Source organism: Larus michahellis, chromosome 15 (assembly GCF_964199755.1).
Source record: "Larus michahellis chromosome 15, bLarMic1.1, whole genome shotgun sequence".
Taxonomy (NCBI): domain Eukaryota; kingdom Metazoa; phylum Chordata; class Aves; order Charadriiformes; family Laridae; genus Larus; species Larus michahellis.
This window is the reverse complement of record NC_133910.1, coordinates 8,524,520-8,667,010: the sequence shown is the minus strand read 5'-3', so window position 1 is coordinate 8,667,010 and position 142,491 is coordinate 8,524,520. Positions and strand designations below refer to the sequence as shown.

The window sequence follows — 142,491 nt, the reverse complement described above, 5'->3', positions numbered from 1 at the left end:
CCCTTTGGGCATCCTAGCTTTTGTTTTCACTCCATTTTCTCTCATTCATCAGCACTGGAGACAGGCCCAGGCCAACTCGGCTGCAGGTGCTGGAGTTTGCCCAAGTGATGCTGCCAATTCTGTGATAATTGGCCATGTTTGTGATGCCTCATTTACTTCTGTCACGAGAGCAGCTCCTTGACCAGAGTGGGGGTATCTAGTGTGACTGAGGAAAACTGAGGGGGGAAAAGGGGTCGATAAAAGTGGAAGCCTGAATTGGTATTAGAAGGAACTCAATAGAAAATTTTGTGTGTTATTCCTTTGTTTAAAAAGACTGCTTTTTATCTTGCTGTATCTGTTCCTTTGATTTTAAAAACCTCCGATGTGAAATCCAGATTCCAGGCCAAATTCTGCCTGTCTCAACTATTTAATATCACTTTTTTTTTTCCCCAATAGATTTCTAGTACGGATAAAATTAGCAAAGTTTGGCTTTTAAAGCATGTTTACTACACAAAACCGTCCAGTCCTCAATGGCATAGTAATTTCCCTCTTATCTTATTGTGGCACATCTCACATCTGGGTTTAGCATCCCACAACCGGACTGTATCTTCAGATTTCAAACAGTTTCACCAGTGCCATCAGAACCCAAATGACCAGGCAGCAGAGGGGTTTGACCCAGCCTTAACAGACTAAAATGTTTCTTTCTTGGATACAAAATGTGTGTTATTTTGACAGCAGGAACTATCCATTTCTAGAGTGTGCACAGTCTGCATAACAGCATGAAACAAAGGCATCCTATAGATCTTCCATCGTTTCTTGCTGGAAAGGACACGATACTGGGCATGCTACGCCATAGCAGAACATGCACATACGTATATTTTCCAGACCAAAGTCCAAGACATCACCTGCTCCCGCAGCAATTATTTCATTAGATTTCACGGTACATTGGCACAAGTTGTTCAATCTTTTCATGTCCGCAAACCAAACAATCAGAAAAGCGTGTGGGCAGAGCAGCTCATCCCCTGGCATGCAAACTATGCACACGGGGGGAAGATGCAGAGGGAAAAGAAAAAAGCTGGAATTTCCAGTGAGTGCGAGTCATGCCGCCCAGAGCACGTCTGGCAGGATGAGGGCTAATGAAGCGCAGAGCAGGCAGCCGCACTTTCTGGGGCTCAGAGTAACCCCGTCCCCTTACCCAAACGCTGGCTGCACACCATCATCTGAGGCGACATCAGCAGGGCACCCCAGGCAGAAAAAATGGGGGGGTTTGCTGCTTTTATTTCCCGTTGTTCCCTGCGATGCTGTGCATTTTCCCCCTCCCCAGCCTCCAGGTCAGACCCTAACGAGGTCTGGGGTGGCTAACGGGCACGCTTCACTCAGGCTGGGGCAGCGTCGACAAAACCAGTTGAAGATGCTAACCTCTCTGCAGTCTGGCATGACAAAATATGGACAAATAAAGACAAACTTTCTTTCAAGCCTCAGAAGGGAACCGCTGGCTGAGCTGAGAACGTCCCGCAGGCAGCGTGGCAGGAGGCCGTGTCTGTGCAGGCTCCCCGCCGCCGGGACCCCCCGGTCCCCAGCTCCCCGGGCAGGGGGGAGGCAGCAGAGGGGCAGCCCAAAGCTTTGCTGTCCCAGCTGCTGGTCCTGCCCTCGGTGATCTGCCCGTTCCCTGTCACTGCCCCCTCTACAAGTAGCTTTTTCCTACAACTTAATTGCCTTCATCCTGCCTCCTGGGCCCTGAGCTTCAAGAGCAGAGGAACAGTCTGAGTTTGGCCAGGAATTAATAGATATTAAAGCATCTCCGCTCTAGCTGCTGACATGTTTCCAACCTGGAATAATTAGGAAATATCAAGCATCTTGGAAAGCGGTTGACTCCCATTAGATTTCCAGCCTGATCTCTGAGCCAGAGGAATCAGATAAGACGTGGTGATGTTGGGGAATGCTCATACAAACCAGACTCGCCCTTCTTGCATGTTGTATACATGAATGCGTTACACGCACCGATGTTTCAGTAGACATCTCAATAAGTAGCCTCCAATGTATAAAGTAATTAAATCCTCTTCATCTCCCTGTTAAATCCTTCCTGTGTTTTTCTCCTTTGCGCTGGTACCTCTCTTCCTGAGCTTCCCGCGCTGTAGGATTTCTGAGTGATCGCAGTCCCTCGTGCCTGTGCGGTGGGACTGGCTGCACAAGCGTGACCATCTCCGCGTCCCCGTGTCACGGCCCTGCTCTGCCCTTCCGTAGTTCTGGCTGACTCTGGGCAAGGGGCCGAGAGGTGGCAGGTAGGGCTGTGACCCCGCTAGTCCCCGAGTGCTGAAGGACCCCGGGGCTGTGTGCTGGGTGCTGTACCTGTGCTCTGTACCTACCTGTGCTCTGCGTGCTGTACCAGTGCCCTGCGTGCCGCATCCCTGCGCTGCATCAGCCCGAGAGGCGGTAGCAGTGGCGGGCGGCCGCTAAGCTGTGACTGAGGTCATTTGCCAGGTTCCGGGTAACGCTAGTTAGTGGCCAGCGCACACTGCAGATGCTCAGCTGCTTGCTTGGTGCTAGTTAGATGGTGAGACCCACCACGCAGCCTTGGTAGAAGGCTGAGCACCCCCAGCGAGGGGCAGCTTGCGGCTGGAACCCCCCGAGTTTGGGCCAGTCCCCTCGTCCTTCCTCGCGCTGTGCAGCCCGAGACACGGACGCGAGGAGGCGGCTCGGTCCCTCCCCAGGCCAGCGCAGCGTACCTGGAGGCAGCCCATCACCGTTCTCACACCTTGCAGGTCCTGACAAGAAAAACAAGTGTTTTGAGGTTTCTCTCTGTGTCACGCATATAGGACATTTGCGTCATGTAATTAATTGTCCCCACAGTGCAAATATCCAAGAGGAAATAAATAGTTTTAAAGGTGCATAACGTCTGGGAAGCGTGCACGGTGCTCTGATCTCGGGGGAGCAGCTCCATTTCCTGAATGCATTTTGAACCTACCACTTCTGACAGATCTCGGTGTTTCTCCAAGCCATTTGCCCATCAGTTACAGAACCCACTTCAAGCCCGAAATAAGGTTACCAATGTTTTCTAGTATTTTTTTTATTAACCACCTCCACCATCTTGTAATTTAAAGCACCTGTCCATTTAAATTTTCCTTCTGACCTACTAAATAACCCTGCATGATACATACAATGAAACTAATGGCTTTTGGATGATGTTGTTGAAAACTAGCTTATGAAAAGTGAGTTGAACGAACCACACTGCAGGAAATCCTTTTCATACCCCCTGGAAAACTGAGCTGGAACACCTTTCTGGTTCAACGTACGGGGCTGAATTCTTAAACAATTATCACTCACTTTGCACTTGAAAAATGAGGACTGTCTTGTGATTTCTCAGCGTTGTTGGTGTCGCTGTGCAGCCCTTTCTGTGGCATTTTGTGAGAAATGCCAGAGGCTTTGCACACCCAGGTGCGTGGCGAAACCAAGAGCACTTGCCCACCGAAGACAGCGCCGTGCAGAGAGACCGTCCGCTGCCTTCTGCTTCACTTACTCCTGTTCTTACAAAAACAGAGCGCTTTGGTTTTTTTCAAGGAGTGTAGTGAGTAGATTTTCTTCCAGCTAGAGCAAAAGCAGCTCCATGCTTTCACTCCAATTACCGCTCCAGTTTCTGTGAATCCTCTCAGCACAAGCCTGGCAAGGTCACGGGAAGGGCGCGGGGTGCTGGGTGCCATGGCGCGTCGTTGTGCTGTGCCGGGTGTCTTCCCATAAGGGATCCAGAGGGCTCGGGAAGCTGGGAACACCAGTGCCGGCACAGACCGAGCGGGAGGCAGAATTACGGACCCGTCCCAGCCAGGGGTGCTGCCTCCGGGCGCACAGAGGGCTCCGACCTCGCTCTCCGCAGCGCTGCCCGTGCCGATGCTGGCAAGGCCTTCGGTTCCTCACAGCTGATGGCCATGTCCACCCTGGCTGTGGGTGATGGGACCTTGCCGGCTCGTCCTCTTGCATGTGTCGCCGTGCAGGGTCAGACACTGGAAGCAGCCCTTCCCGGGAGCGCTGGGCATCGCTGCGCATTGACTGCTGACGCTGCTGATGCTGCTGCAGCGGCTTCCCGGGTGCAGCATGGCTGTGAGCTGCTGTGGGGGCAAGTGGTGACACCTCACCAGTGACCGATTTACAGGGGCAGGATTCCCGTACAGCTACGGACAGAGGGAAAAGTCCTCGCTTTCGGAAGAAAGTGTGCAAATAAACCGTTAACAACCCAGAGCCACGCGAGCTGTTCGCTGCTGTCGGGCAGGTGCCCTGCGGACGCCCTGCAGCCTCCCCCCAGCAGCAGCAGCAGGAATCGGTGCTGAGCGCGGGAATCGGCAGCCTGGGCCGCGCTGGGGGGAGCAGCAGCTCCAGCTCCTTCCTCCTCATGGCGTGGGCTGCTCGGGCACTGCAGAAAGTGCTGGCGCTTGCCAGGGGGAGGCAAGTACAAGCATGAAAAGGGACTTGCTTACAGAATGCTTTCTCTTCATTTTCTCCAATTGGGCATCACATTTGTAACAGGGCTGTTAGAAATAAGTAACACCAGAAGCGGGGTTTTTGGAAAAGATATTTTTAAACTTATTTCATTATGGGAACTGTCAGTTCTGATTGAGTTTTTGCGATTTCCTTCAGAAAAAAGTTCTAAAACTTTTGGTGTTGTTGCATTAGGATTTAAAATTACTTTTTAATTCATAATTTAGTGTGAAAAATAATAATAATGGGTTTATGCTGAAATTACCCTGATGAAAATTTTCTTCTTTTTGAATTGAAAAAAAAAAAAAGAATGCTTTGGCTGAATTCTAGCTTATTCTAAGTGCTATCCAGGACCTTTTCTATAAAACAGCCCAGCATAGATTAAGACTTTGCAGTCTTTATCTAGTAATAACCTTAATCTATTGTAATAATTTGCCCGTGCAGATACCAGATAGCATCCGTTACCCCTGGATTAGCCCTCTGCAAGCTCGGGGATGGTCTCTGGCAGAGCCTAATGCCACGAGAAGGGCTGTGACAGCTGGGACGGAAAGATTACCAGTCATTCGAGATGAGGGAGGCCCTGGAGTCTGGGGTTTGGTTATATATTTAGAAGCTATTCTTAGTAACGGTGTAGGATAACACTATCCATAGTTAGTTACAGATTGGGGTTATGCGGTGCTCTGTGGTGTTGTCTGTGGATCATTAGTGACATCCACTTTTGAATTAAATGCAGCATGAAAGACAAATAAATAAGGCGGACGTTAAGGTGACCATACACACTGCACTGTGCAGGAAGACAGCTAGAAAGAGACAAGCCTGGAATAAAAGCAATAATCATGAAAGCACAGACTGGCCAAAATAGACACCTCAAACAAATTCTACAAGCAAATTCTCACACTCAAAGAGAGCTCATGGGGCCATAAGGAACACCCTGATCAATACCGGATTACATTTGATGGATTTTTCCCTTTTTAAGCAAGGTCTTCAAGTCCCTGAAGGCTCCAGCATCAGCCCTCAAGTGTGTCTCAGCTCCCCAGCTAATTCCCTGGAGTCCGGGGACCTGAGGGCAGGATCCATGTATGGGCGCAGCATCCACCCGCGCTTCGCACCAGCAGGAGGATCACAGGTTTCTGTGCTGCGTCCCACCAGGAATCTGCTCCAGTTTGGCAGAGCATCTTGGGCTCAGACGATGCCCAGCGCCAGAGATGCCTGGCAGACGCCCATATCCACAAGCGAGATCACGAAAGCAGGGAGTTTCTGGTTTTTGACAGAAAGCCACCTCTCCTGATGGCCGGTCAGGCGTCGTTAGCTACATCCTGGCAAGGGCTTGCCACAGGCCTCTGAGATTTGTCATAGTGAGTAAGAAAAAGATGGTTCAAGAGTTAGGTAATGATGTGCGCTGAGAATTGGAGACTGCAGAGATAAAAGGCAACTAGTAGCAAAGCAAAAAGACTGACACCACTTAAAAGGGCAGGAGAAGTAAAATGGCTAGACACATCATAGCCTTAATAGGAAACACATGAGAGATGTTGATCAGAGAATGCTGGCAAACAGATGAGGTCTCTGAAAAAAGGAAAAAAAAAGGAGGAAACAGAAAACAAGATGGAAAGATAAAATTTCAAAGCAAGCCCTAAATGGGTAGCAGTTCCAGCTAATAGGAAGACCTGTAGTGATTTTGCCAAGTAGTACACAGAGAAGCTGATGATCATTAACATCTTGATAAATTTATTATCAGACAATTCAGTCCTGTCAATGTCAATTCCTTCCAAGAGCCTAGAGGTGGTTTTGTAACGTGAGTAAAAGTAAGTGAATCCCTAAAACAACCAATCCTCGTTATTTACATCTTCATATACTGAACATTCAGGAGTTAACAGTGCGACAGGCATGAGAGTGACCACTGCCAGAGTCGGATCCCGCAGCTGTATCACCTTCCTTCGTCTTCTCCCAGCATCTCCTGTGTCCCCCACAGGGCTGCCCACCAGCTCCCGGCACAGAGCGGGGTAACAGCGCGAGTCCCCGCTCCCCAAACACCTTCCTACCTGCTGCACAGTTTCTAGGAAAAGCTCTTTTTAACACCCACCCTGTGAAGAGGGAGAAGGGCAGAGACTCAGCAGCAGGGAGCTGGAGGGGCATCCGTGGGCATGGAACGGCTGCAGGGAGACGGCGGCAGGGCTCGGGGGCAGGTTCCACGGGGCAGACACTCGTGTGTGTGCATGCCGCTGCTGGCAGGGGTTTAGGCAGTGCAAGAGCCACATCTCCGCAGGGAGGGGAGCCTCTCTCCACGCACAGAGCTGCCAAGCCCTATGGAGAGAAGGAAAACTGAATTTCAGCAGTCCCATCTGCTCCTGCCACCACCTGGAGAGCCGTTCTCGCGTTTCCCCCATTGCTTTCTGAAGGGTTCGCAGGCTCCAGAACCACGCTGAAGTTGTTGACGGGCAGGGAGTCACTAACTTGCAGCTCACTGCCAGCAAGACACAAAAAAAGTGCAGAAACTCCATGGAGAGCTGGAGAGTTGGCTGCCGCACAGGAGGCAGAGCTGCGCTCGGCTCTGCACACGGGGAACGTCACGGCAAAAGCAGCGCTCCGGGGAGGATTCACTCGTGTGCTTTATGGGGCTTGATATACCTTGATTTTTTTTAAACTTAATCATTCATGCCTCACACCATGTTTTGCAGCAAGGCTCTGCCACATTCTAAAACTAAAAATAATCTTCTTACATTTTTAATCAGGCTTCGTTATGAATGGCAGATGCTCAAAACCAAAGTGAAAATCATCATCAGTTGTATTTATTGGCTAAATTCCTGCTACACTCAAAGCTTGAGAAAAATCAAACACATTTGACAGCTGGTAGAATGAAAGGGAAGGATAAATCTTATCCTGACAACATACACCATGCTTACCATGGGCTGTTAAACTCAGAGAAGCATCAGCCTTCACCCAGAATATCATTACTGCTGTGACAGGGTCCCTAAACTACTGTGCCATGACCAGGGCAGGAGAGGTTTGCTCTGCGGGTGCTGGGGTGCGCCTGCGGTCCCTGTTTGCGCGGTGCTGCTCCATCCCGGAGCTGTGGCACGGGGGCACGGCTGCGCCCACTGGGACGGGCAGGGTCTGTGTCTTGGCCTCCAGCTCCCCGGCGGAGCCGTGGCTCCGAAGGGCGCTCCGGGTCTCACATGTCCCTTCCCGAGCAAGGCTGGCGACCCCGCAGGATGGCGTGGAGGTGCTGGGGGCATGGAGAGTTGCTGAGCTCCTCATTTTGCAGGAAGCTGCTCTTGTTGCCTGTAGCTCAATGCCTAACGAACACGAGCACTTAGAAGGCTGCAGGGGCAGAGACGTCTTGCCGCGCTTGCTCCAGCTCCCACGTGTGCGGGACAAATGGCACAACGTGCCCAGTGGCACTGTGGTGGGCGGTGGGGACGGGAGGGACAGGGTAGCCATGGCCCAGCAGAGCTGCAGGGTGGGGGATGCCGAGCACCCAGCCGGGGACAGTGTCCGACCCCTGCGGCCCTTCTGAAAACAAGGGATAGCCGGTATCTCTTCCATCAGGGCAGCAAGATGATTTCCCAGTAATTTAAGTACAGAAAGATAAAGTTTCAGCTAACTTGTTAACCTGATTGGTGAGCACTAACTCCAGTGTCACATTTCACCTCCAAATAATTGGGGAATTATGATTTGCATTCATTCCCTCTTCACCTGCGGGTCAGAGGTCCGCTGCATGTCCTACAGCATTTGAACAGCTGGTTTGAGGTAACGGTAACGCGTCGCGCGCTCCGAGTCGCCTGGGCAGGTTACGTCACGGCCAGCGAACGGAGCGGGGCGACCCCAACCGTCCCACCGACCAGCACCCTGTCGCCTCTGCTTTTCTTTCTTATCACAATTGGTTGCGGGACTCTAGAACACTTGCTAACTTTCTGCTGGGACATATTTTCTGGGCTTGTATGGCTTGAAGACTGTCTGTCTGTGAACGACATTCCTAAAGGGAACACTGAATAAAAAAAATATGTCTGAAACAGAAATGCACGAGTTACAGAAAAATCCCATTTTACTACCAGAGGTTTGCAGATTATTATTTGGGTCTGTTTTCACTTGATTTCACACTATGCAGATTTAGTAGGTTACAATGAAGTATTGGGGTAAAATAATTCTGCAAATGAGTGATGCGCTGTGTTTGTAATGCGATGCTCTGTATCTATAGCAATTAGTGTGTTACAATTTAAGTATTATATTTAGCTTTCTCCTGAATGTAATCAAACTCAAATTTTAGCATCTTTCACAAAATGACATCAGTTTACAAAGGGCAATAGAAGTGTCTAACCTTATCTAATTCAAAAATGAAGTAAAGCTTTACACTAACAAGAAACAAGCCCAGCTTTTCAAAGTAGAAAATACTTTATTTACCGAAGCATTAGCACTTCTGAGCTTCAGATAGGATTAGCAGATGCAATGCCACTAAAAACCTAGGAAAGTGTGTGACAAAAGGGCATTATTTAGGCTTCGGGCATGCGAGAGGCAGTGTGCCCTGATAGATGCACGTGCTTTGATCCCCGTGCAGAGGACGTTGGGGCAAGGATGGGCTCCCGTCTTTGATTTCCCATCTGCATCATCAGTCACAGCCTGTTTCACCCTGGCCTGGTCTCCCCCCACGCCCCTCTGCGCCTCCCCCTGCCCCGTCCCCTGACCCGTGGCGATTCCCGCAGTCCTTCGCCACGAACCGTTTGCTGCCCGATCCCCAGCGGCAGCGGGATGGTCCTCGCGCGCTGTGGTGCATCTGCTGGCCCTCAGCTCTCCCTGCCACCAGCCCCTGCCTTCCCCATGGCGCCGGGAGCCCTGTGCTTTGCTTTGCACGTTCAGCGGAGCAGAGAGGAGAGACAGGCCAGCACCCCCAGCTCTGACAGTGACCTTCATGGCTTAGCAAAGGAAATTGGTCCTTGTGTCCCTGCCATGACCAGCAGCGCTGAGACCAGCAGCATCCTCCTTCCCAAAATCGCTTTCCTGTGGCTTAGGACCTTTGCATCTTTGTCTTATGAATTCCCCCACCAAACGAGCTTTGATCTCCCATTTCCTTCCCTCCACACTTGGTCGGTGCAGAGGGAGCACGGAGTTGCCAGCCTGCTCTGTCAGCTCTGTGTCCACAGGGAGGGCGGGGGGAGCTGTGGAGCTGTGACAGGATGCGTTATCGACTGTTCACTTCAAACCACCAGAAGTTATCCAAAAATTCTGGCAGCTTTCTGAAGCCAGCGGTTTTCCCACACCTTTGTCTTCCGTGTATATATATATATTTACCATGTTACTCGCTTTGCTTCTCAATCATATCTGAGCCTCTGCGTGTTTTGCCAGGGTTCCTGCTCAGATGACTCTCTTTTCTGTGTGAGGGGCAGCACAAAAATAATTTTAAAGCCTGCATTTTAGCTAAGCTTTTGCTTTTACTCCCTTTGGGATACAGGTGAAGAGTCACATGAGTTAGATTGACCCTAATTAAACGTCAATATGGGCTAAGATAGGCTTCCTCCCGATCCTCTGGCTGCTGCTAGAGGCAGTGACTTCATGCCTGACCCTTCCTTGTCCCTGCTGCCGCTTCCCCTCCAGACCCGCATAGCTCGAGGCCATCGCTGGAAAGGGCAGAGGAAGCTCCTTCTGGGCAGGGTGCAAAAAAGATGCCGCCCTGGTTTCTGCGAGAGACTTTGTCCGGGGACTTCGTCAGCGCAAACAAACAGCCTGTGCTGGAAACGGGCCTTTGCCAGATGCAGGGAGATCAGACTGGCAGAGAGAAAAACTGTGTTTTCAAACTTCAAAGCACGTTTTGCCAATTATGAAACCTATTACAGTCAGTCGTTAGGACGCGTCCCAGAGCGGGTGTGTGGTGTGCCCGCTGCCTGGGCGCCGGGTCCAGCTGGGCTGGGTGGGCCCGGAGAGCAGCGTCCCCCTGCCCGTCTCCGGGTGTTTGCAGAGTGGTACTTTACACAGAGCCATAGTGTAGACAATGTGTAAACTGTTGGGAAAGAAGAAAATGATTTTGGGTTGAGCGCTTTGTCTGAACTTTGTCCTTTTCTCAAGCAAAAGAAAATATTATTTCACCCTTTAAAGAGCCACACATAATAAGAGGCAAAATGTCAAGACCAATGTTGATATAAACCCCCAAGGAAAACAAACATCTATGTGGCTTCTCCAAAAGGTCTCACTTCCTCACCCCTCTCCCCTAGTTTAAACGGATTTAGTAACGGAGGAGGAAAGGGGGGAGGGCTTCTCCTCTGGTCGCTGCTGAAGGTCCTCGCCCTGCAGGGACCCAGCTCCGCGCGGCCCCGCTGTGAGGGTCCAGCCCCCTCTCCTGGGAAAAGCCGGGTGCACGAGGCAGAGAGGGGAGCACGGAGCCAGACAAAGCCATGGACCCGTTGTACCACACAGGGTGGCGCAGACTCTGGTGCCAGTGCTGCCAAGCGCCCGGGGTGGCACAGGAGGCCGGGCTCGTCCTGGGTACTGAACCCTCAGCTGTTCCCTGCTCGGGTCTGTTGGCTTTTGCAAAGACTTACGTGGGGTTAGAGCTGTTGGCAACTGGCTCTGAGGAGTAAAAATTTGCGTGTATTGTGTGTGCAGTGAAGTCTGGGGTGACTGGGAAGTCGTGCCGCGTGTCTACAGAGCACGTCGCCCCTCTGCTCCCACCTTGTATCGTCACGGTTCCTGTTGGTCCCGTCTCAGCTGCAAATGACATTTGTTCCATTGCTGGGGATGGGTTCAAGCTGTTCCAAAGCCACTCCGCAGTTAGCCTGAAATATGAAATTCCTAATGACAGTGCTGTTACCAGAGAGTGCAGATACAGTAATTCCCACCCACAGCAGCAATAACTGTCACATGATGCCACACAAAGTACAGAAATTAATAATTAAAAGCCTTGAACAGGCTTTGGAAGAGCTGTGTTATTATGTGCATCAGAAACAGGATAAATCACAAGCAATTCAGAAGTATATTCCCAGGTTCACTCATAACCATCATGGTATTTGGAGTCCCTTTGGGAGCAATAAACGACAGAGAGTCCATATTATAAAAATAAACATGAACTTAAGTGGCAAGGATTCATTTAAACCAAAAGGGAAAAGACTTTGCTACTTACACTATCACTTTAACATAAGTAGAACAAGTTTTACCGTGGAGCATATGCCCAGTGGTAGGAGGAGGGGACCACAGTGGAGGGAAGTGGTTGGCAGTGTCTGCTCCTCCTTGAAGCTGTTTGCCCCAAGAACAACTATGGCTTTTCTAACTGAATTCTGAAAAATATGAGCCCTCAAAGTGATGCTCCAAAGTGAAAATAAAAGGCAAAATGCAACTGTTTGTGATCCCACCGCGCTTTTATTCAGCTTTTTCTTAAATGAGCGACTATGACCCCCCTATACACAATATTGGGGGTTTAACATAGGTGCCATGGGATTCAATATTGCCTTTAAAGCCCCAGCTCCAGGAGCCCTCAGGCTATACGGGACTCCTAGCGCTTACTTTAAGGTGTGAGATTCTAGTCCTCATGCTCAGAGCTAAGAGCTGACCGTGTGCCGCGTGGTACTCTGAGAGCAGGAGACAAACCCAACCATTATTTATTGATCTTAATGGTTTTATGCCACTCGAGTGGATTTTAAGAGCCTGATTTTGAAGCTTTTTCTGAATAAGGATTTCAGCATTTTGCCCCAGAATGCTTGTTCAAGTTTAAATGACAACAAGCTTTTCCAATCTGACATTCTTTATTTTCACTTTGGTAAAATAACAAGCTTAGAACGTCCTGCGGGGCACAGACCAACAAAATCACGATAATCAAACAATAGCACGGGGCCAAATGTGAAACACCATCACCTCTCTGGTGGGTTCGGGCTGGGAGGGGGACGCAGTGGTCAGATTCTTAGCAAAATGGAGAAGGGGCTCGGCAGAGCCAAGAGGCAGACGGAGTGCCAGCGCTCGTGGAAGCAGGGCGGGTGCCAGTGCTTGTGGAAGCAGAGGGGGTGCCAGTGCTTGTGGAAGCAGGGGGGATGCCAGCGCTCATGGAAGGAAGGGGGATGCCAGCGCTCGTGGAAGCAGAGGGGGTGCCAGTGCTTGTGGAAGCAGGGGGGATGCCAGCGCTCGTGGAAGCAGGGGGGGTGCCAGCACTTTTGGAAGCAGGGGGGATGCCAGCGCTCGTGGAAGCAGGGGGGGTGCCAGCGCTTGTGGAAGCTGCACCACGGCCCGGGAGAATTACCCCGAGGCTTGAGCTAACAAGCCTTTCCCTGGCAAACCACCTCCTGACTCAACCCATCGCCTTCAGTGGGAACTCCGCCTGGGCGAGGGCTGCCAGGTTTGGCCTCATCTACACTCTGCGCTATTTCTGCCCACAAACACCGCCTTTTCTCAGATCTTAGCTGCATCTCGCCTCTGATGTCGGCTCCTCCTTACAGGCTCCATTTCAATTAGCTCCCTAAATAAATACAGTTCTGATGTGTGGTCTCACGGTGGGTTATTGAACTGGCTCCAAAATGCTTTTTACCGAGGAGCAGCTAACTTTCCTCTGGGTTATCTTACCCTGTAATTCACTTCACACTTCTGATGTAAAAACCCCGCGGGGTAAACATACACAAGCACTTGTCTTTTGCTTGATAGCAGTTTTTTTTCTAATCTCTTGAAGAATTAACCTTAAAATTACTATTGATGGAAGACAGAGCATGTCTGGTATGTGTAGCGCAGCTCTGCAGCTATGTGCAATCTGCTGTAATATCAGTAGATGGAGCTAAGTGAGAAAAGAAAGATTTGAGTATTTGGGTGTTTCTCCCACGGTGCAGGTTTAGCTCTTGATTTGACCTGATTAGGAAAAAAATCTCTCTTTTAGTTCCTGATGCTTTGAAAGTAATATAGGGAATAGCTATGTGTAGCTCTGCCAGCACGATACCCAGTGGAAAACAGTGACTTTTGGAAAAGTAAAGACTTGGAGGCAATTTAGCCTGAGAGATGAAGTATACAGGGGAAGGGGAAGAGGATAGTTGTGTTATTTTTCTGGAAAGTGAGAGATGAGAAGAGTAATCTGTGGGGGTGGCAATAGGGTTTTGAGCACTGAAATGTTCGTTCCTCTTCAGTGAGCCCCAGAGGGTTACTCAGCTGGGCATTAATTATCCTCAGTGTCTCAGAGGATGCACTCCTGAAGTGACAAGCCTGGGAATCAGACCCGGAGAGTAGGTGCAGCATCAGTGCCAACATCCGCTGCCACAGAACTTGCCCGGAGAAGCTGTCCTCTTGACAGCCGTGGAAGGTGAAATCCATCCTCTGTAGGGGGCTTGCACAAGCTTGCTCTGGGCACCTCCAGTTTGAACAAACGGTGGCTGGTGACTGGTGATGCCAAGGGCTGTGGTGGCCACGCTGCTCCCCGGCCCTGCCCCGCACGGGCCGCTCTGCGCTGACGGCTCCTCAACCTGGGCACGGGGACGGGACGGTGAACGCCTGTGAGAGCTCAGCACCCACAGGAGCGTTTCCCCATCACCCCAACGGGCTGGTGCCAGGGGCTGGTGCCAGGGACCGGTGTCAGCCCTGGGCGCGGGGGGATGACCGGGGCAAGCAAGGCACCATCAGCCTCCCAGCAACCACAGCAGTTCGTTTAAGGTGCTGTTACTGGAACTGAAATAGTGAAGGACAAAGGAGATAGTACTGAACCCTCCCCACGGTTCAAAGAAATGGAGAATATTTCTATATTTAATGTCTTTAATTCTTTTTAGCTCTTGCTGAACGTTGCTCTGTGCAGATGCTGTTTACTTTGGAAGTCGCTGCATTCTAGTGGTCAGCAAACACATCGCTGCACATTTGCAAGTTCTCTTGAACGCCGATGGTGAAAGGTGATAAAGAAAGGCAGGATGTAGTTTAGTACGGTTCTTTCTGTTTCTGCATTTGTTTTATTTCCAGCATCCGAAGTTTAAAATCTTACCAGGAGTACTTTGCTTGTAAAGAATAGAGAAAGAAAAATAGCTTAACGTTACCCCAAGCTTGCTCTGCCGTTACCTGCCTCCCCTGCTGAGGCTGCGCTGTGTGACGAGGCCGGTGTCACTCCGCAGGCTGGGAGTTCGGGGGCAGCGGTTGGTCTGTCTGAATCCTCACCCAACACACCTTGCCACCTTTAGTATACGGCCGATGGCACCCGCGGATCTAGAAGAGAGGGACCAGAGGTTTTAAGGAGGTACAGAGAGTGCACAACCTACACAGCGCAGTGAATTATTAAAGCAGCGTTTGGGTGGAATCGTTGCCCCGTCGGTCAGGCGTCCGGGCAGGAGGAGTGCGGCAGCGGGAGGATGCGCGTGTGCTCCCCGCCGTTCCCGGGAAGGGCCGAGGCCGCGGGGAAGGGCTGGCGCTGCCTCGGCGCCTCTTCTCCACGCGCTGAGGTCGCTGCAGAGACAGGAACGAATAAGTCAGATATTTTCATGCAAACGGGTGAAAATTCTGAAGATATTCTATTTCTCTAAAAGTGTTCAGAAGGCGAATAAAAAGAGTAGAAGGGTGGTTTTTAAAGCCATCTAAACTCCAGCCTTTTTTACAGTCCATTACTGCAAACAAATTATGCCTGTAGTGCTCAAATGTAAGTCAGTCGATGCAACTGGCAAGCAAACTGATGCTTTACAGTTGTAATTATCCAAATGTTCTACACTTAGCATATAAATATTAAATCCTCATAAATAATGTTGTCAGGTCTATTTGATTTCAACTGTATTGTATTGTTGTTAAATGAAACAAACACTATATTTAAATTTATTTCCCTTGCAGTCCCATTGTTCAGTTTTATTTTGATTTCTTTTAAAAGACAAAGAGAAAAGCACATCCATCCTATACAGCAGGCTACAGCCAAAATAAATGCACATCAAATAAGTTTATTTAAACAGACATGCTCATAAAATGTTAACAAGACACCAAATAATTGCAGGAAAAGGCTAAAGTCCAACTCTGTATGGAATCCAAAGGTCTGAGCTGTATTTAAGACAGAGATCAAATAAAATATGCATTGACAGTATAACACCAAGTCTTCTATCATCGGTGATACATCCATTTTTTCAAGGCCAATAAACTTTAATGTGCTGGTGGAGTTGTATCCAAATCACATAAAATGCCCTGCCATAGAACATGTAGAATAGACTAAAATGGGGTTTACGGTTCAAAATATTATCCTATTACTTTTTTTTCCTTCCCACCTCCATTTTGACACAGGGACTAAGTTGCTTACTACATCCTAGTGCTTTAAATGGTAGTGTTTCTGCTACGGAGGAAAACGCATCCTTATTATTTGCAAACTAATTATCTTTGTGTACCGACATCAGCCCAGGGTTATGCTGGTCACTTTGGGTCCCACACAGGATTTCAGAGCAGGCGGCTGATGGACGTTTGCTCTCTCGGTGCCACCTGTGAGGGTCCCCGTTACTCGGGTGCCATCCCCAGTACAAACCACCACAGCCGGGTACAGGCACATCCCAAGCAAGGCTTCACCTCCGAGGTGAGGAAAGTTCTTTCTTCTTCTGGCTGCAAAGAAACACTTACAAATGTGACCAGAAGGTACCCTCTGCTTTAGCCACTCAGAATAGAAATAAAGGATGCTTTAAGATCCCATGCTTTTAAACTGCTCTATTGACATTTTTAAAGCTAAATGATGGATTCTGAACACCTTGGCTTGGTGATAGTGAAATCAGCTGCCCTTCGTTGATTATTTTATTATTATGATTTAAATAAAGGACGCCAGTGCTCTTGTCTCCACCTGCTGGAGACCTACAGGTCTCGGCTGTGTCATGCTACAGAAATTCACTTACCGTTTTAATTTGCATTCCAAATTATGGATCCAACAGATATTATTTGCGTGTAGTAGTGTCTCTAAATATTCTGGGTGTATTGCAGTTGTAGGATGATGAACAGAAGGTATTGTTGGCAGATGCTCCTTTTTAAGTATTTCACTATAGTGAAACCAAGGCTGAAATTCAGCCTTTTTTTTTTTTTTTAAAAAAAAGATGCCTATATGATTCTATATCATTTTAGAATATATAAACAAACTTTAAATTGTTTTCCCTGGGCACTGACGGGATTAGAATGGCAGTTTCAGAGGTGAAAGGCCTGTAATTAATACAGCATGCCAATCAAATCCCATCAGTGAAGCACATTTCATTAATATTTGTTTTTTTACTGTTAAGCCACGTTATAAACATTTTAGCAGTTCACATCTGTCTCTCATAGAACAATTGTAATTGAAATTAAAATGCTATTTTTTCCAAGGTAATTATATTTTAGAAGCATACATTCTGGCTGGTGGACGTATGATGTTTTCAGCTGTGTTATCTCAGAGCACTGAAAACTCTCTTTAGCCACCAACAACTGCTGCCTCGCGTGTCTTTCACCTGCCAAAAGGAAAAAAAAGGTTAGCCTGAAAATTCCTCTTCATCTTTACCATGTTTTGCCCTTCATCCATTCTGTTACCTGCCTCCTCCCAGCCTTTTCAGCCTTTACAGGAGGGCAGTTCCAGCCGCCTTTGTCCTGCCCCCTCTTTCCGCAGAGCCCGCTCCCGGCGGGGGGTCCCTGTCACCCTCCCCCCAGGAGCAGTGCGGTCCCGGGCCATCGTCCCCGTCCTCGGGTGATGGACACGGAGGTATGTGACACTAAGCAGGTGAAGCCGTTGCTTCAGTGAGCAGTGGCTGCTCTGGCGACAGAGATACTGTAGGATTTTACAACAAAATGTTAAACATTGTGCAATGTTTCTCCATCTTCTTTGGTGAATTGAGCTTGAAAATTCAAAGCCTTACAGGCTGCACAACTGACTTTTCCCATTTTATCTGTAGGATAATAATATCTTGTCAATAACTTAGATTAATACAGCTTATTAATATCTTATTTTAATATCGTCTTTTAAGAATTAGCCACGCTTTTTCTTAGCATCTTTGACTGCAATTCCTTCTTCCCACACGAAGGCAGGGAGAAGAATCTCTAGCATAAAGGGTGTCAGAAACAAAATGTTAAAAGTGGTGCGCGTTTTCCAGTGTACGATGATAGCTTGAAACCAACTAATTGAGGTTTCGTGCTTTCCCCGTGTTCTGCTGTGAAATTCCTCCGTGTGATAAAGGGAGTCTAAATGTGTATGATCCCTAATCCTATCACTTCACCAACTTTCACAGCTGAGGAAAACGGGACGTGAGAGCCCCTTTAACGTGCTGTATTGGCCTCCTGAGTAATCTTATAACCTGTCATATAAAAAAACGGTATAACAACACATCAACGTACTCCGTCTTCCCCCGAGTTTATGAGCAATGGGTTTATTCCCTGACACTAGTAAAAATTAAGACCCGGGCGCTCGTGTTGGTGTTGAAGACCCTGAGCCTCGGTGTCTGTCCCGGCAGACCCTGGCTCTGCCGCCGCCGAGGGGCTGAGCCCGGAGCCGCCGCGGGGGGCAGCGCCCCGGGGCTGCCGGGGGTCCCGTACTGCCGGCCGGGGGCTGCCGGGAATCCCGGGGGTCGGCAACCCACGCAGGGAGGGGAGGGCGACTCTCTCCTGCTTTTTCCTTCTTGTTTTTCCCGGCGCCGCTCCCAGCGGGGCTGAATCGCGGAGCGCTGCGGGGCGGGGGGGCCGAGCGGGGCCTTTAACGGTGCGGCGCTGGCCCGGGGCTGCGGGGCCGAGCGTCTGCTCCGGCCTGATCACCCGGGTGTCCGAGCGCGCTGGTGCAGCCAAAACCAGAATGTAAACCATTTATCGATTCGTTTATGTGACGGGTGTAGGGGTTGTGTGCGGGGTTCGATCTGTTTTTTTAAATCGGGCTTAAACGATGCTACGGGTTGAACAAGAGTTTGACTCTCGCTCTGTGTGGACAAGCGACTGGGCAAATCGGAATTTATGCTATGAAACTCGCGGCTTCAAAAGTGTAAGATCGAATCAGAATTTATGCTATAAAACTCGCGGCTTCAAAAGTGTAAGATCATCATCTGGGGGCGGGTGAGTGGGTGGCATGCTATCCCCCAAGCTTTCAGGTGATCGAGACTGCAACCGAATGCATTCCCGTCTGCAGGGATGCCGTTGAAAATGCCATGTAGTTCTCCATCCACCGTTCCATTTATCTGCTTTATAGTCCCTTCTCACGCGGGTTGAAAGGGTGCTCCAAATCTGTGGCAAATGTGGCTGGTTTGGTACGCGTTTATCGGATAACCCGAGCGTTCTTGGGGAACAGCTTTCCCCCGGGAATTGTGCAAATGTTGAACTGCAGAAATACCCAGGGAATCTCTATGGGAAGAGCAAAACCGAGACCGGGACTGGAAGCGGGCGAAGCCGCCCCACCGCCCTCTGACTGTTCGGCCCCGTTTTCCTCCTGCGCAGCTACAAAAGGTGCAAAAGAGGCAAAATCGGGCACCGCGGCCCCGGCGAAAATGCTGCAGATCCCTCATTCTGACCAAAAATAAAAATGCTAAAATAATTAGAGGAGCAGATCTGTAGTGCAGGGAGGAGTGTTAAATTGGCTCATCTGTCATTGTCTAAATGAGTCTGAGGGAGAAAGTGTTTATTGTTCGTGATAACCTTTGAGCCCCGGGATCAGAGGATTTCTTTTAGGAAAACACCTTGAGGAGGGATCGCTCTCCAGTGCGATGCCACAACGGAGTTTATATAAACTTACGTCCAGAGATAACTAAAATTAGTAAGCTTTGTGCTTATTGATACCGGCAGAAAAAATACCCGCCTTCCTGCGTGCCTGGCGGTGTCCCGGAGCGGGAGGGGCCCGCGGCGGAGCGGGTAGCCGGGGGGAGCACGGCGGGGCCACAGCCCCGGGGCCGGGCGAGCGGAGCCTCCCGGGGCTGCGGCGGGTGGAACCGCGGAGAGGCGAGAGAAAGAGCGGGGACGAGGAAACGGTGCCAGAAGAGCCTGCAGCTCCGTGAGCAGCCTCCGCGCTGGGTGGCTCCAGGTGAGGACGTGTCGTGCTGGGGACATGCATCACGCCGAGCCGCCGGGCGAGGGGCAGGGAGCTGGAGGCAGGAGCCTGGAAGCGAGACGGATCCGGAGAGGAGCGGGGCGAGGCGGGGGCAGCCCCGCAGGGCCGGGGGCTCTCGGTGGAGCAGGGGCGCCGGGCCCCCCCCCCCCGCCCCGCTCTCCCGCCGTCGGATGTTGGCAGGGTGTGGGGAGCGATATTCCGCTGTCTGTGCCGCTCGCACGCCGCAGGGTTTTGCTCCCCTCTTCTTGTACCGCGTGTGCTTAGAGTCCCGAAGAGAATATTTCCACCCCTGCATTCCTTAATGACAGTGCAATAATCACTAATACAAACCAGAAAGGAGCTCTCCGCTCTCGGAGGGACTGCTCAGCCCGGCGAGGTTTGCAGCACTATTTACTTGCACCGCTTCTGATATGACCCCATTTTACGTGATCGTTGTGTATTTACGAAGGCAGGTCAGGAGAGTCACAGCAAAAAAGCCCAATCAGATAATGTAACACAATTACCTACCGACTGCATTTTCTGCTAACTATTAATATCTTTACGTAAAAAGCGACACCGCCTTGCGGGCAAAGCCCTCTCGTCTTCCTCTCCAAACATTTTGTTTTTCATTTCTCCCTTCAAGAAGCACCGGGCGGAACAGCCGCTCTCGGGGCAGCGGAGCTCGGTCCATCCCGGCACCGCGCCGGGGACGGACGCTCCAGCGACCGTCGGGCCGCCGGGCCGGGGGCCCCGGGCAGCCCTGTCCGGGGAGAGGCGTCCCCCCGCCCACCGGGCCCCTCGGGAGCGGACGGTAGCCCCCGCCGCGCTGCGGCCTCCTGCCAGGACGGGCCTGGACGGGCCCTGGGCTCCCGCGGGAGGGGATGCGCCGGGGGGAGCGAAGGAACCGGCCCGGTCTCCCCGGGACAGCGGGGCAGGACGGGGGAGCCGGGGGCAGATCCGATGCGGAGGACGCTGCCCCGTTGGAGGCTCCCGGCCGGAGCCTGCCCGCGGGTAGCGCGGTGCTGTGCGGGCGCGCAAATGGCGCGCCGGTGTCTGTGCGGCCCCGGGGCAGGCCCGGCTGCTTTCCACGGGCTCTGCCTGGCCCACGCACCGCACCGGCCCCGCGCGGGGCTCTGGGTGGCCGGGGCGGGGAGGCAGCAGCGTCCTGCGGCGGCGGAATCCGCGGGTTGTGCCCCGGACGCCGCGCTGGCCCCGCGGTGCCGGCGGAGAGCTGGGCGCGGGGCGGGCTCAGCTGCGGGAGCCGCGGAAGGGCCGCGGTCACAGGCCGGGCTGGGAGCGCGGGGTGCGCGGAACCGCGGGCAGCCGATGGAGCCGGTTTCGATGGGGCCCGGCGCCGTCCTGCCCGCGCTCCGCCGACCCCGGCGCTGGGGGAGGGAGAGCGGCTCGGAGCGGCCGCGGTCCCGTCGGCACGGCAGGGGGAAACGTTAGCCATAACCCCAGGGGTGCCCAGCCCCAGGAGGAAACGATTTCTCGTTGTTGGAATTTGGGGATTTTTTTTTTTCCTGAAAATCGAGTTTTATTTAGATGCCTCGATTAAACATACAGAAATGATCCCGCCGCGCGTCGGAAAAGCAGAGGAGCGGCCAGCTCCCTCCCCTCCGAGGAGCGGACCCCTCCGACGGGAACCCGCTCCCGCCTGACGAGCGGCCCCGCCGCAGCCGCACAGGCGCTCCCGCCGCCGCCCGGCCCCACGGGCCCCAGCGCCGCTGGGCACGGGCAGCGCCGGGAGCCGCGGTTGCTGCTCGGGGGGCGGCGGGGCCCGCGGGTGTGCCGGGATTCTGCCGCGCAGCCCGGCGAGGCCGTCCGCACCGGCGGAGCGGGCTCCCGGCGCCGCTCCGCAGCACCGCCCGCCCGGCGGCAACGCTGGCGCCGAGGGCTCGCCGTTCCCGCCGGGCCGGGCCGGGCCGGGCCGCTGCCGCCGGTCCCTCCTGCCAGGCTAGCGAGGGCCGTCAGCGCTGGCCCGGTGCCCCCGCCCGGGCCGCCCCACGCACCTGCCTGTTTGCGGGAGAACGAGCGGAAAGTTGGGGGTCGCCTCGTCCCTTCCCGTCCCTCCGACGCACCGCCCCGTCCGCGCCCGTGGGGGAGAGACCGCTCTCCGGAGCGGGTCTCTGCGGGAGAGCGTCCCGTCAGCGGGGACAGCCCTCGGGACCGGCAGCGCCCGGCACCCCCCGCGCCCCCGGGGCACCTGCCGTGTCGCGGCGCGGGGAAGGCCACCGACGCGGGCACGGCCTCCGCCGCGTCGGCCCAGCCCGCTCCCCGGCAGCGGCGGAGCCGGGGGGCCCCGCGAGCACCCCCGGCGCTTCGCGGGGACTCGGGGGCTGCAGACCCCCGAGGCCGCGGCGGGGCCCCCGAAGGGCCGGGCGGGAGCGCGGGCGGTTCGGGCCCGGGTGGGGAGCGCCGCCGCCCCCTCCCGCGGCCGTCGGCGGGGCCGGTGCGGCGGCCCCGCAGATGAAAGGCTGCGCCCCGCGCCGGCAGGTCCCGTCCGTCCCCCCCCCCCCCCCGCGGGTGCACATGTCAGAGTTCACAGACCTGGCTGCTGCCTTTACAACACTGAGCTGTAAAAGAGCGGATATTAAACCCGTATAATGGATCCAACTCCAAGGAGAGGTTAAATTTCCCAGTGAAACGAAGGTATTTGCCCTGCAATGGGAAAAGACCCCCCCATGCCCCCGGGCTGGGAAACCCGCGGAGCCGTCAGAGCCTGGCGGTAAACTCTGCCCCCAGCCCCGCACCTGGCAGCGGCCGCCGCGGGGACACATGTGCGCGCCACGCCGCTGCCAGCCGGGGCCCGGCCGCCCCGTCGAGTCCCTGCCCGCGCCTGCGGGAGAACGAGCAGGGCGGGCGGGGGGGGCGAGCTGGGCGGGAGCCAGAGCGCACCAGTTTGGTCCGAACTGGATCCGGAGCCCGGAGACCCGACCCCGGCGTCCGCCTCTGCTGCCCTCGAGCTCAGCCGCCTGCCCGGGGTCCCGGGCGCGATGGCCGCTCGCCGGGCCGGGCCTTGCGGCTCGGAGCAGGGGGTCGGGGAGGGGGCGGCCGCGCTGCTCTGGGCCCGGGCCAGGGACGGGGCTGCGCTGGTGACACGGGCCGCGCCCGGACGCGGGGCTGGGGAAGGTGGGTGGAGGAGGCCGGAGGGGCGAGGGCCGAGCCGGGAAGCGGCAGACGGGGCGCCCGGTGCGCGCCCCAGCCCAGCCCTCTCCGCGGGCGCGGCCCTTGCGCGTCGTGCCCGGCGCCGGGCGAGCCGCTGGCCCGCGGCGAGAGGGAGGACAGCGCGGAGCCGCGCCTGCCGCCGCAGGAGGGACCGGGCGGCGGCGCGGCAGCGCCCCGGGGCAGCGCGGCCCCGACGGGGCCCTGGTGCCGAGGCCCTTCCCGCGGCTGCCTCGGCCCTCGGGCGGGCGCGGGGTCCGAGAGCTCCGGTCCCCGGGGCCGCACGGCGAGGTGCCCCGCCGGCGGAGGGGGACGCGGAGCCCGAGTCTGTCTGCCGCGCTGCCCTCAAAAATCCACTTAGCAGAGATGAAGGCGCATGCAAATGCGTGGCGCCTCCTTGCTTGTGCCTTTAATCATGGTAAATTGACTCTAGTTCCTTCAGGCCCCCCGAAAACGCTCACAGCGCGCACCGCACCGCGGCGGAGCTGGAACTCCCAGCGCGCCGCGCACTCGCACACGCACCCGCCGCCCCCCCCCGGGGCTTTCTGGCGGCTCCGGCGTTCCGCCCGATCCAGCTTTCTCAGCAATTTTCCTACCCAAAAGCTGCCGTGGAGGGAACAGCGCGCAGAGATAGCATCAGGCTGCCTATATCAAAGAGACCCTGCTTAATTAAAATACCGGCTCGGTGTTCGCCGCCTTCCACGCGGCGCGGCCTCCGACCGCGGCCTGCCGGCCCGCTCCCCCCGGGACGGCGCGGGGGTTCCCCGGCTCGGGAGTCGAGCCCTCTGGGCGCAGACCCCACGGTTCCAGCCCACCCACCACCCACCCACCGCCGGGCACCTCGGCGGCCCCGGCCCCGGCGCGGACCGGTCACCTGCTCCATGAGGCTGCGGGGCGCGCAGGGACACCCCCCCCCAACGGGGCCGGGACGCAGCCGGTCCGGCGGACAGGCCGGTCCCCGGGGGGCCGGCTGAGAGGCGCGGGGAGGCTCCGCGTGGTTCAGGGCAAGCGTTTGTTTGCGCTACTGAGCAACAGCCCGATAATTTATTGTTATTGTTATTAGTAACTACACTTTGCAGCTCGCTTACATTTATCCTTCCGAGGGAGGGAGAGCGGGCTGCATCAGTCATCGTCGGGCGCCCGGCGGCGGCTCTTCCCGCGCAGGGCCCCGCTCCGCCGCGGCTCCCGGTGCGGCTGCCCCAGCCGGGCGCTCGGTGGGAGCCGCGGGCTGCGGAGCCGTTCTGGGGAGCTCCCGGTACGCGGGAGCGGGAGCTCCGCGGGTCGCGGGCAACGAGGCCGCCCGAGGGGCTCCCGCAGGTCTCCGTCCCTGTGGCTGCACCCGTGACAAGCTCATCCCCGGCCGCCGTGCAGCCGCGCCGCTGCCCCCGCGCTCCGCGGGCAGCGATGCTTCGGCGTCGGCCGCAGGCGGGCGGGGAAGGCCGGGGCTCCGCGGAGTCCAGCTGCGGGTGGAGAAAAACAGGACAGAGTGAGACGGTGCCCCCGTGGATGCTCCGCGCCCCCCCGCGGACCGGGTCCGGCGGCCGCGCACACCGCGGCGGGAGGCCGGTCCTCCCCGTCAAGGGGCGGGCAGCGCGGCGGCTCCCCGCGGGGCAGCACCCGGCACGGCCGGCCCCGCTGCCGCCGGCCCCGGCTGACCCCGGCCCCGCTCCCAGCCCCGCCGCGCCCGCGGGAGCCCGGCCGTGCCGCCGCACGCCGGCAGGGGGCAGGCTGCGCCCGAGGCCCCGCCGCACCGGGCACCGGGCCGGGCCCGCCGGGCCGCGCCGTCTGCGCCGCCCCCCCCGGTCGGGCAGCACCCCCGCACCCCACAGCGCGCCTCGCCGGCCCGCGAGCCCCGCACCACGCAGCAAACACCGCAGCCTGCGGAGCGCCCGCCTTCCCACCCCGCGGAGTGCGGACACGGCGCCCCGCGCAGCACCGGGCAGCGCTCGGTGCGGTCCACCCCGGGAGAGCCGCAGCCGGTGGCTGCCCGCACGCCGGAGCCAGACATGCAAAGGCGCGGGCAGAGACGGGGCAGCAGGACGGCAGACACCCCCCCCCCCCCGCCCCCCGGGGACCGCACGCTCACGCAGAGAAAGCGGGGAGCTGCTCCGTTCCCGCTGTGGAGCCGCCCGGGGCCCCCGCTGCCCCGCGCAGCCACCGAGCGAGGCGGTTCCGTCACGCTCGCAGCTGCAGACCCACCGAGAAGGGGGCTCCGCCGCCGCCACCCCCCGCGCTCCCCGTGCCGGTGCACCGGGCGGGACAGACGGGCGCGAGGGGAGCGGGGCGCCTCGTCCCGCCGCCCGCAGCGGGAGCGCTGGGGCGGCCGCGGGGGCTCCGCCGGCGGGAGCAGCCGCCGTTATTTATTCCGGTGCTTCGTTCTTCCCTGCCTTGTTTAGGAAATGCAGAATTGCGACTGGCTGCACTTCCCGCTCGACTCTCAAAATTAAAACAAAACACCTCAAAACAAAAAGATTTGCCTTGCAAATAAATAGAGAATTAGAACCAAGCCACGGGGAGGTGGGGTTGCGTTAGTCTTGGTTTGGTTTTATTTCTGTGATGGTTTTGCGCGTGGGTGTTTTAATTGTATTTTGTTTTTCGTTAAAAGCACTATATAAACCGAATATAACACCTCATCGAATTGTTCTCGGGGTAAGAGGCAGGGATAATAATTATCCGGTGCAGTGTTCGTACACACACATGGCAAGAAGCAACAAATCTTTGGTGTGATATTTGTGAGTAAAAGCCCACGAACAAAGATTGAATTATTGCTGCGGGTGCGAGTTTGGGAGGGTTCCCGGTTCGCTCCCAACTGTCCCGCCGCACAGCCTTGCTTTTTCGTTTTTCTTTTTTCTTTTTTTTTTTTTTTTTTTAATGAGAAGTTACGAAAACTACTGCGGAAAGAGGGGCTCTAATTTTGCTCGCAATTGTAGAAGATAATTTGACGGAAGCCCTGTGTGATGGAGAACACCGAATCCTTACGCGAAAATAGGAGGGGAACATAAAAAATTAATGTAAACGAGACGCTTTTTCTCCACTGATTGAACTCAGAAATTTAAGCAGCTTTTATCTTGATCTCAGAATTAAATAATCATATATTATTTTTTCAGCATTAGCTACAAAGGTTTTCAGATTTGTACTGTCCAGAACAAAACCCAAATAAGCTCTATTACTGAAAACCCTTTCCAAAATATTTAACTAAAACATAATCACGAATTTCTTTCAGAGATATTTCTGTACGAAAACGTAATAAAAAGAAGGCTTTATCTTAAGACCCAGAAAAAGAAGAATTAAGTAATTCAAGTTAACACTTGTCCTGCTTATTAAATATCAATATTTTGGGAGCATTACAAAATAAACTCCCTTCCTTCGGCAGGGTCACAGCATATCATGGGTCACATTAAGAAACTCCGCACGGAATCCTTTCCGGATTTTTATTTCCTCAGATTTAGATTTTTAACGGTACCGGCAGAAAAACAAAAACGAAAGGAGAGGCGGCGGGGCTGGGGCGCTGCCTCTCGCACGGAGATCGGTGGGTATCGCTTTTCCCGTTTGTTTTGTTTCCCCGGACGGAATCAAAGGGCGCAGTGTGTCGGAGCGCGGCCGCTCCCGCACCGCACGCTGTGTGCGGACACACGCACCGCACACACAAGCGCAGCCTCTCCGCGCCCGATCGCCCCGCGGCTCAGCCCCGCCGCGGTTCAGGGAGCGGGGCCGCCGCCGATCGCTCCCGGGCCGCCGCCGCCGCGGGGTCCCGCAGCCCTCGGGCCACCGCTCGGCGCCGGACGGCCGGTCGCTCCCCCGGGGCCGCCGCCCGCCGGGGCCCTCCCTCGCCGGCCGCCCCGCCGCCCCGGTGCGGAACCGCCAAGCAGCGACGGGCGGGCGCGGAGCGACCCCCGCGCCCAGTCCCACGTCCCCGCCGGGGGCCGGTCGCGCCGCCGCCGCCCGCGGGACAGACCCGCGTCCCCGCCGGCTGCCCCGAGGGACACGGTCCCGCCGCCACCTGCCCGCGGCCCGGCGGGGACGCGCGCTGCTACCTACCCCGGGCAGGGCGGGAGCCGGGGACCGCCGTCGGGCCGGGGCCGGCGCGGGGAGCGGAGCGGGGCGGCCGGGGCCCCGCTCCGCCGCGATCCTCGGCGGCCGCGCTCGCTCTGCCCCCCCGGCCCCGGCCCGCTCGGCCGCCCCGGGGTTGCGCGGAGCCCGCCCGCCCCGCGCCCCGGGCGCCGCCGCGCTTCGGGGGCCGCGGGGGCCCGGCGGGGCCAGGGCACTATTTGACGTCGAGGAGACGGATCACCGCGGCGCAGCGATACGGCGCGCACCAATGGAGTTCAAATGTCAGCAAGTTTGAGGAGGGGTGAGGCGCCGGGGGGTGTGTTCCTCCGCCGCGGCCCCTGCTCTAAACGGCGCGGCTCCTCGGGACGCCGCATGGCACATGGGCTGCCGAGCGCCGGGGAAGCCCCGCCGCCCCGCCCGGCCCCGCCGCTCCGCCCGGCCCGGCCCGGCCCGGCCCGGCCCCGGGAGGGCCCTCCGCGGAGGGCGTGGGGCTCCGGCGCTGCCGGCGAGCAGGTGACACCGCGGGCTGCCCTGCGCCGTGTGCGCGGCATGTGCGCGCCCCTGTAGCCCCCATGGGCGGCGGCGCCGGCTCCTGCCTCTGCCCCCCGTCTCTGGAAGTCCAGGCAGGAAACGCTCCTCATGTCTCCCAGATAAAAATAAAAGCGACTCCCTCCTCCCGGCCGCAGAGTACCCCCGAGCTCGGCCAGACGCGGGGCTGAGCCGGCCCCGCCGCCCGGCAGCGCCTCGCCCCCGCCGCCCCGGAGCGCCGGGCCGCGCCGCCCGCCCCATGGACATCGCGACAGGTCCCGAGTCCTTGGAGAGGTGCTTCACGCGGGGCCCGTCGGACTGCTCAAAGATGCTGGACGGTATTAAAATGGAAGACCACCCTCTGCGCTCGGGTCCCGCCACGTTGGGAGTGCTGCTGGGTGAGTTGCCGCTCGCCGCTCGGCCGCGCCGGGGGCCGCCCGCGCTCCGCTCGGTGCCCGGGGCTGCGCTCGGCGGGGCCGGGCCCGGGCTGCCGCCGGGCGCGGGACGCGCTCGCCGGCGCTTGCGGGGCTCGGCGGCGGCCGTCGCGCTCGATGCCGCGGGGGAGAGGGGCCGGGGCTGGGGCGGGGGAGCGGGACCGGGGCAGCGGGGCCGGGGCAGCGCTTGACGCCGCTCTCTGCCGTTCGCAGGGTCGGAGTGCCAACACCAGGCCGTCTGCGAGGGCTGCCAGCGGCCCATCTCGGACCGGTTCCTGATGCGGGTGAACGAGTCCTCCTGGCACGAGGAGTGCCTGCAGTGCGCGGCGTGTCAGCAAGCCCTCACCACCTCCTGCTACTTCCGGGACCGAAAGCTCTACTGCAAGCAGGACTACCAACAGTAAGAGCGCGGGGCCCGCCGCGGAGCCGCCGCCGCCGCCGGGGACCCCGGCCCGCCGCCGCGCCGCGGGGCTCGGGGCGCACTTCCGAGCGGGCCGATGCCGGAGCCCGGCGGAGCGGGGACACGCCGCGCCGGGGCCCGCGGCTGCGCGGGTGGCGGCCCCGGCGAGCGGGGAGCCCCGGGACCGGGCGGCGCGACGGGCTGGGGCCGGGCGGCGGCGGGTGCGACCGGAGGAACTTTGAGCCGCAGCGCCGGTCCCGGGCAGGGAGCTGCCCGCCGCTCCGCAGCGCTCGGACCCGCCGCCGGCCGGGACCCTGCGGCGCCGTCGGAGGGGGGCGGCGGCGGGGCGGCCCGTTTCGGCTCGGCCCGGCTCTGCCCCGCTTGGCCCGGCCGCCGCGGCTCGGGCAGCGCCGCGCTCGGAGCCACCCCGCGGGGCCCTTCTGCCCGGGGCCGGCCCCGTCACCCCGCCGCCCGCAGCCCCGCAGCCGCGCCGGGAGCCCCGCGGAGCGGCCCCGGGCGCTGACCTGCCCGCGGAGCGGGACAGCCGATGCCCGGCAGGGCCGTCGGTGCGCTCCCGGTGCCAGCCCGGGCGCGGGGCCGGGCCGTCCCGTCCCGCCCGTCGGGCGCGGAGGGTGCGGTGCCCACGGGGACCGGCGCCGGCCGAGCCTCCGCGGCCGCGGCAGGAGGAACCCGGCGCTGGCTCCGGCCCTCCCGGCCCGGGCGCTGCCCGCGCTTTATTCCGCTTTATCCCCAAATGTCAGGCTTTGTCGGGAGGCGGCCCCCCGCCGCGCCGCGTCCCTGCGCGGAGACAGAGCCCCTGCCCCGCGCCGCGTTTGTCCTCCCCTGCAGAAGCCCACTTCATGCTTGTCACCGAAATTGAGGATCCTTTTTGTGCCGGGAGGGGGGCGAACATGGGCACTTCAATCACTAGGACATAATATGGCTCTGCTAGAAGTCTGGCAACAAACAAAGAACAACAACTATTGGTTTGCATCAACTTTTGTCAGGCATTCAGCAGGCTTCCAGAAAGGCCTGAAGTGGCTTAGTGGCAACAATGTGCATTTCATAGCTACAGCATGAAAATCCATCTCCATGGAAACTGGTAGTAAATGCTAACATGACATGCTGAGTATAAATATTGTTAGGGTTATAACTCTTGTATAAATGGCCCAGATAAATGTCCCCCTGTTTAGGAATTACAACAAAACGTGTTATTTCATACTGCAGCCCTCACCAGCACGCTACCAGAGAGTCTGCCACGGGCCTGGGCGCTTCACACGAAAATAACCCGGAGCTTTCCTGCGCTGGGCCGCTGCAGTCCTGCCCTGGCAGGGGCCGGGGCTGCAGCGTCTTCTGCGTTTTCTCATACCCTTGCGTAGGAAGCACATCCACACACTTTGGCTCTTATTCCACGCAAAATAAAATGCCCCGTGGTAGCTATAGCTGTAGATCAATGAAACTTCTGGCTCTGTGTATCTCTACCTTAGATATTTTTGTTAATTAGGAAAGAATTCAGAAGAGTCTTTAGGCTACCTAAAAAAAGCATTATTTGGCAATGTAAATATTTACATTAATTACAAACAAATATACCCTCTGAGTCCCATCTTTAGTTTCTGTAAAATAAAGGATCACGCTTTGCTATTTAAAAAGCAATATCATGGACTATTGGTTTGTAAAAGCAAAAATACTTTTCTGACTGAAAACAGAAATGTCACCGCTTCAGAACTTTCTGTATTATCAAAGGTGTCCAATTGTATAGGGGGGAAACGGGGTAACCAGGCTGACGAGCAATAAAAAGATATCAACATGTTAGCCTTTGTTGAATCCCAGCACCTAGTGTGACATTACATGGTAACCTGCTGTGTGTGCCCCTAAGGACTGACAGCAGCAGCAGCTCAGGCAAAGGGGAGGGGAGACACGGTAAATCAAAATTTGTTTTCTCTGAAATTTTATTAGCCCGAAAGAGCAAACACACAAAACTACGTGGACGTTGTTGGTGTGCTTTCCCTGTCTGCTGCCTTTTAGACTCAGAGAAATATTCTTTTATGATGGCTGAAGGATAAAAATAGCTATTCATACATGCAGGCGGTTGGGTTTGCGATGCAGCTGATCAGTTTTATCAGTGAGAGTGCGGAGGGAGGAGTGAAGCCATGAGCGAGTTGTGCAGGTCGTCTCCAGCGTGCGGGTACAGCCATCATCCCGTGCTCTAACGTACCGGGATGTGAAATGCCTGTATGCTAAGTAAGCGTGCTTTGGGGCGGTGAGATGGAACGGTATCAGTAAAATCAGATGCTTCTTGTTATCCTGAGTCCTATTTACAGATCTCTGGGAAAAAAAAAAAAAAAGAGGGAGAATAGAGATTACTTAAATATCTTAGTTACTGAAATTTGCTTTAAATAGATTTTTTTGTACATAGTAATGTAATTTAAAGGTCAGATTTCTCCAGAACTCCCAGGACTATAATCAAGTGCTGCGTGTATATCTTTGGAAAACTGGTGTCTCGTCTTTCTAATGAAAGCAAGCTTCTGATGGGTCAGATATCAGACCTTAAACCTTTCACTGGGTCAGGAATGATTACTGCCCATCCTTGCATGAGGGCATTTCACATTAGGGGGAAGGGTAAAAACATTTTTCTATTTTTTTTTTTTTTTTAATAAAAACGTTGGCCGTTTGAAGCTACCCCTATGCTTGGAATGTTAGAATAAATCCTGGGGGAGATGGATTAGTGGCCCAAGCACAGTTTGAAGTAGTCAGAGGTGCCTGATAAGTGTAATTCATCACAAGAATATCATCGGTACATCAGTGGGACCAGCATCTAAGCTGTACGTGTATTTTTGACTTTTTTACACAAGAGATTCAACAAATTTGTGCACGATTACATCCTCATCTTTTAATTTAATGCAACGTACTTATTTTGCTAAAATTTAATATTTTGAGGGTCACAGGTACATGTGATTGCAAGGTTCTTAAGGGGAAAAAAACCCAGAGTAGCACAATGGCACCAGGGAGGCTGACTCTCGCAAGCCCAAGCCAAACAGAATCTCTTTGATTTTAATGAGAGCTTTGCCAAATTGCAGGATTGTTGCACATTTGGAACCTTACACTTTTTTTTGTTTAAAAGAAGTTTTCTTTCTGACAAACTGAAACCTTCAGAGTGAATGTTTATCAAAAATGGGGGGGCTGCAGTGGTTGTATTCTGGTTCTTTGCTTAAATGAATTTATTTATTGTACTGCTCATAACAGTGCTTCCTGCTATAAAACATTAATAATTATAAATATTACATTTCTTTTCCCATTTGTATATTTAAAATTTTTTGTGATTGCGCTTTTCTGGTTTGTTTTGATTTCGCTTCTCAGTGTTACGTAACGATTTGCACTAGTTATTGCTGATATTAAAAGAAAAGATATGCTCTGAAAAATCCTGTTTCAGGTTCCATATTTCGTATGTAAGAAATGCATATAATTTGTAGAAAGATCCATGTTCCTATTCTAGCTTTGGAAATGCAGGCTGTAAAAGAGGTCATTTATTCAAGGGATAGCATAGCAAACAATCACAGTTGCTCTTTCATAATTTTTCACTAATGCATTCTAAGTTTTGCTTGGGGTGGGAAAGAGAAATATTTAGGTTTTTGTTAGATTCTTCAAAATATGTCAGGCGTTGTTTTAGCATTGTTGTTGGATGCTATTAAAAAGGTCTTACTGTATATTTCTGTTCTGTCTTTATACTCTTCTTCATCTTTGAGCCCGTTCTGGTCAGTGACCAGGCTCGTTTTTTATGTCCAATCAGCCCGGAGCAGCACGTACCTCGCAGGAAGGAAAGGAAACGCTGCGAAGCCTCGTTGCTGTAGGGAACTGTTACCCTCCCCGGATTCTGGGAATTCTTTCACATGAGTATAATGCTGAGGCTGATGTTTCCCAGTTCAGTTGCGTTTTATATTTGAAATAAGACAAAAGCTTCCCGTTGGTAAATGTCTCTTATTTTTGTGAATGTTATTTTTCTTGCAGAGAGGGCGAGCGCGTGTCTGTCGCGAGCGCGGGCTGTGGAATGTAGGCAGGATCCGTGGTGCCAGAGGTGACTCGAGCTCCCAGATGCTGCTGCGTGCAGAACGGGCAATGGCTATTCGCTAACAGGAAGATTTTATTTGTTTTCAGTTTTAGTTTGTTTTTTTTTTTTTTTTTTTTAACTGAGGAGCACCAGACGTGTTGTTACGCTCATCAGTGCAATCGTTCATCATGTGGACTCGGGAAAATTGTGTAGAGCCGTGGTGTCCCCCTGCGCTTCGCTGGCCTCTGGCGTCAGGCTGGCACTGGTCCCCGTGCCTGTGTCATTGGGAAACAGCGTAAAAGTGATTGAAACTTAGGGATGAGGAGTAGCCTAAGCACATGCCCAGGACATGGAGTAATGATTAAAGTTATGTCATCCGCTAAAAATGCTTTTAAAAGTCGCTGAAGTACTCTGGCATTTTTGCTGAAAATCCAACCAGCCCCGCGCCCTCGGACACATCAGCCCTGTTAAAAATCCTCTGTACGACCAGGCTTTCGTAGCGCCTCGAAACAATCCCGAAAGCGGGAGCGTTGAGGAAACGCAGCGGTTATTTCTGCCGGTGACGTCAGCAGAGTGGCCCCGGCGGGGCCGAGCCCCCGCGGTGCCCCGGTGTCAGCGGGGGTCGGTGGCGGCGGCGCGGGGGCTGCGGGGCAGGTAACGGCGCGGCCGCGGGAGCCGCCGCCACCGGCCCGGAGCTGAGTCAATACGAGTGGGGCGCTGCGGGGGGAACATGTTTTGGGAATTTGGGGAGACATTTTGGTTTTCTGCTACAATCATGGTAACCTTATCGGACAAAATAATTGCGATGGTAATAGGTAATTTGCACTAATTCGTGGTAGAAAATGATAGGGAGGATCTGTCTGCGATGTAGGCAATATGCAGTTAGATTAATAGGAGTATAATTTATAATGCTTAACTACCGACCTGAGAAAAAATAACTAATAAATATGAAATATACTGCAAAAATTTCTTAACTGAAATATACAACAAATGGGAACATTTTGTATTCTGTTTAGAAATCACGTCTATTATTTTTTGGCCTAAACTTTTGAACTAGTTCAAAGGCATACGTCACACCTCTTCAACTATCAATAATATATCATGAGAAAATAGCTGGATTATAATGTCTCTTTCTAGACTAATTATGTGATTAGTGTATTTCAGTTGTAAATATACACCCCTCCTGCTTGTCTCTGTTGTGGGACAGCCTATAAAGCGTGGTACGTCTTAAAATGCTTTCTGCTCTGGTGAACTGGGAAAGGTGGGCACGTATTTAGGAACAACTAGAGGCTGCTTAATTTAGCCAGATAGCTGGGAAGAAATATTCAGGAGGAAAAGGAGCGTGCTCTTCGCAATGCAGCTGTGATTTTTATTTTTCACTCCAGACAGAATTCAGATTTGTACTAAATCTGCTGCGTCTTGTTGTAGCAGGAGTTGATTTCATTTTATTTAATATCTCCTTCTGTGGGGACGCAGGGTGCAGCAGCGGCGGTCGGTGGCCAGTGGGAGGGTGGGTTCCCGCACCCCAGTGGCGGTTGGGTGCGGGGGGACGGGCCCCCCCCAGCCCCACACAGGCCGAGCCCCGCACGGGGGCACAGGCTCGTAGCCCTCCTGCCCCCCGCACGCATGCAGGGCAGCCCCCGGGCGCTTGCTGACATGCTGGGGGGCGGAATTTGGGGGGAAAGAGAGGGATCAGTGAAGTACTTCATTTTTCTTATCAGTGCCGGGCCAAGCGCAGGCGGGTGCGTTTTCCGTCTGTTTGCCCCGCGCTCCTGGCGCTGCTCCGTTCTCGGGGCAGTTTCGGAAGAATGTGGTGTGTAAATATAACGGCAATATTTTGTGATAACATTAGAAAGGGATTTTCTACTGCTTGGGCTGGCTTGGACCATCTCACCAGTTCCGTAAAATGCAGATTCACAAAAAGGCTGTGAATTTTAAACCCCACTGAGGCGGAAAAAGACCATTACAGTGTCCTCTGTAAAGGGGGTGCTAGTTCAAACGACGTCCTTGCAGAAAAGCCAGGGATAAATGCTTCTCTTTGACTACGTTTTTTTCCCCCCACATGATATGTCATGTTATTGCTTAAGTGAGGTAAGAAAGCAAGCAAGCAAGTAAATAAATAAAACTGTGAAGTGAATTGTACAGTAATCTCCAGTAAAGGTAAACAAAGCAGGTATTGCTCTTGGAAGGTTTCGTGTGGTGGAAAGGTTTTTTTGGCATGGTTTGGGGATGATTGCATTACTCACGAGGCAAAGATTGACTCATAATGAAATGACAGTTTCTTGTTCGTTACAAAATATAAAAACTCCACATTTGTTCTGAAACAAAAAATAAGGTTAGTTATAAGTAACAATGTGACGTGAACCTTGACAGCTGAGTCTCTAGCAGCCAAATAATGAAATTAGAGGAGTTACTTAGGATTTAGGTGGGTGCAATTAAGAAGAGAAATTTCCTTTCTTTAAGTGAATTGGAATAAATATATCAAGTGGGCAGAGAATGATTATTGAATATGTGCCTTCCAGACTACGTAATTGTGATATGCTATATCTAAAGCTATGAATTAAAACTGATTTTTTTTTTTTTATAAAAAAGTATTAGAATTATTTTTAGAAAGCAGAGGCGTTTTCTGAGCTAAGATACTTTAAAAAAATGTAACAGGGGGATAAGATTATTTTGCAGCAGTGGGAGCTTTAACAGCACTGGTAACATTTAGGGAAGGAGATGCCACTTTTCTCCATTTTTAACTAAGTAAAAAAATAAGTGAACAACTTCATATCTAATTTAAAATAGATGTTGAAAGTAAAGATAGACTTCTGAGTTTGAGAACAGAGGCCATCAGAGAGAAAAAAAATGACAAAACTTGTAAAGTGAGCTCACTTTTGGTTTTAAATGTAATGCTCTTTGGTGTTTATAACTGCGTGCTATATAGATCTAAATCTCGCATGCCTTGTTCAGGCAAATTATCCACTGTTTCTAGATGCCTCTATAAATTCAACATAAAATTAAAATGGATATTTGATTATTATTTTTTTTTTTAAATACTGACCTTACGTTTACTTTAAGCTCCTGGACTTGCTGTGGCTAGACTGATGTTCCTCAGATGAAACCGTGTCTTACTTTTGTTTTGCTCCGTGGTGTGCCTGCAGTTGCCCTGAGCTTACCTTGACCGACTCGCCCAGTGGCCCCAAGCGTCGCGGTGGGGGCCCGGGAGCAGCCCCTGGCCCCAGCGGGTGCTGTGAGAGGTGGGGACAAGTTCCCGCGGAGGGAGGGGTGGGGGGCGCGGACGGGGCTCCTGCTCCCCGGGCCTGGGCAGGCTGTTCTCAAACAGCCATTTTGCAAAATAGGCTCTGGTTGTTCCCAAACACCTTACTGATAGCAAATATTTCCTCCTTTTCTATGCCCAACGCATACACAGAGTACGTGTGTTGCCATCACCCTTTATTGGACGCTGAATATACCTTATAAGTAGAAAGCACCATGTGTGGCATATTATGCAATTTTAATGCAGATTATGTAGAAGCAAAACCCTTACAATGAAGTACCTTGTATGGAACATTACGTATCCGCTGTCCCAAGGTAAAACATCCGGATTGGTGTCACCAGGGGAGCCCAGGGGCTGTCCCACCAACTTTGGGAGTGAGCTGGAGACGCAGCGGCTGAGCCAGACCCGCCTGCGTCTGCTCATCGCCCCGCTCCAGGAGCTGGGGGATTTCACTCGCCTTTCAAAAACTATTTGCCCGTGGGCAACTGAACCGGTAGACGTTTGCGAGATTGCGTTACAGTAAAGGAATGGTTAATTTGATTAATTCCAGTTTGTTATTTTGTTGGTTTTGAAATTTTACAGTGATCTTCTTCATAGATACTGCAGCACTGCTACGGCATAAATTGATTAAATGCCCTTAATATCAACATGGGAACTTTTTAGGGGCTTGTACTCTGATGCTCCTGTAACATGCCAATACATTTACAGAGAACACTTGTCGTGGAGGTCATTTGCTTTGCTTCCAAAACATCATATTTTTTTTAATATGCACAAAATCTTCCTTTGCAAATGTTGACATGAACTTGTGAACATGCAATTCCTATTGACTTCAATGAGAGCCATCCTCGCTCATCAAAGGATAGAATTTGGCTCTTGATTTTACTGCAATCAGTGTATTATTTATAATGTACAGGAGTGCACGTGTACTCTCCCAGTAAGAGCTAATGGAATTTATGTGCACATGCTGAGGACCAAATCCTCCCGGTAGCTGTTTGGGAGTTTGCTTTCATGTGTTTGTTCCTTCGTGTAACCTGAATCACCGTTCACTGACGGCAAAACCAACAAAAAAACAAAACCAAAAAAAGAATAATAGTCTACATCAAGAATATATTTTTTGCAGTTGTTACTTTTATTATAGGTTTTTATGATGAAAAGAAGCAGTAGTTGAATTTGCAGAAGAAAATATTGTTTTAAAGCATTTCTAATTACAGCCAGTGGTTGCTCATTCTCTTGGACTGATAGAAACATCAGTGCTTCTTACAGTAGTTTTCCTTAGGAGCGGAGCAGTGGTGCATTCCTGCCTGTTAGCGAGGGAGCAGGTTTGTGATCGGCTGCGGGGATGGCGTTTGCTCTCCGGAGGGGGCTCGACAGAGCGCTGGCACCGCCCGCTGCCACAGCTGGAGCTGGGGTCACCGGGAGCTCCGCGGCACCGGACCCTTGGGCTGCAGCATGATACCTGCCAAAACTCGTTAGCGAGAAAGGTTACAGTTCTCATTAGCATCCACTCCACAGAGCGGTTGTTTTCAACCTGTGGGATCCTGTCCTTTGACACAAGCAGCTTGCCTACAGCCAGCGTTCTCCTGTCACCTGATAGAGCTGTTCGTGCAGCTTCCCAATCAAAGCGGCGTCTCTGGTTCCTCGTTCTCTCTCTTATGTCACAACTCTAATCCAGTTTTGGAGGAGGAGGTCACGCGGGTGCACTTGCCGAGGTTTCTTTTGACAACACATGTGAACTGAGACAAGTATTTAATTCTGTATGGTACAAAGTGGTTTATTAGCAAATCACAATAAAGCACTGTAGGAAATCATGAAACTAAGACAAACAAAGCAAACCAAAACCCTGAGACGATGGCAGAAGAGGTGAGCTACCTTCAGTTAGGGGGATGCTTCGGTACGTAAGGTCCCCGCTGTAGGTGACAGTCTGGTAGCCCCAGCATTACTCATGAATCTTCGGGATCTTGTGCAGACACCTCTTTGCAGCTGAGGATCTGTGCTGCGCCAGCGCCAGTGCAGCAGCCCCTCAGCGATTCACTCCAGTGGTAGATCCTGGCCGGGAGCAGGCCACCCTGCCTGGCTCCTGGGCCCCACCGTCAGCTTTTTGGGAGCCGCAGGAGAGGTAGGAGGTGCTGGAGGGAGCTGAGGGAAGGGGGTGATTGAGGGGGCGAGGGGTGACCAAGCTCCCAGGGTCCCACTGCGGCAGCACGGGATGGAGCCAGCTGGGCACTTGGCTCTGGTTCCACCTTGGTTACGACTTCCAGCAGCGGGGATCTGGGTTCCCTGATCTGTCCTCCCCGCCAGCATGGGGACGTTGGCGCTGCTGGCGAGCGCACGCAGCTCAACGCCGTGCGCTGGCTCCTCCTGGCCGTGCGGGTGAGCCGGGGCTCCCTGCCTGCGTGGGTGGGCTCGCGCGGGTTATCTGTGCAGCGGGGTCTGCCCGGGCATCGGGGGGCTTGTATTTCTGACCTTCCGCAGAGAGAGAGATGATCCTCCCTCTTCCTCCCCTGCTATCAATAACCGTGGTTTGCAGCCCAAGTACGCGCTCCGTGAAGGCTCCAAGGTGCAGGCAGGCTCGAGTCAGTACCTAGCTGTTACAATTTCAGAGAGAAATCTTCAGATTACCGGCGCGCACAGGGGGCTGTGAGTGCTCGCGGAGGTTCTTGCTGTACCTGTCACCGGCGCCGGGAGCGCTCCCCGTACCAAGGAGCTGGCGCTGCCAGGTCACGGGCCCTGTCGGGGTCCTGAGCCGGCAAATCCCTGCTCCCAGGGCTCCCATGAGTAATGCCATGGAAGCCAATTTCCCTGGCGTGCAGAGGCTTGTGGTGTCACGCAAGGTCAGTTTACTTACCTGACAGCAGCGCCTTGAGAGAACTCGGTGGAGCTGCTCGCTGAGGTTTTTGGGGATGGGGCTCTTCGTAGGCAAAACCCAGCCTAAATAGAAGTCGCTTAACACTGAGTTGTCTTCTCAGTTGGATCTTGGCATGGGCTTCATCTGATGACAAGAGAAGTTTGACATGTGGAGCGTACCCCCGTGGGTCAGCTCACACGGGGGTTGATGCAGGCGTGGTGGGGCCCTGTGTGAACGTCAGCGCCGGCGGCTTCCTTTGTTAAGCATCCTGACAAAGCCAAGCATGTGCTCCCCACTCCGCTGGTGGCTCTGTGGTCCTCTGCAAGCCACTTGGCTTATGACTGTACTGGGGAAAAGCAAATGTTGTATTTCGAGTGCTTCCAGTCACCTTCTGATCATTAATAATTAGAGTCCAGGGTGAGAAAGGAAGAGGGATGAGAGAGAAAGAAAGGAACGGTGAGCCAGACCTACCTCTCTGCAGAGGCCAACGCAAAGCCAGTCTGCCCTGAGCCCCAGTGAACGAGTTTTGCGTGTTTTGTGCAGCTCTCTGGAAATCTTAAGAGAAAATGTTTTTCTGAAGGGATTCTATTGATACTAATTTTATTACATGTCAGTCTGGGTTTTATTACATGCAAACAGTCACACAGGCTCAGCACCTCTTCTTTGTAACGGTGACAGAGGGGATGAAGGAAGGCTCAGTGACATTCCGGGGACCGGAGCCATACAGGGAGAACCCCCAAGCTACCCTGCCAGTAGAATTTGCGTTTGCGCCTGGGAAGGGGGAAGTGCAGCGGCTCCGGGATTGCTGCCAGCGCTGCAGGCGAGGGTGCAGACCCTGCCTGGGGGGCAGCAGGGCACCCAGTGCCATCTCGCCCTGCTGGGGCTCAGCAGCAGCTGCTGACATCCCCAGCACACGCTGGCGAGACTGGCGTGACCCTGCCTGTGTCTCCGGGGCGCAGGTCTGACGCTGTCCCAGCCCGGCGCGGTGGTGGCTCTTGGCTCTGCCACTGTCAGGGTGCCCTCTTCCAGCTCTGCCCTCGCGGGAAGCGGAGGAGAAGATGGGCAGCAGCACCCGCTCTGCCGTCGCTGTGGTGCCTGTGGCTGCTGGAGGCTCCTGGACTGCTGCTGGCATTTGCGGGTCCTGTCCCGCTCCTACAGGCTCCGGCTCGGTGAGCGTCTGCCCTGCCATCGGAGGGCGCAGCGACAAGTGTGGGCCCGGGTGCTGTTGCCCCCTGAGCTGGCTGGGAAGCCTTGCTGCAGTGCCCGGGGCAGGGGGAGGCTGCACCGGTGGCCTCAGCCACCCAGATTTCCATAGCCCAGTTCTCCCTGAGGTCTATGGAGGAAGAGCTCCCGTGTTCCGGGCATCACTTTGCCCGGGGCCATGCTACTCTTCTAAGGATTCCCCTTCTTGTCAGCCAAACATGCCGAAGCCTTGCAGTGTCTGGATACTTTCTCACTTTTATTTATTTACGCGCACATATGAGAAATTATTTACTTCATTGCTTCATTTACCAACATTTTCCCAAGCTGCAAGAAGCTGTCCGCACATTTTCCCGTTGCAAGCCATGAGCGGGTGGCAGTAAGAGTGTTGTAGCCGTGTGCTGTTTGTGCTTACCCTGGCATTCGCATGAGCACTGATGCTCGAAGCAGATATTACAGTGTCCTCCGTGTGCCTTTTGGCTCGTGTGTGTGTAAAAAGAAAAGTAATGCTGTGTTTTTTTTACAGCTGGGACACAGCATAGTACAAAAACCGGGTTATTGTAAAGAGCAATTTATGAAACGTTACAAAAGTACAAATGGAGTAAAATTATTTGAGGGAATAAATGGCATGTGAAATGTTGCCGCGATACTATCTCTACTTGGTATCGTTGGTTTGAACCTGCCGGGCTTGGTGGTTGGAGCTGCAACAAACAAGTGATTCAGCCCATGGGAGCAGAAAGCGTTAGAACCGACAGGCACGTCGTTAGTGGAGGAGCAGGAGGAATCCCACTGCTGCGGACGCCACGGCAGTGCCGTGTCCCGGTGCGCCTGGCAGAGCTGCCGTGGGAGAACGTTGCACGGAGGAGGCGGAGTTGGTATTTCAGCGGCAGCTTTCCATCATGTCCTGCGCGGGGCTGCGGGGACATGCGTGGCCTTTGCGGGGTCCCTGGGCTCCCGGGTGGGTGTTCCGAGCCCGAGGGAGCCGGCGGTGCCCTGGGGGTGTCTGGCTCCTGCCAGCCCAGTCCTTAGAGCCGGGCTGCCTCGGCCTCGCCACCCATGCCCGGGCCAGTTCCCCAGCATGGTTTTGTGGGTGTGGAATAAATTAGCCTTGATGGCGCCTGCATTAATTTGATGTGGGAGAATCCCCAGAGATTTCAGGGCAATTACAGGGAGAGCAGCCTTGCCCAGCGCAGCATCCTCCCCTTGCAGCCTGCGGAGGAGATGGCAGGACTCGGGGAGGCAGCGCCGTCACCCTGGTGGTGCCCGCTCCCTGTGCCGCCCGCCTGCAGCATCCCTGGCGGCAGAGGCCAGAGGAGGGGGATCCGTGGTCCCATGAGCCACCGCGCTCCGCGGCTGGCCCAGCGCGATGGGACCGAGCGTTGGGCGGTAGAGGAGCTCACTGGGCTGATCCCTGTCTTACAGAAAGGTTGGAAAACGAGCCCAAGGCAAGCAAGCTGTCTTCATTTCATACATGTCCTGTGAATATTGGTTGTCTAGCATAATTGAAGCCTGTTCCATTTGTGGCTTTTTTCTTACTTAAAAATTCAGCTCGTATTTTGGCAGGGGTTTGTCTGAGCGCGTAGCGGATACATTCAATGACAAGAGCTATAACATTCAATTTGTTGGATGCCACAATTAAACCTCAGCTTTTTCACCCAGCCATCTGAAAGCCAATTGCGAGTTGTCAGTCAAGCAAGAATACACACAAACAAGGGCAGTACATAGCCCCGGATCCTAACAATGTGATTTTCATCGCCTTACCAGTCTTTGGGGAGTCTTCAGCTTCCATCTGGAAGTACCTTCAACCCTTTCCAGCTACGGATCTTGAAATAGCTAGAACAGAGAGAAAACCAAAATTACATGGAGTTTATTGCCATTTCAGAAGGAAAAAAGTGTTTGAAAAAGTTTATTCAGGAAGCCAGGGGAAGTTAAGTGGGAGACATTTGCCATTTCATCAGTCTGTTGGTGATAGCCATTCATGTCATAAATGGCTTGTGTCATTTGATGCCAAAAATAACACAATTTTCCTCCCCAAAGGCCTATAGGGTTTTTTTGCAATAAATGTTTATTTGTTAATAATATACTTTAAACAGCCCAGTCTTGACCTCAAGTCTCCAAAAGAATCCATCTTCTCTCTGAAAAATCCTACAAAGTTTGTGTAATTTTTTCTGGGAAGGTGTAATTGATGGCGCAGTGAAGGGTAGTGTGTTTGCTTTAACTACTGCAGCTGCGTGGATTAACTGTTTATAAGGGCCTACTGTGCTTTGAATGGCTACTTTCTTAGATTTCAAGCTTTAGTTGACAGCACTTCCTAATGGTTCCTTGGATTTGCTTAAGTTCGATCAGTAAAAACAAATTTCTGCGCTTAGCTCACCCATTGTTCTTTCCTCGTTGCTGCTTTGAAAGGTTTTAAACATTCGTTTTTAGGAGTTTGGTTTCATTGATTAGCCCGCGCCCTGCGGCGTTGCCAATGGAGGTGGCCAGGAGAACTACCTGCCGGAGCCGAGCGGGGCCATCGTGTGCCACGTCTCCTGTTGGCTTCAGAAAAAACGTAAGGGAGGTTTGGGTGCGTAGCAAATAACCTGTATGCAGATATTTTTGACAGCCTTTCTCAATTTAGTAATTGGAGTCCCTAGAGTCTAACGCAGAACTGACAGGTATGAAATATGTGTGATTAAATATTTGAAAATGTAAGGAAGGATTTTGTAAATATGCGTAATATAGAAACCGTTGTTTTGAGAGAAAATAGTAAGTCAGGTAATTCATCTATAATATGTTGCACTGTTTTGAAATAGCTTTCCCGAAAGCTGGAGTTCGATTTCCACGGGCAAAGCGTTTGTGGAATGCCAGGGGCATGTGGCCGACCGCCGGTAATGTAACAATTGTCTTTTCACTAAATCACCGACTACCACCGATTTAACCAATGTTAAATCACATTTTTCAGCTGCTTTTGTTCTGCCATCAACCCCTCTGATCCTTCTCTCTTAGGATTTTTCATGCGTACTTTTACTAAAAAAGCAAAGTATTAAGACATTTGTCAGAATTTTTTTGTTAATCCTTAAATGAAAACGTGGTTTTCTTGAAGAACTCTGGACGACTTATTTTCTTTAAGATCATCTGAGTTATGGGAGAGAATTACACGTTTAATTTCTCAAAGCATTTCAGCTTAAAGTGCTAGTTTGTTCTCAGTCAGGCAGGCACTTGGATGAAATAAGGAACAGTATGTGTAAAATGAATGGAATTCATTTTTTCTTTAAACATTTCATGTTTGTGGAGCTAAATTATTTGGATAATATGCACACTCGGGTACTTTGGGTAAAACTTATTTTAGTGGGACTCTGTGGCACTAAATGGCAGTAGTCATTTACTGGGAATATGTTTGTAGTTTATTAATTATGACAATTGTATGATGCTTTAAAAAGATATATTTTGAGAAGCACAGCTTCTGGCTTGGGCTGTCATCCTGCACGTTAATAAGGCGGTTAATTTTACTCGGTCTCTTCGGCACCTATTTATAAGGTAAAGTTACACGCACAGCTAGGTGGAGAACTGGGGGCCCGAGGGTAACTAAACTGCTCGTTTACTTCCCAGAGGCATTTTCTGGGTCAATCTGGGCCACAGAAACCTGAGCAGCTCTTCTGGGCTGGCAAAGGCTCGCCTCATCTTGGGGTCCATTTTGGGGTTTGCAGGATAAACTTCTTGACCTTCAGTTTAGCCCTTGTTGGATCAGTCCTGTTAAAGCAAGATCATGTCCAAGCTTTCTTTCCCAAACTGAAAATATTTGGAAAATAGCTTTAAAACTTTGCACGGCATCCTGCTCCTCTGCTGCTTCTGGCACTGCTGGGGAGTTGGAGCCAGAGGAACAGCGGGGCTGTGGCGTTCCCCCCGCAGGGTGGGTGCTGGCGGGGACGGCAGCGAGGGCGGCGCGTGGCTCCTCCTGGCCCTGGAGATTCCCAGCGCCGGGCTGCAGACGTGTGCTCGGAGCGGTGCCGTGCGGCGAGCACGCGTGGCGTGACAGCGGGCAGCACCACGGCCTCCTTTGGGGCAGAGCGACGGCTGGGGTGTCCTGGGGAGGTTGGAGGACCGTGGATGAGGATGTGAGTCCTGTGCATGCCCGGGCAGTGCTTGGTGTGGCCAGGGCAGGAGCATGCTTATGTGCCGCTTGCCCGCACGGCCACGCCATGTCCAGCTCCAAGGGTGTCCAGGGACAGCGGTGTCAGAGCCACCCCCTCTGCACCAGGGCTTGGGGTCTTCTCATGGGGCCGAGGGTCCTCTCCTCCTCCTCTCTGCCCACAAGGGAGTACTGTGCCTTCCTCTGGGGCGCGGGAGAGCGGCGCTGCCGGGGCTCCTCCACCACCCCGGCCCCGCTCCCGGCCAGGCCCTCGCCATAGTGCGGCAGGTCCCGGGCGCCGCGGTGCACGCAGGGGATGCAGGCGCTGACGCTCCCCAAGTCGCCCCTCCGGGCTCCGGAGAAGTCTCTCCTGATTCATTCCCGGTGTGTGCGGTGACTCACGCTGTCAGCATCAGCTGCTTGTTTGTGAAACCGAAAAGAAACAACCTGAAATTGGCTGAAACAGCCACGTTACTAAGGCTAATATGGATTTGCTCCTGTAAGAGGATTTTAAAAGTCTCCCTTTGTTTGTTGCACAGACTGAGCTTTGCCATTTTTTAGTCTTTTTGTCACTTACTTTGGTATTAAAGCAACTGACATAACATTTAACTTTATCCTCGTGCATGAGCACTCCTGCTAATTAATTCAGTAACTCTTTTGACCTTCTGTTTAAAAGATTTCAACTGGTGCTGTTTCGGCACAGGCGCTGCCACCCTTCAGGATCCTTAGCCATTCACTTGTTATGAGCGTGGCTATAGGGTAGGTGGCTTGCATCTTTGTGCCGTTATATTCTTGTAATAGCTAACATTAACAAAGTTAAATGGACAAATGAACAAGAGAAAGAGAAGAAAAGCAAAGGAGCAATTAAATGTAACTTTTCATCATGAAAAGGATTTTGCTGGTTTATCTTCTAATAAGATTATGTCACCGACACAAGTACCTAGGAGCCCTTGATTGACAGCCTCCTGTACTTTTATCAGGCAGTGTGACACTAAACCTCGGGGCCTTTTGTCCGATAGAGTGAGCTCACGGAAACTTGCCATCCTAATCCCCTTATTCATGTCAAGCACAGAAAAGAAGTCCTGATCAGATGGCACCTTACAACAGTGTCACCTCCACCCCCTCGTCGCTGGATGGACGTGGGACATCTCTGGCTTTGTCCGCTCTCTGCCGTGGCTCTGTCGGAGCGGCGCTGCCGGCCGCTGCCTCCCCGGCCCCGCGCCGGGCTGGTGGGAGCCGGCACCGTTCCGTGGTCTCACCTCTCCTGTCCCGCGCTGCCCTGCCTGTGCGCGTCTGCTGCCCACTCCCACCCAGGGGAAGCTGCGTGTGGCGCAGAAAAATCCCAGGGAGGTGGCAGGAGGATTCCCAGGCTAACTTTTTTTTTGTTTGGATTTTCTTTTTATTTCTCTAAAGGAAGTAAAGCCTTTAAAGGAAAGACTTCCTTATGTATGTATGTATGTAAGACCGTGTAGTGAAATGTATCACTAAGCTTCTTCAAACCTTCCATCCAGAAACCGGAGTAAGTGGAATTAAAAAGCCCTGTCTTTTCAGAAGCACGGGATCAACATGAAGTGCAAAACGCTGTTGTTGCTCAGTGGTAATTGTTATTGGGTGTAATACTTCCCGAAGCTCAGACCAGAGTTTTATGTCCTCCTCAAACCGGTGGTACCTATAGAATTCGCTCCTAAGTGTCGTAGAAGTCAGCAATTCATCCCAATCGCTGGTATTATAAGTTTCATAGCTCCGGCCCTTTCTTAGTTGTAGGAATTCCTTTGTGCGTATCCCTGCGGTAACCTATTGCAACTAGCGGTTCCCTGCGGTGCTTTATTTACTTGTCCAACTGTTTGGAAGTCTGTTAGTCTAAAGATCAGATGCTCTGAAACAAATCTTATTACTTTAACCAGCTCTGCAAATTCTTCTTTCTCCATTTTTATTGACTTCTCTTCAGCTAGAACTAATACACATGCAGCAGGTGGGCAAGTATGTCTCTCAAAGTTTAGCCTCTCAGATTTAACATGAGAAACTATAAATCTTTTTGTTTTCCTTGGAAAATGTGGGAAACCACAGGTATTTGAAGAGTTGCCTCCTCGGTGGATTTGTGAAGTTTATACTGGTTGCTGTAATTTTTGAAACAGAAGTCTGGGAAATTTTAAAAGAATGTTGCGTTCTGGGGGATAGACTAATTACTTCTTTCTCGTGTTAAGTATTTTTTCAAGCTGTAATCAAAAGCAAGGGAATGGGAAAGTGTTAAGATTTTTTTTTTTCCTTTCATCCATCCTGGCATTACTGGTAAAGATGCTGCGTAAAAACTTCCTTCAGCTGATCTGCCAGAAGCTGGTTCAGTCGGCACTACTCACCGGTCCCAGTTCTAGAAGGCGTGTCCAGCTCCTCTGTATTTTTCATCTCTATGCACATTTTTAAAGTAATTTTAGATGTTAAAAGTCAGTGCTAATTAAATGTTTTAAGAAATTATCTTTCAGGAATTCCCCTTTCTCCTCCCCGTCCCCCCACCCAGTCTCCTGGCGACCTCGTGCTCCCCACTTTGCGCGCACATCTCATCTGCGGCAGACGTTTGCATCTCTCGTGGCACTTTCCTCCAGCAGATATCAAAGTCCTGTGCGAAGGGACCTGCCCGGGGTTCCTGCAGGCTGGGGCCTGTCCCGGGCGCGCTCGTCCCTGGGACGCACCGTTTCTTCCCATGTCTCCGAGGTCCGGGCTGCGCCAGGCGTCGGGTGGGAACGTTCTCGTGTCTGGGACGTGCAGAGCCCTTCGTGGCTGCTTCGCCTGCATCTGGTTTGCCACCTTGAGCACCGGCGGCTGCCGTCACACGGTGCGAACAAGGGAACAGACACGCTGCCGTATTTAAAAAAAAAAAAGCAAAGGAAGGAATCTGCAAGGTGGCGGCTTTCCTTCGGCAGAGCCTGTTTGCTTTAAGCGCACAGCTCTGCACGAACCTCAGAATCGGTTATCAGGTGTCCGTTTGGCAGCAAGGACGGGACCGAGTGCAGTGAGCTGGAAACGGCTTTAAATATCCACCTAATGGGTGAGGCTGGTGAAGGAGTCTGTAAAACGTCTGTGAACTTTTAACGTCAGTTAACTAATAGGTGAATTGCAGCAGACAGTGCAATGTCAGGTTGTGCTTGGGGATAAGGTTCAGTAAAAATGTAAATGGCCGTCAAAACATCCAGCTTCTCAAAGAAAGCCCCGCTGAAATGCCAGAATGGGAGTATTTTAACACATCGGAAATGTTAAAGGCAAACCAAGGTGACGCGGTTCGAGGCTGTGTGTTCGGAAAAGGTGGCTTCAGAAAGCAGTCCAGGGTCCCGTTAATCTCATGGGTTTGACTTTGTGAAGCTTGGGGGCTCTTCCCGGCTGCGGTGGGTGCCCAGGGGGCAGCAGCCCCCCTCACCGCGGTGCCTGCGCTGGGCTCCAGCGGTGACAACCCTCCGGCTGTTTCAGAAGGACGTAGGCAACGCAGCGCGTTCTGTGTCTTCCAGAGACAACCCAGCGCTCTCATGGCAGCGTGCCCCGACGTTCACAGGACCCCCTCTGCTCCTCCCGGCGCGTCCTGCGTGGCGCTGGGCCCGGAGCAGTGGACGAGGCACAGCCACCCCCCGGCGGGACCGGGGTGCTCTTCCTGTGTTAGTGGCGCTTGGTGCTAAGGCCTTCTCATTGAAAGAAAAATAACTCGTGTTTGGACCAAAAAAAAAAAAGAAAAAACCTTTGGGGATTGAATTTCAGAGCCGCCCTGCCTTCCCCTCAGCCCCCTCCCAAGGCGGCAGTGATTTGTGTGCGAGGGCCTGTGACCCAGGGAGGCATCGAGCAGCGGAGAAGGGAAACATTTGGAGTTCAGAGGGACAGTGGGTCTTGATGACCAGCGTAAGACAATGCAGATGTTTCGGATCATGAGATCTCTGATGACGACGAGAAAATGCCCCCAACAGCCCACAGGCTGTCGGGTTCTTCTCTACCGACCTTTTTTCTTTTCCATGGTGTAGTGATGCCGCGTCTCACAGGATTGAGTTTTTAGGATTTATCGTGGAAGAATGTCTGTGCTTATTGTATTAGGTAGCTCTGAAAAGTAGGGTGGGATTTTAATTTTGCCCTGTGGGCTCCGTTACGAGCTGTGCCCCGTGTGTGTTGGCGGTGGCACGGCTGTGTGTGCTGCCGGCCGGGCAGTGGCCCGAGGAGGGGGACTGTCTGCGGGGAGCAGAGCCAGCGGAGCAATAGATTTTGGACAAGAGTCCAACAATAACTGCATGTCCCATTGCCTTGTCTGATATAAACAGAGATTTCCTGGAAAGAGGACAGATTCTGGGACAAGAAAAGAAAAACATTGGCAGAGAGGAGAAGGAGGAGAAATCGTTCAGGATCCTAATTCTGCAGCAGGTCTGCCGAGAGCCTGTGACACTGACCGCTCGCCAGGGTGGTCTCGGCCTCTTGATCTCGGCGTCCCTGCACCGGGGAGGACTGGAGAGACCCCGCGGGCAGCACCAGCCCTGGGACCCCGCGGGGCAGCAGCAGCCCTGCAGACACAGTGCTGGGACCCGGCCGCAGCCCCTGGATTTGAACCCGCAGCGGGGCCAGGGTGTCGTATGGATGTCACAGCTCGGCTCTGCTGTGCGGGAGTGTACCAGCATTGCAGGCATAATGCATACGCCAGCAACAGGAGGATGGCGTGGGCTGCAGAGCCCAACTCGGAGAAACAACCCCTGACTGGGTCTGGTATAAAGCTTAATACAGCATGTATTCGTACAGGATGTCCCCAGCGCGGCTGGGAGCGGCAGTGGCACCTTTCCAAGGGGGCACTCCCCGAGGGCACCGGTGAAGCCCCGTCCCGCACTGCGGCCGCAGCAGGGTGAGCCGTGGGGCTGGGGCTTCGCCAGCTCCGCTGCAGCCACTGCTGCACCAGCAAATCCCGAGTTACATGTCAGGGAGCAGAGAGGAGACAGGTTTTAAAATATTGTTTGCTTAAAAAAATTTAAATATATATAGTCTGTTGGCTTGAGGGAGTGCAGAGGCCGTGCAAGGTCTTCCTGGCATCTGCCTGGCCGTGTGGCGGTGCTGCCTGCGGCCGTTCCTGCTGCGGGCTTGCGGAAGGGGCTGCAGCGGAGTCGTCCGGAGCTGCCTCCTGCCGCCGCCTCGGCGCAGCCCCAGCGCCCGATCCTACGGCCCCTCACCGCGGCTGCGGGCGGCGGGTTTGCATCCTGGCACCTCTGCCGGGGGACCGGGCTGGAGCGATGCCCGTGGGCGCTGCCAAGCTGGAGCCTGGCAGAGGAGCGAGAATTTCCTAACTGTGACAAATGCCTGCCTGGAAAATGTGTCTCTGTTTACCAGTGGTGTGTTCAATTAGCCTGCGTTTTGGAAAAGCTGTCTTGTCCCTCTGACAGTCCCCCCTGCGATTTGAACCACCTCTTCTCAGAAAAAGGCTAGGAAATGTTTTGCTTTAAAAAGATTTAGGAACCCTGCATTTCTGGTGCCCCACTTTGCAGCCCAGCCGTGACTTCTGATGCTGACTGCCACGGGGACTTTCCTGCTTGGCTGTACGTGCTACCGAGAGCCTCACGAGCGGAGCTTTTCATTGCCTTTTATATCTGATGGTAAGTTACTGTTTTCTTATCGGCTATAGCTAAAAAAATGAAAACCAGAACACGGTCCCCAGAGAACCTCTATCACCAGAGGCTGTAATTAAGAAACCGCTTCTCTGATCTGTTGTGATTTTGAAAAAAGCGACTTTGTGATTTTGAGAAAAGGGACTCCCACCTCGGCCTGAGACGGACGCAGCTTTGGTTTTTGATTTTGGCATTCCGAGTTGGGCTTAGAATGGAAACTGAGCACGGCCTTTATTGTCATTATGGTTGGAGAGCATTATGAAGGGCACGACTGAAATTTTGTAAGCGTATGCTGGAACATACACTTAAAATATTAAAGAAAAGTTTTCAATAACAATTGTGTTTAGAAACAAATGATCTTGGTTTTCCATTTCTGGGCTGTTCTGTGTGAAGCCGGATGATCGCTGCTCCAGGGATACGGCCTTGCGCAGCGCTGGGATCGGGGTTGCAGGCACAAGAGGAGCAAACTGCCTACTTTAAAATGGTGCTGAGCTAGCAACAATGCTTCTGAGGCCAAAACAGCTTCACAGAGTACCATCTCTGGTAATCAGCTGATTTTTTTAGGTCATATGTAAATTAAGAACACATCTGCTTTCCATATGTCCCACATACACAGCTTACACATGTTTTTGGATGTATTATCTTAATCATATTTATTGGCCAAAGCAAAAAAATTGAAGTTTAAAATATTTTTGGATTCATAATATTATAAAACCAACAGCTATAAAGCAAATGAGTCATGTACTACACTCCGGTTATAGTGTACAATTACGACGTGTATTTAAGGGCTATATTTCTTAGCTGGAGCAAAATCTATAGACAACAATGCTATCTCTCCTGTATTTTTGTCTAACAGAGATCTAAAGAAAAATTAATTACACTTCTTTGACTGATTGTTATTCTGCTGAAGTATGGTTCTAATCCTTATTAACATTCTCTAAAGTCATGCATGAAATATGACTTTTGCACCACACTCTGTGGCATATGTTTTCTCTTTCCAGCGTATTTTTCAAACTATCTTCAACCCTCACTGCTGTTCATTATTTTAAGATAGGTTTAAAGTTTGCCACAGTCTCAAAACTGATCCAGTACAGAGCGTTGCAAGGGAAAAAAATGACACATCATTCTGCTCATGAACACAAATTGCTTCTGATTATTTAGCTTTGAATGTTCTCCTCATACTGTTTTTATTAAAAGCCCCAGTATATTTACTCTTGATAGTGTCTTCAATTAAGTTAAAAAGAGTCCCTTTTCTATAGCAGTATGTAAAGAAAATAGTTGTTACAACCGCAAAATTACCGAAAAAACCTGGTTCTAGTAAAGTACTACTTCAGTTCAACAACCACAGCACGAAGTTTGCTGTTTTCTTGTAAACTTTCCAACCATTAGATAAACAGTGTCTGTGTCTTCACATGGAGAGAAGCACCCTCTCTTTGTTTAAGGACAGTTGTTTTCCTGCAGCTCTCTGCAAAATACCTACGCCATTAATCCATTTATCGATACGGAAAACGTGCCCGTGCGGATTGCGAGTGACTCCCTTTGGCCAGCGGCGAGGAGGTCTGTGCTGCGGGAACAATTCTGGTAACAAATTGCTGGAGGAGCCGGGCAGAGCGCTCTGGTTCTGTTCATTTGCCTCCTTGTGAGCGCAGTTAATTTAGGCTGTGACAAGGGGAAGGAAAGTTGTTACAAGTGGGATCCTGTGACTTCAGCACACATTGCACACAGCCAGGAATGTTTTCCTTTTCCCTTTATAAAGTAGTGATTTAGGGAAATGGTCTAAGTTTAGCAGTTTCTGGAGCTTCTACTCTGCTGGCTTCACAGTAACTGATTTTTCTTTTGAAAACATTGTCTTTTAGTGCTGTGATGTCACAGCCTAATATTGTACAAAGGCGTAACTGGACTAAACATGTCAGGAACATGTCAGTAACTTTCCATAAATTATTCCGTCTCTTTGGGAAAACCCCTAATTATGTGTTAACTCATTTTCTACTTCAGAGAAGTTTTGTCTTGAACTTCGGAGTCCAATTGCTGGGGAGCTTTTAGTTCTTTTTTTGGTTACTGTATTTCTGCTTAAAATTCTCCGTGCGTGAGCTCTGACAGAGAACTGCGAGGATTTGGCAGAAGTGGGATGGCAGAAGTCAAAGAATGGACTAGTGCAAGGGAATCGGCTTTAAACTCCGTTAGAGACGGTCCTGGAAGCGCGCAGGATGCGAACGGCTGGGCAAAGCTGCACTCCTTCCTCCGCTCCGAGCGACTGCCGCGCATCCCTGGATGAATACTTTACATGCTCCAGGCTATAAAGCTGCTTGTGCTTTGAAGGCAATGGGGTACGGAGGAAAGGACTGTTTGAAACATGTCACTTTGAACTGTGCTGGAGGGTCCCAGGGAGCTGGCCACCTCCGTCCGCCCCTGTTCCCTCAGAGGTCTGGTTCCAGTCTGCGAGCCCTGGAGCCAGCCCCATCGTCTGGGCAGGTGGCCCCACTGTGAGATGTCAGGCTGATAAGTGAAAGTAGAGACTTTCGAGGGAAGATCAAGAGTTTACTGCTTGAACTGCATCTCTTGCTATGTGTAGCAGTTCAATATGGTAACAAAAGGGTCTTCCTGCCTGCAGAGACAGATGCTGCCTTTTCAAAACGTTGCTTTACATTTGAAGCCTCAGCACATGCTGTAATAAAGGCCATCCTGAAACTTCAATGGATTGCATCATGAGGAAATTCAGAGAGGAAGGAGCTTTAGGTGGATCTGCGGAATCTTTTATGAACTAATACCCCATGAAAAAAAGGAGACTATCAAGGAGGGGTCAGTCACGGCTCAGGCTCAGTGCTGTCTTGCGTTTTAGCTCTGCTGGCATTCCTGCCAAGATGACCAGATATGGGGACGGGGGCTGGGACGCTCCTCAAACACCCCGATTGTGGTGGTGTGGTGGAAACAAAACCCCCCAGATCTTGATCCTACATTTCCTGCCTAAAGGGTGCATCATTCCTGTTAGCTGATATGCAGAAGTTATGTAGGAACAGGACGATGCCACATTTTAGCCAGTTGCTGTACCAAGAAGTGGGAAATAATTGGGTCTTCCTCTCGGAGCGAATCCGAGGGCATCCCGTGTTACTGAGCCTCGGCAGGCGGCTGTGGGCATGCTTCTTTGGCCATTCTGAATCGCCTTTGCTGCAATCTTCTCTCTCTTTTTCCTCACCATCTCCGTCCTTCCAGATGAGTCAAAGACTTGCAGCTCGAGAAAGCAAGCGGCCAGAGGCAGGGACGTTGTCCTGGTCCCTCGTTGTCCTGGTCCCTCCCCGAGGGACGATGGGGCAGCGCTCACGTCTCTTGTCAGCAGGGAAGGGTGAGAAGCGTTTCCCTTGGCTTTTTATTTTAAAGCTGTTGTTTTCAATACGCTTTTTGCGTGTGCTTTCTGAAACAGTCTGGCAATTAAGCGTTACATGTCCACGTGTTTGTGAAAAACAAAACAAATAAATTCTTGTTTATTCTTCAAAGTGAATCTCACAACGTGCATTTAGAAATGCCGTAACGGTTGGGAGCAGAAGTTGTCCAAAGCAACGCGTGGCTGCAGCGTGCTGTGACTTACGGTGGATAATACGCAGAGTACCAATGCTGGGGCTGGAATATGGAAAATGTGGAAAAAAAAAAAAAAAAAAGATACAGAGTGATTCTGATAAGAAAGAGAGGTTACAAAGAGGGATGCTTACCCTGCGCATCCGTTTTGAATAAATGGAGAACCTCTGACCTGCAGAAAGGGTGTAATCAACAGATGTGCTGCTTGGTTTTGGTAATTTGCTCGGTGACAATTTTGAATGGAGGAAAGGCTGTAAATTTCTGTTTGTTTTAGTACTGACAGTAGGGAGCAGTACTAAGCTGGCTGCCAGCTAGAGTCACATGGGCTGGAATGGATTCCTGCTTAAAAACACAAGAATTTTTAAAAGAAAATATTTTGTGCCTGGTATTTGAATTCAGTTTGTGTTATGCTGGGATTTTGTAGAGGTTAGATTCGCAGTTTCACATTTTTACAGCCAAATTTTTGCCTCACAGCAGTGTAAATCTACAATACTTTCACTGAGGCAGGGCAAAGCCGGTATGAAGTTTATGCAACTTTATCTAGCTCAGACCTTCCAGAAAAGGGCTGTCGGATGAGTGTGAACTCTCAAGCCCCCAATAAAGATGCTGTTATTAAGTATAAATACAGAGTAGGTTTAATAGCTATAATTAACGTGTGCGGTTGTTCTAAATGAATAGAAACGGGTTTTGTGTTTCCATTTTGAAGGCAGGGTATTTACTTGATTCACTTGAAGAACTTCAGAAGCGTGAGTGGCGGTGGGGGTCGGCGCAGGGCCGGCGTGACAGCGGGTGCGCCGGGGGGGGAACAGGGCGCACAGGGGGATGCGGCCCCGCGACCTCTCCCAGCTGGAGGGGGTTTGTGGCCTGGGGACTTCCAGGGCAGGGGAGCGAGTCTCTAGAAGCTTTGGCCTGTACACTTTCAGTATTTAAGTATTTATTCTAAAGGTTGGATTCAGATCCCTTCCCGTGAAGAATGCATGTGGACAATAGTCGGTGTATGTCTATGGCGGAAGGCGTGAACCCCCTCAAGGGGAGGGGTGAACTGACATCTCCCTCTTCCTTAACCCACGAACTTGCCCACAATCTCATTTTTGCAGCCTGCAGGTGAAGGCCTCTCCATAGTACCCTGCAGTTGAGTCCTAATTACTTTTTGCATTGTTGTAGGATAACATGCGTTAACGTGTGTCGCACAAAGGGAGCAGCAATGTCCTGTACCGCCTCAGCACCCGCAAGGACATCTTCACGCTCCACCATCAAAGTTGCTCCGTGTGTTTCATGCTGGGCATCTCGGCTGCCTGTGGCAACTGAGAGCACCGCGGGAGCAGGAGCAGCCCACTTTCACTCTTCTCAGGTGTAACTGTCAGCGCCTGGTACAAAGGCAACATCATCTTGGCCGAGGAAGCGTTAATTTGCTGCCTGTTGTGAGATGGCATATGCACACACCCTCGTGCTTGGGCACGGATGCCCACGGTGGCGAAGGAACAGTGGCGCGGCGTGAAGCCCTTGCCTTCGTCAGGGCTGAGGAGGTGAGGCTGTGAGGAGGAGATCGGGCAGGCTGGCCTCCTGCAAGCTGGGGGTGACTCCACTGGCATCAACACTTGCATGGGGACGGCTCCCAGGCGCGGGGTGACGGGATGTGGCTGCTGCTGCTCCGGTCCCAGGGGAAACAACTGGTGTGCACGTGTGAGCCTGCCAGGCTGATCCCTGCGCGATACTGAGCATGAAGGCATTCCTGAGGCTTCCTCGGGACAGGTTGAGTGTCAACCAGCCTCTGTCAGCATTTCCCAAGCTGTTTTACCCCCTGTCCCACTTCCAGGTGAACTTGACTCTTACGCCCCCGCTTTTCTCAGCCTGGGCACGGTGCCGTGCTGACATGGCTGTTCCAGCTCCAGGAGCTAATCCAAAGCCCCCAAGCACTCCTGCATCCTGTCACGAGGGAGTACCCACAGTTTGAAAGTATTGGCGTGTGTGGCAGATACTGGTGCTGTGGCCTGCAGAGCTCCTGGAAGTTGTTCCTCCTGCGGATGCACGCCAGCATCGCCAGCAGCCTGTTAGGAGAGAGAGGTGACAAGGGGACAGCCATCAGCCTCGCTGTTGGTACGCGTGTGCTGGTGTCTGTAAGAGCAGCGAGCCGGACCCTGGCTGTGGACACGGGAGTTGTACCATTTCAGCCCGATCAGGGCATCCCCGAGTCCAGCTGGTTGCCCCGTTACATCCCTGGACGCTCTGCTCTCTCCTGCTCCTGCCCCAGCACCCACCGCTCGCCTGGCTGAGGGTCGGGGCGCATGGGGCTCTGAGGCACAGAGTCCTCTCGCCCTCCTCATTTTCATATTTAAATGCCTCGGCATTTAGAGTCTCCAGACCCAAACGTCATCTAGCGATGTGTAAGCTCTGTGACTAACGTCTGCCACGTGCTGTTTGCTCTCCCATCTCCTTCCCACAAGGAGAGGCATGGCCGCTCTGTGTCCTCTTTTGATGAGGTTCTCAGACTACCAGCTACGCATTCAAAAGAGGCAAGGTTGGGAAAAGGTGTGTAATGAGAAAAAGAGGGTTGGGTCAGTCCTTTTTTCAACAGGAGATAATGGCATAGGTTCACTGAGAAAGTTCTTTCTTCTTCCCTCTCTCTTGTCCATTGACATCACCACTATCTTGCTCACGTATGACCTGACCTGGCTACTGACAACATCTGAGCACTGGCTTCCTCTGGACACAACGTGCACAAAGTCGTTAATTTCAAGCCATCAATTGTATTCCATATACAGAGGCAATGAATAGCTGCGCGTACAGAAGATGCCAGGGAAGGAGCTGATCTTTGCGGGGACTTTAAGCAAGGGATCCAGCAGTGTATCGTCACTGCAGCTTGGAGTCATCCTGGAGGCAAAGATCTAAACCATTTTATTACTCTTCCCTGAGCCTCTGCAGCTTCTCTCCCAAGAGGCACAGGTGAGGTCTGTAGCTCCTCATTATTAGCCTCACATGCTGCCGAGCTCTCCAGAGGTTTGAAAAGGCAGCTTGCCCCCTGGGCTGTGGCACTTGGGTGGCTGCAGGCACACGGGTAGGGCTGTTCCTCAGGGCACCCCGAGCCTCTGGGCAGATGGATGTGCTCAGCTCTAAGAGTACAGAGAAGTTTTTTTTTTGTGACCAAGTTGCAAGCCTTTCTTGGGGCCTGCAGGCTAGTAGTTGTTTGGCTACTGTGGTAACCAGGTGGATCGCCTGGAACAGGCACGGAGCGTCCTCCTTTCTCCTGCATGGGCGAGGGTCGGTTCCACAGTGCGGCTGAGGGTGCGGGCAGGAGCAGAGAAGAGGAGCCCTGGAAGGAGCTGAACTTGGGGCTGGTGTGCGGTGAAACCTCCCAGGAGGACGAGTTTGTGGCATTTCACCACTGTTGCAGAGAAGGTACCTGTGAATTTCTTGGTGAATCCTTTAGTCTCTGGTGGTCTGTAAATAAGCATAAAATGCATGTTAGTTTTGGCTCAGGTTTCTATTCTCAGATGAATGAATTTGAATGAACTTGTCTTATCTGTGGAATCTCTCTTGGAACTGATGTTTGCAGAGAAGATAAATGTGCTGCTGCCTGCCTGCTTGTCCTGACTTAATCTGTGATGCACTGAGCGGTGTCCCGGGGGGATCAGGAGAGCTGGGAGAGAGCTTGGGGTGTCAGGCTGACGGGACCTGGTGACGTGACCTGTATCGGTTTCTCTATCCATGACAGGGCTGTGGATTGCGTGTTAGCAGTAGAGCGTCATGCTGGCAGTGTTTTCCAACAGGTTTTTTTTGTAGGGGGGGCATTATACATTGGGTCCTGTTAGTGCAGCATCCAAATTAAGATACGTACTGGAAAAAAAAAATCATTCCCCATTTGTGTGTAGGGCAGGCCAGCATACCTGTGTAGTACAGCACACGCCACTTGGGAAGTTGCCTTTAGGTGGTAATGGTTTTCAGGTTAGTTTTAGCAAATGTTAAACCAGCTTGAGGTTGACTGGATTCTCTTTCCAGTTCCCTGGGCAAATTTCTGTTTCCAAGAGCTTGTGAAAATCCTAAGTGAGAGCATGCTGTACATTGCAAATGCCAGTAACTTACTTTTGTAAAATGTAAACCACAAAAGTCCTATCGAAGCTGTCTCATAATAGGGGTCCTTAGTGCGTGGATTCAAACTTAATATCAGTGTCCTTAGAAGGATGCAACACAGTCTCAAAATTTCATTGTCCTGTAAATGAGAATTGCTTAAGCATCTTTTAGACTAAGGATTCATTCAAGGTGGAAATAAAATGAACTGAAAATGACGGAGGGGCGAGCAATGAGCAGTCCCCATAGGCCAAATCTCAGTAGGAGAAAACACTTAAAGTTTCTTTAGTGCTGGCAGGTTCAAAAGTCAGGGCTGGTTTCAATTAGCCTGGGAGAGTCTCAGTGATAAACAATTCCTGTGGTCTTGAAGCAAAGGGGCTAGCTGCATGCAGCCATTCTAACTACTTGAGCTGGCCCTATTCCCTCTGCTCTGGGAGTAACTGTCTCTTTGAATGAAGTATTTGTCATCATTTGTATATGAATTCTTCAGAGTTTTTGAGAGCAAGGAAAATACAAAGTTTTCTGGTTAAGGCATTTTTGGTCTGAAAATCCCCCAGGGTATCAGCTTAAAATATGCATGACGTTCATGCAATTTATTTTCTTTAGGGGGATGGAAAATGTGAGTGCGTGCAGATGTGTTTGTGTGCACATGTGCGTACGGCGGTGCGATCCCCCAAGTTCTGCCCGAAGGATGAGCCCATGGGGACGCCTGCTCTGCAGCCCCACAGGTGGAGGAGGGCTGTTGCTGCCTGCGACACGCCGTCCGCAGGCGGGCTGGCCTCCTGGTCCTACCCGCTCTGGAGACCTTGCTCGCTTCTGCCCATGTTATTTGAAGAGAGGGGACAGGAATTTCAGGTCGTTCCAGCTGTGTGTGTGGCATATTCAGCGCTCCTGGAGCATCTCCACGTTGTGTGGTTGCGCGCACTGACAAAGCCCATTGTTAGAGCTCCTCTGGCAGACGCTGAAGCTCTGCAGTGCCGAGATGCATCGCTTCCCTGGTGCTCACAGTTCACAAACCCTTGAGAAAATACTTCTACGTATTGTACATCTTATAGGGGTAAAGCGAGAAGTTGGGATTAGAAGAACTACCTCTCTTAATCAACAAGATCACATCCCTGGCGCGCAGCGCTGCCCAGGCAGGCCGTGAGGCGGTGGCTCATCTGGTCGCTGCTGAGCCCCTGCAGAACTCATGCCAGGCACCTTTTCCAGGCCTGCCGAGCCTCTGGTGACTGGATGTGCCTTTGCATTTGCAATTTATTTTCAGGTGAAAAGAACAGTGCTCTTAAAAAAAAAATAAAATAAAACTAAAATCAATGAATGCTATTTCTCCATTCAGATAATCTTAAAATAAGCTACTGATACCCACCTCTCGGAAATCATGGGGCTGAATATATTTTTCTAGAATCAGCATGGCAGCATTTCAATTTAAAGAGCATTAAATAGTCAAATCCAGCAAAGAACACAACTAATAGCTCATAGTCTCTTGCTGGATTTTTTTAGCATGTTTTAGAGATAACAGTTTTGCTTGTAGACTTGAAAAGTCTGAAGTCACACGAAATACTATTTCTTCATCATCCCGGATACCTCTATTCAGACTTATTTGCTGTTAAAGATTTATGGTAACATGCTTAGGGATAGGTTGGAGGATTATGTGTAATAATTATGGACCACCATATGCTCTTACTCCATAAAACTTTTATTTTTAGCCAAAATGCTAAGAAGCGTAAGCTTGGCTTTTCCATTTGAAAAGGCGATGCTGGTATTTTCCCATAATATAACCAATACAGCAGAACCTATTCAACTGAATCTTGCTGAAAGAAAGAAATTTTTGACAAATATGATTTCTGTGCAACAAAACAAACTGCACAGGATAGTTCAATAAGCCCCCTTAAATCATGCGCAGTACAAATCCTTTAGAGCAGGAGGATCTATTTTTATCATGAGAGTTTCCATAGCAAAAGCTGATTTAACTCCTTAGGGTGAAGTTCACGCCAGTGCACGTCTCTGTGAAAGATCAAACTCCCCCTAACACATGGATGAGGGACCTGCAGAAATCTTGCGTTTGGAGTGGAGAGCAGATGTTCATACACACACATCCAAACGTGCACTGAGGAACTTCTTTATAACTGTGATACGGTTCCTTCACCCGGAGTGACGAGACGTCAGGAAACCATGCTGAGCAAACGCTATGGTAGTTCAGCTGGGAGCAAAAACCCTTCCACTGGGCTTTTCAGAGCAAAAGGCCTTGCGTGGGAAGGCTTAGAAACTTTATTCTGGGGGTGGGGAGTGGAAATTACACAAACTTCAGAGCTCGGCAGAGTCTCTGAACTGCGTGGGGATGTGGGTGTCACAGAAGGAGAACATTTAACAGGGCAGAAACCTTCTTGCTTCTCACACCTGCTGGTCGCTGGGGCATTGCCGTCCCCGGGATCCCTCTGCTCGCGCTGTCCAAGCTGCGGCGCGCGGCTGGTGCCGCTCGCAGGCGATGCAGTACAGGCCTCTCGCGTATGCCACAGCCTGGCCGCCTGCAGCAGGTTGGACCAGCCATCTCTCTCTAAACCAGCCTTTTCCTGGTTAGGAGAACATGTCCAGGGCCATGGGATGTGTTCCCGGTCTCTGTTCCTGGTCAGACGTGTCCAACCTCTGTGTGTGCAGAGCAGCGTCCTGTGTACGTTCTGCTTTACAGAAATTTGCATTTCAAGAAGGCCCTCGGTGTAGCTGAGGAGATGGTCGGTCTCCATGGCGATGAAGGTGATGTCACAGGTGCAACATCATGTTTTAGGGCTGCAGCAGATGGGTTGGGAGAAAACAAGCTCATCAGGGTTAACTGAAAAGAGTTCTTGCAGCAAGCAGCTGTAAAAAATGGTTTAGTGTAGGACTTCTGTGCCATCCCCAATAAATGATGGATGTGTTGACCTGGGACTTGTGATACCTGAGTCTTGTTGCCAAATCCATCACAGACTTGGGCTGCGTGCAGGGGAGTGGCAGGATTATTTCGCTGGCAGGTATGATTTACAGGGTGCAAACTGAAGCAATTAGGTTCACATGGATGTAAATCAGTCAGGATTTGTCCTTCTCTGATCCATCACCGACTCCCCCCGGCCCGTGCGGCCGCTGGGGAGCGAGCCTGTGCCAGAGGCGGTATGAGAGCCGCGGCTGGAGCGGGGAGCGCAGCCCAGTCTGGGGCTGGGCCAGGGCTGGGGACTCCCTGGGACCTGCTGGGACCTGCCGGGACCCGCAGCCCTCGCGCGGAGGGTGGGCCGGGGCGGTGTGGCCCCTCCCGCCGCCGGCATCTCCTGGTCTGAGGAATTCTGGAGCGAGCACCTTCCCAGCAGAGCTGGAAGAAACCCCAGTGCTTATTCCAGGACTGGGTTTTGCACACTGCAATTTTTCCTACAAGCTGTAGCAGCCAAATAGATTCTTTGGATCACAACATGATTCCTTTTTTTTTTTTTAAGGAAGCTTCTAGGTGAGGGCTCCCTCCAGCAGTAGAATGGCAATGGGCATACGCAGGTGAGCTGCGGCACTGCCACAATATCTGAGTTACTGAAAGGTCATTGGTAGAAGAATCTGACCCAGAAAGTCTTGTTTCAGGTGTCGTATTCACGGTTTAAACACATGTGCTGCCAATTCACACTAAAAATAGATACTTGTATTTAAAATATTTGCTTGAACTTAAAAACTTGAAAAATAACAAAAAAGCTGGGTAGCTTTGTAAACAAATCCAGATCAAAGTTTGTTATTGGATAAATACTATAGCAATACAGAAATTAAAAAATAATCCTTCCAGACTGATTCTTGCATCTCTTACTGCAGTGTAGGGTTTGACTCTAAACTTTTTTCATGTTGAACTTCTATTGAAGATTATCTTTAGTCTGAAGAAATTCTTTGGGGAGTTCTGCTTACAAACCCTAGAATACAAACTCTTTTTAAAAAAGGAGTTGAGTTCCATGATCTGTAATCAATCAGGATTTCCACTGAAGTCAGTGTAGGCTATATTAATTTTAAAATGCACAGAATCAATCCCAACCTCAAAAATTTGACTTGTCATGTGTAGATAAGAATTCAAAGCAATATGCAAGCTCTGCTGTTAAAATGGCTCGGGGTGTCAGTGTTGAGTTGTTGAGAGTGTATAAATCACATGTATGTGTGATTCTCAGGCTAGTACCTGGGGATTTGCTTGATATGATTATACGCACTGCTCTGCTCACTTAGTTCATTTCACGTCTGCCTCAGGAGCGACCTCAGGAGGCGTTTACATTGATTATTTCCCTCACAACAGCCAACACAGTTCAAATAAAGCAGACTATGCATAATTAAAGGCATCATTGCTTTCTCACTCAAAATAGTAATGGGGCAGCGGATCTAATTTCCTACTTAACACAGAAAGGCTGTGCTTATTAACTATTCCTATGATTATTGTTTACTAAACTCATTTTAATAATGGCCTGGCTTTTTTTTTTTTTTCCTCTCCTGGAAGACCCAGGCTGTTCTGCAGATAGTGTGGGAGCGTGACAGGGCAAACGGCGGCTCTGGAGAGGGGTTCTGCAGAGCATGGCAAGGGTCGGACATCCAGCGGGAATCGTGCCGGTTCCCAGCTGAAGATTTACACTGCAGGCTGGTATCAGTGCCGCGCTGCAAGAGATCCACCAATAAAAGCTTTGGCGCATGCAGAAGAGTCAAAAAGAAGGTGGGGAGGGGGAGAAGTTCCTACGTTAGAAACACCCAGGGAGGCCCATTGGCACCTCGCCTTTGGGAAAACAAGCAGGAGAGCTGGGTGCCAGCGATGGTCTGCGGGCGGCTGGCGTGGGGCAGGGAGAAGCCCCAGGAGCTGCCTGTGATGGGGGGAACACGGAGAAGCCCCAGGAGCTGCCTGTGATGGGGGGAACACGGAGAAGCCCCAGGAGCTGCCTGTGACGGGGGGAGCGCCCGGGCACAGCACTGTCATCACGCCCCGGCGCGATTCCACTCGAGCTCGCTCATGTGGTGGACAGCTGTGGTTTTCTGACAATGTGGTGGTTAGTGTAGAAGACGCCCACTCTCAAAGCCAGCCTTGTATCTGTTTTTCCTGTGGGAGAAGTTTTTAGCACTGTCCCTAGACTCTGGCTTGCATGCTTCAGAGGGCTGTTGTGCTCTTATTTCATTAGCATAATAAAATCTGCACCTCCCAGTTCATTCCCCTGAGAACTGAAGCAAAAGGGGGGGGGGGGGGGAAAAGACAGCTCATACACTGACGATGCTTGTGCCACTGCAAGAGAAAGTTGGCTGAGGAGGAGTGGCTGGAGGATCGCGCTGATGGCACGGAGAAGCAGCTCATCCAGCCTGGTGTCAGGCAGGAGCGTGTCGGCTGCGAGCCTTGATGCAGACGCCGTGCCCTCGCAGCAGGAAACGATTACACCAGGCAGGGCTCCTGCTCAGGCAAGACTTGCACGTGGTGTCAGGCCCTAAATTATCAGCTCTCCAGAAATAAATGTAGAAAGCTAAGACATTTTGTAAACTGGTCTTCTCATCATCTGGTGGAATTGCTAAGCCCAGGGATCCTTTGTTAAGCTAAAAATTCAGAGAAGTTCGGTGAATTTAGCCAGAGGTGGCAGGCAACAAGCTGAGCTTAGGGACTTGTACTGCGAAAACGTTCATTCAGGCATTGTCTCGTCTTCAGCTCTTGCCGATCCTTTCCAACGCTGCATCTTGCTGGTGGGTACTCCGAGGCTGGGCTGCTTTGTGTTTGCGTTCCTTACCCTGCTGGGGACACAAAGAACAGACTAACTTTATGGTGACTTGTACATGCTCTCACATGTTTAGGTTGTTCAGATCTTGTGGGAAAGATAGAAATCCACCCAGACAACATCTTACTTCTGACAAGTAGGGAAGCCTATATCCTGTAATCCTGGAGAAAAATCCGTCAAACCTCATTACTCTCAGTGAATGAGCACCAGCAGCTTTCCTGGTTCATACATCTCTATCAAAGTTAATAAAACTTCCCATAATCTGAGAACCCTGTTGGATGCTCATTCCCCTCCTGTCTGATGTCCAGTCCTACCACCCTTGTCCACCCAAGTCCATGCCAGAGCTGGTGCGCTGCATCTCCTGGCGCTGCTGGAGTGCATCGGACAGGTCAGTGCCTTCTGCTGCCTTCACTCCAGAGAACAGTCCACCAGACGTCCCTCTGGACTGATCCCTTGGGACACATCCAGAGTGCTCCCGGGAGGGCCACCGAGGCTGACCTTCCCCAGCTGTACGGGCATGGCGAGACGCATGGCCAGGCTGTGCCCTGTCCGTGCCAGGCTGGGTGGCCCGGAGGGGCCAGGCTGGTGGCCCTGCCGCGGGTGCCCCGGTGCCCGGGCTGTGGGCAGCCCCTGCCCCTCAGGCTCGGGGCCGTTTTGCGCCGCGTCCTTGCAGTGCCCGCCTGGCTCGGGCGCTGCTCCGCTGCGGTGCCAGCTGTGCCTGGAAATGTCCTGCCCCAGCGCTCTGCGGGTACGAGCGGGAGTCGGGTCTGACCTGCTCAGAGTACAAACGAAATGGAGCACTTTGGACAAACGGATCAAAAATAAAAAGCCCTGTAGGAGTTAGCCTCGCATTTTTCTTTACTTGAGCAAACTGAGTTAAAACAAAAACTAGGGATTGTAAGAAATAACTGAACCAAACTTCTGGGAAACGAGTCCCAAACTCCGTTCACCCCACGGGCTGTTAAATATCTGACAAACTTCTGGTTAACTTTAGCAAAGACCAACGACAAGTGGGTTATTGCCATTGTAAATTGTATCTAACAGTTTAATAGTTGTAATACCTGGTATGTTCTTTTTAATCATACGTGCCTGGAGTGTTGCAGAACAGAGAAAGCATCTGGATCTATAGCAGCTGAAGTAGAAAGTTGTTTTTCTGTTTACAATATGACCCTCTGCTCATAATAGTGTTCTTTAAGTGCATGGTAAGTGCGCGTCTTGTGTGTGTAGACTATATATTTAGTGTGTGAAAAAGGTATGGGTTTATGTATGAAAGTTAAGATTCTAGTGGATTTTTTTAAGATTGGAAATGAGAAAACAAGCACAGTAAACAAACCCATGTTGTTTCTACTGCGGAAGGTCTGTCAGCTGGCGAGATGACTGTGTTGTGTTGGGGACGGAGGCAGGGCTGGCGCGGCCATGCAGACTGGGCTCGCTGAGTCCGAGTGGCGGCAGCCTCCAGCGTTTCCACTCCACAAATGCCCTACGGAGAGGGTTCCAGTGACTCAGAGTTTCCCAGGCTGCAAGTGTATGCCCGTTTAGCCTCTCTTAATTGAGTAGCTTGTGCGTGAATGTATCAGTGTGTGTCGCTGAGTGGAAAGGGGCTGTGATATGGTCATATCACTCCTGAATTTATTTGAGAGACCCACCTTAACAGCTTCTTTTACAGGCAGGAAACATTAGCTTTCACTGATAGATAGCTGGGAGGTAACAAATGGGACTTTGCAGAGCTCTGTGTCAGGGTTCTGCTGTTTCTCTGTGAAAGATCCGTTTTGGAATAGGTGGAAAGGATTCTGCAGGTCTTGTTCTGAGGAAAAGCAAAAGCCATAGGGTTTGAAGGGAGGGAGGGTGCTTTTCAACCCAGACAGAGTGAGCCAGGGTGGACCGGCAGGACACGTTGGACAAGGCACTGAGTCAGATCAAAAAAAAAACAGCTAAAAATGAACTATCAATGAAATAAATTAAAACTTATTAAATAACTGCAGTATCCTCTGCCTCAGATGTGGTTTTGGTTCAGCAGTCCAGAGTCCAGACCTGGCGCACAGCTCTCCTGGAGAAGTGCCCGCGCTCAGGCGTTCGGCAGCGCCCACTGACGCCACGTGGGGAGGGGTCTCATCCTGAGCCCCGGTGTCCCCGTGTGCCCCTCGCTGCAGGACAGCCCGCAGGACACGGCTCGCACTGGGCTCTTCCTGCGTCCCCCTTGGGGGTGGAGAGAGGAAGACTTGTGCAGACCTTCCCCTTGCAAATCCCTTGGCTTGCCACGGACCCCCCTTCTACCCACCCCGTACGAGAGCAAAGCGAGAGCAGAAACATTAAAACGGGGCTGTTCAGAGACAGAAGCAAAGAAAAATAATTTCTGTGTTGGGGCTGGTTTGCTTCCCTCCCTCCTTCACGCGCAGGTTCCCAAGTGTCCCGTTTCCAGAATGCAGCTCTGTCAGTTCCAGGAGGACCCGATCTCTTCTCCGTTGCCCCTACAAGAAGGTGGCTCTGGGCATGGTGCGGCGGGCTGGCGGGCACCATGTGCAGGGTACGCCCCGGTACTGCGGGAGACGTGGGCCCCTGTGCCGGGAGGGCTGGTACAGTCCGACAGGGGAGAAGTCAGAGCTGAGATATCGTCTCAGTCCCTGTGAAGCTCGAGCAGTGGCTTCCACTAGCTGTCCTGTAAATGAGATATTTGGGGAGTAGATGTGGCAATGGATATTTCGGCGAAAACTGGAAACATTGGAGGATTTATCAAAGCAAGATTCCTCCTGTAGCCCAACCTTATCCCAGCCAGCTGCCAGTGTTCAGTCTTGCCAGATTCCTTCCTCTTGCTTCAAAAGGGAACGGGCTAGAAGTATTTTTAATCACAAACAAATGTTTGAGAAATTTGCGGGGCAGGGGAGAAAAGCCCCCATGTCATCTCTCTTTCTGTGGCTGGGTAGGATGGAGCCAGCGAGCCCCAGCTCCAGGCTGGGATAACTTTTTCCCATTATTATGCATGAGCCACTTGACAATTGGACTCCAGCGAAGGGCCTGGATAGGTGGTTACATGAATGCTGACACCTGCACTAAGGATTTCATGCAGTTAATTGAAGCTAAAAATATTGTGACTGGATGGTAGAAGAGGTCTGTGGCTGTCACCCTTCTGTCCCTTCACAGGGATGGAGCTGTGGCAACACTGGTTTTGGCAGGATGCGCCGGGAGATGCAACTCACAGAGGGGCTGTGGACCAGCGATGCGTTAGGTCGGTGGGATTGTCCACAGCCATTTCAGGCTCTTCTGCATCCCTTCCCCAGGAGAGGCTGATGTACCTTGTTGAAGTGGTTTGTGGCAGTACTGCACGCTTGCTTTGCTGTGGGCTGTTGTTCTCTAGCTGGTAGACTAATTGTGGCACGCTCTTCGCTTTTGATATGGAGTATTTCTTCCAAGCCAGTGGGAAGCGGTACCTTGTTCTTACCGATCATCAGATGGGGTTTGGGATCCTCTCGCAGCGTTCACACAGCTGTGGGACAGAGATACCTTGGCTGACTTCTTAAAAGCACGTTTTTTGAACAAAGTTTAAGATGTGTTCTGTCACTTAATCTTTGTGCTGCCTTTCACTATACAGAACTGACCAGCGTATGTCATTTGTCTAAAATTTTAGGACAAACTGTATCAGCAGTATCTAACCTCAGGGAACTGCTCATATAGAGTAAGATGTAGTTATTGAGTCTGTGATCTGCTCAGTCCTGAAATTATTCCTGGGATCAAACAAGTGGAATTGACTCATAATAATAAGGGTCCCAGTAGGCCTAAATAGAAATTGGTTTTCTCAGATTCTTGATTTGTGTTGGTGTTAAATACAATCACTGACACATCATTTGTGTCTGCAGATGTTGACACAGTACTTGTGAAGACCTGAAATGCGGGCAGTCCGCTGCTCTGTTTGCAGCCGCGCCGCTTTGTGCTATCCTAGTTCTGCAGCTCACAAAAGAAAAAATAACTGAGATTTGTCTTGTCTTGGGCTGACAGTATAGCCAAGTGATTGCCAGTCCAATTTGGCAGTTTTTAATCATTTTATCTCTGTTCTCTTCTCTCTGGGGAGACAGTCAGTGTTTAGCAGTCTGCTCAGAAAGACCTTGGGGCTAGTTTCAGCGGCAGTGGCTCAGAGCTCCGATTATTAGCTCTGCTCTTAGGAGCACACTGCGATCTTTCCCAAGGGAGTGGTGTGAAAAATTAACACAGGCTTAGAGCAGCAGTGCAGCAGCAAGCTATGTAACTGTAATTACTCCATTGATATTCCTCACACAATAACACTGTCATCAGTCATTTACATAAACTTTTTCTCCATGAAGAGGGAATGGCTGCTTATAACCCTATTGGGTGCTTCCAGAGCATGCATTATACATTTTATTTGTTCTAATTTCAGACTCAGGGCCTGTAGGAACAGAGAGAGGAAACGCGTAGCCTTTTCGTTGTTGTTTTTTCTATTGCAGCAGTAAGTGTGCCACTCCACACGCACGACGGCGCAAGCAGGTTAAAATGGATCTTGACAGGGTATTGGGAACCACTGCCAGGATTTGAAATGTTCAATGTAATTTTAAGAAATATGCCAGTATATTTTATATATTTTAAACAATTTGGTACTCAAACTCTGTCCCGAGTCTGTCTCTCTCCCTTTCGGTCAGGACAGGTCCACGAGCAGCGAGGACTGTTCTGCTTGCAGAACTCCTCAGGACAAACTGGCTTTTCTTAGATTTCTTCTTTCCTCACAAGCACGTGGCGTGGCTTTGTGCCTTCTGCCTCTTCCAGGCTCTCCTGTAGCTCCATTTATCTCACCATGACCAGAAGGAATGGCTGTGTAAGCCACAGACACACTCTTCCTGGCAGCAGGTAATCCAAGAGAGCAACAAGAAAGAAGTGGTTCATAAAATTCCAAATTAGCACCATCCTGTCTTCTGCCAGGGACGTTCATTCCCTTTGTGTTCCTTGACGGTGTAAAAGCCAGAGCTACGTAAAGCAACCACCGTCCCCCCAGGTCCGGGCCGTGCGGGGATGAGCATCCCCGAGCCCGATGCGGGGACACTTTTTGGTGCCGGTTGGAGCTGTTTGAGGGACAGGCGTGTTCCGTAGCTCCAGCACACCCAGCCATGGAGCAGCCTGGAGCTGCTGGACCCTCTCCCTCCATGGGCCATCTCCCAGTCCCTGCATCTCCCCACCCGGCAGGAGGAGGGGGAGAGGAGGTAATTTAGTTCTCAGCTCCTTACAGCACGCCTTGTTAGGGACGCGATGTGCCTGTCCTCATAGGAGAAGTGTTAAACTTTTGTAGATATTACACTTCCTCTAATTAAAGTCTTTGGAGCCAGATATTCCTGGGGCCAAGGCTAATAATGTATTCAGAAGAATAATAACCCTGTCTGAGCTGCAACATGTTTATTGATGGTGCGGGTACCTGACGGCGCTGACCGTGTCCTGCCGCCGCTCGGAGTGCGCAGGCCTGCGGGGCACAGCATCCCATATTGCTGTCACAGTAAAAATTCTGAGCGCTGCAGCAGGACACATCTAGTGGGAAAAAAGGCGCATGATAGTCAAATTTCAGTTGCTGAATATTTAATGAAGCCTGCAGTGTTTATTTGGTTAGCCTGTCGATTTTTATCGTTCTGTCAATAGCTTCTCATATGTGGCACGGTGATGATCTTTAGCAGCCTGTCCCCTGGGAGCCAAAGCGCTAAATGCAATTATGGATTTTATACCGCAATGTGTTTGATATTTCCACTGATCTAATTTGCAGTCTGGTAGTTTATTGTTTGGCATTTTAATGGCGTTCAAATGCTATGGAAAATTTGATTTCTCTTTATAATTCACCCTAACATCATTAATGCTGGTAGCCGAATGGCATGGATTTTAGAGGGCTAAATATATAGGAAAATCATTTTTTTAATATGGACCAAAACAATCAGAGTTTTAACTAAAAGGAAAACCATGTTCTATTTTCTTTTTTCCACACTTCCTCTTTGTCACTTTTCATTAAACATTAAGATTACTTTGAAGAAATGGTAAAACAAATGCTAGACCTTGCCAAACAAAATACAAATGCAATGTGTCTTCTGATGGAGGCTTCACTGTAGAGCTCAAAGATCCTCAGGAGTCTTTTGAGAGAGAAACAGAATGAGAACCATCTATTAAAAAGTCTTATCGGGCTGTTTCTTCTGTTCCAGACCACTTTTACTTGATAATTAATCCTCCCTATATTGTTTTCCTCTGATGTAGCTGGCAGAAGCCCTGAGCCAACCACTTCATCAGATGCATCTATTTCACTAAGACAAAACCAAACCCCAAACCAGCAACAACAACAAAAGCCCCAACCCCAAGCCACAGTTTGGTAGAAGTTCTTGACTTTTGGACTGGGGCCGTTGGCACAAAGGAGGGACACACAGGACTGTGTGGGGCTAGGTGGCTTGGGGGAGTTAATCGTGGTGTTATTTTACACATCTACAACACTTTTATTGTGCAGTAACTCATGAGTTATGGGTCCTCTGCAATTGCAAAATAAATCCTTTAATTAACCACCTAGTCAGAAACAATTTAACCTCCTCAGTGTATCTCATAAACTACATTAGCCCCAGATTTATTTAGAATAGTGTTGTGCAAGTGTGATCTATTTACATTAAGTAGTATATGCCCTTTGTTATGTCGAGTATACTGGGATGAGGAAACACGAATCTATTTTATATGGTTTCATCCATGGCTTTTAATGATTTTACTGTTTCCTGGATAGAAGCAAATGCATTTTTCCACTGAGTGTTACACGAAAGCGGGCAGGATCATAACTATTTCATGTATACAGGTAGCTTCAGGTTTCTGTATTCATTGCTTCTTCTTAAGGACTATTTCACAGACAACGGTGTTAGAGGGAAACCTTACTCTCCTCATATGTCCAGGGAAGTCAAACCATGCAGTGGCATGTTGACAAGCAACGATTCTTTCTCAAATGCTGAAGAGTTTGCTTCTGTCTTTCAACAGAGGTGTGAACACAAGGCCTGTCAGTGTAATAAATCTTACAGGTTGCCAGAAATAGAACATGCTCTTGTGGTTTATGAGTTTAAGAACATTAAAGAGGTTCAAGAGAGTTCCTCTTTTAATGTAACCAAGTAGAAAAGCCGACAAAAATAAGAAGTCATAAAGGAGGCTGAACGAGGTGCCAAAAGCACTAATGAATGGATATAGAACAATCAGCTTTGTGTTTCACAAAACGTTTCAGCAGTTGGGTTGGACGGGTGGACCAGTTTGCTTTCTGGGTGAGATTCATACCAACCCACAGGCTCTCTACAGCGCGACAGAGTGGATGCGCCTGCCGCTTGTGCCGTGCCTGGCAACAGCAACAAACATTGATTGCATTTGTAACTCAGCTCAATTCTTTCCCCCAAATAGATTTTCCTTAAAATAAATAAATAAATATTTCTTTGAACCTGTTAGATAGCAAGAGCAATAGCGATCATTTAAAGGAGAAACTGTTAACTGCCACATTTCCATCCACAGGGCGAAAATCTTTCCCAGGGTCCTCGTTTTGACCCTCACTGGTGGGCAGCGCTGCTGGGTCCCGGCAAGGTTGGGCACTTGGTTGGCCAGTGCCAGCAGCAGTGGTGTGGAGGTCACCTGGCGTCAGGGAGGTCACCTGGCGTCAGGGAAGTCCCCTGCCAGCCCCTCTGTAAAACCGCTTTTCAGGAAGACTGGTCAGGGATCGCATGGGACTGGATCAGGGCAGTGATTATTCTTCGGGCATCTCTTCCTTCGGCCGAGCTGAAGCTCGAGCAGCCACAGCGTGCATAGCCCTTAGCGTGGTGTGGAGTGTTGGGGGTCGGGATGGCTGAGGACACTGTCCTACCCGGGGCTCGCCCTGTGCGAGCCCCCTGCAATGCAGTGCCTGGGCTCGGCTGGCATTTGCATCCTGGTTTGTTATTCCTACCTCTGAGCTGGTGCCCATCATCCATTTAGAGCCCGAAGTGACCCGTCTTACCTTCAGATCTGCCAGCCAGACCCCCAGACAGCAGAATTGCGGGCTCAAATGGGAGCCCGAATTCTTTCACAGGAGGGGCCAGAGTGGGCTGGGACGGGAGCGCAGGAGGTGGCACAACGGGCGGTCACAGCCCCGCTGCTGTGAGAAAACACACAAAGCGTTTGGATAATACTGGGTGACACACGGACTGTGCGGTGGCAATGCTCCTCCCTGGAAATAGGCCAAAACATCACACAACTGTGTTATCTCCAGCAAATATATCAAAAAAATCTATGGCATTATTCAAGCTCTGGCCTATGATCTTTTTAGGTGATGTTTTTGTTTGTAGGAACGAAAGCTAACAGGCTGTCACAAAATTGTTGAGAAACCTAGTTAGCAGGAATTAAAAAAAAAAAAAAGCCACCAAGTTGTGGAGTGCGGCAGGCTAATGACATAAGGGCTGGCCCTCCAAGTGATCTGTTAGCAGATGATGGATGAATGCGCACCTCGGTCGGCAGCGCCACCAGCCTTGCTCCATTCTTGAATATCTGTCAAGATGTTAAGTGGACGACTGCAATCAGCAGTGAAATAAGACCTGTGTAATCTGATGTTCCACTTAGAAAAGAAAACAAAATTCCTACCACCTAATATGAGACTACACCAGCCAACACACAAAGGCCTTTCAAGCAGGCTAGGTATCTGATAAAATCTTTACACCTCATTATCATTTGTAATTTAGAGATATGGGTACAGCTGTATCTACAAACAGTGCATGATGACATTTCCAGGGATTTTTATCTGTGGCTGTTTCCAGCAAACAGTTCTTCATTTATGTGTGTACTTTTATATTCCTTTTGACATGTTCTTTTATTCAAACTTTATCTCCCTGAGAAGGGTAGGCGGCCTGTTAAAAATGTCCCTTCAGTAAGAACGGACCCAGATCAGCAAACACGGCAGCCTTCTAGTTCTCTGCAGTGGAAGTTTGGTTTTGGTTTATTCCATTTAGTCAAGTTGTTTTCTAGAAGGTGACAAGAAATGGAGAACGCGCATTTAGGTGCAGAAAGATTCTGCCTCTTAGGGTGAATCTTAGATTAAAAACAACATTATGAATGTTAAGTGACGTGCAGTATTGAGTAAATATCTAGGACAGGACAGAAACAACATCAAGCCTTGTTGCTGTTTAATCTGAGCCTTTCTGATTGCTTGCACCCACATAGTTTGGATTACAGAGGATATTAGCAGACGCAATTGAATGCACAGCAGTTTGCAATCAGCTGCGTAAGCACCTTGACTTCCCCAGCACCAGAACAGGTTGGCAGGATGGATGTGGAGGGCAGAGGAATTGCAGCTAGAGGATTAACTCAGCGCTGCAGCAAAAAACACTCTGAACTAGAAACGTTTGTACAGCTCAGTCCTGAGTAAAACATACCCTTGATGACCTGATGGTGCCAGGCCACCTTCCACACTTGGCTACTGCCATGCAGACGTTATGGCATACCGTGGAGGGGGAGTGTGTCCCTGGGTGCAGAGAGCTGCTGCTGGGACTGGGGGTGCCCCACCTGGAGCTCCTCTTCTGTGTCTGGCTCCTTTCCAAAAGGAGATCAGGGTGCGGGGAAGGATGCTTTATTTCCAGGTCTTACCCCAGAAAGCATCTGGGGCACAGTCAAGGCAGAGTCCTGTGGAGGCCCAGTGGAGCTCATCGGGCAGATCCCTCAGCAGCACGTGCGGAGGGTGCTGAGCACCTCAGTTGGGCTTATTTTGGGGATTTGTTTTGGAAAACTGCATGTAGTTTGATCTATGAAGTTTAATATAATTGAGAAATATTCCAGTGACAAATATATGACCATAATTTCTAATAATATTCATGAAATTTTAAATGAGACAGCACTCCCTGTAATAGATGACAGCTCTCCTTTTTTCAAGCTTTCTTTACAGCATTTTGCTCCTTTACTCTCCTGATGTGAACTGGCTGTGATTTTAGGATTATAGCCATAAATAAAAAGGAGAGATTGCACAACATTTTATGGAATTCTTCCTTGCCAAAGACCTGGAGTCCGACCTGATTCAGATACTGGAAATCAAGCAGCAATAAAAATTATTATTGCTGTTGTTACTATTAGAAATGTTATGGGAAGGCAAGATCTTAAAGGATAAAGGCCCCAATAGCCACGCAGTATTCCTTGTCTCCCTTCAAGCTGCAGATGCTCCCAAATTCTCCTCCGTGTCCCGTATGAAGAGGCTCAGCCGGGCGCAGCGCAGTTCCCATGCACTGACCTGACCCTTCGTGTTACACCATTTAGTGGAGTCCCGATGCGTTGTGTGTACGGCATCGTGTCACTTGCTGCTCTTGAGTGTTGTGTTTTCAAAATGCCATGATTGATCTGGTGCAGTTTGTTTCTTCAAAGCCGAGAGGGCGGCTTATGGCGTACAGCTGATACATCATCTAGCCCTTTTGTAACACTTTTCCCTGTCTCCTAACTTTTTTCTGAAAATTAGTGTGACCATCCTAAGACACCTGTGGTAGAGCCCTTCGCACTGTGGACGTGCCAATAACTTGCTGTTTTCCTTGTGTAACTGGAAGGGACAAGTAGAGATCTAAGTTAACTGAAAATAGTGATTGAAATACATATATTGCATTTGTCAAATAAAAAGGCAGTTCTTGACCCCATAATTATTTAAGCTGTTCTATTTATTTTTATTATTATTATCATCTCTGGACAAGTTCGCTGAGAAAAATAGGAAAGAAGATTGTTTAAAGAGAAAAGGAAAGAAGGAAGAAAGGGAAAGGATGGGGAGCTGGAACAAGGGGAGAGAACAGTTTCGATAGGCATAGGTGGTGATTAATAAAGAGGTAGACTCTTCCTTGGGCAGTGATGCAGCTGCTCGTGGAAAGGCTGGAGCAGGACTCCTGATGGGGCTGCAGTCCTGGGAAGGAGGATCCATTTGGTTGCACTAGAAGGCTTGTGCTGGGTGGCTGCTGTTCTCTTACTTGTCTCTCTGCCTTAGCATGATGTTCGAAGACCCAAATCCTGCAGCTTTCTGAGCTGAAAATGGTCCGTATGCCGTTTCAGGCAACACAGTACAACGTACCATGAAACTGCTTAATGCTGTAGAAAATCGCTAACACAACAAAACAGAGCCCCTTGAAAAATCAGCTAACGCTTCATTATGCCTTCCTGGGTCCCTTTGACCCCACTCCCGAGAGCATCACTTCCCACAGAACAGTTCCAGCTCGGAGGCACCGCTTGGATGTCGGCTGTGGTGCTCCTCGCGCTCTCCCAGCTGTGGTGTGCTGCTTTGCCAGCAGGCAGCAACGCTAAAAAGCTGCTCTCACAGTCACGCAACAAAACGCTGCATCCGGGATTGCAACTCTCCAGTGTCGTGATCGGGGAGAACCTGGAGGAAAAAGACTGAGGGATCTTCTGTGTGCCTTTTGTTGCCCTTGCCTGCTCTTCTGCAGGGGGAACAGAAGGAGGAGGAAGGCACAGGGGGTGAGAGGAGGGGCATCGGCAGACGCTGGCGTTGGCGTGTTCTCTGTGTGGGCATTATTTGGCCATTTAGTCAGTGCTAAGGGAGTCACCTGAGCCACAGCAGTAAGAGAGGAATCTGTAGCTGAAGCAGTAATACACTTCATCTTATGCTGGATGATGTAGTTTTACGTCGGCTTGGCAGAAGCAGTGTCCTTTAGATGTGGCGCTGAGCTGCCATGTCACACTCCCGGGGAGCCAGGTTCCCCGCCATGAAGCGGTAAAGCACATGTTATGTAGCAAAAGGAAAGCCAGTTTCTGTCACTCCTCCTGTTCTTTGTGTTATGGCAGTTTCTGAGGGCCCTGTCTAGATCCTGGTTAGGTGTTGTCCTGATGTTAAAAGCTTAGGCATGGACCCTTAAACACCTGATGGCTCTGAGTCTCTACTCTTAGTAAAATACAGACAAACCCCCCACATATAAGGTCTGATGAGAAAGAGTGTGATGGCATGCGTATCACTGGTCACCAGGCCATAAAAATTAGGTTAACAAAGGTTACTGAGTAAAGGAACTATATATGTAAATAATAATAATAAAAAAAGCATAGTATGTGCATAAATATGCTCCAGGCCTCCTATAGGAAAAGACAATTACAGAATTTCATACTTTTTGGGAGAACAAAAGTTCATTGAGACATGACAGCCTTTTTCGGGGGACAGGAAAGTTAGAGCAGCAGAAACAGCTGCTCTGGTGATTCCATATGTATTTTTATCTGTCTGATAAACTACCTAAGCAGGAAAACCTGGGTGATCATGGATAACCTAGAGAAACAGAGATGAGGGAGAGGAGATGAGATGCGTGGTTGCAGTTCCTGTTGCTGCTTTCGCTACAGAAGGAGCATCAAAATACTCAGATTTGAAAGGAGCATAAAAATACTCAAACCCAGCATGACATTACATGCATTTCTAGAGTAGTGTAAAGGGGCTCCACATCATTGAAAGTCAGGCAACATAAAAGGTGCTTGGGCCGTTCGGAAAGGCGGGGGGAGCCTGTGGTTGTGTTGATAGACTTAAGCCCCTTCCAGCCTCTCTGCAGCTGGGTAAATCTCCCTAGGATTGGGCTGGCTAACAGAAATATTGGCATTCCTCAGTGCTGGGTGAGTGAGTACAACTGATTCATTTCTTTGCTCTGCGGAGTAATTCTAAGCAGCTTCTTTTTAACTGAAAGGATCAAAGTCCCCAAATGAGAATGTGGTGAACTTGATACTTCTCCACAAGCCCAATAGGCATGGACAATATACATTCTGTAACCGAAACCTTTTGGGGTTTGTGTAATACAATACCCTTTCTGTAACCCCCACCCTTTTCTCCATCCTCGTGACCCTGTTGCAGCTAAGGGACCGGACAGTAGAAAAACATGTCAAGCATGAAAAGCAGCAACTTGAGGGCAAACATGACCCCTCCGCTGCTAGTTACTGAACTTCTGAAAGTACGTCAAGCAAGCAGAATCAGCTAAAAAGGGAGGCCAGGGACACCTCATGTTGTGCGAGATGGGAGGTTAGGTCTTTGCTCTTTAGAACTAAAGTGTTTTGTTTTAATCATGGGGAGAGCTGCTGGCTTGGCACTGTGTGAAATAGATTTAGAAATCCTGAGGAAGGAGGAATTTCTCAAAACAGTAAGGAAAACAAAAGTCAGCAACAGGGAAGAATTGGCCAGCATTTTTACAACAGGAAATGTGGAGGATACTGAAAAGAGAAAATTAATGACACTGGGAGTACGATCCTCTTAGCTGTTATTGTTGACACCTCATCATTTCCACACTAAAATGCCAGCTAAGGCCATGTTTCACTTGACGCTAACTTAGGTCATCTTTGACTTGCTCAGAGAAAAAGAAACATCAAGCAAGAGATCGAAACTCTAATAAAAATGGAGCACATCGCAAGAAACTCCTTTGCGTTTGGAATCGGATCAGCAGCCACAACATGGCTGCTGCAAAAACTCTCTGCCTTGATTGCACCAAATATTTTGCTGCATTTTATTTTCTGAGGTAGAATAAACGTTCCATTTTTGAGCAGTGGAAAATGCTAGCTATACCTATTTTAAACACAAGTGTAATGTTTTATAGCCCATAGAGGGATAATTACAAAGTACAAAATCACAGACTTTATAGCAGATTTTCCCAGGAGTGCAGTTAGAAAAACAGTATGTGTCATGTAGCCAATTTAGATAATGATTCTGATAAAGATAAACTGAATTGTTTATAATAAGTAATTGGGTCTACAAAGGCCCAAATGACACAGATGAGTACACAAGCTCAGTGGCACAGGAACTGCAGATGATGTGCTTTAGCTCCTGCTTCCCAACTGCCATCCTTCTGCCCGGATCGTGTTTGCTTGGGGCTGATCTTTGTAACGCAGTTAACTTTCTCAGGAACAGTAAAGATTAAAAACACTTCAAAAGTTTTCCACTGCTAAGATTCCACAGCGGTGGCTCTGGCGAGGCTCTGTGCTGGGAGGAACCATTCGTAGGGGAGGCGAAGCAGCTGGTTCCCGTTTGGCGGTCGAACTGGGAGAGACACCTGAAAGCCTGAAAATGTGAAAGGAAAGCCCCAGCCTCCTGCTCCTGAGGACGTCCTGGGGCTCGTTCAGGGCTGGACCACGAAGAGTACTGGCCTGGTAAATATATAGTGGCACTTTACCACAGGCAGGAGATTACTTGTTGAGTAGATTATCTCTCTTGAGATAAGGCAAAATCCTTCAGACTCGAGTGGAGTATCTTGCCTAGCCTATTAGTAGATGACAAGATGCAGTTTGGGCCCAGTAAGCCTCTATCAATCACAAGATGAAGTAAAGCCCTAATTATCATTTAATTGCTGCCTTCAGCTTGAGCTGCCCTTCTTCACAGCTTTCTGCATCCATTTGAGATTAGGTTGCACTAAAATGAGAACCGTAAAGGGCCTGGCAAAGGTGTGAAATTCCCTGGGTAACTGAATTAATGGCAGTGTGCTCCTGCTGCTGGGGGGTTTCTGTTCTCGATGAAGACAGAATGAGTGAGGGCAAAGGGACATAATGGGGAATTGGCAGCGATAGCTCTCAGCCATTTGTTCACAAAAAGAATGACATAGAACATGCTGGTTTGGCCAAACTGGAGGGGAACAAAGGAAATACCACTCACAAACATCTGGTTTTATGCTAATTTTGTGGAATTGTGCTGTGAACTATTTTGTTGAATAAGAAAAAAAAGTAATATATCCACGTAGGCTTGTGCAGATGAGTACGAGCTGCAGGATATCAGCATTGGTAAAGGTAGTTTTTCTTCTCTACGCTGTTTTTCTAGGGCATTTTGAAATCGATTGACATATGGTTTGGGGGTATTTGGGATTTGGTTTGGTTTAGTTTTTAAGTAAGGCTTGTTGTTGATCTGTTTTCATATGCTCTGCATGGCAGGTGTGTTTCCTAAGTAAATTGCAGAAGCAGAAGAGTGTTTCTCATGATGAAACTCCAACAGCAGCCCTGACACTGACATTCATCATTAAGACACTTGTCTACACTATGTAACTTTGCAACATCAAATCCAGTTTCAAAGATAATTACAGGCCATTAGTGCCTGACACATGGAGTTTAATAACAGAGTAAATATTGTGGTGATCTTTGGAAATGCATAAATAAATAGATAAATACACAAAATAGAGTTGTCTGGCTTTAAAAATGAGCTCTTAAAACTGGTATTGCCTGAGAAACAGGCATAGTTGGAACTGGTCACTTAACCTCTTTAGATGAAAGACATAGTTCTATGAATCTATCATTTTACTCGTCTGCCTGGCAAGCAAATGCTGCTCGTCCTAGGCAGGTGTTGCACAATATGTGTTTGCAGTGCCCTGTAACAAGGTGAGCTGTGCACACTTGGTATCTGGGAGCACGGGGCCAGCCCTTCCATGGTGGTTGGGTTCCAGGAGTTAAATATTGGGAAGTTTTTGCCGGGTAGATGAGCGTGCACATCACAGCCGGTGCCGGACACCTCTGGGCATGGGGGTAGCCGGCTGCTTCAAGCACCTGGCGATGAAATCTGCCTACCCGCAGAAGCTTGGAGACTAAGCTGCTGTTCTTGCACAGAACCATAAGAACGGTTTAACACGTGAAAACAGGAGAAGGAAGTAGACTTGCCTAGAAAGAAAATTTCTTTAGAAACAAAATAAGCTTGGTGTTAGAAACACAGCTGAAAGGATGTCTGAATCCTCTTTTTTTTTTTTTAATATTCATTTTATCTAACCATTGTCAAAGTAACTGTAAAAAGCAAAGGATGGAACTGAAGAGATCATTATCTGGCAGAGACCTCAGTAAAGCTTTTTTTTTTTTTCTTTTTTAAATGTCCAGTTTAACCTAACAGAGCTTGTTGTGGCTCTCTTGCCGTATTTGTTAGATGCTTGAGAACGTTTCCATGCTGAGACTTCGTATAGGTGGATTTAAGCCAATAATAGTTTTTGCAGCCCAGTTATAAATCATAAAATTAAGGTTCATAACAGGAGAGCTGCCGTTGCCTTGTCTGTAACGCTGCAATGGTCTATTAAGCTATTCCTTTAGTTAAGGAGTTACAGTAAACACCACCTTAGCTGCTACTGCTGTACAATGTGTGCTTACTATAAACTATAACAGTGTTTCTTCGTCACATTTTCTACTGTAGGATCTGAAGTGCTTGACAGCAGGATCAGGAAGAGCGTAAGAGCAGGGCAGGCATGTAATGAAGTGAGTACAACATGGAATAATGTCTTCCTTTCAGTAAATATGTGGCCCAGGGAGCTCCTGATCCAGATGTCTTGCCGATATATTTTAAAAGAGCATGTTCGCTCTTTTTACACTTGGCAAATCCAAGCAAAGTACCAAGAGTTTTCAGGATGCTCCAATATAAAAAAAAAAAAATAAAAAAAATGAAGCACTGTTCCTTTCAGTAGCATACTAACCAAGAGGTAGCGTCATCTTAGCAAGGTTAGGCATAAGCAGGACACTGGATGGCTCCCGTTTATTCAGTCCAGCGCTCCCTCTGCAGTCGTTAGGGGTTTTATGTGTCTCATTGCATTGAGTTTGACTGCACAAAGCTGTTTTGTGGCTTGACAGAACATCCTTGGAAAGGGCGGTGAACTGAATGCTGTGTGCTAAGAACTGATGAGACTCTCAAATTGTGATCAAAACAAGAAGTAAGAGCTATGTAGTGACTCTGGCAGGTAAAGATGCCAGAAGACTGATGATTATTTCACTTTTGATAGGTCACATAAAGTTCTGCTTGCTCCTGGGAAAGCAGAGATCAGTCAGCAGTTTTCAGACTGGTGCATGCAGTCTGCACGGGTCACACAGGGGCTTCGTGTCCTCTGAGCTTCTCCGTGCCTAGTGTCACCACACAAAAGCAACAATTTAGATCACCCCAGTACGCTTTAAGGCCTCCAAGTACATCTCTGTTTGCTCTGGAAATGTTTTGCTGTAATGAACTGGAAGTATATTTCCTCAGCTTTCTTGTCTCCCATCCTCTGACCCCTGCAAGCTTTGGCAGCTGATGGCTGATCACCCCAAAGCGTTCACTGCAGGTGGGGCACAACCCCTGTCATGTGTGAGCTGCAGGTTGTGTTTAGCCCTTTTCTCTCTCCTGCTTTGCCTCACACTCGGGGAAGTGTGGCTGTTGCACTCAAAATCCTTCTCTGGGGACTCATTTTATCCACCCAGCAAAAGGTCCTTAGAGAAGGGAGAAAGCCTTGACCGAGCCAAGTGAAGCCTCTCTGGGGTGTGCAGCAGAAGCGATGAATCCCAGTGGGACTCCCAAAGCTTCCCGTTTGTGCACGGCTGCTGCCCTGAGGGAGGAGCTGGCAGGGGCACGGCCTGCGGGCCGGGCCAAGGGCGGCCCAGCCTGAGGGCGGCCGGGCCGGGCCAAGGGCGGCCCAGCCTGAGGGCAGCCACACTGGTGCCGTGGCGCACAGGGAAGCACCCAACCCTCAGAGCAGGCAACCGTCCCATCCCTGGACACTGGGGCACCAATGCCCGTAAAGCATCGGGCCCAGCTGGGCACTCAGTGGGGTTTTCCTGATGCCATTGTACTTTCTGGAAATTCCCTTCCACCCTGCCTTCATTCTCTTTCCCCTGTGCAGGCTTCGATGCCAAACGTGCCTGTGCCCGCTGGGTGGTGCGGGGCGAATTCTCGTTTGCTCTGTCATTGTGTTCAGCCAGAGCTTCTGTGCAGAAGGGTTGATCCACAAGTTATAAATAAGGTATCAGGATTTTGTCCTTCTTAGACTAAGCTATTTTGCTAGACTTCAGAGTTGTGTAAGTTTTAGGTAGGCGGACTGGATCAATATTTTAGGAATATTTAGGAAAATTTAAGTCTATTTAGGACTTCAGTTAAACAAGGGATTTATTCTAGCTTTAGCTACAACATCCCAAGAACTTATATATTGTCTTTTTTTATGAACATACACCATGTGGCGGAGGTCCTCATTACTAATTCAGAAGATATTTGTCTTTTAAATGCCCATTTTATTTTAATAACTAATGTTCCTTAGAAGATCTTGACATAGATTCTAAAAATAATCGTAAAGGGAAAGTAAGAGAGAAGTTGTGAACCGTGGTCATTCTACATGCTGGTACACTGGCCTTTCAGGGCTTGATATAGTGGTCATCAAACCTCCTGCAGTCTCACCGCTGGAAGATGCGGGGCTGTGGAGGTTACAGGGTGATGATCAACTGTAGCACATGTATTAACATTGCAAAGATACATTTTCGTCTTTTTAGATGTAAAACAATGGGTTTGGGTCTAGTGTGGAAGCCAAAGAATAACAAACACAGTGAACTAATTGTCTGGCTTTTGGGGTAGATTTTGTACTTATATGTTCACTTTGCTGGCTCTGGTGGGGAAAACTGCACTTGTAAGAGCAAAGCGGGATTAGAAATGTAGCTTGTTTATTTCTTTTGCAGCTACTATGATGTAAAACTAAAAAACATTTTTTATCTATCCAGCCATCCCCTGTGCTATTTTTTTCTACTCCAGTTCCTTGAATTTTTTTTAATAATTGTTTATTTCTTAAGAATTCTGATGGAAATTTTTCTTAACTTACAGAATTTTTTCATTTCATCAAAAGTAATTTCTTTCAATCGAGCCTGATTTGCTTACAACAACAACAACAATTTCTCATACTTTTCCTAAATAATAAAATAAATAGACCATAATGGTGAATAAGGAGTTTACATTCCCAATGGAAAGAATACATCTGTGGAGATGAGTTTCATTAAACTGTTGACTGAAACAGTGACTTTTAAAATTGATTCCATCTTTAGCCAGTGTAGTCAGTGCTCTCCTGAAGACTGTGTTTATGAAGCATTCTTTATTTAAGATAAGCAAAAAAACATAAAAGGAGGCCTCCTCACCCTCTTTTGCTGTCTCTGGGTCAACATCTCAACCTCTTGATTAGATTTGGAACCTACTAATTAGATATAATTCATTACCTGCAAAAATGAGATCAGAAATCAAGAGCTGCTTTTCAGAATAAGGCGATCTTTCCCCTCATCCATCATGGCTATAAGTAACCAATTTAAAATCAGACAAATGCATAACCAGCATTATTACCTTGTCATAACTAGTTAGGGAGAAAGACCTGGAATAAGCTGGCATTATAAATGGTTTTTATCACATTATTTTGCAGTTATTTGTCAGCCACTTTGCTTAAGATAAATGTAGAACAATAATCAGATTCTAAAACTGAAGCATGGACAAGATTTTGTTAATTGCAAAACCACTTCTGCAGACAAAACTCTCTGTAGCGGGGCACAGTTTATAAATTTCCTTATGGAGAGATTTTCTGAGCATATCTCCACGTTTGCCCTTGAAGGTCTAATAGGCCAAAAAATAGGAAAGAGGGTCCCCTCCTTCCGAAACACTGATGTCTTGCAGCAGGCAGTGGTGCTGCTCGGACTGCTGAGCCCAGTGATCAGGGAGTTCTTCAACTCTCTGTTCTTAAAGTGTACGGAGCTTAATTGCAGTACGCTCCAGAATTAACAGAAAGGAGTCTTGCAACAAGGTAGGAGAGGTGCTCCCGCTGTGGGAGGCTTCTTGGAAGTGCAGACAGGTCCCTAAGGTTGGATTTTTGGTAATCACAAATGTCAGTGCTGTGCTGTCTCTGATAGGAAGAAGCACATGATCAAATCCTAATTGCAGTGAGATTTTATTGTGGCAGCAGCTTCAGAGAGTGACGGATGTCTGCAGCACTCGCCGCAGTGCATTCCTGGAGGACCACCTTCCCTTCCTCCCTGGAGCGGAGGTGGTGGAGGGTGCGAGCACCTGGAGCACACCCAGAGCTGCCACCCGCTCCCGAGTAGCTGGGATTTTCCCTATGACTTCAGTAAACCGGGATTAAATTCATGTTTTAGAGAGGCTGACTGAAGGGAATATAAGGGCGAGGTTCTAGCAATACAAATTCCCAACAACTCTCTCAGCGCTACTTACATTGAGACAAGGAGTGAGTTCAAATTTAAAATCCTGCTATGGACACACAGGATTGAACCATGAATTATACAAATGTTTTAATGACCATTGGAAACCCCTCTTAAAACTTGGAAACTTCAAATGTGGATGTAGGTTTCTTCAAGCTTGCCAAGTGAGGCCAGAACACCCAAAGCGATGGGCCGAGACAGAGAGTTCGGGAGTTGGGAGCTCGCATTAAGGACTAGCGTTTCCCTTTGTTAGGGCAACAAGGTCTTCACGCAGCTTTTCTTCTGATAATAACAGTATTCTGTTTTGTACCCAATTGAAGCGTAAAAGGGTACAGGTTTAAAAGCAACAGAATTACTCCAGTGTGGTTGTGGTGAAGGAGAACACCTATTCTGCTGCAGTACTAAAATGCACACAGAAGTCACAAAGTCGGCAGATCTGATTAACTGTAAATCCAGGGTTTTATTACAGTCCTTCCCCCCCGTAGGTAGGTAAGGACAATAGCTTGGGTTTGATCTCAGCTGCAGCACAAGTAAGATTTTAGCTGAAGATATTTGCTAAATTATTTATCTTATAGAGCACACTCACTGAAAAACAATTACGTGTTTTATGTACCATTAGGAGAGTACCATCTTACTGCAGAAAAAAATACTTAAGGAATATTTACTGCCTGGGGTTCCTTTTCATTTTCATAAAGCCACGTCTAACTGAAAGTGTTAATATAATTGCAATTTTTAAAGGAAAATATAGGGGCATTTGCAAATGACAGGCCTTTAGAACTTGGATTATTCTTCCATCATCTCAGAGCTTAAGCCATCACTAGGCAAGGTAGTGCCTTTTTGTTTCTTTCTTTTTTTTTTTTTTTTTTTATTTCAGTGAAAATTTCGTGCCTTCTGTCAGCCTGTGAGTATCAGCACACTAGTTTATGTTCACCGAATCTGCTATAGAGGTGACTGTCAACGTCCGGGCTTCCATCCTGCAGCCTTTAGGAACACAACAAAAGCAGTGGCGATTCTAATCAGATCCTGTGCTGTGCAGCGTTCGTTGTCTTCGTGCTTCTGCCTGCAACGCTGCTTGGCATTTGTGTTTCCAAATAAACACATTCTGAAAGGCAAAAAATGATTCCACCTGATTTTTGCATTCCAGGTTCACTTTACAGGGCTGATCAAATGGCAGGCTTTAGACAAGTGTTCCTTTTTTTTTCTGGTTAATGCAGTTTAGGTGGCTGTAGCATGAAAAGACTTGACAAACTGTTAGCATTAATGTACTGAGCATAATGAACACCAACCATACAGCACATGGTGCTTGTCTGCTTATTGGTGAATTTAACTCACTTTAATTGCAGTGTTACTTGTGTGATGGAGATGTAGCCCTCAGAGGGATCATTTGAGGGACGAATAATGTATTTGTGTAAAATTAAAAAAAAAAACCCACACAAAAACAAACGGCTAGCAGATAGTACTACTCGCTGTAGTACATTATAGTTTAATAATTATTATCTAGATAGTACTTGGCTTAAGGTTAAAAAAGAGGCACTTCTGGAAAATAGGATAAAAGCTTGCCTGGAGCACAGCCATCGGGACTGTCTTTTGCAAGCTATACTGGTGGCGAGACATTCACTAGAGCACCTGGGAATAAATTGAGTCTGCTGGGAGGAGAAAGTATCTACCCTGGGGGCACGTCAATGGAAATAGAAGGTGACAATGAGCCCAAGGCCTGCTTGGCCACATCACATGGGTCTCCTGATTCTATTGAAGGTGGTGCACAGCAACCTGCCCTCTGAGCAAATCTGACACCTGGGAGGTTTTCTGTGCGAGTGGGAGGTGTAGGACCTTTACCCCCTAGCACAGAGCTGGTGCCGTAGGCGGTGGGACGCTGGTGGTGTTAGAACCTCCTTACGTCTGTCATTTGTACCCTGAACATTGAATATCTTCCTCATTATTCATCCCACCACACTAGAAACAGCTGGTCTTCAAGGGAAATTACCTAATGAATCAACAATAAGGCTATTGTGTAGGCGTGACATTTCTGATAATAAATTATTGCTTTCAGGAGGTTGACCACACTTGTCAGGGTTTTGTGAGTTACAAATTCAGCTGCCTTGTCGTATGCTGTTTTACATAACTGACAATGTAAAACCTTGGCATTTGACTGTAAGTTATTCCCTCAACTTCTAGATCCATATCATAAAATTTCTTTCTTTTGTCATTTGTTCAGAATAATCTTTGGGCATTTCCAACCTGTACTTTGAAATTATATTCATTTGTTTTGAATTGATTATCTTCATTGTGTCATATCTGTCTTAGAATTAAATATGAATTTAAATATGTTTTTACTAGAAATGTAAACGGGCTATAAATGTAAGGACTACATTTTTTTATTTCACTTAGATAAATGATGTGTTTGCATGTTTCTTGTATGCTTACACTTGAAGGAGTAGTTTTTCAGAAACCCATGGCATGGAGAAATATCTAAATATTCCCTTCCTAGCTTTCCAAAAATATCTGGATGTAACTAATTACTTTAAAAGTGCTTGGCCCATATGAAATATGCTCCAAGGATTATTATTTTAAAGCACGCTTCTTTTTTCACATGCAAGTGTTATTTGCCTTTTACTTTGTGTATACAGGCATGTAACTAGTTAGTGATTAAAAACAAAAGTCTTTGCTCCCTCTTAGCTGAATGTAAATGATACTGAAATTCAGTCAGTATCTGCAACAAATTCTGTGCTTTATCTCTGTGGAATTCTGTGGAACCAGTTCTTTAGCTTTTAATACTGTAAGTCTTTTCATAAGTAGCCAACAAGTAGAAAAGGACGGCACTTTTGTTTTCTGCCAGATTTCTCGGGGGCAAAATGCATACTTGCAAATATGAATGAAGTAGGCTAAGGTAAGTCAAGCTGGAAAGGAAGTCGGTATTCTTATGCAAGTAGTTGTGGAAGTTAAAAATGAGATCTAAGGCAGAGAATACATGTTCTAGCAAGTATGCTGGGTTTCAAGTGCTCCCAGTGACTATTGTTACACTCATTTCTTTTCACAGGCGGTTGTTATCTAATGTCTGGACAGTGCTGCTGCTTCTACCTCGTACAGAATATATTCTTAATTTAATGCAGTTGGGCGTTTTAAGGTGTTAGATAAGGCTCACTCTCACTCAAGCAATTTGTTTTTTAAATAACAATTCAGATTTTCAGTAGGAAGAAACTAAGCAAACCCCAGGGTTTCTAAGAAGTATCTTCTGATGCTCCAATCTGAGAATGAGGACACCAGCTTCACCCAGTTACCAGGGTGCTCTGAACTGGCCTCCTCTCTGATGTGGTGCCTGGATCCCTCTGTCCAGAGTTTTCTAGGAAAGACAGTTGGAACTGGAGCAAAACTAGTAATTATTGCCCTCAGCCTGCCTCCCCAAGCCCCCCAAAATCAAAAAGTCCCCGGGGAACTGTGAAGGTTCTGTACCCTGGGAGGACTGCACAAAGTCTCGGACACACTTTGGAGAGGTGCCTGGAGGCCGGATCCTCGGCCTCTGGGAACATAGCGCTGCCTTGCTCCCCTGCTGACCCCGGCCCTAGAGGGGTTTCTGGTCTCCCTTTTCAAGGCTTCCATAATTTTTGTTTCCTCTATATGTAGCTCCCCATACAAGGTGCTCCCAGGTACTGTGAGCACTCACTCCTCACCGGCCGTAAGGGCAGAAAGAGGTAGCAGTGTCGGCAGCCGTGCCCTCCCCGGGGGAGGAATCCAAACCGGTGGAAAGATCGTCAGCCTCTGCCTTTCCTGTACTGCTGCCTCATGTTCTGAGGTGCGTGTGGTGACCTCCCCTGTGGTTGCAGGGCCTTGGGGAAGGAGGCCCTGTGGCCCCCGCGCTGGTGGCTCTGCCGCCGTCCACCACAGACCTCAGCAGCACCGGGCGGGATAGGTTTTCACAGGGAAAATAGTCTTTTTTTTTTTTTTTTTTTTTTTTTTTAATAAACTGCAGCAGAGCTCTGGCCTCCTTGGCTCAGTGTCCCTTGCCAGGGCTGGGGGTGGCCGAGAGGAGACACAGCACCGTTGTTCCTGACGCCAGCCATTGCCCTCAGCCCCGTCTGTGGCCCTCAACAGAGGTGCCCCGGTGCCCGCAGCCGGCGTACCCAGCCACACTGGCCATTCCCCCGGGCGCCATGGCAGACCTTGCCCACCACGGCGTCTGTCTGAGGCAGCTCCTGCGTGGGGGATCATGGTGGTGCCAGTCTGTGGCCTCAGTGCTGGTCTCGCCCCGACAGCCGTGGTTGGCAAGCAAGCTCCCCACCGTAAAACCTGCGATGGGTCCTGCCGGGCTGCTTGGTGAGCAAAGCTAAATGGTGCAGGGGAAGCTGTGAGATACCATGACCTTTAAGCATAATATCTTGGCATCAGTTAATTAATTGTGTGTGTTAAGTGTGCTGATGGTGATGAGTTAGTGGTGGACTAACTGGTTAATTGTGGACGTGCTGTGTTTATAAAGCCGTAGCTGTGAGCAGGGCTGGGTGCGCTGGGCAGCCAAAGGCAGGCACACGTGGGCAGGAGGAGCTCTGCAGCCTGAGCCTGTTCTCTGGCTATGGCTGCCCCTCGCAGAGGGCCTTTCTCACCGCCTCTTGCCTTTGCTGCGCTGCCTTTCTCTCCTCTCCCCTCCTACCCTGGAGGAGGACTCTGCTCTCGTCCCCTCCGGGGACATTCCAGCTGCTGGTGGCACCTGGGGCGAGTGCCTGGGGAAGAGGCTGCAGTGGCCGCCCGTGCCCGCTGCCAGGCCCAGCACGGAGCGCGCGAGGAGGTGGATTTGTCATGGCTCAAGCGTGGCCACCGAGGGGGCAGAAAGCAGCGGCAGCGTGTTCTCCCAGCGGCTGCTGTGGCTTGGTTGAAGATCATTGCTGACGAGTCAGGGTGCAGTGATTCATTCGTTCAGTGACGATACAGAGATGAGATGAGTGAAAAAAGAAGCGGAAAAAGAATTTAAAACCATTTAGCCAAAGACCAATCCTACAAAATTTTTGTGTGGGGTCATACTGGCCCACAAAATTTAGCTAGATGTTAGTGATCATCAAAGGTCCTCTGGAACCTTTAAATTTTTCTCCAAATTAATGTGATTTCTGGCGTCCATTATTGAAAGCAAGTGCTTGCTGTGCCCTTTCCTTTTCCAAATAATGGAAATCCAGCTGAAACAAACAAAGGTGTCGTAATGGTGTCACATTGTCATTTAACTTTCCCCACCAGTCTTCTGATAAAGACACGTTGTATTCAGCAGCATACAGACATAACAGCAGTTCTGTCTCCAAAATCTGGCTTTACAGCGTAAGGCCTGTTGAGTTTCCATGGCAATGGCCACAAATTCCTCCCCAGCTCTTCAAAGTGAAAGACATATTTGTTTTGCTCGCGCAACTTTGTAGCACAAAAGCTCTCTCTCTTTTTTCACGTAACACCTGCTAATCTGCACTTGGTCCCTTTGAAGCCTCCTGCTGATCAGAAATTCAAATACATTTTTGCATGCTAATCTTAGTGGTAATCTAGAGCTTGTGTCTTTCATGTTCTGTCTGTGAAAACAGTTTTCTTTATAAATCACCAAAAATGTTGGCCCTGGTTGCTCTCCACGGGAGGATGAGCCGATAGGGAAATCACGCTGTCAACAGCTTGGATGTCAATTCTCTCAAGGTGCAACACAGCTTGGACGAAGCTATCAGATCAGGGCTTTTTAACCATCCATTTGCTCTTTGTGAAAAGGAGGAGAAAGCAGAGAGAGGGAGGAAAAAGGAGGGGGAAGGGCTTTCACGAGCTCCCCCAGAACACAGCCCGTTGAGGCTGCGCTCGCGGCCCAGCCGCCTTCGGCTCCCGTTTTACGCCTGTTCCTGTGCGTGTCGGCTCAACAAAGGAGCAAGCGTGGCTGCAAAGCCAAACAAATGAGCGTTTGCTGCAGTGCTTTTCTGGTCGTCTTGTGAATATCCACGCAGCCACAGCGCTGAATCCGCAGCCTGCGCTCTCCTCCGCAGCCAAGGCTGCAGCATCCACACTGCCGCAGCGCTGCGCTCCTGGTCAGCCGCCACACCGAACGTGGGTGTCAGTGCCGGGCAGGGTCCCCCTTTCCTCAGGGCTGGAGTGTGCGCAGGGAACCTGCCCGGCCGGGGCAGGGGGTCCCAGAACTGCCGAGCGTCCTGACGCTGCCCTGCCGTGGGGTGACTTGCCCGGCAGAGAGGCTGTGAAGGTCTGATGCCCCGTTGGCCCGTAGCCAGAGATGCAGCTGTAGTGCTTCATGGGTACCCGTCGGTATCTTTGTCTATATCAGTAGTAAAGGATTCAAATGGTTTGCCCTTGGGTTACTGCTGTGTGTCCACGATCTGTCTGTGTCTGCCAGAACACACCACAGCCCCACGTCACACATATATCCCAGCCCCAAACCTGCTCTCAGTTTGTTTTCTGGTGGACAGTGTCCAGTGGGTGCCTGTGCTGGCGTCCAGCGACAGCTCCCCACGTGCTCACTGTCTGTGCTGTGCTTCGGGAAAATCTTTATTTATGAGAGCTCATAGTGCATTTCAGGGAGGAATGTGCGCTTGCCGTTTCATACAGGATCACTAGCAAAATATTTGAAAGCGGTTTTTCTGTTCGTTGCCTGCTGCATCTCACTGCTATTCAGGCTCTATTCTATTCAGATTCTCTTCCTTTCTTTAGGGAGAAGAGTCTTGAGCACAAGGGGGCTATGGTTTCTGCAAGCAGATAATATAACCATGTAATATAAACATGGCAATAATTTCCTTAGGCCCTGTGATCCGTCAGGCATGTTGAGAACAGTTGGCAAAGGTCTGGGGAAGTTCCCAGTGCTACACAGCGGCTACAGATAAGATGCCTTTCTGCCTTGCTCAGCTGCAGGATCCACACCCCGGCACTGGAGAGGTCCATCCTGTCCTCTTTCCTGGCAGAGTAAACCTCTGCCTTTGAAGTCACATGCCCACAGCTTGCAGAGCTGACTAATACATCAACAGCAGTAATGTACCAAAGGGGGGGGTGGGGGGAGTGAAAGAGAGCTGCAGCATAAATCTCAGTCTGGCTTTATTCTTTTACTTTAGGTTATATGTCTTTAAAGGAAAAATGCTGACAACATGCTTGCTCACAAAAAGCCTTTTGAGCCAATGCCAAGAGTTTGCTCAAAACTGGTAAAAAGTCAGAGCTGGGATCTGAGAGCGGCACAGAATTCTCCTCCACTTCCTTGCTCTATTTTAATTTTCCAGTAGCTGAGGTGTTCGGTATGCCTGCTGCCTTTTGCTTTGAGGAGTGGGTCAGAGCCTGCTTTTGTCTGTTGAAACGGGCGGTCACTGGTGTCTGACTGGTGAGGATCCGCTGGAGGTTGTGTGTTTGCTTTCTCTGTATCTGTTACTCTTCAGTCTGGAGAGTGTGACTTTAAAACAATATTATTTGGACTGAAATAGTGCAGCCAGGCAACAAGGGGCCTTGTGCCTCCAGGAAGGACTTTTCCCCTCCGCAGTGAGCAGCTTCATGAATGGTAACATCTGCAGCCCAACGTGCCTGGAAAGCTCCCGTCCCCTCGCAGGCAGGGCCAGGTTCGTGCCATAGTAACCAGCGCAACCAAAGCAACGGCCGCCTCACCTTAAACATCCTTCTGCGTGGCAGAAATCTTTTGGTTTCTGCACGCTCTCATCTAACGAGGGGATGCTGCTGCAGTAATACTGTTGGGCTCGATTGGCGTTCAAGACCTGAAGTACTGGCAGCTAGCTCTGGGTCATCATCAAGATTTCAAGCCTAATAAATCACAGGGAGTAATTTTTTGATGAGGATTGTGCTTGGCTGAGGGGAGCTGACCCCACGCGTTTTTCTCCTCTCTAGCAGTCTTAGTGCCTCCTCTAATACACTGCATCTGCAAGCAGCTATCCATAATTTTGGTAGAGGTCCTCCTACAAGAAAATGTAGCCCAATAACTGCGTGTATTGCAGTGGCTTTTCACTGGAATGCTGTCCCAGATGAGCACAGTTGGAAGGGTAGATGGGGGGACTGCTTCTGCTCCCTCCAGAGCCCCAGAACGTACATCGCTATCTCTGCGTTTGCATGTGGTGACTGAAGCACCCATGTTATTGCGCAACATATGAACAGCAGCTTATTGACTTTACCAACCTTTCCTAATAGTGACTACCCTCCCCTTGAAATGCAGAGACCTCAGAGCCTTGAAGCATTGAGGAGTTGAAGATGTGAATCCCAGGGAACCTCCTGCCAGAATCTCCTCCCGCTCCAAGCCAGGGGAGGCGTGACAGTGAATGCGCTGTGTTCCCAGAGGTGCTCACGTCCTCCTGCAGGACCGTGTTCCTGGCTTTCGCCCATATCGATTGCCCTTCCGGCTTCTACTTCCAGTATCTGCAAGATCAATGTATTCTTTTCCACTGAAGCCGATGGTTCCAGAGTCTCATGTCCAAATCTTGACGCTTTAATCTAAAATATAAATATGTAGAAAAGAAATTATTATATTCCTAACCTTTTTTATAATAGAAAGTTGATCCATATGGAACGACTGGATCCCCACAACTGTAGCAGTGATAACAACATGCCTTTTATTGCTTCTTGTACTGTGTCATGCGCTAGTGTCACAGCCGTGCTCCCCAAGAGAATGCAGTAAAAGTTCTTCTTAAACCTCAGGGGCTTTTGTGATCTTCTCACTCGCTATTTATAGCTGATTAAGGCTCAATCATGTGATATAATGATAGTTCCCCCATGCCATATTGATCCCAGTGGGAACGAAGGGCATTCACCACCTCGCATGAGCAGACCCTTCACATCCGTGTCTCACTGCTCGTTACAGAATATGAGCAGTAAGACTTGAGCGCTCCTAGATTTTCTTATTCAGACTCATTTCAAGCTCCGGCTCAGACTGGAGATTTGCTGAGTAAATAGTCTCAACAATAATCTCAGCCTGATTCCAACTAATTAAATCCTGTACAAACATCCCTCTCTGGGCCAATATAGCGAAAGACAACGAAAACACAGAAAACCAGACATAGCTTTCCTCCAGATTTTGCTCGGCCCTTTAATCCTGTATCTTTTGAAAGATAGTAACGTCCATAAGATGAGGGGTCAGCCTTCCTGCCCTCAGCATCAAGCAGTGGAATTTTTCAATAATGAACAGCTGGGTCACCAGCGACACAAAAGCTGCTGTAATATCCTGTAGGCTTACGGGGCACAACAGAAATCCCAAAGCAAATCATGATGTACACAGAAAGGGACCGTCCTTTTCTATTAAGGAGGCCACTTCAGACCAGTCTCGACACCACCTTTTCTCCAGCTTTTCAGAGGCGAGATTATCCCCTGCGTATATTTAATCACACATTGGGGGGTGGCTTTGATTGCCTTTTTAGAGTCAGAGAAGTTAAAGAACATAGTTTGAAGGCTCTTATTATCAGTGCTCCGTCCGCGTGCTCTCAGCCAAGATGTGTTTACAAACAAGCGTTGAGATCAGGGAAAGCAGGAACATGCCCTGGGCCCAGGGCTGGGTTTTGCACCAGTTTGACAAAATTGGTTGTATTAACCCAGACTCCAAGTAAGCGTGGTGAGAGCTTGTGGGAGGGGGAGGTGGGGCTGTTGCATTTGTGTTTTAATTTTTATGAAACCCCATGGAATTCGGGGCCTTTTCCAGAGAAAGAAAAAGTTACCTTGTAGGGTTTTTCCTAAGTACCCAGTAAAGCAAAAAGTAAACCAGGGTAACATGACCAAAAAATAAATACTATAAAAACTTTTTAATGTATCACAAAAGTCAGTCTGAGATGTATGCAAGATATGTTGGAGATTCCTGATTAAAAGCAGTTTGTGTCAAGGAAGTTACCACTTGCAACATGTAGAACATCTGACAGTGATTAAATGGAGCTAGCTATTAGATTTTCCTAAAGAAACAATAGTTAAACATATCTCCACAAGTATGAAACACTTTATGTACTGTATCTGGTACACCTCATTTAAATTGACTTAGATGGAACAGACACACTAAGTCTAACTAGTAGGTTATTAAGAATATAAACCTGGTGCCCAAGAATTTACAATCAGTTATATGGGAGGTATCCTGACTTTCCTCCTTCTCCCAGGGCTTTCATTTACTAAGCATATGCTGTAAAGATGTCACATTTACAGCAAGGGACATGTTTAGGATGTTTCTTACAAACAGTTTTAAGTTACATACCTGTAACAAATGCATCTTGCTGTGCTGTAACGTGCTGTATACAAAGTCTGCCATGGGCTCAAGAAAATGCGTGTTAAAGGAAGAATGTATCTGTTGGGAAGAACACATTTGTAATTTATTTTTTCAGTTTGCTTATTAGAGCTTGTGAATTTTTGATAGAAAAATGACATAAAATTGTTTTCTACAGGGTGACAAGCTTTTCAGCTCTGTTAAACCACTTAGAGGTTTGAGAAATATGGTTTAAATTAAGCATATCATACTTCTAATTCTGGTGGGTAACAAAAAGAAGAGCTTGGAGATTCATCCAGCCCTGTAGGGTTTGGTAGTTGCAAATAAACTGTGTGCTGTAAGTAATAATCATGTTAAGAGTTCCCTAAGAGATACCTTTTCGTTTCTTTCGCTTTTGAATGGAGGCGCATTCAGACGGTTACTGCAGGGCTGTACTTGCACGTAGGTGCTCTCATGCCTGTTCGTACATCGCAGGGGAGGAAGGGCCAAGTGCGAAGGCTTTGAGTTCAGCATTTCAATCTGCCTTTAATTACGGATTTCCCTATTATTTTGTGAGATGAGCGTGCAGAATTGCTGAAGTAAACCGCTGCAGCGCTATAAGCCCAATCAGAAGCACTGTTTCAGAGTGTGGAAATCGTATAAATGGTGTTCATACCTCTTTTCTGTGTGTCACTTGCATTGAAAGGTTTTTAAAAATAATTACGCTTCCATTGACAGCGGAAGGATGTCTGCTTTCCAGGCTGGCTTTTAAAGCCCTAACCTGTCTCTCTCTGCCTGTACAGGGTCAAGTCAGGAATTGCACTCAACTCCTCCAGAGCAGAAGAATGCTGAGGGTCAGTGTTTAGTAGGTGGGAAATCATGTGAGCAGTTCTCGGCGGGGGCTGAGGGCTAATTTATGGTTAAGTCCAAACTTCTCTGATTTGCATAATGCTAAGTCTAATAAAATATTCATGGTAGCTTATCTCACTTTCAGATAATTTAAGATAGACAAAAATTAAATTGGAAAATATTGCTTCAAAAATGAGAGAAAAATTGAAGACAATGTCTTGAGCACAGGAGACACATTTTGCTACTCTTTATTTAATTATCTTTTTCATATTTACAAAATTGTTTGCTGAGTTACTGGCAGGTAAAAGTCTGCCTTATGTACAAAAGTGTCCGGAGTTTGGTCTTTTTAATGGGAATCACAAAACCACTGGAATTCCGAGGGCTGATGTGGGTCAGCTGGAGGATGGACTCAGAGGATGTGGCATGTATGCTTCATGGGGTGGCAGTAACGGTCACGCTATAAGAAATGACAGCTTTAAAGGTAGTTGTTTTCTTGCAGTTGGATTCAGTTGAAATTATTAGGGCTTGAAGCTTTGCCAAGAGTTCGCTCTTAACCAAGAGATCGTTACTGCAATTAGGTGATAGTTTTGACCGATACATTCTGTGAAATGTCAAATCCTGAAGCGCGCGCGCGCGTGGGAGCAAAAGAAACCGCAGGGCTAAATGACACTTTGGGGTTCAGTTCCATGTACTTTTATCCTGTTCTGGTTCTGCCGTTGGGCAGCTGATGACCAGAGTCAGCCTCTATAAGAAGGAAGGAAACCAGAGGAGCTGTAACGCTGCCGTCTGTGCCACTGCCAGCAGGGCATGGCCATGGGTCGGGGGGCAAAGCAGAGCTGTGTCCTGCCGCCAGCCACCCCCCAGCTCCCAGCACCCTGGTCCTGCTTCCCCAGGCTCGCTTTTCCCATCCTTGCCGCAGGGTTACATCGGTGCTGTCAGTCATGGCTGGCACAAAGGTGGTCCTTGCTTGCTGGGCTCGGCGCCGTGCAGCACGGGAAAGCAGAAAGTTGCTGTCATGAAAACTGAGGGTAGGCATGGAAAAGCCAGGCAAAGGGAAAGAGCCTGCAGTGAACAAGAGGTGAATACTGCGTTAGAGTCACGGTGCCTTACGGAGAGGAGCAGAGCTGGAGTGGAACACAATGGTGGGACACATGGTGGGATGAGAGAGTATGGTGTGGCGATAAGGAGTTAAAGACGCTTCTGAATAGAGTTAAACTGAAGAAATTTGACAAGTCGCACCTTTACCCTTGTGCCTGCCTGGGGTGTGGCAGATGATCCTTAAATAAAGGGCAGTAAAGAAATATCTTCTGTGAGTGATTAATGGCACTGACAAGAGCCGTGCAGAGCAGCTGCCCTGCTGAGCCCGCGGGCAGCGCTGCAGAACGGGCCGAGGTGCTGCGGGGTGCAGGGAGCTCCTGTGGCGGAGGGTCTGTCCAGGTCCCATCGCAGGGCTCGCAAGGCAGTGCATTGCCATTTAGATACGCGGGTGCATATAAACGCCTCAAAGTTTATAGATCTGTCCAGTCTGCAAAAGTGCACAATTAAATGCACTATGGATGTGTATCTCTGAAACCTATATAGGTAACGTAATATTTGATACAATACAACAGCCTGTCTCTTGTTTCTCCTCCTGAACTCACCAAAATTTCACTTCCCTGTGTATTCCCTCTTAATATTTCTAGGCTGAGACCCTGCCCCTTCCTAACGTGGGAGTGTACATCACTGCTGTATAGGTGCTCTCTCTCCATGCAGTCAGATAGCTGACTTTAATGTCAGCTATCACCACCCTCGGCAGGGCACTCCGAAGGGTTCTCCTGCAGTATCTCATCTGTGTTGCTGTTCTCTGACACAGAAAAACAGAACCGATCCCCTTCCTCCTCTTATCTACCTCCCTTCAACAAATACCGACAGTAAGGGCATTGTTTCTTTACAAACAAACCACACAGCAGCACATCAAGTCTCTGCAGTCTCCAGAGGGGCAAAACAGAAGAAAAACAACGCACCCCTGCCAAACAAACAAAAAAAAAACCCCAAAACCAACCCACACGCTTTTCTGCTCTGCTTTGTGATCTCCCCTTTCTCAGTGCAGTGCAAACGTAGCATGGCAGCAATGTTCCGGATTTGTGTAGGCAGAGGCTGTGCCGCTCAGCGCTGGGGGCATGTTCCTGCTCCAGAGCGCGTGTTTAATGCCAGAGGCAGAACACCATCAGCTGTGCGAGATTCACTTCTGCATCCCCGTGTTACTACCGAAACCACTCTAATTGCTTTGCATCTTTTTGCATGCATCGGTTAATCCGAGTATTTACTATAAAATGATTTAACAAAATCAGGAGCAGAGCCTTATCAAGAAGCGCTAGGGCTTTTGTTGAAAGTTACTGATGAGCTTAATTTTTCATGAACTGAAAAGTGATAGGAACTTAAGGCAGATTGTTCCCTGGTGTGCACCAGCTTTAGAGTGCAAACGCCCAGACTTGCAGAGAGTTGCTTGTATCTTTGTAATACCTGAATCGGGTGCCCCCCTTTTTTTATGTTTTCTGCCAGCATCATCCCAAGACTTATGTGTATGTGTGATTGCTGATGGGGTCACTGGTAGATTTCATGATATTCTTCTCCTGAATCCAGTAACGTTTGTCAATAAGGGCGCATTTGGACAGGCACCCTGTTAATCTCTTCATCCTGTGCTTACTCACAAAGGGACAGGAGCTTTTCTTGACCAACCCAGGAGCTGGTATTTCAATGCCAACCCAGTGTTGGTATTTCAGCTTCTTTCCAGAGCCTTATGTTGGGAAAATGCTGATTGCCGCTGTGCTTTTAACTACCAAACCTGCACAGTCTTTCTCCCAGTTCTGACAGAATTTGGAAATAAAAATGCGTGTATGTTTTCCAAATGAGATTGCAACTCTAGTTGTTCAACAGGTCTGTCATCTCCCTTAGGTATGTGTCTCGAAGAGTGGCTGATTTGGTTTGTTCTTATCATTTTCATGCCAAATTATTTTGATTGTATCGATTTACTCATATGAAAGCTACAGATTTCATTAAAGCTCATAAATTTAGTCAATGGTAAAATTTAGTCATTTGCATTAGCAAATACAGGTTTTCATAGCATACAACTGTGACACAGTGTCTTCCTGGCAAAAAGTTTTTGTGCCTGTCTACGCAGAGGTGGCTCTCATACCGGGAATACCGGGGTCATCCCCACCAGAAATGTATACGTCTTTCTCTGAGTTTTATCTCCCTCCCCGTGGAGCACAGACAGTGCTCCGGCCAGAACAGATGCACTGGATACCGCCCGCTCGGAGGCATTGAAGGTGCCTCTCTCCAGCTGAGGGAGAACCAGTGGCGGTGCCCAGAGCTCTCGCTGGAGAAGCCCAGCAGGGACACACGCAGCCAGCTCAAAGCCAGCCCTGACCTCTCCGTTTCCTTGCTGCTGTCAAGTTTCATGTATTTCTTGGGAAGAAACCATGAGCTGGTGTGGCAGAAAGTTGTAGGGTCTCTAGCCGCATGCATCACCACCTGATGGCTGCAGTGGGCATCCACCTGGAAACTGCGCTTCAAAGCCCCTCCAGCCCCCTGGGGTTGTCCCCAAGTGGTGGGTGAGACAGGTTTTGTCGCTGCCAGCCCACATCAGAGCGGCTGGAGGAGCAGGAGTGACGTGAAGCTGTGCGAGGACTTCTGGGGTCCCACAGGGTGTCCCACAGGGCTTCGCAGGTGCTGTCTGGAAGTGATGAAAACCGTGCACTGTGAGGAAATAAATTCAATGCCCATTTTTGAATTCGTGGATTAGCACGGCCAAGGCTGTGCAGGTTTTTTAGTGAACCAGATGGGTGCAGGAAGAGCGTGTGGTGAAAAATGGAAGTCTGTGGCACTGCTGTCTGATTTCTGATCTTGGTCTTTTGCAGACATGTTTTTTCCAATACCTGAACTCTTAAGAGACCATTAGGATCCAAACACTGTTCTTTTCATGTTATTGTTGTTATTTGGGTTTGGTAACTTATGAATGTGCTTCCAAGTTACTAGAGAGCCCCTTGCCTGGGTCAGCAGAGTTGGTTCTGGACTGACATTTTGATCTCTTGAGAGTCAGATTTTCAAACAGAAAATCTATGTGTAGCCTTTTTGTTATTTTTTTTTTCTATTCGAACAACCAGTAAGTCCAGCTTCGCTATGAGACAAAGGATGGCGTGAGCTTTCAACAAGCAATGGCTGGATATTCTTTATCCAGAAGAAACTATTACACTTTGCCGGTATAAAACACACTCCGACAAGGAGACATTAAGCAAAAGCACTTGTTTGGGGGGGGCGGAGGGGAGGTTGAAGCTGCCAGGCATGATCAGATGACAGATATTTTTGTTAGGAAATAATACCTTTCTCTGATTTCCTGAGAGGTTGAATATAAAACATAAAACAAGGGACAGTGATGAAATCCAGAAGAATTACCTCTGTGTATTCTGCTGGACGAGAGTAAACAGGTACCTATATGCCGCCCAGGTACAACAGGCACTGTTTGGACAGCTGCACTGCCCACTGAAAGGTGCTGCTTGATAGTGGTTTGGTGATAATAATGCTAGTTTCATATAAGGTTCATATAAAATTGTACATCTCTATAGAGATAGCTGTGTTAATAAACCCTACACGGCAGAGAAGCTGGATTTTCTGATGCATACCAACTACTAATGTAAAACACGCTCCAGTGAGAATTCCTTGAAAAACTGCATTTACGGCTGCAATAATAGTAAAAGGTCACCTTGGATCATATTTGCAAAAGGTCAGACGCTGGTGGAGATAACAGCCTGTGCACACAGAGCACACGTTGGTAGGTTCATTGTCGTTCCATCCGCAGCCGCAGCTGAAAACCAATCGGGATTAGACAAGGAAAAAAGTTTCTTCCATTTTGACTGATTCTGTGGTGGGAGAGGGGTTATTCATATAGTAAGGAATGTCTCTGGGCCTGGTAAAAACTGTCAAAAAAGGCAGAAGTTTTTTTCAGTGAACCATTGTGCTGAGCTTCTCTTGTATTCCTGTGTTCTTGAGATGTATCGGGACGAATGCACGTCTCCAAAACGGTTATGCTAGCACACTTTCATAGAATAGCTTGTTTAATGTGGCACGGCCCAAGGTATGTAATGCAAAATGTACGTATGCACGCTTTCCAGCTTGGCATCTGTAGTCTAAATCTTGCAGGCAAAGGGAATTGCTATTCTCAGTCTGGTGGGAAGTTTTCAGTATGAAATGGTTGGAGTTTGGTTGTTTGCTGCCGCAGATTCTGCATTCTCCGAAGTCAGTTCTGTGGGATTTGAGAAACGCCTCCCTCACGAGTTGCTGCTCTCTCCTCCAGCCCCCCTGGAGCCCCACCAATAGCTGACAAACCTCAAGCACAAGGATAAAGAGGTTTGTACTGAATCCTGCCTCTCCAGCTGTTTGCAACCAGATGTGCTGAAAATGTTGCAAGCTTATTCTCAACGTTGCGGCTTTTTGCTTTAAAGGAAATATATTCCTGGAGAGGTCCCCATAATTGAAATGGTCCCAGGAGGATTTAGCATTTCTGTGCACATAAGCTGCCTCTCCATCAGGCCCAGCAGAGGCGGAGAGGAGAGGGCTTGTGGGACCGAGGGTCCCGTCCCAGAAACTCCAAGTCCTCTTCACCATCTTGCAGTTCTTCGCCTTCTCCAGTTCTTATATAAATTATATGTGATCTATTCCAGGGTAGTTCAGGGGAAGTTAATTCAGTTGTGATGGATTTATGTTGTTTTGAACGATTTTGCTGGTGATATTTATTTGTGACAGGGCTCGGTCCAGAGATGCCCAGTGAAGTTTGTAATGCTCGTCCCTGCGCAGAGGGTAAACGAAGGGCTTCACCTAATGAATTTATATTCCATTATAAGCAAAATGCACCTTCTTTCTCCAAATTATCTGGTAGCAGTTAAGAGTCACAAGAAATGTAATTTCTCTTTGAAAATGAAACGTTAGGACACATGTCGCAGGCTCCTAAATGCTTCGGTGAAAGAAGGCAGCATATATTCGTGGCTGGAATCTGCCCTTAAATCTGATCACATTCTCTGTCGGCCCCTAATTCCATCACGGAGACCCTCGCGGTGTGAGCTGTAATATAAAGCAGCAACTGACAGTAGTTACTGCAGCTGCTGAAGACCTGACAGGGTTTTACTGAGTACACAGGAGCATTCGGTTCCATTTATTGCGAGTCTCTGAAGGATGCAGAGTGATCAGCGTTCTTGGAAATGAATGGTCTTTTCATGTTGTTTTCATTTCTGGGGATGGACACAGCACTCCCGAAAGCCAGGGATTAATAGTCCTGGCTGGATGCAAGCAGAGTGCAGCCAGCACTTCACACTCTGGCGCTTGAATCGGACACTGAAAATAAAGTGTGGGACCTGGAAAGTGGTTTCCAAATATTTGACAGAGAACTATCGGTGAAACTCGGTGCTATTCCTATTTCTAAGCTGCCAGCAATATCTAGTAAATTTTCCCAGAGAATCGCTGCTGTCCACGACACGGCTTCGACATTGCTCTTTCTTAACCTCCTTGTTCTGCTTAAGATTTACCTTTGCCTCTGGGCCAGTTTGATGTTGCTAAGCAAAAAAGAATAGTTGTGTCTCCGGCATGTTTGGGGCACTGGCGCTGCTAGGCAGACACTTCAAATAAGCCCCAGGGGCTGAAATGCCGACCAGGGCTGCTGCCTCTGGCATCCAGCTAATTTTTTTTGTACAAAATGCATCAGAGGCTCCAAGGAGGCATCGCCAAACAGTGAGTGCTGGAGTTAAAAGGGGGAGAGGGGGGCTCTTTGTCTGCGCACCAGAGCGAGCTGTTGGGGAGCCAGGAGCCGTACGGGAGCCCTGGGCTGGGTGGCTGCCGCAGGGGCTGGGGCCAGAGGGGACCCGGGATGTGGCCTCGGCGGCACCCCCGATGCAGCGGGTGCATCAAAGCGTGCATCGTCCCATGGCTTCCCGCACCCGGGCTGGCCACGCTGGCCCACACGCAGCAGCACGAGCCGCCCGCAAGGCAATGGTTTGTGGGTCCGTGGCTGCCTTCCCATCCCATCCCATCCCATCCCATCCCATCCCATCCCATCCCATCCCATCCCGCACCGTCCCGTCCCGCTGCCACGGGGAGCCTGTGCCTCACCTGGCTCTTGGAAGTGGCAGCGGGTATTGACACAGACCGGCTTCACCATCTCAACTTTACAAGGCGTCTAGATGGAATATTGATGGATTTGGGCCTCAGAGTGACTAATTAGCATGCAGGATTCCTCAAAAGGGTTAACATGGGATCTTTTTAATTGTCAAAAGAGTTTCAGGCTATTAGTGTTGGCATATTCTTCAATAATCTGTTTTATTTTTACCTGCTGGGAGCTTAATTAAAAAACAAAGAGGCTCAATTTAAAGCCCATTACTATGCTAATTTTGTAAGAACTGGGCGGTGATTAAGAAGCTTTAAAAAGAGGAGTTTAGTTTGCTCTAGGGAATGGGTTGGAGGCAGGTTTTATTTCGTTTCATTAGCTAGCTACAATTATTTATAAACTAAATGGAAATGATATTAAAGAGTAATGAAAAAAACAGCATCTATGTATTATTGAACAGCAGAACTTTTTTTAATTTAGCATCGAAGTGTGCAGAGCCTTTATTACTGCAACTTGCAGTTAACGCAGCTAAATGCAGTTGTTAAATATAAGAGGCTTTTTAAATATGCCCATAAATACAGAGCTGTCTGGTTTGCTTTTCCTATAGATCACTAGAGTAAGTTTATAAAGATATCAACGTGACAATAAAGATGAACTACTGTCTCTTTTAAAAAAGATTTTATGAGGTTTTATGCAGGAAAATTTCTTAACAAAATAAATTGCGAGGACTTATTTTTTTATACTGTGTATGTAGTGCTGTATAATCTAACAGCCCCTCAAACTTTCTACTGTCTTTTGCCTGTCATGCAAGCCCAAAATAATGCGTGCAATCCCAGCAGTGTGAGGTGCACCTGGGAGCTGCATCGAATGGATGCTCAGAAGCTGAAGGCCAGGAGATGTTCCTGTGGATGCGGACGGGGCAGCGCCCGGCTCCCGGTTTGGCCCTGAGGGTGGGCAGTGGGGAGACGGCGCTGTGGGTAGGGACAGGGACGCGGAGAGGCTGCGAGGTTGGCAAGACCCCAGGAGAAGGTTCTGAGCCTGGGCAGCGATTTTGAACTGAATCCCCAAAACAAGGGTATCTGTGTTTCGATATCTGTGAGGATGTGGGCAGGGAGATGCGCCCTGTATCTGCCAGAGGAACTGGTAAAACTGGTGGGTATCTTCCCAGCCACGGGAGGAGGAGGAGGAGGTGCTGAGCCCGTGCTTGGAGGAGCCATATCTCTGGTGGCAGCAGGGCCTTCTGCAGAAGTAAGTTTCCTGTGAAATCTGTAGGAATTCCAGCTCACGTGGCATGAATGAGATCTGGTTAGCCTGGCCCACCTAGTAGCTAAGTTGATGCAGCATTTGAATTCACACTGAAACAGTTGCTCAGGTCTTGTAAAGGAGCACAAACTCCGCGACCCAGTGACTGGTGCTGCCATTCAGTGCTGGAACCCTTCGTGCCGCTGCTCGTTTGGGGAAAGCTCTTGCTGTGCCAGGATGGGCAGTGGGATCCTGGACCAACTGTGGGATGTCAGCGTCCACCGGGCAGGGGGTCTGCTGGGGGGCAAAGCTGGCCGGGGGCCCAGGAGCTGATGCTGGCCCACCCTCGCGGGCTGCCCAGGGCAGATGGTGTTTAACCTCCGTAGGGCCCGTGTCAGCCCGGCTGCAGCACGCAGCTCTAGGCACGGCCAGCCAAGCCTCCCCAGCGTGTCTCTGCTCCCGTGACGAGGGAACATCTCCATCGGTGCGTCTGGTCTCTGGAAAGCCTGTTCTCTCCAGCATGTCACCCAACATGGCCTGGGGCCTCTGTACTTCTTGTCTGTGGGAGCGCAGTCGCCACCGGTGTGTTTGTGCAGGTGTGGGCCATGGCTGGGTCTCCTACGGCCGCGTGGGCTGCAGGTGTTCGGGTGTCTCCTACAGGGAGGAGCTGCATGAGCAGTGGGAGGCTGCGGGCAGCCACGCAGGACACGCGGGGACGCAGGTGGAGCCGCATCAGGGGACTCGGGTGGTGTTGCAGGGATGCAGAAGTGAGGCACCCACTGCCCCACGCGCTGCCTGTCCCAGCTACACCCCGCCACGGTGCCGGGCGCTCAGAGCTGAGCAGCAGCCCTGCGCCGGCTCTGCTGGGATTGTCCATGCTCCATGTTCCGTGAGGTCCCCAGGTCTGGAGATTCCCCCCGGCTGTCTGTACGCTGCAGGTCCCTCCCCAGGTGTCACTGCACTCAGTGGTGATCTCTTATGCCCTTCCTCAGCCTCACCTGCACCTCTCTTCAGTCCTTCACTCCCTGTTGGCATGGGATGCGCTTCTCGTGCGCGGTGCCTGCTGAGGACGTTGAGCCTGAAACGTGACGCGGGTTTACAGGTGGTTTCAGCATTGGACTGGGGATGGGGGGGCAGAGAACTCTCTACTTAGATATTATAAAAGGTTCCTTTCATAAATCCTTTAGCTAGGATTTTTATATTTTCTCTGTGTTCAGAAGGCGTTTAGGTAGGTACTGCTGTCCAAGGAAAGACATTAAAGTGTAATGTGAACAAGCAGGGATATGTAAGAAACCCACACCGTGTGTGCATTAATTCGCTGGAGACCTAATCTAACTCTGCAGGAAACTCCCGCTGCAGGAAACAGAAAAGAGCCAGCACTTTCAGAGTGAACTGTATGACAAAAATGAGAATATTCTGCTTTCTTCTGATGACTATGAACCCCTCCCAAGTCCACATCCAAGGGTGACTATTTTCCAAACAGAATCTGTAAATTGCCTAGGCACTCCTGAGATTCTTGTCCTGAGGTCTGGGCTTTTTGCTGGTATGTATCTGATTACAAGAGGATTTATAACTGTAGAGATATGTTTCATGAGAGAGCTATTGCTGTTTGTTCTCAGACTTATTTTGAATTAATTTTTTTATTTTCCTGCCACTTCATCTTTAATTCTATATCAGCTTCTCACACCAAAATGGTTGGTGGGGCATCTCTAACTTAAGTGGTTGTTGCAGCCAGTAAAGTGATTCTTGATGAATAAGTTACGAGAAGGGTGAATACAAGAATTAAAATTAGAGTGCCCAGCACATCTGGGACTCAAATATCTGTAGAAACCAGCAGGACTTCTGCCGAGAAAGTCTTCCGTGTGGGTCCTGGGTCTCTCATGAGGTGCAGCATTCTGGAGTCGTTTGGGCTCTGTCAGCTCAGGTTCCCTGTGTTTCTTCCACCGTCATCACCTCGGGGAGAGGAGCCCAACGCTGCGTCTGCTGCTCCTGTGGGTAAACCCAGGGCTGAGCCTCGCCACAGAGCTGCCTCCTGAGATAAAGGTCATACAGCAGAATAGTTTAAAATCCTCTTTTGGTTCTAAAGGCAAACCGGGCTATCCAGGATCCCTGAGGTCTTAAATGTCCCTTGGCCTTCTTTTGACCCTGTATACACCTTACATTCTTCCTTTAATGATTGACACTCAGTGGGTATGTGCCTTCGGGCATGCTGCAGTTGTAGCTGCTTCTTCATCAAAGCAACTGTTTACAGCTGGTTTGAGTTGGATGCCAATAAACAGTATTCTTTTTGTCTCAAAATAAAAAGCAGCTTAAGTCCCTAATGATAAGGATTTTGTGCTTTGTAGAGGAAAAATTCAGCTAGGTTGGGACAGCCAGCCACCCAGCTTAGCAAGTCGGAGTACTTTATACTTCCAGCTAAACCGCTTTTATGTCCTCAAGTGAGTGGGCTATAGATTCTTATCATTGTGGCAGAAGTGATGAGGGTAACATCTTTAGTTGGAAATCATTGGCAACATGTGGAGAAAGCTTAAGATGTTGTCACACTTTAACTTGGTCCTAATCTGTTCAAAGGCAGTTCATACTTCCTAACTGCGCCAGCAGGTAGCGAGAGGGAGGCAAAGACCATCAGGGTAAAATAGCTCATGCTTTTCTTTGGAGAGTTTATGACTTTCATAAAGCGGGTACAAAGAAACTGCAGCGGTAACTGTTATTGTCTAAATGAAGAGCTTATGTTCACCCAACCATATTTCATTAACTTGTACACCCAAGCTTCTACATTTCCTGCCTGCTTGGTGCAGTGCTACAAGTGAATCTCCAATATTTTAATGCCTATTGTCAGTGAAATGAGTACAAGAGCAACGTGCAGGTCAGCCGTGCCCCTTACGTGACCATGGGACGTGTCCATCACGGCCAGAGGTAGCACCTAGGAGCGTGTGCTGCAGGGTCGCCTGCGGCGTCGGCAGAATTTCCAGGGCAAGCTGTGTGTGAATTGTGGCATGTGTTGAGGGGAGACCCAAAAAAGCAATCATTTTCCTTCCAACAGCAAATTGAGCCCCTGCTAACAACACTTTAATGTCAAAGCTGGGAACTCTGTGAGGGAATGGTGGAAAATTTAGGACCAAGCTCTGAATGGAGCTAAGCGTTTTTAAAGTCTCGCCTGTGACCGAGGACCCCGTCCTCTTCCTCATGGTGTCAAAGGAGTTCTTCATTTCTCGCTTGAAGCAAAACCTGACACAGCTTCTCCTCCTTTATTACCTTTAGCAGATTATTTTAAGAACCTCAGAATTACTGGTGAGCAAACTTCATTCTATTTCAGCAAATATTTAAAAAAAAAAACAGTGCTTTGTCACCTTTGTAGAAAGGACAGTACAGTCAGAGCAGGACTTTTTTTCAGACAGATATTCAACACAGCACCTAATTCTTGGAAACATTTTCAGAACCCTCAGGAATACCATGGGATATTTTTGTGCTTTTATAGAACAATTCCAAGCTGTACAAATTTTCTGCCCAAGAGAAAGGGATGCCGTAGTGATGTGACGTGGGGGGGATTTTGTACGCTTTCTCTCTAACAGGCATCTCTATTTTCTCTCTCTGTATGTGTGCGTGTGTTCATGGGTCTATAATATATATATACACACACATAACCATAAGTTAAGTAGTATTTTCCAGCTTTGACCTACTTACAAGTTTTCATTTAATTAAAAAAAAAAATTCTGAGAAAGTTAATAAAATGTTTAGAGAAACCTTTCACTCTCGTGAGCTTAAGGGAATAATCCTCTTTGCATGCCTAATAATGTTGTTGGTGTCTAATGGGATTTCATTTTCACACATGTGGAAGTGTCCTGTGTGATATATGTTTAACTTCTGGAATAACGTAAAACCCGTGTTAATGTTCCAGGCAGAAGGAGGGTCTGGGCGTGATACAGGGCCTTGCTTATTGATAAATCTTTTTGTATGGGTTTAGAGAGTCTCGTTTACCAAAGCCTGAACACAAACAGAGATGCTGGTAGCTGAGTCTTTAGGACTCTATCAACCATATTGGGCTTTAAGGAAGCTAGGGGACTGTGGTAGTTTGGTGTTAATCTAAAAATTTGGTTTACAGAGCAACTATAGTAATCGTCCATACCAGAATAACTAAACTAGTCTGTTCATTAACGTAAAAAAGATGACTCAGATGTTTGGAGTCTTCAAAAAATCCTGTATTGAGAGAGCTATTTATTTTACATTGTAATATTAACATGTAATTGACATGATGTTAGTAAGAGTGACTCCACATTACAAGAATAAATTATCATTCCTAGACCTTGCGGGACACACCTTTAGTTGCCTGAGTTTTTGGGGTTTGGTTTGTGTTACTTTTAGTGCTCCTTTTCCTTTTTCGCTGGTCCTTTTTACAGAGTTTCTCCCAAAGCTCGGTGCCTCTGCTGAGGTTCTTCTGTCTCATCAGAAGAACAAAGTTTATGGTGGAAGGACAGTAAAGGGAAACTATGTGAGACGATCGGGGGGGAAAAAATTTCACCCGTTAAAGGTCAGGGTAATAGAGCATGATTTGGAGCAGAATATAGCGGGGACTTTTGTAAGACAAACAGCAACTTTTCATGCTCAGATGGGGATTCTTGGGTTAAATTGCTATCTTTGAGTTCTGAACTTGGAAAGGTATTAAAGTGGAATTAAACCTTTACACAATCCGGCTCTTGTGTCATTCAGGATTTTTTTGGGTTCTGTTTAATTGTACATCACAGCAGGGTTCTGAGTGACTGGTGCTCTAAAGAAATGAGGGGTAGGGTTAAGTCTGCAGCCCACTGCTCTCTGCTAATCCTTCTTGTTCCTTGAAGAAGGATTTACTTTTGCTGCCAGCTTGTGAAAGACTTTCCTCCTCCCGAAGAGATTGTTGTGGCTTTCCTGGGGAGGTGTGGTTGCTATAGCAGGGAGTCACGCCTGGGTATTCTCTCAAACCCTACTGAGAATGGGCCAAAAAAGAGCCGAAGAAGAGTAAAACTGGGGATTAAAAAATGGAACAATGGGAGACAGGAAGATAGGAGTGGGAACAAATGGGAATTACAGCACCAAAAATAATGCAAAGTGACAAAAAGAGGAAATAGAAAAATAATAGCTGACAGTCAGACTGAAAAGAGAAACACTACAAAAGAACAATTTATTTTCAACAGGCAAAGAAAATAAAAGGGCATCTGGGAAATAAGACACGGGCCTGTGTTGAGGGCTTTTTTGGTTCTTACTGTATTGCAAACAAGTATGCAGCAAGTATACAAAACTTTCTTCATCCCCCCTTCTCTGTTCCACCTTTGCCACAATCTGTTTATTCAAAACAAAATCTTCCTGGGTTTTAAACTGTGTGTTTATTTCTTTGCTATTAAATGATATTTCTAATTGTGTCTGTTCCTAGGGACTAAGCGTACGGTAATTCCGGGCTTTTCATATAAAATATTGACACGTAGATCAATAACAGAAGAAAAGACCCAACTCTGCTCAAATTCTATTCTTGAAAGCCTTCCAAAGAAACAACCGCCTCCAGGAAAATGCCAGCAGGCCCTTGGTTTTGCTGCTGCTCACTGGAGACAAATTCTTCAGCTCTTACCATGGCAATGCCCCTGTCGTACGTACCTGCTCCTGCCTGCGCCCGGGCACCGTCCCCACGTTGCGCCGACCGCGCATCCCTGTGTCAGAGGGAGACTCCCCCCGGGGTTCTTAGATGCTGTATTTTGCTCCTAAACCCCTTTGTTCTACATGTCACATGCAGCCCGATTTTGCAAAGTTCCAAATGTGTTCATCTCAGTGAAAAAAGCAGAAATTTTCATTCAGCTTAAAGTTTGTCACGTTACAAATAAAATTTAAAAAGAAGCCAGTCCCACATCTAACAGCAAATCTCTCGGAATGCCTTTCCTGCACCCTACTGCTTTATATATAGGAGAGGCAGAGAGATGTAACAGATGAAACATTTTGTTTATGAAGTGTCTATGTTTTGTTTTATTTCACATGTTTTTGCAATATAGATAACAGATTACACCACAGAGCTTTCATTGCCTTGTGCTATAAAGATACTATAAAGCCTTTCTGGATATTAATAATAGATTGTGTTGATGAGTTTGGAGAAGCTGGCAATAGACCCCCCACTGTAAAGACATTAACACCACAGGACGAAGGTATCTTTCCCTTGCAAATCAGTTGCTAAATTGGCTGTGCTGATGGGTTTGGGCACAAGCGCTTGTACAGCATCAGTGCAGCAGGCACAGGAAGTTATTTTGTTTTATACTGGCAAATAACGTTTCTTCCTCTTAATGTTCCTAGTCGAGAGGAAGGGCCCCGTGTAAATTCTTTCCCTAAGTCATTCTTGCCAGCCAAGAAATAACTTAGAAATTACATTTGAATTGCTTTGACACACGATTATTTTTTTTCTGTAAAAGTGAAGGCCGGGGCAGTGAATCACCAACAGTACAATTTCCCTGCTTATAGGGCCTTTAGGGTGAATTTTCATACAAAAATTATATTAGAAGAATTTCCCTGTGTTGTTGGCGATGTAAATTCAAAGGCAACTGTAAATTCAGCATGCCACTTAGCGAACAAGAAGGATAAGACGTCTCATCGGGCTGGCGAATATTCAGCGTCGCTGGCGTGGGGCTGGGCTGCGGAATCAGGCCCCGCTCCACGCAGAGCCAGAGCCGCTGGAAACCGGTGAGGCTGGACAGGTAGGAAACAAAGATGGATTTAGTTTCATATGTGTAAGTAACTGAGTGAAAATCCAAAGGAAGAAAAACAGAAAAACCGTTGGCTTTCAGTAGTTGACCTAGCGTAGCGGAGTTGCAGCAGAAGCAGAAACTCCCCAACCCGTTCTGTGCTTTTGTAGCACTGCAGTAGAATCCGCAGCGAGACAAAAAGCACAACAGCAGAAGCCCGTTTAGCCTTCTTTGAAAATCATAGACAAAAATAACATTATTTCCCAAATGTTTGCACTGCCTGAAAATATAATTCTAGCAAAATCATCATATTTTGTTAATCCATTAGGCTTCTTAATTGCAACCCTGGCTTTATCAATTCAATTGGCGCCCTTAACTTTTATAACAGTTTCTATTCTACAGAACAGATTAGGAGAAAATTGCAGCCATAATCTGTACAGTGCAATTGCCGTGCTATAAAGAGGAATGGGAGTAGCTGAGAAGAGCAATTGGATTCCCAAAGGTGGAGCACAGTAGAGCAATATCAGTGACTTTGTAAATGAAAAATTGTTTTAATTCCCTTCTAACAGCAATAATTCGATTCTTCATAAATTTTTCCATCAAAGTGTTGTAAGGAAAAATGCTATAAAACAGAACTGCATGGCAGTGATGGAAGGCAGTTGAACAAAGTGGTCAATTAGAGGATGAAAATTAAGCAAAGAGAAGAATCCATTCTGCCACATTCTGCTTGAAGCGAGAAACTCCTCTGCACTTTACATTTTATGTTCTACTTTATAGTCAAGGAAGATGTAACTTTTTAGGTCGTTCTGTCCCCGCTTGAGCAAGTTCCAAGAGGATGGCAGCTTTGAATTCTGTGTGGCTTTGGGTGTTGGGAGGGAGCTGGGAGCAGACGGTCTGCACGAAGGTCCCTCTGGACCTGCCCCCGCCGGTGGAGTGACTGCAGGGAAAAGCGGGTGCAGGTCCTGAGCTCTGCCCAAGAGGGGACGTCAGCTCACTGCCCACAGATGACCTTTTTCCTTGGCTCAAATGATGTAAAGAGAGAAAATTAACACAAGGCAGGAACCTTTTTGGCAGTTGTTATTTCTGTTGCGGTAGAGGCCAGTGATGGTGGTCCGTCCAGGACTGCCCCATGGCACAGAGGTACGTGCAGCGCTTCCGTCCCTGCCGCTAACAGGAAGCAGAGTCTAAAAATGTACCAAACCCTGCTCCTATCCAGGCAAATGGGACTTTTCCCTCGTATTCCAGTGGGAAGGAAATCAAGCAAAGTGTAATATTTTTGTGGATATGGTTGTGACACAAGCCATTGACTGGCTATGGCCATCCTGTGGTGCTGCCTGGGGTCTGTGTTTGGTGGACAGAGCGGTTGCGTGAGCTTGTTCGGTGGGTCCATCTTTGGTGGACAGAGTGGTTGCGTGAGCTTGTTCGGTGGGTCCATCTTTGGTGGACAGAGTGGTTGCGTGAGCTTGTTCGGTGGGTCCATCTTTGGTGGACAGAGTGGTTGCGTGAGCTTGTTTGGTGGGTCCGTCTTTGGTGGACAGAGCGGTTGCGTGAGCTTGTGGCTCTGACAATGGCCATGGTCAAATGCCCACCAGCTTCAGAGCAAGATTTGACTGAGCATGGAATAACGTGCGCTCTCTATCGTTATTTTATCCATTGGGCTGCCTTTGCGTGGCAGTACAGCATGTCTCATGAAAATACAGGTAAAATATTCGCAGGGAAAAAAGGTAACTCAGTGCCAGTATGGGCGACATTTTAGTCTGTGAATCCAAATCCACACGGTGAAGCGCAGCGTTAAACGCAAGCTTTCACCAGTAGTTGGTGTTCTTACTACAGCACCTGTGGAGAGAGGGTTAATAAATATTTTCTTCAGTTCTCCCTGAAGAAGAAAAAGGTTTCTTTGTTTTAGTTTCTCTCTAAATATTACATTTTTTTTCTAGAAACTTTTAATTTTTGCGCATGTTTTATTACTACTCGGTGAAAGGGAATTAGCTTTCTTTTACTGAAGTTTTCAGCTGTGAAATTGGCTTTAATAAACTACGTAATTATTTTTTCTGCAGGGAAAATATTTAAAATGGATTGTTTCTTTTTTTAGGGTTTCTTCTTTTTTTTTTCCAATCATAAAACGATAATATTTCTGTTTTGCTTTAGTGCATTTGAGATGTTTTGAATGTTCAGAATTCAGTGTAACCAAGCAACAGTTTTGGGTTTTTTTTATAAGCGCCCATGAGCTATAAGATGCTACAAAAATGTTCAAGTCCTATGCTGGAAAAAAACCCCACGCACGGTGTTTTCCCCATTCTATGTCATCTAAAGAAGACGGAAGTATCAAAATTTCTCCCAAAGAACAAGTAACAGATGTCATTCGTTAGTAATTTAATTTCTTCTCTTAATAAAACTCAGTTGTGTGAAAAGCATAATATATTTTGCTTCAGCTCTAACATATTTTGCCCTATGCGAGTGCCAAGCGAACCCCCAGCTGGCCATATAGGCACGATAGGGTGTCATACCCAGGCTATTATCAGAAAGAAAAGCACCAGAGCTAGAGACTATACCGACAATATTTATGAAGGCTTGTGACCACCATCTTTGCATATTTATTAAATAAAGAAAAGCCAGGTATCTGCTGTGGTTTCTTGCAACACATAATGTCAGAATAACACAGAGAGGAAAATGATTTAACGCCTCCGATAGGTAGACAGCAGCATCTGTCCTCTTGCATATATCAAACACGGCTTAATAACTTCCTATTTACTGCTTCACGGCAGACGTCCAGTAAATAAACAACCTGACTGAATTAGTCTATTTTTATACCTCTGTCCTGTATAACAAACCTCTTGAACCACACTTAATATGAACAGCAAATTTCGCGCTGCACATGGAGATCTCTCAGCACAGATTAAATTAGTTATAATAAAACAATTAAAATGTGTTTGCCCACAGACAGGAGGAACTGCAGGACCTGGGTGAGCAAGAGGAAGGTAACGGGTGGGTTGTCAGGACGTCAGAAGAGTAAACAGCAAAACCGTGATTCTCGGGAGCAGAGCAGGGTCAAACTTACTGCAAGATAACTGCGCGAGAGATAATAAATCAGTAGCAGATATTAAACACCAGATGGTTGTGCCCATGCAGGAAGGCACAATGGATCATGTAACTGTGGTTGTTTCTAAGGATTACTGATTCAGCCTGACTTCACAGGGATATTCTAACAAATAAAATCTTTACGGCCGCTTCCGCTGGTGAACATTTTCATCTACTGTTTAAAGGCAGGACCGCATGTCTTAGTGTTCTCATTGCCCCTAAAATATATGCAAAATTAATTTGTTAAGTGCGCCCAGTTTTCGCCGGTGAATTTTTTTGACTGTCTAGTACTGTAAAGTTGCTGCACAGCGATTATTACAAATACTCGGATGGACAGACAGGCCATTGTTCCCAGCTTTAGCTCAGCTGAATCCCCCAAGTGTCTCAGGCATAGAGGCAAACACACTTAAAAACTCCTAAACCTATTGAGTTGTCTTTCAAAATTGTCCAGGCAACAGAATTTATTTATAAAACTCTTGCAATCGTTGATTCAAAACAAGGTTTTCTTGTTCTGCTTTTCTCCTTTGTCCTCTTTGAACAATTTTCTTTGGAATGTTTTCGTTGTGCTTAGGAGTCGGAGATTTCCTGGGGCTTCTAATAAAGGCATTTGATTTCCACTCTCCACATACTTTAACAAGTCCAAGGATTTTGAGGTTTGACATTAACTTAAGAGAGCTGGAGATAATCAGCCATGGGGGTAAAAAGTCAGAGTTATGCAAATTATTTGTAAAATGTATAGAAAGCAAACGAAATCTTTCTTTATATGTGGTTGGTGTGGGACAGAGTCTTTGTCTCGGCACAGCGTATCTGCATGCCTTCCTTCAAATTTATGGCTTTGATTGAAACCTGTAAAGGGGTGATCTGTAAAGTATTCCTGCTATCCTACACTTCTCAACAGGTTTATTACCATTCGTTTATAAAATGAACAGTCTAATGAGCAGTGTTTTAGATCACAGATATCAAAGTCTGGTCATTTGTCAAGATTAGTTTCCTGTTGTGAGATTGCCTTGTGCAAAAAAAGTGCATAACCTTGGGTTACTCTCTGGAAGCTGAAAAAATACCTATAAACACTTTATAAGATGGATTTAATGAAGATTTTATAATCTCAGAGTTAAATCCAACACGGTGCAGTGTGTGTGTATTTGTGGGACTGCATCTGTAATGCAGACAGTACCTGGGCACAGGGGATGGCGTTTTCTTGTGTTGACAAAGGTCAAGTTAAAGGTAGGAAGTCGCGCAGCATCGTGGGGCCGACCTAACGTTGATTTGAGTGAGTTAATACTACATGGACAACACGCAATTCTTTATAACTAAAAGACAGCCTTTGGAAACACCGGTGTGAAAGCACCACCTTTCTGGCAATAGTCAATTGCCAATAAATAACACAAAATACTTCTAGTTCTGTGTTAGACATCTTTGTTTTGAAGAGAAACCGCAGCCGCTGCAAAGCAGCGGGGCCGCGACGGCGCTGCTCAGGTGAAGCCCGCGCCCGGCAGCCCGAGCCCGGGCAGAGGGGGTTATTTTTAGGTCCCAGTGAGGAGAAACGGGTAAAAAGGGGGGGGGGGTACATTTTCCTGCTTAAAATCAGTTGTGACCCCCGTGACGTTCGCGTTTTCCCTTCCCACCGCAGGCTGCCGCGTTGCCGGGCGCGGGAGGCGCGGCCCGACCTGCGCCCCTGCTCCGCGCAGCGCCGCGGGGGGGGGGGGGGGGGGGTCCCATCCTCGGCTCGCTGAGGCCGGGGGGGGGCGCTGCCCCCTGCTGCCCCCTCCTGCCCGCGGCCGGTCCGCTCCTGCCCGCGCTCCCTGCGCGGACGGAGCGCCGGGCTCGCAGGACCCGGGGCGCTGCCCCCCGAGGAGCGGGGGGGGGGGGGTCGGGGGTGCGGGGGATCCCGCGGTGCGGGAGCGGCGGGCGCGGGGCTGCGGCGCGCGGCCCCCCCGGGACACCCCCCCCCCCCCCGCCCGCGGGGTCTGGGGGCAGCGGCGGGGCCGGGGCGCTCTCGGGGGTCCCTTTTTTTACGGTTCCCCCGCCCCTCCCGGGGCGCCGGGTGCCCCCGCACCCGATGTGCGGATCCTCCGCCGGCTGCAGAGCAGGGACGAGGTTAATTAAACGGAGGCAAATGGGTTTAAGCGGTTAAAAACAGGAACAACTTTTTTAAGCGCTTAAAATCTGATTGCTCCTTTTCCCCCCTTTGTGTTCTAATCCGTTTGGATATGTTATTGTGTATAGATAAAAATTTTCCCTGCTTAGGAATTTGCTGGCTCGGGCATTATCATATTTTTGTGATGTTTACTAGTCAGAACATAAAATCGTGTTTCTCTCTCTCTGTTAAAGTTTGCATCTAACAGAAGGAAACCCTTGCAGACAGACCCAATAGCCCGGCTGAAATAAGATGGCCTGCTCGCCCACAGTGGCCGTGGGTGCTGCGTGGCATCGGTTTCCCTTTGCTAGATTTATTCCATTATGTACCCAAAAAGGCGCCGCTCGGCCCCCCCTGCGTGGCTCCTTCAGAGCGCTTCCTTGGGCGAAGGTTCGCCCTGAGCCAGCCCCGTTAATGGTGTCGATCTCTTTTATTAGATGGGAGATACAGATGGGGAAACCCGCAAGTTCTCGGGCTCTCGGCCTTTCTCTGGGTGCCGTACGCACGTGTATTTGCATTTTCTTCCCCTCCTGCCCACTCCGTGCCCCCGCCGCTTTGCTGAGGAGCCGGTGGCTGCCATTTTGCTGCACTTCTCAGCTCAGACAAAATGGAGGCTTTGGAGGAATCAGCAACCACCACAGCCTGTGCCTTCTAAAATCAAAGATAATCACCTTTTACAAAAACGGGGGTAATTTTGAGGATGGGGGAAAAAACCCAGCGTACCCCATCCTAAAAGGCGGAATCTCCTTTTTTCCTGTGAGCACATGGGTGCAGTTGTGTTAATTTCGTTGCCGAAATGTAAATATTAATGCACCTTGCACTTTGATGTATTGCCATAAAAGACGCTGAATTTCAAATGACCAAGCCCACTGTGCGATGCAGGGACGTAACTTCGCTATTCATCTTTATTTGAAGCAGGCCTCTTCCTAAAAGCTCACTTAGGGAGATTCCCAGTTGCCATTAGAAAAGCAAAATAAAATGAATCTAAATCATTCTAACTTTATCTTAGAAAATTAACGATGGATGAAAGAGGGGGGGTTTATAAAGGTTTAATAAGAACTAGTCTGGAATATAGTGTATATTCTAGAGCCTGTGATTATAGTGGTAATTTAGCAGATTGTATCACTGCCTATCTCTGCCAAAGGATGTTTCACACCATTTAAAATGCACAGTCCTCCCTTCGGAGACAGGTTGTTCTGGAATAACTCAACATCCAAAGAAAAGCCGTGTTATTTCACTCCTCTTTATCAATTGCATGTGTGCGATTGCGTGTGTGCGTGTCGTCGTCTCTCAGCAATAGCACTCAGTTTTCGTGCTTGTTTCTGTGTTCATTTGTCAGCCTCCTCAGAGACAGACAATACCAAAAATGGAAAGTCACGAAATCTATTCAGAATAGGGTTTAAGTACTGAAACCAGAGACCCTGTATAAAACAAAGCGTGAATTAACTTTTTAAAATAACTTTGGTTTTGAGCAAGTTACCCAAACTTGAGAGCTCCTTTTTGTTTCTCTTTTTGAAGAGGAACAAAACAGTGAGATAAGGACAAACCTTAGTGTTTTTTATCCAGCAAAGGTGATTTGGGAATCTCTAGACCAAAGGGATTGAGATTTGAATAAATTGCATGCCTGTGATGTTTCCGAGACTAAGGATGCAAGTCTCCCAGTGTGCAAACGCATGAGCCAAGCTGATCTGTAGTTAAATTAAAGAATTTGCTGTATTTAAATTCAGGCAGTGCATGATCTGACATCGCCTTTGCCTCTCTCTCCTCAGGCTGTTTGCTGCCAAGTGCAGTGGCTGCATGGAAAAGATCGCCCCGACAGAATTCGTCATGAGAGCCCTGGAGTGCGTTTACCACTTAAGCTGCTTCTGCTGCTGCGTTTGCGAACGCCAGCTGAGGAAAGGGGACGAATTTGTTCTTAAGGAAGGGCAATTGCTCTGCAAAAGTGACTATGAAAAAGAGAAAGACTTGCTGAGCTCGGTCAGCCCAGACGACTCAGACTCAGGTGAGCCTTTCCCACACCTGCTCCGGCTGGAAGAGCCGCGAGGGTTTGTAGAGCTTTCTTACAGAAAACTGTATCCATTTACACATCCACTTTATCCATATGCACATGCCACCCATGCAGAGTAGCAGGCACAGCTAAGAAATCCCTGCTTGCAGTCAGTTTTCCCCAGCTTGACTCCCTCCCTTAACTTGCTGCTTAGTAAAGGACAAAAACTTTTTGTTTTCGTCAAGGTATTTTCCTGTAAGATCACGAAACGTGAATCAGACTGACTTCAGTTACCTGAGACCTCACTCACAGCGTGCCGTTCTCCATGGGCATGCTTCCATCCACTTCACAAATTTTGCAGGGCAGAGTAATAATACGATTTTCAAGAGTGTTCTCTCTGCCAACCACAAATGGTAGCTTTAAGAAAACACAGAAGTACTGAGGAGAACCTGATAGAGAGTGAGCAGCGGGTTTGTGCGCTGCAGGGAGCCGGGGCAGCCGGCTGCGTATCTGCTCTTGTTAGGACAGGTAAGGGGGCTCGCAAGAAAATGAAAATAAAATGCAGTAAATCGACTGAGGAGGAGTTGGGGCAGTCTGTCCCTGGATGCTTTCAGGCCAGGCCACGCTCGGCTCTCCTGACTCCGTCCAGGCTCCTCCCTGGCGGTGTCTCTCCCGTGCTGCGGAGGCTCCAGTTTCTGATCATCTCTGTTGCCCCCCTGCTGATTAGTGTCTGAGGCCCGTTCTGGTGTTAAACTCGGAGATACCGATGTGTGGACCGTGGCTCGTATGTGACATACAGTACCGAAGTGAGGATGCAGAATTTGCTGTTACAGATCTCCAAGTGTCCCTGCAGTCCTGCACTGCTCCTGATAAATGCAGACGGTTTAGGATCAAGGGAGAACAGGCTCGACATCTTCCTAAAATGCACCGCTGCGTACCTGTGTCACCAGTGTGACCTCTCTCTTCAGAGGCACCTGGGGTTCCAACTGTGTGATTGCGAGAGGCTGCACCCCTTGGCCAGGGAGTGAAGGCAGGGGGTCACCATGCTGTGACCAGAGCTTTTGCCTTCTCCAGAACCCAGTGGAGCCCTCACTCCGATAGCTCCTGATGGGTGTCTTCCCTGAGTTCCTAAGGTGATGGAGAGACAGACCCTTCCTTTCCTCAGCCCCTTTCCTAGAGAAGGTTTTAAAAGAGAGTGATCAAAATCCGCTTGCGGTCTCTCTGGGGCTGGGGACACAGGACATAGTTCACGCGCTGGGGTTGGGGTCTCCAGTCTGAAACTGGGGATGCAGCAGTGGCTGTCGGGCTCTCAGGCGGTTCCAGGGGAGACGGGATGTCTCCTGCCCGCCCCATGTGCGCTCCAGGAGACGAAACCTCCTGCCGCCGGTGTGCCCCGGCCGATCCCAGGACTAGAGACAGTGTGTACACAAATTGCTGCCAGCCATCATAATGGCACACTTGTTTCCCAAGAAAATGTCTAAGAAAATCAACAATTACCATTCCATTAAGCGTACAAATGACATGAATGTTTGCCTCTGTTTATGGGAAAATGCATTATTCCAATTTAGCTAGGAGCAGTAATTATCCTTAATCTCTAATCTGAGAGCCATATTCTCCATGTTGCTGAAATTTATATTTTCATGTCAGGAATGCTGCAAGGCGAAGGTCAGTGCTGACTCGGCAGGACGTGCGGGACCGGGGCCTTTCTCGGAGCAGCGCGTTATTGCCGCACTGTATGTGCAGGGCCTTGCGTGTGCTGCTCTGTAAATCTCATGGCAGAGGGTTTGGGCTCTTTGTGAGTTTGCCCGAGGCGTGTGGGTTTCCTGCTTGCCCTTCAGCGTGTCATTCTCCTCGCCAGCTCCAGCATCCTTCCATCCGTCTGTGTCCAGACAGACCCCCTTCGGAAGCGGAGGGTGCGGGGCTGTCCCTGGGCATGGGACCCTCCTCCCCGCGTTGCTGCTGGCCGCTGTTTGCCGCTGGCCCGTTGGGATCCGCTCTGGGCATGGCTGGGCTCTCCCTCGGGACCGGGGTTTGTGTTTTGTGACCAGCAGCGAGCTGCCACAGCGGCACAAAGCAACCTTGGTTTCAATTTCATTTCCCCTTGGCACACAGGGTGGTTTCTTACTCCTGGAGATGCTTTTTTTCCCCTTGTTATTCCCTGTTAGCCAAACCCAAACCTGAAAAACAAGTTGACAAATTAAACGGGATGTTTTGTCTCCCATTGTCTGATACGTTGGAAACACGGATCTCCCAGAAGCTTGTGTGAGAGCAAATGATTTCACACAGCCCTGGCTGAGTGTGTGTCCTTCTCCAATCAAATATTTATCCACTGGACACAACAGTAACTCTCCAATGAGCAATATTAATCCTCACAAACCTTTCCTTAGAAATGGCATGCTGGAAAGTTAATAATGTCATGGTTATTAAAATGACTGAACTTCTCTTTAATCATTAGGCAAAAGATGCTTATTAAAGTAAAAGGTGATTAGATTGCTAGGTGCATAATAATCAGAGCCTAAAATGAATTAAAGTCTAATTTGTTAATTCCCCAAACGTAATCTTTGAGTATATAGAAATTTCAGTGTGTTTTCTTCCTGTTGAAATCCGTATAATACTGTATTAATGTTTTCTGGAAGAAAAATCAGTAGTCTGGTGAAATAAAATATGCTGAGTTGAAAAGCTGTTTTTCACAACGAAATTTGTACTTAACTCTTCAACCTTTGCCACTGCAATTGAGATTTCCAAGTACAAGGTACTAAGACATGTAATATCACCAGATTATATGAATATTTAGAATTTAACTGTGGAAATTACAAATAATCTACCTGGTCTACACAAGCACATACGTACTTGTATGTATTTACCGAGAAAGAGAAATTTGTGCACGCACATATGGACACACTGAAATACACGGCGAAAGAATACTCGTGTTTTCTGTGGGATGCAGAGACGAGATGGCAAACATTATATTTAATAGTATCACTAGAGCTTCAAAATATTCAGAACGATAACTGGACTCTACGCTGGATTTAGCTAAACAGACTTTGAGATATTTTTGTGACAGCTGGATTTCCGCTGTTTTGCTGCCGTAGCGGTGCGGGCAGCGGTTCCCGTCTGCACCGAACGCCGCGGGGAGGACAGGGCTGCACTGCGAAGGGAGATGGTTGGTTGCGGCAGGTGAGCACCCACGGACCAAGTGATGCTGGAAGGGCACAGCGTCCCTACGTGCCCGAGTCCGGGAACTGTTGAAGCAAATTCTGAATTTCCCTCCCCTGATCAGTCCCATGCCTTCAATTAAAAATTCAACATGTTTTTGTGCTTTTGTGGTGTTTGGTTTAGGCAGTGCACACAAATCTAAGATAGTCTGTTCCTGCCTGGAGTTGCTTTAGGTATTCAAATAAATATGGGATAGTAGTTGAACCTGTTGACTAGTTGGGCAGCTGGAGAGCAGTTCTCAAACACCCTGTTGTCTTGGTGGAACAAGTACAATTTCACGTGCTGTTTATTTTTCACCAGTTAAAAGTGATGATGAAGACGGAGATGTTAAGCCCACCAAAGGACAAGTAACCCAAGGAAAAGGAAGCGATGATGGGAAGGACCCAAGAAGACCTAAACGACCAAGGACAATACTTACCACACAGCAGAGACGAGCGTTCAAAGCATCCTTTGAAGTGTCTTCCAAGCCCTGTAGGAAGGTAGGTGCTTCATCAGGGACCTGCAGTCAGCTCTGACACCAGGCCATGGGGGTGGCAGGGCCAGGGCACAGTCCCCGAGAGCCCCCTGGCCCTTCCCGGGGCAGCAGCAGCTGCCTTGAGGTGGACACAGAAACCAGGCGGCGTGTGACGACGTCACCCAGACACCTGTCGCAGCTTAGGACGAGCTCCTTATTATTTCTGGATATTCACCCGCAGTATGCAGAGCAGCTGCGTGACCGATTCCTGCTGAACAGCAATATTTGGTTCTTATAAACCACCAGGTCAGAGCCCAGGTAACACAAGTGGCTTTTGCCCTTCTCTCCTTCCCACCGCAGAGGGAGCCGCTGGGGGTGGGACGGGTGCTCAGCGCTGGTCCCACTGCTTGTCCTTCTTGTGAAACTGAACCCTGCTGTTGCTCTTGTTTGTAGCAACTAGGGAAAGGTATAACGTACTGCTTCACCGATGAAGCTGGTGAAAATCAAATCTGTGCAAAAAACAGCCCAAGTAACTGTTTCCTCCTAAGTTTGATTGGAAAAAAATGGAGGGGCATTCTGAAAGTTGTCATTTTTGCACAAAGTGACATTCTCCTGCTGACGTAGAAAGTACGTCTTTTGGGATGGTGCAATGTGCCTGTTTGCCATTTTAAAGTGTGAAATTGTACCTCAAAAATATAAAAAATATTCATAGCCGAATTTGTGTCTTTTTGCATGGAACTGTTTTCTGGGTAAAATCATTGAATGACCTAGTGTCATTTTACACAGCTCAGACTTTTTGTTCAGTACTTACGAAACTGGTAGTGACATGAAGGGCAGAACTTGAACAAACTGTGCAAAAATATGAGAAATTTTTAAAAGCAATTCTGTATGTGCAGTTTTTATTGTAAGTGCAGGCATATTCCCCCTAACAATACTGATTAGTTTTTTAAAAAAATATGAAAAATTACATCATTAAACATTTCCTCCTGTAGGTCAGAGAAACACTAGCAGCTGAAACAGGACTCAGCGTGCGAGTTGTCCAGGTCTGGTTCCAAAACCAAAGAGCAAAGGTAGGTTGTTTGTCAAGTTCTCAAAAGTAAAACGCAAATTGTCCTCCAACACGGATTTCCCCTCCCCCTAGACGTAGTGGGTACCACGGAGATCCCGGGGGCTGACCTGTACGTATTTTGCGCGCACTGCTGTCTACATCCACACAAGAAAGGCAACTTTCAAACACAGACTTTAAGTTCGTGTGCTCAAAGCAACGTGAGGTTGGGAGTAAATTTTGCATGCAAATGTCAACTGGAAACTGAAATGTTTAAGCTTAGAAATTGAACTGAACCCACAGCGGTGTGTGCATGAATATAAATGGTCTGTATTAATTGATTTGATGTTTGGAGAGAGTTTTGTAAGGAAACAAAATTGTTGCATGCAGAACCTTGAGACTGTTCTGTTCTTCCTCTTTTATTCAGATGAAAAAACTAGCACGAAGGCATCAGCAGCAGCAAGAGCAACAAAACTCGCAGCGACTAGGGCAAGGTAGGGGATTTGCGATGAAGGCAAAATAAGGGGAAAAGAATCTGCAAGGTTTCTTTGAGTGCCACTCCCACATAATGTCTTAAGTAGAGCCATGGGGGCACGCACACGTCTGTGGATGACGTGTGCCGTCACCCGTGGAAACACACAGAGTGCCCAGAGTTCTCCCACGGGCCAGGCCCCGGAGGTGCTCACACGGAAGCTGTTACCTCCTTTCTGGAAGAAATGTGCAGTCCAGAGGCGCTTTCCCTGCAGGGAATCTCCAGGAGGCTCGCTCCAGGTAGATCCTCCAGTTTGTTTTCTCCTGAAGAAAGGGTGACCGTGCTCAGCTGGGCACCTGCAGGGTGCCCACGAGGGCGTCAGCATCGCTGTCCCCCCACGGCGCGGGAGCCCCCCTGCACCCCGCAGCGGGCTGCGCCCGGGCAGGAGCTGCACACAGGCACTAGGGCTTGCCATGCTGCTCCGCGAGTGCTCTTGAGGTTCTCCAGCTCCCAAGGCCTTGCAGCCTCAAATCCTCCTCTTTATGCAGAGCCGGAAAAACTGGTACCAACAGAAGTTAGAGAGTAATAGGGCTGTGTCACACACAGGACAGGCTTTGGGAAGACACGGTCCAGCAGCCAGGAGCTCCAGAAATTATATAGTCAGAAATTACAAGTCTTTCAACTTAGTGCTCAGGGCTGTACTCTCAGACAAAATTTGGAAGGCTCCTCTGAATGACAGGACGCACCCAGCCGCGTTCGCTCTGCTCGGGTTCGGTGTTGCCACTGGAGGTAGTGTCTGCAGCCGCTCTGTGCCCGAGCGGTGACTGTGCCCTCCTGTTTGCTTTGCAGAAGTGATGTCCAACCGAATGGAAGGGATGATGACATCTTACACACCACTCGCACCACCACAGCAGCAGATTGTAGCAATGGATCAAAGCAGTTATGGCACAGACCCATTTCAGCAGGGTCTTACCCCTCCACAAATGCCAGGCGACCACATGAACCCTTATGGTAAGGCATGCATCATTCTGCCGCATCAGAAATAGCAGGGTTCGTGTGCTGGTGCACACACCGCAGGTTCAGCAGAGCTACTTGCTTTTTATAATATTTGTTTTCCTGGGATTTGCACCAGGGAATTTGTACTAGTCAGTTTTGTGTGTATATTTTCATGTACACATAAGGGGGTAGAAGAGAGCTCATCCCAGGCTCTGGATGCCCTTCAGAACTATATCACAGTATAATTCCGATAAACGATAAACCAAGCAACATCACCTCTCCAGCTCCACTTTTTTAAACCACTATCCAAGACATTGAAAAATAAACATTACCAAATTCTAGCTCCCTCACAAGTTTTTCCTTTTTCTTACAAGCTTTGGGAAAAAAGTGCCTTGAAAAGTGGTCTAATAAAGAGAATTAATCTATTCATTCCAAAATGAATAAGCACCCCTCTAAGATCCCTCAGATTGGATACTTGGATTTGTTAAAGAACAGCTCTTGAGCTACTAAGAGGTGTGTCACCACAGGACATTTCTCCCGTGTAGTTTTATTCTCTGCCCAAAATCAAGATGATGGTTTGCTTTCATGATTTCCTGACCACACACCATCAAGTAGATAGGTACACCAGCCGCATCACAAGCATTAAATGCCTAATAATTGATTCTGGACAATTGCAGTGTGGCATTTAAATAAAATCTAAGAGGATTTCTCAGGCTGTGATTGTTGGCCTTGCTGCAGCCCACAAGGGCTGTGACGCCAGGCTCATTTCTGCTGGCCAGGAGGAGCTCCGCTGGGGAGGTCCCCGAGCACATTGCGCTCGGGAGCACGGCGTGCACAGGCCAGCAAGAATCTGCTTTGGGTCTGGGTTATTACTTTTCCCACTGAGACAAGTCCACGGTGCACACCAGGCAATTTGGTAAATCCTGTAAGGAGCTGAGGACATCTGAAGTGCAAATGAGCGTTAGGTGGCTTGTGATTTTGCTGCTAACAACGTGCTTGGCTTTCTAAGCACAGCTCCTTGAGGGGCAGGTTCTGCGCTCCAAGAGCAGTGCAGGAGATAGCACAAAGCTGCTTCAAATGAGTGCCTGACGGAAAAGAGCTGGACTCACACTTTTTTGGTGCTCACAGGACATGAGCTCTTTGTGGTACCTTGAGAGTTGAAGCAAGCCGGAATCTGAGTTGCTGAGGGAAATAAAAGGTGCTGCTCCAAACCAGCCCAAAAAGAGTGGAGTTTTCTGAAATGAGAGCATGTTTACAACTGTAGCTCCCTTGAGGCCAGGGAAGCAGGGTGTCCTCCCGGGTCCCGTCGTGTTCGTAGATCTGTCTTCTGCCTTGTGTGTAAATGAAGACCCTTACTGGTTGTGGCTCTCAGACCGCTTTTCCCTGTCGCGGGCGCTCAGTGTCTGCTCCCACCTTCCTCGCTGGCCCCAGTGCCCCCGCGAATGCCGGATCCCAGCTGACGGACCCGCTCCTCCCCGGCTCTGTTTGCTCACGTCCTCAGCCGAGGCTCCCTTTTGTGCTGCTGACTGAAGTATAAATTAAATCCTGGCAGACTGGGGTGGCACTGCTGCCAGCTGAACTCTGCGAATTGGTTGCTAGCCTGCCCCTTTGTAGGTCAGACCTTTAGAGCAAAATTGCGTTAACGTGTAAAAACAAAACCGGGAGCGTTCCCTTTTGCTGCAGTTGCAACAAATGAGCGTCCATGTGTACTGTGTCCTCCTCTGGCTGCACAGAATCCAGCTTAACATATACGTTTCATTTGCAGGAAACGACTCCATTTTTCATGATATCGACAGTGATACCTCTTTAACTAGCTTGAGCGACTGTTTTCTTGCCTCTTCCGAAGTTAACTCCATGCAGGCTAGAGTAGGAAACCCCATTGACAGGCTGTACTCTATGCAGAGCTCGTATTTCGCCTCATGAAAATAAAAGAAAACAAACAGCCGGCGTGTATTTAGCCAGTGACTTTTTCCAGTGCAGACTCTACAGCCATATGTTGCCCAGCTCTTTCTTCACAGTGACTCCTGCTGCCTCTGGACTGCAAAGAGCATTTTTAGGAAGACTGTATCTGTGTGCATATATGTGTATGTATGTATATATATATTAATACCTACCTACATACATACATATATATATATGTAAACAAAACGCATCCACCAGTCCTACCCTTGATTCCCAGCTTGCACCAGACCACGAGACAAGCACGGAAGGAACAGAAGACCCTGCTCGTCAGCAGCCTTTGGTTTGGTTTGGTTTGGTTTGAGCTCATCGTTGTAAAGGAAATGGATTTTGCGGAAAGCTAGACCTTTTCCTCCTTTCTCTCTTCCTTTCTTTTGGATGTTTAAACTTTTTTTTTTTTTTAAAGCCACTGATACTGACATCAGTCGACCATATGACAAATAAATCAAAGAAACTGGAGATTCCTCCCTTTTCTTACTGCATGATTCATACTATGTTGTGGATAAATTGCCATTTGAACTGTGAGAAGTTAATGTAAATGTGACGTTCGACATTTGTTTCCTTTCTACACTTTTTCTGCATAACCTAGATCTGCTCATTAGTTTATAGCCCTTATGCATATGATACTGAGGAAACTGGTTAACAGTAATATTTGCGGAGAAAGCCAGTGATTTCACAATAAGAAAGGTCTATGACCCTGGAGAGGAGATGCATGTTAGGGACAGAGGCATTTTAGGTTAGTATTGATCTTAAATAATTAAAACTAAAGGTGCTTACAAGACAGTTTTATTTAATTATTTTTTTTTAAAGTGTGAGAATAAAGCATTTACATTTGTTTGTAAGTATTGCGGTGCCAAATTTCAAGTCTAGACCATGACTGGCAAACATGTGTTGTTCATTCTGTTCTGTTTATTTATGTTTTGCATGAGGCATAAATGTGCTATGCTCCATTGTCCATCTGGAATAATTAAGCACTCCTTTAGTTAATTATCTCGCCTCGGCAAGAATCTACGATGTACAGTTCTAGCCTGAACCATCAGAAGTCCTGAAATGTGCACCAACTGGGGAAAAAAGGTATGAAAGAGATCACAGTGGCAGGTTTAGATATGTTGAGCTGGAGTCTAACCCAAGTCCTGCAGGTTTCACGCCGACAGGACTCCTGTATTTAAAATAAATACTCCAACTAACCTATTAGTGCAAATGTAAGAAGAAGAAGTACACAAATTGAAGGGAATGTCCCGGCTGAAGTCTGAATGTCTCGGATGCTGAAGTTTGAGCATATGTCATATAGGTTTTTGTAGGGCATAAAATATCATAAATAATAATAGTATAGTTATAAATATTGCCTGGTGATAATTATAATGTGGGGAGGCAGACAAGTATGGTCATGGCTCTTAGTGGAGAAAACTTCATGGGGAAAATTTGCCAGGGTAATATCAGTAATTATAGGGTGTGTTCAAAATAGAGCTCATGGGGAAAGATTGGCAGGATAGGCACTTTCTTAAATAAATACCTTTAATATATTGACCATAATAGCTGAAAACAAGTCCAAAGCGTTGGTTAATGCGACTCCTCCAGGCTGAGGACCGGTACCAGCCCGGCCCTGCGGAGTCTGCCGTGGGCTCGGCACCGTCTGCAGGAGCACGGGGCGCTTGGGGTGCCCGTCGTGGCGGGGGGACGCCAGGGGCAGGGGGTCCTGCTGGGGACCCTGCAGGCAGCCGCCCACCCCTTCGCTGGCAGAGAAAGGTCCTCCCTGTGTTCCGGGGGGGGTGGATGGCAAGGATCAGGTGGTAGGTCCAAGAAAAAAATAAGATCGCGTTCCTCCCTGGCATAAAAATGTGGACCGAGAGTGTTAGAGGTTTCTTGAGAAAGCGACGTTTTCTCTCCAGATAAGCGCGTGCATTTTCACCCTGTGGAGGTGAGGAAGGCGCTGGGGCAGAAGACCGTGTGTGAGCAGCGCAGGAGAGCGGAGCGCAGACCAAGGCGAACCCTTCCTGCTGCGGGGCGGTGGCAGACCCACGTCTGCCCTCACACAGCCCCGCACGAGCGAAGGGACCGGTGTCTGCGCCGGGGTGACGCTCCCCTCCCTGCAGGTCCCGTTGCCTCCCTCGGCAGCAGCCCAGGCCGCAGGCTGCCGTGCCCGGGGAGATGGGTCCGCTTCACCCATCTGCTTTTGCTAGCGACAGTTCTCTCGCTTTCTGACAGGGATGTGGATTTTCAGTTGAAGGTTGTGAGCCCCTGGATATGTTTTGAAATTGGGAGAATTTTCTTACCTTACCCATCCCCTTCAATTATTTTTCCCTGTCCTTGTGTATCAAAATAAATAACAATTTCCTTTCTCTCTGCATGATAGCAAACATCTATAAAGAACTCAGGTGATCCTCACTGCTTGCAGGCCAGAAGGCAAGCAGATTTCATATGGCACATTATAAACATTTGTCGCCTCCAATCTCAATGGATTCATCAAGTTTTCCTCCCCACCCTTCTGCTGTGCTACTTTAGAGTCATAGAAAAGCATCTTCACCATCTCAAACGTACCGGGTTTATAGACTACACGTAGGCACAGCCTTGCTTTGTCCCTCATTACTGGCAGGATCAAAATGGCATTTTTAGTGTTTACAGGGACTTATATGAGAACTATAATGTGACCTACAGTTTGGAGAACTGCCTTGTCCCAACTCTACCTCTGCTTCTGGGCTGGATGTTGAAAAAACAATCCATTTCCAAGGAGAGAATCATATCCCATTTTATAGCTGAAGTAACCGTAATCTTCTGCTGATTTTTTTTGGATGACTTTGCCACCTCTTTTTTTTTTTTTTTTCTTTTTTTTCTTTCTTTTCATTGCTTGTACATACCATCTCCTCTTCCCTTGGTGTGTTGTATGATGATGCCTTAGCTGTTTGTTCCCCATATTCTACCATCTCTGGTGCCACACACACGACAGAGTCAAGCCCTCTGGCGCGCGTAGCGTTTCCCGTGCCACTGTGGGTTGCTGCTGGTCAAGGGAAGGAATGCAGAGCCAATGATTTCCAGCGGACCCGTGATATCTGGCAAAGGCCAAAGTTCATTAAAGCAAAATAAATGTCACTTTTTTTGTGTGGAATGAATTATCCTACTGGAGTGTGATCATTGTGGTTTTAACCTGGGACCTGCAGTAAAAGATTATATAGCAACCTCTGACCTTTTTGATTTCTGCTTTACTCTTCTATTGTCAAGGGAAATGTCACTGATCAGGTGAAAGTAAAATGTTTAATGGGCCATATCACAGTAATATCTTACACTGAGTCAAATTGATAAACTCTTGCCAAAAATTCTTAGCATCTGGCACTTCCACGGAAACCACAAACAATGATTGCACATATGGGAGCTTGAAGGCTAGAGGTCATGACAGCAGTTTATTACATGCACCTTACAGTGATCATTTTCCCTAGGAAATTAACCCCACTCTAATATAAATTCATCAAGTGAGCTCTTCACGGTGTTTCAGTCATGTTGTTTTGGCTAAGCAAGGAATACATGTTAAGCTAAAGTGGTGACAAGATGCAATTAAGTAAAAGATGATTGATTAGGTTTCAGTGTTTGCTCAATAATGTTTAAAAAAGATGACTGTGAGATCGGAGTGACTGTGCTCGGTACTAGCTTCCTCGGAGGTCTCTATTGCGCAGTTCCCAGCTCTGTGAGGGTGGCACATAGGGATTCCCTGGCAGTCGGGAATGGTTCCTCGATGCTGCTGCCGGGCTCTGGGCTGGGCAGCAGCATGTTTCCATCGCAGGGCTGGCTGTCGGGGGGACGATTCCTACCATGCGCTGCTCTTCTCAGCCTCCCATTTACCACAGCACCATGGATTAAAGCCTGAATCGTAACCAGGTCGGGGCTGGCAGTGGCTGCGTTTCACAGTCACAACGTGGATGACAATTATGTTGCGGTTAGTAAAGTGCGGTGGTTGCGATCGCTAAGATTGAAACACCATCCTAGGCATCTTGATCTCCTTTTCTTCTTTAAACTCCGTCATCAAAAACCTCCAGACCACTTGGCTCAGTTGCTGCTAACCTGTGATGTGACTCACGTGAGTCTCACGATGGCTGCTGGGTGGAGTTTTCAGACCCAGCCCGCACAAGTCGGGTGAATGTTAGCAGCTGCTTTGAAGGGGTCATTGCTGCTCTGTCAGCAGCAACTCAGCCACCTCGCTGCGCCGTCATTGCATGGGGAAGGTCCTTCATGCTGACAAACCTTCCAGGGATGATGTGAACCCACTTACCTCTTCCTACTGTGCTCAGGACTCCCTTCCTTTCCTTAAGGATCAGAAGTTATGTCCCAAGCCACCACCCCAGGTGCCCCAGGGAACCCGGCTCTGTGATGCTGCTAGGGATGCTGCAGGCTGGGGTTTGTGAGAGCAGCTCTTTGAATCGTGTCATAATAATTCTGGTTGTCCCCAAAAGTCACTAGAAATTAACAGCAGAATCCAGGAGGAAGGGAAAGGTTCTTACAAGCCTGGAGCTTGGTCACAACAGTCAAAGGACAGAGAGGCGACTGAAGCACATCAAACCATGGGAGCTGGAGCCACAGTACCCAAGGTCCCGAGTGCTCCGGGTGGTGCTGTGCACAGCCCCGTGCCCAAGCCACCGCATGCATTTCTGAACAGCAGCCGCTCCCTGTGCGTGCGGGTCCGTCTCCAGCCCGCGCTCCTCACCCCGCGGGCACGCGCCAGCCACCGCCGCACCCGCAGCAGCGCGGCCGGGGCTTTGGGCGCCTCTTCTCCGGGCAGGGGGTGATTGGTTAACCTCATGGCAGGTGCCCGAAGTCTTTTGGCTCTGGTGGGATTTAAGCACGGTCTTGCTTATTTGAGGCCTGTCTGAATAAACTGACAACTATTTGGCCTCCTCAAGGACACAGCCGGGTCCCCTCGGTTCTGCTCACCCCGTTTCTGCTCAGCAGAGACTGTGGAGGGACTGCCAGATACTTTGCATTGGGAACTCTGTTTTTAAGTGAACGCCCTATTTTTTAGCTGTGTATGGCTGTATTACTGTATATTTATATATTCTGTATTTATGTTATCGAAATGTAGTATTTTGTAGCTGTCTGTTACAATTTGTTTAACTTGTAAAAAATATGACTATGCTCTCTCGTACTTAACCAGCTGCCTCTCACCATAGATTCTCTGCTCCTTTCCCTCTGTGTTGGTAACAAACCACCATAATGTATGTAGATCGGATATTTTTTTTTTAATTTAATTACTTGTCATTGTTAAATTATTTATTAGTGTTTTTGAATTTCATTTCACTGCATTTTTTTTTTCCTGCCACCATTGCCTGGCAGCTAAGATACATGAGTTTCTCATACATTATGCTCCTTCCCATGTGCACGTGCGTGCGTGCGCACACACACACACACACACTCTCTAAACAAAAACAGAAAAAGAAAAAAAAGAGAGAGATTACACTTCAGTATATTTGTAAATAAAAGCAACCTGTAAACAAAGCAGGATTTTCTTTCAGTGTGCAGTTCTTTCTTTGCTTTTGCAGACTGAAAGCGTGCTCCGTGTATCCGGGGGATGGCACCCCTGTTCCCTCAGGCAGGAGGAGCAGGGGACTGTGACAGCTGAGCGCTGCATTAGTATTTTTAGTGTGTGGAACAGTAGCCCAGGCTGCTTAGTGGGTGCCCTTCTTTCTTCCAAGGGGAGACGCAGCAAGGGCAATGGCAGGGTGTCCTGTCACGCTGTCCTTTGGCCTCTGCAGGTTGAGAGCTCCTCTGTAGGGATGGGGACGGCCTTTTACGCATCGTCACGGCCGTCAGCCATTTTTGCATGGACCAGTTTAGGACAGGAGAAGTCTGTAGGAATTAAAGATGGTGCAACCAGACCAGCCACTCAGACGGAGCTCTGTCAGGACCAAGATGTGTGTGGGGCTGGCGTTTCTTGTTCCTGGCAGGGCCAGGAAGGTTTACACTGAAGCACATGGATATGACTAGTCAACTGCAATAAGCCCAGTAGCCTTTTGGGCATACCTGGGGGCAGGACAAGCCTGGGTGCACCACTCCCCTGCCAGCAGCCACAGGCACAGCTGTAGAAGAAACCAGGGAAATAGCTGTTCATTGCAGCAAACAGCTTTACACCACGAACACAGCAACTCGATGACCCTCTGTAGCATTAGGTCGCAGAGGTCTGTAGGACGAGCAGTGTTTCGGATGGTGCGTGAGCTGCTTCAGGGGAAGACGTCAGTAGTGATTGCCGCAGCCCACGGGCCACATCAGCTCGCGGAGGTAAGGGCTGTTTGCTGCTGTTAACAGCAGGGCTCAGGGTGCAGCCGCCAGTGTTCCTGCTGGGCCAGGGCTCCGTGGTCCGGCGAGGAGGGGCTGCCATGGGATCCTCGCCGCCAACACGTGGCTGGTCCTGTCGGTCCAGCTTCCTTGTAAGGCAAGTTAGACACTGTTAATAGGCTCCCCTGGGAGATTGCCATTAGAACTATCTTTAAGATGAGAATTATCATTTCCAGCTAAAAGCTGGTTTTCACCTACAGAAAGCATATGGTTAGTTTTCCAGAGAAAATTTTGATTTTTTGATAGAAATAAAATTTCTCAAATGGAAAATTTCTGACCAAAACCTGCTACATTTTCAATCATGTGAGAGAAGAACATTTTCTGAAAGAGCTGCTCTTTAAAGGGAAGCAAAACAGAGCAAATGCAGGTGTGGAAAGTGAACCAGCTCCAGAACTAGGCAGCCAGATAAGCTGGGCCAAGGTTTTTAACTACTTTTTCTCTGCTTAAACAACAGAGAAGTGGCCAAGTGGTTAGTATTTTATTATCTTAACCAATGCCATTTGTCCTTAAGAGAAAAGCCAGCGCTATAGGTGACTTGGAGGAGCAGCACCAGAGGAGAGGCGCGCAGCTGCAGTGCAGGAAGAAGGCCCGACCGTGCTCCTGGCTGCTGCCCGGCGCCCAGGGCCAGTGCCGGGGCGGTAGCCAGCCCCAACGGCCTCCCCGGCAGAGGAGCCACGCCGAGCCCTGACGCAGAGGGGTCGTGCGGGTAAACAGTGCACCATATCCTCGGCGTTCGGCCACAGAATGGCCGCTCTGCTGCTAGCTGTTTCTGCCAGCCAGCACACAGGGACCAAGGCAGCGCCGCAGCCCTGCCCGAGGACCACGTCCCCCCGGGTCCCCGCGCGCCCCGGGGCTGCCCGGCGTGGTCAGCGGGTCTGTGCGGTGGGGACGGGTGCGCAGCCAGCAGCCCGGAGAGGCGGCTCCATTGTCCAGAGAGGCACACGTTGCGTTTGCACGCCCCAGAAATCTCCTCAGGTGTGCTCTACAGGCCCTGCCGAAGCTGCACCAGGTATTTCCAGGCCTGAGCCACAGCAGGTCTGTCTGGAGGGAGCAGTGGGCCCTTCGCCAGCGCTGCGATGGCAGCTCTGCTGGCCAGGCACGGCTTGCAGCGGCCAAGGCCAGCAGCACAGAGGCCGGCCCGCCTGGGCGCTTCCCAGGCACCCTCTGTAGGGCACAGACCGGCACGGCTGATGGCCAGCCCTGGTGCGAGCCCTGAGCGTCAGCTCTGCCCGAACCACCACCAGCACCGCCCTGGCAGGGGCCGGCGGGGCAGAAGCCCTGGCAAAATGGCGAGTGGTGGCTGTAGTGATTTCAGAGACATCGAACAGGAGCTTCTCCTGGGGCAAAACAAATCCAAGGGGAGCCGCGTGCTAAAATAGACGAATGTGTATAAGTATTACCAATAGATTATAACGTATTCATCTAGTAATGGCAAATTTGAGACCAATATAAAATGATAGATACATGCTGGTGTCTCTTGGGCCATGTAAACATGAACATGAACTTCAGCTGAGGTTTGATCTGGTCACATCTGATTACTCATTGCCATTCCCCAGGTCCAGACACACTACATTTCTTTTCTCTGCCTCAGGCATAAAGTCACGATTTCTGGTTTTTTATTAAAAATCAAAACATACAGTTTTACAGCTAACCCGGTATCACCAAAAGAAGCAGCCCCGTTTCCACCCCCCGCTGCCGGTCACTCTATTTCAGCACCTCCTTTGCAGCCCTTGTGCGGCTGGGTGTGTTCATCTCCCTTGAAAAACAGCCCGTTAAGGACAGAAATGACAGTGTTTTCCCCTGGAACAGCTGCTTAATCTGACTCGCGCTATGAGCACAGGGCTGTGAGCCAGTGAGGGAAAGGGAATGCAGCGGGGACCCGGGGCTGGGCTGAAGGAGCCCCAGCTGCCCTTTCCCGCGGAAGCCCCGGTTCGGCCGTGGGGATGGGGTGCCCCCCAGGTGCAGGATGTCAGAGAACCCCCTCGTCTTTCACACTGCGGTTTGCACATCCTGCGCGCAACATCACGCAGGGCACAGTACATCAAGAGGCGGTAGCTCAGTGACATAATAAAACTCGGTCATAAGTGTTTAAAACTTTTTTTGAGTATTTAGTTCTTAAGGATATGCACATATCTGCTGAGCACGAGTCTCTGCTACAACTCTCTCTGAGGTAAGGGAGGATACATAGCCCTGAGTTCGACCTGAAGGCCTCATCCATAAAGCATCTTTCTTCCCAGCCAGTACCTTCTTTCCCTTTTGCTGTCCAGCTCCAAATTGTATCATCCTGTCGCCCTCATGCTTGTTATTGGTGGAATGTCACTAAGGAAAAATGAATTGCCATTAGCAATTGGTTTCACCTAAGTCAGAGTTAGCTACTCAAATATTCATGCTCTGCGTGCATCTAATATTTATGAAGGAAGAATTACTGAGTTGCCCATAGCCATTTCTGAATCTCCCAAAAAAAGATAGGTGAAAGGGATCAGCGAAAAAGAAAAGAAAAAAAAAAAAAGATGATTAATACATTTGGGGCTTGGTGTTCTGCATTGTTTGTGCTGTGTTTCTCTTTGGTGTCAGTGAGACAGAATGAAGACTGATTTATATGCCACAGCTGTAGCAAACAAAAGAAGAAGCGACCAGGGAAATGGCTAGAGGTAAAAATGCCGGTGCAAAGGGCTAAAGGCCTGCACCTGGGTACTGCTTCCCATGCAGTCTACCCCCCCTTGGAGCACCTTGTGAAATCAGATTATCTGCTGGACACAGGAGTTCAAACAGCCCTTCAAAAGATTTGTCTTAATAATTGCTGCCTTATCTTAACTTCTGTTTTTTTATCAGCCAAACTGCTGCTGGGAGGCAGATCCTGAGGATAAGGTGCTGTCACTCTTAATTATTATTACCTCTTATAATGAAAACACATTTGTTCATCCTTCTGTGCACTTGGAAATGGTATAACTAATGAATATCTAGTGTTTTATCAATATTTTCAATAACATAAAAGAAACATTATGAGTATGGCCCCACTGTACAAAATGATTGTACATTAAATGCCATTAAATAAATAGCATACTTGCTTCTCATTTATTTATATTCAAATATAAACCAATTACTCAGTAAGAATGAAACACATTTTTACATTCTCAGAAAACCATTCTCTCCTGAAAACCAAATTTTGCAGTTAAGATGCTGTGGGGCTATTTTCCACCACAGAAGGAACGTGGTAATTAGCACTAGAACTAGCAGGTACTTTCTGAAATGAGAGAGATGATAGAGAATGCTATTTCTTCGCTTACTTATGATGGGAGAACAAAACAATTCTCTTTGAAAGCCCACTAATGAATTTGGCTTGTAGTATTTATCAAAGCAACAGCCACCATTAGCATTCTCAAACTGTTTTTTCTCATACTTTGAGAACTAAATATGAATTACTTGGATGAAGTGAAAGCCCAGCGTCGGTTGTACCTGTCGAAGACCTTAAATTCAGAAATGATGTGCACATATCCATCTTCTGTGGCCCGCAGCTCCTCCCCTGGTCTGGTGGTTGCCACCGAGGGTGTCTGGGTGGGACTCGCTCGTCGGCGCTCTGCGCTGAGCCCCGTCGCAGAGCACAGGCTCCGAGCATCACACCGAGAGCGAGACAGACCAGACAGGACCAGAGCCGTGCCCCAAACTGCAGAGGAAAGAACAGTGAGCAGAGGGTTATGTAAAACACAACATGAATTAGAGCAGTGCGCATTTTACTGGCTCTTGATAGAGTATTTGCTCTTCTCTGCCTCTGGATTTACCCTTTTGCTCTTCTCTACCCTCTGGATTTACATTAACTGATAATCTTTTGACCTTGAGTTAATAAGAGGGCATCACATTCTCTCTTCTTTAGCCAAAAAGAGGAAATGGAGTGATATTTTTGTACGCCTTTGGGACGGTGTGTCCACAAGGAACTATGCAGGGGACTAACACAACATCTGCTCGCTCAGAAACCTTCCTGCTCCCCGCTTGGGCCAACTAGTCACCGGTTAACTGGTGGTGAGCACGAGATCCATTCCTTGCAGGTAATGAGGGCTTGATTAGACCCTGGCATAGGCAGATGATGTCCAAAGGAAAAAGGATTTTGGAGGACAGGCAGATAAAAGCAATGCTTTTATGACAAGCATTTAACAGCTGACACCGAGAGTGGCAGGCTGGAGCTGCGAGAGGAGCCCAAGGCCTGGCTCCAGCGCTCAAACGCTCACATCATCTGTCAGCGACACACAGATTTTTCTCATTGTCTTGTGCTTGTGTGTTCCTCCCCTTCCAAAAGAATCCTTCCGTATGCTGCAATATTTTACTTCTAAAAAGGCTTATTCGGAATTCAAGTGGTTTTGTCAGAGTTGAGCCATTTTCCCACACAAATTACTGTAGAAAAGGGTAAGGCACTGAAGAATTTCCTACAGCTTTCCACCTGAAGTATGATTTCCTGCATAAATAATCACCCTCCTTTTGGAGTATCAGACTATGACAGCCGCAGCACAGTTCTTCCCAAAAATACCTCTAGCTCTTCCGCTGCTTCCGTTCAGAGTTCAAGACGTTGTTTTGGGAACTGTGAAGAGACAGTGGTGACAAAATGAAGCTGAGAAGGTAGGTAATGGTAGTGGCCGAAAGACGCGGAGTCACAAGGTCTTTCCGCAGGTACAGTGTGAAGGCGCAGGCTGGCTCCGCGAGGACACGGGTCACAGCACTTAATGCTTTTCTAAGGAAGGTGTTTCACAATGCAGCCGTCTGTATTATTAAAATGAGGAACATGGGATATGAAATGCCTTTTCCTTCTAAACACCCATTCTGTAATTACCCTGCTCTCTCCCCGAGGGAGCGTGTCTGTGGGTGTTGTCTAATGGTTATTACCTGCACACCCACAGACAGCCGGGACATGCAGCGCGCTCCACCACACCTCCCCTGTTACCAACACTGCTTAATCAGCCTTGCTTAATTTGTTCCTTTGTTCGACTGGTAACAAGTAAGCTGGTGTCCAGCAGAACACAAGGAGTTACTCCTGATCAGATTACCCGAGATCTGTCCCAGCTGGGGCATTCCCTCACACCTGTGTTGTCAGATTAAGGGTGATAAGGAGCTGCTGATAAGCAATAAGGAGCACACAAGTGCTCCCAGAGAACCCCGTGCATTCCCTTGATCTTTCCTTACACCTTAGTGCTATGTGAAAATCTTTTGCTTTAGGATGGAGAGGAGGAACCAGGTAATTACGCTCCCGGTGGCAGGTCTTTCATGCAGGACACAGCAACGGAAACCTGCTGCTTACTGAAGCAGGCAAAATATATGTGACTAAAAAAAAATTAATCACAAAGACCTGGGTGACCTAATCTCTTTTCTTCATTAGTATAAAGAGGGAGAAGCCCTGGGATCTGTGTAGAAAGAAACAAAAGTGTGTCTGAAGGCAGGTTGCTAATCGGCTGCAGCTCCAGGGATGCGGCAGGGATGGATGCAGCTTCGCCCTGTGTCGCAGCCGGTACCCCAAACCCGCGCCCAGACAGCGCCTGCCCTGCTGGCTCCCCTTGGCCCTCTGCGTCCCCGGGCTGGAACAGAAACCTGGAGCCAGTATTGCAGTCGCGGTTCATCTGCCTGCCCAGCTTCCAACAGCAAATCAAAGGATGAGTCTCAGCAGCTGTACTTCGTGAACACCTCCCTCAGCTTCAACTATTCCCGGAGAACAGCAGCGAGCGCAGCCTGTGTCCGTGTCCCGCTTCACTGGCGATGCTTGTGTAAGTGTTGAGTTGATGCAATTATATGTCCCATTCTTAAAAATATTCTTTTTCTCACTGATACATCATTAGTTAGCTTGCAAAATGCTTAGAAAATGAGAATGCCAGTGAAACCTGGTGGTTTTTAGCAGGACAGAAGGCGTTCGCTGCTGCAGCTCTGACAGACCAAGGCCGCGTCCGCAGCCGCCTGCAGCCAGAGACGGCGAAATCGTCAGTTGCTGCAATGATGCAATCTGCGGCTCCTAAGGCTGCAACCTGGCACAGGTAAAACTGCATTCGGACTGCATTTCTGTGAGACTAACGCATTTTAATGACATTTGTAGCAGAAATTACCTGTTTCTTCGCTTTCTTAATCTCTGAAAGTTTTGCGAGCCCTTTCAGGCATGGAAGATTCCTGTAAGACAACCAGAACATGCATGAAAAAGAACAGGCTTTTGAAATCCAATCTTCTCCAGCTTAAAATAGAGGTAGTGCTAGGCTGTTGACAGTAGGTCTCTGAAGACTTTCAATATACTTTTTATTCCATGGCTCTGGCACCACATAGGAAATTAATTCAGCGACAATATTTTCATTAGATTATAGCCCAAGTTCTCAATCTTAGGCACATTTGTATGCTTGTAATACATTCTAATTACTTGTAAAGAATAAGTCTGTGTGCCGGTTGGTTTATTGAATATATTAAATTAATGAATAAATAAATTTGTCTCCATGCTGGGAATGCCACTCGACGTCAAAGCTTGCCGCAGAAGGAACCAGAAATGCACTCATTTGCGGTTTTGGTAAACGATACGATTTGTATTGTAGGTGGACTTTTCTGTCTCTTACAAGAGCAGCGATTGAGAAAAGCACTTTTTTTGCCTAAATAACAGAAATCCACTGTGTGAAGAGCCTGTTTTCTTTTTTCCTCTTTTTTTTTCCTTCCTTTTCTTTAAAATGATTGCTCATTATGAATTTAGTCAGGGGAATTACTCTTTCTGTCTGAGCTCAGCGCCTCACTTGGTTTCTCTAGGATGGAACTCTCAGGACATTCACCCACTCTCCTACAGAGTAGAAAGGAAAGGGCGCATACATGAATTGAAATGGTGATACTGGTGGAAAAAAGTATCCGATTTTGGTATTGTGTAGTTTCTGCCCATATTGTGGGGGTTTTCATTTATCTTGTCATATTTCAGTGAAAAAAAAAAAACATATAATCTTTAGCCTGGGAACAGAGTCACCAGAAGTGAGAATTTTTCTCAAAAGATGGGTAATCCACTATTTTTTAAGAGAGCTATTGAATTTCCATGGTGGAAGGACCAACTTTTTCTGTTCCCTCAAATGCAGAACTAGAAGAGGCTCATCTTACCCCCTTCTTCATTGGTTTGTTCAGTAATGTGTTACCTACCGAGTTCCTTTCATGGAATGATTTTCTTCTCTGGCCCGTAAGAGAAAAAAGTGCAGGTCGTAGCACGCAAGGAACCGACCTGGTGTTCTGGCAGCAGCGCCAGCACCGTTGCCTGGAGCAGTAGCTCTGAGAGTGCTTCGGCTTACAGGGAAATGCTCCTGGTTTCTCAGAACCATTGCATCCCCTTCAAAGTGCCAAATTTTCGGATAAAGCACCGTCCAAACTCCAAAATGCGGCGGGTTCAGGATCCCATCCTGACAGTGGGATCTCGTGACATCAGGAACGATGTCTTCAAATGAGCTTACCAAGAACTCAGACAAGAGCACAAGGGACTTTACACAGGAAAGATCATTCCTATTGCCTCTCAAAGGAAACGTAAGCAAGATTCAAGAGGTAAAGAAAATAGGCTTCTGGTGCTGGAAAGCTGTTCTGTCAGGCAAGGGGCTTGACGATAGGACTGGGGAAAAGAAAGAATGAAGATTTCTCTTGCAGCCTGCTGAAATAAGAATCAGTGGAATGAGACAATGTGGTTTTTTTGTGTTGTTCGGGCTGCAACGCTTTGTTAGAGAACTGTTCACCCATGTGAAAATGCATAACCCTGTCAACCTGCCAAGTGAAACTTTGGGTGATCGGCTGCGTAAGTGCTGGTAGCACAGGATAAAGCTGCCTTTGGCTACTTTCAATTACACGCCCAATTCTTTTAAGACTTCTGAATATTTGGGAAAGGAGAATATGCAGAACTTGTTTGTTTACATCAGATTGTGCTGTGTTTTCAGGTTTCTCAACTGCTTTCGGAGCATGTGAGCACAGCCCTAGCCCTTCCCCTTCCACATACCTGGCAACTTTGTCAATACAGCAAATGAATCCTCGCCAGGAGAAAGGAGCCGTTTCAGGCTGATGTTGTGCAGGGTTTCGTCATTCCGACAAAGTGGGAACTGGAGCAGAGACAGGCATTAAGCAGCGAATGCTTTGCAAAGCAAAGTGTCAGATCCTGGTGCTGCAGCGATGATTCAGGCAGCCCCAGGGGCATTACTGATGTCTGTGCTGGGCTGGGCTGGAGGAAAAGTGTCGTAACCAAGGGCACATCTTGGCCTTTCATCTTTCAGGCACTGCTGGAAGCGTGGCCAAGCACTGCTGGGCTTGTGTGCTGGTCAGAGCAGATGAGAAGTGAAGTCGGATTCCCTCTGCCTCCACCGAGACAGGACAGCCGTCCCAGGGCTCGCGAGGCGCTGGGTTGTCCACTGGGCAGCCGTTCTCCTGCTGCCAGGCTTGTCAGCAGCCAACGTACGCTGCAAGCATTACCAGGGAGTTTTGGCAGGAAGCTCTAAACATCTCATCTTCTTCAGAACTGAAATATTTTTTGTGGATCTGGAGGCTTTCAGGATGGCCTGCCTGTGCAAGTAGCTTTTTTCCATGGGTGATTGCGAGTGAGGTCTTTTGGATGAGGAACTCACTGAAGTTGACAGCTTAGTTCCTTTGAATTTCTGTACAGCTTTCTCTTCTGCACCAGGGTGGTGCTGAGCCTGCCCTAATTAGCCCAAATTACCGTACCTACAGAAAGCACGAATTCATTCTCATGGTACCTTGCTTATCTCTACGTAGAGCTACTGCAAAGACATGCCCTCGAGGGCATCACAGTAAACTTCTGGACCTTAATTCACATGTTCAAACCATTATTCAAACTTGCACACCAAACCTCCTACTGCTTTCAGCAATGTTCAGCTTCCATTAAAGAATGCTGTACCTTTTTCGGTTCTATTCTGCGTTCAGAGGTTTGAAGGGGCACGCTGAGGGGCCAGGACATCAAACACACTTCCAGGCGGCCAGGACTTAGCTGTCCAGAGCTGCTACGCCCTGTGACAAACCCGTCTATATTTGCCAGTCCTCGCTTTTACCAGATACTGCTTTTCCCTACGTGATTCTGCTTACCCGCTCCAACAGGAACCATTCCACAGGGGTAAGGAAGACTCCTGCTAGTACTACTAATGAAGCAATGCCTCAATTAGCTGTCAGATAGAAGTTTGTGAAAGCTGGAGCTGGTATCTGCAAGTCTGGAATATTTGTGTTTCCGTACCAAAAGCAACAATTACACCACAGGAAGAAAAACAAACCTCCACAGACTAAGTAGATAAAAATGAACAGGCTTAATCAAAGCAATGGAATGATATTTTATCAATCATCATGATTTCGCTTTGCCAAACTTTACCTTGTAACATTGGAGGAAAATGGATTTTTTTATTCTAGTGAAAAAATCTGACAGACTGGAACGAAAAGCTAACTTTCCGAAGGTTGGGAAAAGTCTCTTAAATGGTTAGTTTTGAACCAAATGCATATATGAGTGATTAAAGCTTTTGCTAATGAAAATACAATGGTAACATTATAATTTAATATAATTGAAAATTAAATAAGACGTTTACCTAACAGGATGTTTCTATGTAATCATTATTTTATTATTTCTGAAATAAGAATATCTGAACAAGACCAATTTTCCCCCCAAACTGCTCTTGCAAAACTACAGTATATTCCAGATACCTGTCCTGATTTTCCCGTCTCTTTTCTGCCTCGCAGCCATATAAAAAGCAGTCTCCTTGCTTCACTCTGACAACCTGAGGATTTCTTGCACTCTATTTCCTCCAAAATAAAAGATACCCATCTCTTATTTTGCCAAATCAAAGTCTGACCGAGATCCTTATCTGGGGCAGAATGGAGGCTGGAGCTCGTACGCAGCTTCCCAGGAAAGAGTAGGAGCCGCTTTTCCTTATCCATTTGGCTACTGCAGCCCCGCTTGCGACACAGTGGTACGGCAGTGATGGTCTCTAAGGTCATGCCCTCGCTGGCGTTTGTACCCGGGCTCTCCCTGGCACCCGGCGCGCGAGTCCAGGTGGTTTAGGCCGTGACCACCCATGTCGGTGGGAGCTGAGCGTAGGGTGGGGACCCCCCCTTGCCCTGCCCGGGCTCCTGCTCCCGGGAGCCTGACACCAGCTCAGGACCAGGAGAGGAGCAGAGCAGAGTCACAGGGCCCCGGGCAAACAGGACAGCACCCTAAAATGGGCCTGAAAAATAGGAACTATGAAGAACCCACCTAATGCACTGTACAACAATCCGAGAGTAGCGCGCAAGTATTTAGAGCACCATTGTATATTAGGTATAGAAAGAATTAGAGAAAGTATCTTTAGTACATTCTCCTTAAGACTCTGTAAGGAGTTAAGTCCTGCAGCAACTTCCAGAGAAGTCGTGGGCTCCCGTCAGAGAAGGCGTTTACAGGCACCACGACTCAGGGAACAGCATTTATTTTCAAAAAGGCTGCCAAAGAGCATAGATGGTTATTCCAATCAGATAGACAGGGCAGGGAAATGTTTAATGAATTAAAAATGTTCTTTTGTTGAAAAGAAGTTTATATGTAAGGGCTGTATGGGTGGCTAGGGGGGAAAAAAATGGAAGCGCCAGTTTAAAAAGAAAACAGCACTCTTTATCTTTCTGAGCCTGGCATGGTTGTGACATGACCAATGTCTTACAGATGGGAAAATCAAGAAGTGTTTGTGGCGTTTCTTTTCCAATTTTGCAGGAGAATCAAACAATCTTCCCCTTTATGCTTGAGTCTTCCCATCGTTTACCTTTCAGACTTGTTATGGCTGCTGAGAGCGTGAAAAATGAACCACGAAGGAAAGCACGAGGTGATGTTAAGTGAGGAGCACCGCCCCTGAGGGGTGCAGAGTTTACTAGCACGCCCCGTCCGACAGCAGCAGGCGGAGAAGGACCTGGCTTTGAAGGGATGCAGAATACAGTTGATTATTAAACTACGATACACACTGCGATCGGCAAAGAGAGGAGTGAGATAAAATAGATGCAGAGTGCATGCATATGTTCACATGGTGTGAAACAGTTTTCCAAGTAAGGCACGCTTAAAAAAAAAAAATTGCCCCATGTGCTCCACCTGTAGGACATCACAAAACCAGCATTTCCACGGTTACACGGCAGGTACGAGAACACGCCTGCGGTGGAGGAAAGGCCGGCACACTCAGGCAACGGGCAGCATTAACGACAGAATCTGCTGCGTCCCTCTGGAAGAAAAACTTCCTTCTATTTTTGTCAGATGCTGCCGTTGCATGCTACACGGCAAGAAGCTGTTGCTCACAGACTGGCATTGACATGGCAGGTAACAACACAGCCACCGCTCTCAGCAGCATTTCAGAGCAATATTTTCACAAGGATTAACTGTTCTTGAACAATTTCTCCAATATGTGAGGTACAAATAATCTTTTCTTCCCAATCAGACACGCAGGTCTTTCTTGTACAAACACTGCGGCCAGCAAAAGGAAAATCTTGTCCTCCAGTTATGCAAAATGCCTCCCATGACCCTGTGGTGGATTCTACGGATGCTGATGGAGGGCAGGACTGTGTTCCACAGGGCAGCCTTCTCTCCAGCACTGCAGTCCTGCAAAGTACAAATCATCGGCACATTCCTGTTCTTGCACAGCTTGGCTTTTGTGTGAGTTCATTCTCCAGATAATTCGCTTGGAAGAATTCGGGGCAATTTCCGATGCAGGAATAAGGAAGAATATTTGTGGCAGCAAGCAGGCCCCGTCTCTAGCAAACGTGGTCCCTCCAGTCAAGACCCACTTACCGGAGTAACCATGGGAGGAGCAGCAATGGGTGAATTGGTTGGGAAGGTTTTGTTCAACATGGAAAACAAAATTTGGAGAGCCAAGCGGGTACTAGAGATACCACTGCTGGACTGAACGAGCCCACCTTCATAGGGTGACTTCTGGTATCGCTCTTTTCAGCCTGCGAACATCCTTTGCCTTTCTTCAATGGCTCTTTCCCCCTCCACCTTACACTGTTCTTTGGCTTTTCTTTCATGTGTCTCCTGGGAGAAGCGCTGACCTGCACTTCCGCTCACTTGCAGCCTGCAATTCAGCAGTTCTTGGCCTAACAGCTCTGTCGTCATTACTTACGCTGGAAAACTCAAATGCAGGCAAATGTTTTCTGCAGGTAATTTCAAACAGTAACTCTTGCCTCTTCTCAGTATCACGAAGAAACCAAAGGGTTTGGACTGAGGTGCTCCCTTGCCATTACACTCAGGAAGTAAATCTGTACCAGAGATCTTGTCCTTCTCCAATGAACCAGCAGCCATAACTGAACAGGTCCCAAGTTCACAAACGATTTGGTGATGCTCTGTCAGGAAACCAACTGATGTTTCTTGCCTCTTTGTTAAAAAGACTCCCTTTGTCACCCGTGGTGGCAAGTAAAGGAGGTGGCAACTCCCAGACCAGCAGTCTGGTCTGGAACAGGGCTTCACAAGAGTCATAATTTCTGTCATCCCTACTTCCCAGTATGGTAGTGCGTGGGGTTTTGTCATTAACACCTCAATTTTTCATCAGACCTTTG

General features: G+C 49.0%; 1 protein-coding gene and 1 long non-coding RNA gene across 3 annotated transcripts; both read left to right on the top strand.

Annotated features, from left to right (window-relative positions):
• Positions 1–27,353: 27,353 nt before the first annotated feature.
• LMX1B (LIM homeobox transcription factor 1 beta) lies at positions 27,354–124,119 on the top strand. Of its 2 annotated transcripts, none has more exons than XM_074608867.1 (8): positions 27,354–27,492; positions 27,742–27,928; positions 115,301–115,533; positions 119,035–119,213; positions 120,181–120,258; positions 120,661–120,727; positions 121,555–121,695; positions 123,467–124,119. In XM_074608867.1, exons 1-8 carry the CDS (start codon positions 27,354–27,356, stop codon positions 123,622–123,624), a joined length of 1,182 nt encoding a protein of 393 aa, XP_074464968.1. In that variant the 3' UTR covers positions 123,625–124,119. The 2 variants fall into 2 exon arrangements, with proteins under 2 accessions (XP_074464968.1, XP_074464967.1); XM_074608866.1 differs by having other exon boundaries at positions 121,555–121,716.
• An 11,008-nt stretch (positions 124,120–135,127) lies between these two features.
• LOC141751700 (uncharacterized) lies at positions 135,128–138,514 on the top strand. The gene is made up of 4 exons (XR_012590052.1): positions 135,128–135,196; positions 135,338–135,719; positions 135,848–135,983; positions 137,880–138,514. It is a non-coding gene; the product is annotated as an uncharacterized LOC141751700 (long non-coding RNA).
• The last annotated feature ends 3,977 nt before the right edge of the window (positions 138,515–142,491 follow it).

What these genes read in the sequence shown, in the direction of transcription:
- LMX1B (XM_074608866.1), top strand. Translation starts at nt 27,354, where the DNA reads ATGGACATCGCGACAGGTCCCGAGTCCTTGGAGAGGTGCTTCACGCGG. An exon ending in CCCAGACGACTCAGACTCAG is followed by an intron (nt 115,534 to 119,034) that starts GTGAGCCTTTCC and finishes ATTTTTCACCAG; the next exon opens with TTAAAAGTGATGATGAAGAC. An exon ending in TCCAAAACCAAAGAGCAAAG is followed by an intron (nt 120,259 to 120,660) that starts GTAGGTTGTTTG and finishes TCTTTTATTCAG; the next exon opens with ATGAAAAAACTAGCACGAAG.